This window comes from Mytilus edulis, chromosome 14 (genome assembly GCF_963676685.1).
Source record: "Mytilus edulis chromosome 14, xbMytEdul2.2, whole genome shotgun sequence".
Lineage (NCBI taxonomy): Eukaryota > Metazoa > Mollusca > Bivalvia > Mytilida > Mytilidae > Mytilus > Mytilus edulis.
The window spans coordinates 33,385,758-33,529,936 of record NC_092357.1 but is presented as its reverse complement, the minus strand read 5'-3'; the positions used below and the strand labels follow the sequence as shown (position 1 = coordinate 33,529,936).

The window sequence follows — 144,179 nt, the reverse complement described above, 5'->3', positions numbered from 1 at the left end:
TGTCTGGATATATCTTTAGTAAATCACATGTCTCTTTCGTTGTAGTTTCTTGTGAACAAATGTTAGTATTGCATCATGTGTTTGAGTTTTTTTTCTGTTTTGTTGTCTTCTACAAAATTAGACAACGTTACACTATTCACAAAATGTAATGTAGATGCAAACAAAAATGCAATTGAGTTATATTTAACCATTGAGATGTATCCCGGTTCATCCTACTATATACGGGTGTGCTTTATTTGTAGATAAACCGTTCATAACTATACCGGTTAAATCAAACAAATCTTACATAGAAGGAACCCATGGCATAATTTGTTGTAATGTGGAAAGTAATCCTCCTGTTTTCCTAACTACATGGTTGAAGAATAATGGAAAATTTCAAGTAATGAACGGTAAAAACAACTGTTTGGAGTTTACCGCATTCCAACGAAGTCATGCCGGACATTATACATGTTTAGCCGAAAACACACTTGGAAAATCAAACTCGTCATACGAATTGAATATATTATGTAAGTATGTTAATGAGTAAGTCCTCGATATAAATATGATAAAGTTTAAGGGTAATTCCAAATAGAAAAAAAAAGATACCATAAACAATATCGACCTTTCTTTACGAATATTGAGACATATATCTTAATAGTATAACAGGAGGCTTCAGGTATAATGTAATAATAGGAATAATATATATTATAGACTTTTTCTTATTAACATACTAGAAAAAAAAACTTGAACGAAATCTTTAAACAATAATAAATAACCAGTACTAGACAATCACTCAAAAAGATTGATTTAGATTTATGTGTATTGCAATTTCAACGATGTCTGATAGTAATTCTTTCCAATCAAAAAGCTTATCTTATTCAGTAAACAATAAGGTGAATTATTTCTTTACAACTCAGCTCGATTCGAGTTAATAAAGAAACTTGCTTAAAATCCTCAATCAATTCAGTGTGGATTTATTTATAGAACGTTTGCTTCTTTTGTAATGTTGTTTGATCAAGAATAATAAATAACATTTGTTTAAAAGTGTTTATTGGTGAGTGGCCAATATCAAAATAGTTAATAAAAATACAACAATTATAAGAAAAACGATAAACGAGAATTCCCTTTTTACGGCAAATGCAAAAGTTCAAACACATCCAACAAACGTAAAATAACTGTCATAGGTCTGACTAGGACAAGAATTTTCTTGTGTAGAATTTGTAGAGTATTCATAAATAAGAAAAGGTTGTATTAATGTCAATGCGACAATTTTCGGACTAAAACTTCAGTTGTGTTCAGATAATATAACTGCAGCCAATATAGTACCATATTTTTTATTTATTTATTTAATTAAGTGTGATATGGTTGTGCATATGAAATTTCAGATTAACGTATTAGACAAAACGATTTCAATTCTATAAAAAATGAATTTAATTTTTGGCCAAAAAACAACTAATTGATTGTTCACATTTTTGTTAGATCCGCCAAAAGTAATTGTGAAATATACAATTGAACATGACTATATAAAGTTTGAGTGCAATGCATATGGAGAACCGAAAAACTACACATTCCTACCCTGGGAACATCAGTCAAAATATCATGAACATATACGATACCTCAATGGAAACAGAAGTGGGACACTTTGTGTTCAGAGAACAAAGAATCTAAATCAGAATCAGTTCGAAGATAACGGGTATTATATTTGCCGAGTATATAACGGTTTTCCTGTTGCGGGAAGAAACAAAACACAAGAAGGGAAAGTATATATTATTCTTAAAGGTATGTTATTAATTATGGCAATGCTAACAGCCTAATAGTATATGTTTTCTTGTGATGCGAATACAGTTTTCACTAATTTTATATTGTTTTTAAGTTTCCTCATATCTGATAATTACTTTGAATAAAACTGTACCTACATCAGATTAGTAAAAATGTGACACATCGGTATTCTTTTTCGATAAAAAAATGTTTGACAGTTTTGTTACATAGATATAAGCCTTAACACCAAGGAGATGTTATATGATTACTGATTAGTAAATAATAACCAGAGACCACATGACTTAATTATATTAAGTGAACGTATAGTTTTCAACCATGAGCCAACTCCATTGATATAGGAATCTATAAAAGGTCCTAATATGACCAAAAGTTAAACAGTATAAACAGGACCAATATAAGGGTGCTTATAGTTACTAAATGCTTATTAAAAAAACAATAATTATCACTAATAATATAGACAGATCCAGTTTTCCTCAATTAAATTTAGTAAGAGCTTAATTTTTTGATTTAGTAAAAAAAGTAATAAACAGTCGGGGAAAAGGCATGACCGTGAGCAATTCCGATATATATAACATGTATAAATATCGATCTTTTTTAAGATCCGAAACCTGGCCAATCTTTCATTTATCATAATTAATTTTTGAGAATTTTTTATGTTTAGATTTATAGAACATGTAGAATACTCATAGATAAGCTAACAAGAACACTGTTCTTGAATAACAGTTTCACAGATGATATCGGATATGTTCCTTACATTGTATGTCGTACATACAATCCAATCCTTTTTCCACGAACGTGACCTACCGAATAACATTTTTTACCTGGTTTGTAGTAACATAAGCAAACTGACGGGTGCTTGATCTGCTTACCCTTCTGAAACAACTGTTATCGCCCCAGGTTGTTAGTTGGGTTGGTGTTACTTGTTCCATGGTTTTTTTATGTTGTGTCTTGTTAAACATTATTTGGTCATACTTTTGTTATAATTAACAAAGTGTCGCCATGTCACTGTATTAAAAGCAGGATCTGCTTACCCTTTAAGAGCACATGAGATCGCCTCTAGTTTTTGGTGAGGTTCGTGTTACTTTAACTAAATCAAATTAAAACTCTTATTAATGTTGCTTATAACTGTCTTTGTACTCTTATATTTCAATTTGCTAATATGTTTTGTCTACGTGCCTCTTTGTGTTTATTGTTACATATGGCGTGACTCTGTACTTAAACATCCCGTAACAGTGCTATTGTGCCATGATTAATGTTTGTTTATATGTTTGTTAGTTGTCTTGGGATTTGTATCCATCAAATGATTTATGCCCTTTTCAACTAATTTTAATAGTTTATTCTTATATTGTATTGTAACACCATTGTCTTAGATGAGGGAGAAGGCGCCCACTCATATGTCTCACTCTGCGACATTTTGGATGTGCCTGTTGCAAGTCAGAAATCTGTAATACGTGGGGTTTTTTTTGTTTTTTTTTTAATATTTTGTTATATTATACATGATATTTAATTATTCTTTTATGGTTTTGTACAGCTTTTTCGTATGTGGGGCTGTTGCATCACCGTCCCATGTGAATGCACAGCAGCAAAAGAATAACTAGAATAAATCAATAAAAACCACTCCCTCATTGCAAACAAAAATAAATTCAGTCTATATTTGAAGGACAAGCATTTTATTTTATATTTATTTTTTCTAACAGTGCCACCAGTATTCTTGTTAGAAAACAGGTATATACAATATGGTGCATATGGAAGTGAAGTAAAACTATGGGTAGAAATCTACAGCGATACGAAGGTTCTTTCAAAACACATTAGAAGATATGAGACAAATCAAAATATTGAAGCACATGCACAAGAGAAAATTGTGACAGGTCATGTACTGTCCCATCGGGTGAGAGTTACAGTCCTTGGAACAAGGCTAACTTTCAAAGTATACATGGAGAGGAAAGATGATTTTAACAATTATACTATCATTGTTTGTAACACAGAAGGATGTACCAGCATAACAATAGAAGTACGATCATCTAGTAAGTAATGTCAATAATAACTACTAGTTTATTTAATGAAATAAAAAGATATAAAAAAGACTGTTCTATGCATAACCGTTTTAAATGTAACGCAAATTATATAGGTATAACGTAATACTAGGGAATAATATACTATGATAGATTATTTCTTTATAACAAACCAGAAAAAAGACTTGAACGAAACTCACACAAAACGATTGATTTAGAGTTATGTGTATGACAATTTCAACTTTGTCTGATAGTAATACTTTCCAATCAAAAAGCCTATCTTATTCAGTATACAATAAGGTGATTTATTTCTTTTCAATTAAGCTGAATTCGGATTAATTAAGAAACACGCCTAAAATCCTTAATCAATTCAGTGATAATTTATGTTTAGAACGTTTGCTACTTTTGTAACGTTGTTTGATCAAGAATAATAAATAAAATTTGTGTAAACATGTTTATTGGTGAGTGGCCAATAACAAAAAGGTAATAAAAATTCAAAAATGCCGAATTTTAAGGATAACGAAAAACGGGAATTCCCTTATATTATAATAAGATTATAATGATATTGAACATTGGATTATAGATACATCTGCATTTGTTAAAAATTGTCTCATTGCCACTGATATCACATATCCTTATTTCATAATATAACAAAAATGCATACATGAATAAAAAAAAAGATCTACAAATTACTGACATGCAGAATACAATGGAACATATCTAAATGTTTTTATTTTATTAATAAATGAGCCTTGTTGCATACGGTTAAATAAGTTGAAAAACTGTGTGAATGATCGACCTAAGTCCATTTTCAGTGACAAATAGGCTGTGAAATGTCTATCATCTCTTCAAGATAAGTATGTTGTTGTTCCTGCGGACAAAGCTTCAAATAATATTGTCTTTGTATGTAAATCGTATTACTACGAGTGTCTTATAAAAGAAGTAGGAATAAATGAACACTCAGGTAATCCCACATACAAAAACATATCATTTGACAAGGATGAGATTTTGGCGAATCATAAGTCCTTCATGGCTTCTATGAACATTGCATTGAACAACAAATCGGAGGACTTACCTTGTTTGTATTGGATACCTAAACTTCACAAAATTCCGTACAAACAACGGTACATTGCCGGCTCATCTGCTTGTTCTACTAAAGAATTGTCCATTAGATTGACTAAAATTCTGTCCGCAGTTAAAGAGGGTCTTCAGATATACTGTGAAACTGTTTACTCACGTAGTGGTATTAACCATATGTGGATTCTGAAAAACTCTAAAGAACTTCTGGATAATTTTAAATCTCGGTCTTTTTTCTGAAATAAGTTCTATTAAAACTTTAGATTTTTCAACCTTGTATACAACCATTCCCCATGTGAAATTGAAAACCCGTCTAAAAGAAATAATTCACAATGCTTTTCATAATAAAAATGGTAGCATACGCTATAAATTTATCACTTTGGGATACCATAAGGCATATTTTGTTAATAAGGAACAAAAGGGTAAAACATACTACACAGAGGAACAAGTGATCAGTATGCTGGAGTTTCTTATTGACAACATATTTGTTGAATTTGGAGGTAGACTTTTTCAACAAATTGTCGGCATTCCTATGGGAACGAACTGTGCGCCTCTCCTTGCCGACCTCTTCCTATTTTCATATGAATCGGAGTTCCTTCAGACACTTGTCAAAAACAAGAAGATCAAAGAAGCCAGGTTATTTAATTTCACTTTCAGATATATTGATGATGTTCTTTCCATTAACAATCCGAACTTTTCTGATTGGATTCCATTAATATACCCACCAGAACTAGAAATTAAAGAGACCACAGACACGGCTTCCTCTGCCTCATTTTTAGACTTATACCTCGAATTTGACATACACAGTCATCTCAGTACCAGAATCTATGACAAACGAGACTAATTTAATTTTGAAATTATCAATTTCCCCCACCTTAGTAGTAATATACCAACTTCACCTGCATATGGAATATACATTTCCCAACTTATTAGGTATTCAAGAGCTTGCAGCTCCTATTCAGACTTTGTAAAACGTCACCAGTGTCTGAGCAGAAAATTGATGAACCAGGGGTATGTCAAAGAACGTCTCGTCCTTTTTCTTAAAAAGTTCATCGGAAGATACCCAGAACTTGTTGATAAATATTCCGTATCAACTTCACAAATAATACAAAATGGTCTTGAAGTATAGATTTTGCGTACTGACGTTTGTTAGCATCTTAATTACGTATAATTATAGTATTCTTTTATATGTCTTTTTTTAGATATTCATTTGAAGTGACTCTGTGGTTACGTAAAACCACATACTTTGAACGGCAAAATTATTTCATTTATTGGTATTACTTTTACTTAAGGATCTTGACATACTATGAATGACTAAACTATTTTATTCAATAAGACTACTTTTTCTGTTTAGTCTGTTGTTTATGATATACATTTGACGTGACACTGTACTTATGTATCCCGTCATACTTTGAACCACACCATTATTTTATTTATTATTATTACTTTTACTGTTAAATCTGGTTTTTGTTATATCTACTTTACGTGAGTCTGCATTTATGTATGCCGTCATACGACAAAAATATTTTTATGTCTACCTGTGCGAATTTCAAACGCGCAATTTTACACCAGTAATGAAAACCTTCTATCATTTATGGGTAGACTTTACATAGATAAATTCAGCCGTATTTGACGTGAAACTGTACTTATGTGTCCCGTCATACTTTGAACCACACCATTATTTTATTTATTATTTTAACTGTAAGTCTGTTGTTTGTTATATCTACTTTACGTGTGTCTGCATTTATGTATGCCGTCATACGACAAAATTATTTTTATGTCTACCTGTGCGAATTTCAAACGCGCAATTTTACACCAGTAATGAAAACCTTCTTTCATTTATGGGTAGACTTTACATAGATAAATTCAGCCGTATAAAAAAAGCAAAATGAGACTGTTAAATTTGGTGTATACCTTTTTGTGCTACTTTGTTACATTTGTTGTTTATGTAGTGATATTAAGATGATAACACAATATTGACTGTTGTACCCCTATTTTTGACATTTTTACTCTTTGAGTATGTTTGTTTTGTTCATGCATCGTTGACAATGTAAAGGAATTTGATGAGACTGTCATACAAGTGAGAGGTTTAGCTAGCTATAAAACCAGGTTCAATCCACCATTTTCTACATTAGAAAATGCCTGTACCAAGTCAGGAATATGACAGTTGTTATCCATTCGTTTGATGTGTTTGGACTTTTGATTTTCCTTTTTGAATTTTCCTCGGAGTTCAGTATTTTTGTGTTTTTACTTTTTATAGTATTGCTAATTCTTATACTTGTATACTAATGTCAATTAAATTTGATTTTTAAAGATAATAACACCGACTCAATGATCGGTAATAATTCTTCCTGGCAGATTTTGGGAAGTGTGTTCGGAGGAAGTCTTTTCATCAGTCTATGTTGGAATATTTATTGTTTTTTCAAACGTAAGAAAAAATCAGGAATACATACAATTGTTCCACTTGAAGTTCAATACGATGAAATAGGAGACATTAGTTTCACAAGTGGACATATTCAAGGGCTACAGAACAATGCACAAGAGTCAATATCAAGCGTGAACTTGCCAAGCTTAGAAGGAACCCGCAATATCATTTCGTCATCGGAAAAGTCGAGCTCTGAACACAGTCAATCAATTTCTTTGCTGAATGAAGACGGTTATGAACATCCGTATCAAACCATTGATCTTGGAAGTATTGAAATACATCCTTATAGTGCAATTTGGTCGAATTTATATCAAAATACAACAGTTTTTCCAAACCGGATAACGACTAATTATGAACAAAAACATAACCCATGGCTTATAATTTACAATAAATCGATAACATTGGATTTCCAAGATCCCAGCACTCATCACGAAAAATGATTATTTGCTTAGAAATATTCTAGTGGGAATATGTAAATAATATAGATCACTCAAAGAAAAATGTCAATCGACAAAGCTCATTCGACTTGTTCAAAGAGAGAGACGGAGAGAGCAATCAGGATGGGGGAAATGGACTAGTTTAACTCTTTTTTCAATATAAATCGGGCATAACGATACACCTGTTAGATCTCCCAGTAGTTTGATTTGCCTCACTTGTGTTTAGGGTACAAGATTATAATTAGTATGTGTTTGATTGGTCTGTATTCAAATAACTGAAATAACATATGTAAAAATTAAAGTCCATCATGTTATACCTTTTACAAATTAAAGATAAATCTTCAAAAGTATTGTTTGTTTAAATACATATCTGACAGTCAGATTAAAGTCAATTTCTTAGCTATCTCAGTAAATATAATGCAATCATTATTTTTGTAGTTCTTCAGTGTGTTCTCATTTGTTTTTAACTAAAATATGTCTAAGGTTTCAAATCTCAGTATCCGCTGTTTTTTTTTTCATAATCTCAGAAACATGTAGGTCTTCATTTTAAGAGCCAATCCGCCAGAAAACCATGCAATAATCAGAAAATAGTCCAAATCGACAATCACAACTTGACAAATTTTTATACATCATCTTAATCCTTGACATAAAATAAAAGAATTTGGCCACTTAATTTCCCCCAGAATTGTATCTATTTTTAGTAACAGCCTCATTTGCATAATTCTGTAAATTCATAATAAAACCAAGGAAAAATACTACTTTTTATGCCTTTTAAGAATTACCCAGAAGTATTTTAAATGGGGCAGTTGAGCTTTTAGAATAATGTCAGCTGGAACCCATCCATTTTGCTATGTTATGGTCAATACAAATGAAAATTTAAAAAATTTGGCACATTGCCAGGAGCACGGACACAAAGGCTGGATTTTTCATACATGAATTTACATGATTTTTACTTGCTTCTAACTTGCAAGACCCATTCCGGATATGTTTGAAACTTATATTGGTTTTAATTATAGTGTTTTTTTTTATATTAAAACAAAATGTTAAGCTTGGCAAATGACTATTACATGTTAATTTATGCCTTGGAAGAATGGTGATTTTAGTCCCGAATTGACACATTTTGATTTTGATTTTAATTAAATTCTAAATACAATTGTAATTAAATGGCTCATAGAATCATTTAAGGTAGCACAATACAAAGAATTTTTTACTTCCAATCACTAACCTTTGAAATGCCGTAACTTTCTTATGAATGCATAGACAATAATAAAAGAGGTATACATAGATAGATAAAAGATTAACCTTTAAAATGAATGCAATATTTTTATTATGCAATCATTATGTAATCAATTATTATGTTATTAGTGGCAAAATCTGGGTAAGTTCATTTGAATGAATTTAGCTCTATCATCTCTTTAACTATACAGAAAATTTTAACGAAATCTTAATCAACATATCATGGGCTTCAAAAGAGTGTCTCAGATTGTCTCTATGGTATTCCATTCTCTCATAAATCTCTAATTAGTGTAAACATCCTAACCACATAAAAGAAGATAATGTTTAATTAGGTGTACAATTTGTTCTATACATTCTATCTGAAATCTGAGACACCCTTTTGTAGATAATGGCCATAGGAACAACATATAATAAAATCAACCCTCTAGGGATACCTATGCAGAAGCTAATTTCATTTGAAAGTGGAAAGTTGGTGAAAAATATTATACCTCAATTGACGTTTAATCCACCAATTGACATATAATGGTATAGACCAATTGGTGTATAATTTTTTGTTTTTCAAATGAAGAATTGTTTTTTTAAAACCATATTATGATATGAAAACTTGTCAAACATTGCTAGTTTAGTATAGTGACCTAACATATTGCATTTAATCAATAATTGTATTTGAAGTTTCTTCTATTGTTATCTTGTCAATTCGTGATTGGCAAATTTACCTGTAATCACCTGTCAATGGACATCATTACTGTCTGCAGTCATGTGATCATGAGTACAACTCCACAGGTGAATGGAGCTCTTTGTTAATACTTGACTTTCATTATCAAAAGTCAATCATGGTCAATAGTTCAAATGTTTCAACAAAAGAATTGTTGTACACATGCATTCTCAAGAGATGCAGCAGGCTTTGACAAAACTGAAACTTTCGGAGGACTCAATAAGTGTCATGAAATAGGTTGCAAGTTACAAAATCATGCTCCTATCTCACACTAGCATTTAATTACAAAAAACTTTCATTATACATCAATTGGTCTATACCAATATACCTCAATTTGTGGATTATACGTCAATTGAGGTATAATCCACCAATTGGTGGTTATTCCTGACCTGTTGAAGACATTGCATCTGCTTGCACCAAAATTGAGATTTAGAGTGTTAAAACTGTCTGGCGCATTATAAATAAATAAGACACTCTCTCTACCGTTGTATTGAAACCAGCATTGGTAACCAAACATATTCGTACAGATACAGACTACCATTCATCTCAGAAGTCTGAAAAATACTGAAAACTATGGTGTAGAATTTCCAACAGGACTCCTTATTTTATATAAGACAAGGAGTGGTTTATTTTGCTATGGTTGTTATATCATCTCGTCTTAGACATGTTAAAATATGCTTGAAGTACAGGGACTTTTATGGAATTCATTGACATTATAGTCAAGCAAGATGTCAACATCCCGTCCAACCGTCTTTTAGCAAAGCCAAAGCTGACAAAGGATCTTCACCAATTCGTGACAGGCTGTATACAGGACGAAATATTCCACTAGGAACAGGTACAACTCTAACAATCAATTTTCATTAGTTCCCTATATAGTCAATCTGAAATTAGGGGACCAACATTTGATACATTAGCCAGATTAAAAAAGGGGGAGGGGTTGAAAGAGCATGTGAATATTCTTTTACACCTGACCTGTTTCTAGGACATCTTATTTATTTCCTATAGCCAAGTGCAAACAAATAATATATTGTAAATTCATAAATTATTGCAATGTTTGTATTATTGCGTAAAATGCAAAAGGGTTATACATGTTGTTATAATTGCAATAATTCAAACTCACATTTTGAGATTTTTTTATATGTCAGAATCAAACAGGATATTTCTGAATATCGCAAAAGTTAAAATCACATTTCAGTCTTAAATTATAAAATCGCAATAATAAATCCACGCAACATTTTTTTGAATTTACAGTATATCCCTGATATATAAATGTACATGGCATGAGTCTTGGGACCATTTGATTATAAATAAGAAAGGGGGAGGGTTAGAATGGCCAAAATATTTATGTCCTTGTCAGCTAAGGACAGAATTTAAATTGTTAAGCTATTAACCAGGGTACAATATACATGTTTATTAATGTTTTGCTTAAAAAATACAATTTATAGACCATAAGCAGAATAATATGTTTTTATTCCCTTACCCTAAGTTATATTTTAAGTTTTTAATGGAAGTTGTACACGTTCAGCTCTTTGTTTACTTAAAAAGCCTTTATCTCGTGGTAAAGCCTCATTTCATTGATGTACATGTATGTAATGTATGTAGATTATTTATAGAGCCCTTTTAAAAAAAATAAAAAATACATACACAGTGATGCTACACTACTCTACATTTCCTGTGATAGAAATTTGAAGAATTATTTTATAGTTTAACACTTTTCATTTGTAATGCTATATATAATAGATGAAAGCAATGCTGATGATTTTTTGTGAAAGTGACAATAGCCAGGTCATGTATAGAACAAGATACTGGTAAGATATTATTAACTTATATATTAATTTAACTGTTTGTAAAATATGGTAATCATAAAAAGTATACATGGTATATGTAATCACCTTTATAATAATTACACATGTTATACATCAGTTTTATTGAACATGTCTTTGTTAACTTGGTTTTTCCATTGAAAAATCACTTTACTAATTTAATTTGTATTACTTATAGTACTATGTAGGGCGACTCCTATATTTTCCATTCAATAACTGACAACAAGTTGCTTTAAAAAAGAAAAAGACAATACGTGAACCTTTTTTTTCTTATTTCAACTGAATTGTAAATTATATCTCAGTGTTTTTATTATCATGTGTGTGGAGGATACTATTTTCTTTTCAATTTAAATCAGGACAATTTGGGTATGTTGATGGGTGTTAAATATAAAGTGAGGAGATAAATATAGATTCCACAACTGCAACAAGTGTATTACGATATTTCTCCACTCGATATTAATTTTTACCAACGTGAATGGTCAAACTTTGTCCTTTACTATGATAACTGGTGTTATCTTTTTAAATGAAACTTTAATGAAAAGATTGGCACAATATGTGGATGATTATCCGATGTCAAACATTTTCAAGATGGCCACCAAGGATGGCAAAAAAAAGAGTTGTCATCTTTATTTCCTGTCAGTGGTATACATGTAAATGAACATTAGAAATATGAAAAAAATGTGGTATGATTGCCAATGAGAACAAATGACATACAGACAAAGCTATAGGTCTTCATATGCCATATGGCCTTCAACAATGCACAAGACCAATACTGCATATCTATTCAGCCATAAAAGGCCAAAAATTAGAAAATGAAAAAATATGAAAGCTAACAGCCTGATCTATATGTATGTTTTGTGGTTTTCAGATCTAGACTCACAGCTAACTGAACTTTTACAGCAGTCAACATCAGATTGGTAAACTGATAATGCTTCTGACAGAAACAATTTCAACCAATCAAACAAGCAACAGAAACTTTGCATCTTTAAAAAAAACACTTAAATCTTCCATGGGATGATGTCTCAAAAAATAATAGTTCATCATTTATGAATATTTTAATGTTATGGATTTTCTTTTACAAGAATGTACACTTGTTTTTATAGTAAAACCTTGCTGTTCAAGTATAAAAAACACATTTAACTTTATTGAAATTTGAAGATTCATATGATTTATTTTGATTTTTGTTCTTTCTCAGGATGTGATGTAGAGCCTCATAGGTACAGTCATGACAGCTATCTTAACAGCTATCCAATTTCATTCAAAATTCTTTATAAATTGTGCACTAGTATATATAGACTTAGTAATTTGTTTCTCGTCTAGTTATGGGATTTTTATGGCCCCTCATCAAAGTTGTCGGTGCCATACAGTTTTACCCTTGTCCGAAATTCCGAAATTCCGTAATTCCGTAATTCCATCATTCCGTCATTCGGAAACAAACCTTTATACGGAGTTTTTTTCTAAACGCCTTAAGATATTGGCCTGATTTTTGGTATGTAAGTTGACCATGATGATTTACAGATCAAGTTTAAGTTGTGTTCCGCTCCGCCAATTTTTGTTGAAATTACGGGCTATGGACTTTGATAAATTGTTAAAAATCACAGTTAGACACACTTTTTTTCTAAACACTTTCAGATTTGGGCTGATTTTTGGTATGTGAGTTACTCATGATGAGTTACAGATCAAGTTTAAGTTTCGTCCTGCTACGCTAATATTTGCTGTAATTTCGGGCTATGGCCTTTGATAAATTTTTGAAAATCACAGTTATATGGATCTTTTTTCTAAATGCTTTCAGATATTGGGCCGATTTTTGGTATGTGAGCTAACCATGATGAGTTACAGATCAAATTTAAGTTTCTTTCGGCTGTGTTATTTTTGCAAGAATTAAGGGTTTACAATTTTGAAAACTGTTGAAAGTCACAGTTATATGGACATTTTTCTATATGCCTCCAGATTTAGAGCTGATTTTTTATATGTGAGACAACCATCATGTTTGTGTCCACATGTGTTATTGAAATTGCAGATTTTCAAATTTTTGAGACGGGGCCATTCGTGTCGCTTTGACACATATAGTTTTAGATGCATTTATGATTTTCATGTTTGTATTGACCACATTGCAGCAACATAGATATATAAGTACCTGGCAAATATTACCTTTTCAGCATACTAGGCACAAAGGGCCATAAAAAGTCCATCTCTTAGTGTCTCTTAAAATCATCTCTATATTGCAACTGTTTACAGTTTTCTCTTTTAAACCATTTATTTGATAACTTTAGAAGAAGTATCATACATATATTTCTATACATTGTAAAAATTATCAAAATGACAAGATCTAACTACCCAAAAAATTTCTGAAAAATGGGGACGAAACATCTAAGAGCTATTATCCCTGAAGTGTGTAAATTTACAAACTTTCATAGTTTTCTGCTAATATCCAAAGGCGGATTTAGGCGGGGGGGGGGGGGGCCCTTTTTGGGAAAAAATTGGTTGCTTATATAGGGAATAATTGAAGTGTGACTGGAGCGGGCCCCCTCTTAGGTCAGTCAGTGGGCCCCCACTTACGAACATTTCCTGATCCGCCACTAATATCTGACAGCTATATCAATATAATATAAGAATAAATTGCAAAAGTGGTCAGAAAAACTTATGTTTACAGTCTGAACTTATTCTGAATTGTTTAACCTCTTATTTTGAAATATGTGTTTTTTATCGTTTTGAGGTGCACAATTTGTCAATTCAAGCTATTTCGGCTCCTGGAGCCTCTAGATTTGTAATGAATAATTTGTATTTATGTATGATTATTTTCTTAATGCATTAAATAAAACATTACTTATTCTTTTCCATATGTTGTTAAACTTATCTATAAGTCCAGATCCTATCATATGTCAGATGTTAAAAATTGGACGGCAAACTTGAGAAAATTTGAATATGCAGGCTACCCCATTTTGTTGTGGCATATACTAGACACCACATTATTTGCCGAGCTTAATATTTTTTTTAATTGGGTATATATAGTTATACTTTGCAAGTAGATATGTTGTTTTACAATAATAAACGGGTCTTGGAGTATTTTGGCTCTGAAAGATGACCTAAATCAGCCATTTTAGACGAGAGGTTAAATGAGACATATTGAAACAGTTAGATTTTACATACACTTCTTTATAGACAGCATTGTTATTTCTATGCATTCTTACACAGTGATGTATTACTAGGAACAACTTTAAAAAATATTATAAAAGTTGCCATGTTTTTTTATTTAAACCAGCGAAATATGCCAAAAAGTCTTATTTTTGCTGTTTTCGAGCAATTTCAGCTGTTAAAAAATGGCGCCCCAAAAAAATCAAGATCGGTTCAAAATTCCCCCAAAAAAATTGTGTGGTTAATTACATTACTAAGGTGCACCAATGTGCTAAATATGAACTCATTTGGTAAAAGTTGCATTTGGACGGTTTTGCATGGTTTTCTGGCAGATTAACTCTTAAGTAAATTTGCTGTACTTATGGTGCCAGTTTAATTTCCGAAAAATATAGCTCAATACATGTTGTTTTACGTACTCGGTATTTATTGGTCCAGGGTTTTACATATACCTGCTATACTGAGAATATTTTGTATGACAAACAACTCAGATAAGAAAGTTTGTTTAATTTTCAATTGAAATACTTGTAATAAATACTCCAAAGATATAGGTCGGCATATTGTGCTTTTCCGAAAAATACGTGTTACTTATGTATGTATCAAAAAACTATGCAGATGAAAACACAGGTTTGTTTTAATATTTAACAACACAGTAAGATATACTAAAAAAAGCAATTATTTGGCATAACTCAATCAAAATACATGTTAACAAAAAAACGTGAACATACATTGAATGCATATGTTTGATCTATGATCATGATGATACATCGTTAATACAGCAGCAAGAAAAATTGTAACAAAACATCATATTTGTAACGATACATCATACCCACTGTAATGACCCAACCATTAAGTATAAACGACGATTGGGCTAAAGCAGAACAGACTATCAGGTGCTGATACTTTAATGATGACCCAATCTGACATATGGTAAAAAGGTGAAATGCAATTTTACAATGTGTTGAATTATCGTCATGATAACGAAATGTCATATATAACTGATAGCACAGTCCATTGAGGCGAGAACATATTGTACTATCAAGAACGGTTAAATTTCCAGTATTTCACGTAAAAATAAAGTTTGAATATGTGAAGATCGATTTGAAGGCTTCAAATACAATGTTGTAAAATAAATTCACTCTATGGTTAGCTACAAATTGTGTCCAAGATGACATTTGTCCTGTGATGACCTTCCAATGTTCAATTCAAAATACGTGTAAGAAAGTTAAAGGTTGCGATGATACTATGTTGTAAGATACATTTGTAAAAGATTTATAATCCTCCTTAACTGGAGCACATAGATAGATTAAAAATATAACCAAACGAACTATATAAATTGTGGAACGGCGTTACAGAATACCCACCTATTGTGTTTCAGTCAATTGTGTATGTCCTTGTTAGGGCCTCAAGTTTATCAAAACCTATCAACTAGAATTATTCATTTTTTGGCTCTGAGTATTATTTAATATATATTACCAGTGACCATATACAATATGTTGTCAACATTCTTCTCAATTTGTAGTTCGATAAATCGTGAACATTTATTTACTGAAAGTGTATCGATGTAATACATGAATTGCACACAAAGCCGCATTAAACAACTGAAGGCTATTGACTTACAAAAAATGAAAATGTATAAATTCGCGACAGCAACTCTGCCTCATCATTTCTAGTAAATTCCCCTATATATCAATATATCGTCAAAATGAATTGAAGTTTATTTGGGTAAAAGCTGAATTGATTTCTCAATGGAATTTTATGACAATTGTCTATTTAGATGGTTTTAGATTTAGTTTGAGAGATTCAGACATGATATGTATGAAAAAGAAGATGTGGTATGATTGCCAATGAGAAAACCGTCCACAAGAGACCAAAATGAAATTGACTACATTAGGTCACCGTACGGCCTTTAACAATAAGCAAAGCCCATACCTCAAAGTCAGCTTTAAAAGGCCCCGAAATGTGTTTATATTTTCAACCATTTTTGTAACATTTTTATTCATCTCGTACGTACCATTTGTCATAAAGTATTAGAAAAAGAATATTTGGCAGGTGTATGAAAAACATGTTACACATAATCCAAACAGGACTATACTGGTAGAACATGAAAGCTGCGTTCCCGAAGAAAATAATTGTCAATAAAGTGTTTTCTTACTGCTGTTACATGGATCTTGTAAGTTTGTACAGCTATATAGAAAAAAATGTTTCCGATGATTTTTGTTTGAAGTCGTTTAACTGTTTCTATAAAATCATGTATATCAAGACACATATGACAATATGAAGAATACTTTGTAGGTTTTGTATATACGTAGTATCGTAAATGTCAAGTCCACTTGGATCCTACATCTCGCTGAACATGCGTTTTAACATGACACGATTGTCAGCAGCATGTTTGTGTATTAAATGAAAAAACTATCAAAGTTGCTTTTTCGTTTTGTTTTGATGAACGATTTGATAATGTTGTTGTTTTTCTGCTTCTACGGAATCCAGGGAACTCACCAACTATATAAAAATATCGGTCTTATGGTTTTGGACAAACCACTCATCAATGACGCTCCAATCACAAATGTTAAAATACCAAGAAAAGATACTTTCTATATTTCAATTAAACATGGGAAATAATAGCGTATAGCGTAGAAAAAAATCTATATTTTGAAATCACTGCAAGACTCTAGCCATATTATGTACCAATTGTGGTATCTGTCATTTTAATCGTGGTTTATTTAAATTCAGTTATAAATCTCTTTTGGTGAAGTCGCAATCTAAAACATTTTTATGGGATATAAAATTTGAGTATATATTACAAAACACTATAGCAATTAAAAGGCTAAGCATGACTATACAAATATCAAACACTTTCAAAAAAATTATTATATGAACTTTATACTTTTTGATTTTCGGAAATTTGTATTTTCAATGTTCAATATATTTTTTGTGATGCGATCTTCCGGAAATATGTCCTAAATTAATTGATAGATAACTTCCGCCTATATCATGTTTATTATTATACTAAAATTGTCTTTACCATGACAACAACTGAGAACTTCATAAAATATTTGACCTATTTCGAGTATGTGTCATCCTTTTATTTCGTGACTATGCATTCATTTTGAAAAGGGTAAGAACGGGTTTTTTATGTTTGTTTTGTGTCAAACAGTTGAATACAAAGTGGACTTTTTTCAGATTTTACAGTAAAACACAAAATGCTGAACTCTGAAGTAAGACTATGCATACCATTACCGAATGCGTACGCAATTCCTACTGATCAGCCACACCCGTAGCCAGGAAGGGCAGGGGTTCGATGAGTTCGTACAAATCCCCATTCCCTTGAAAACTGATAATCACTGTTAAATTCAACGTTCTTTTTGAATTCTAACTGTTAAAGCTGAGTTTGCGAGTAACTGTAACCCCCATTGGAAATTTCCTGCTACGGGGCCGTTAGGTTATCTTTCAAATTGCAATTGTCAAGGAAATCCTGCATTAAAAGACGGATTATGATAAAGGACAACACCAAAGCAAAATGACAATGAAAATTTAATGTTTAATGCGTAGTTGTACTATGCACTATACAAACGCATACATATCGTCTATAGTGTAGACATATCAAAAGTCAGCATCGTCTTGTTTAGTAAATATTAAATTCAATATGAAAACGGTAATAAATTATTATTTTTAATTTCTTTTTGTATAAAACAATTGAATTCATTACATTCGCCATAACAATCTACTGCGTACTATGGTGTTTTTTTACAAATTAAATTTGGAAACCAAATTGTTTCATTGGGTTGAAATGGGAATGATTTACATACGGGATTATAAAAACTATAGTAAACATATTTACAAGAAATTAAACGAACATGTTATGTCTTCATTATAAGTAAATGTCACTGTTTTAAGATTTAAAAAAGGGTGACAACTACTTAGTTTTATATTGAAATGATTTGAAAAAAGCTGCTAGTCCGTATATTCACTTTTGACGAAAACTTCTTTTTTAGATATGAAGAATTTTGTAGGAAGTCACTTTTTATTGGCAGTGTTGTTATATGGTAATATAGTAATTTGTAGTAGTGTTTTTTTTTCTTTTTCTTTATATATATAAAAGATTTCAGTACTATTTCAACACCGTAAAATTCTGACAGATACACTATACATGTAAAAATAAATGCTAATAGCTGTACTGCTTACATTGTTTTTTAAATTTTTTCACATCAACATTTATGGATTAATAGAAATTTCATACATACCTAAGATAAAAACCCGTCGCTTATTTGGATAAGATATACCTACCCAATGATCCATAGTAAATCAAAGTTAATGGCATATTCTTTTATATATGATTTTAAGTATGTGGAATTATATAATTATATAAATAATTCATTAAAAACATAACATATGTGTCTGTCTCAACTGATTACGTTATAGGTATTACCATTTTGTTCGAAATAATTTTCACATTCGTACTAAACAGACATAAATGACAATGTTTTAACGTCTTATAAATGCTAGCTAATTCATTTTGTCACTTTGATAATAATTTCGACAACTAGAAACGTTTAGAAAGTATAGTATTGTATCCATGATTGAAAACATGAACATTTCAAAAGAATAATAATGTCTTCCCGACAAATGCTAAAAAACATATGTAATGAGACGCTCGACGTGAATATATAGTAACGTCTTCATACCATCTTTTGATTTTTCAGAATCTTTAGTTTTTATACTTGCATACAGAGCATACAGCTTGATCTATAAACATTTCTTCTTACACATGTAATGCAATTTTAATACTGATATCTATGATGAGTTTATAAGATGGTGACAATATACGCTTATAATTATATATTAAAGGTTTTTCGTCGAACTAAACACAGACACCGATTAGTTTGTAATGTCTTATTGATATTTATAAATATGAAACACGCGTTTTCAATATCAAAATATTCTTAAAAGAAAAGAAAAACACTGCATTTCTAATTTCAGTATCCAACATGTCCAAAGGCAATTCACAGTTGGATGAAACTTGTCCTAAATCTGGTAAATATATATATACAAATCATCTGATAAAGTTACCACACACAAGCTGTTATCATCATATTATTATATCTTTTGTGCAAGCATTTGAAATTGTTTGCTACGTTCCAATTACATTTTTTTCACCGTTTGTGATTGGCTAAAGGAAATATAAATATTGCACAATAAGGTATTTAATAAAATCCAAACTTCGCAACACAAAGCTCACCAGTATCTAGTTTAACCCATGTGCTCCTTATAGGCAAGAAGTTGCTTTACTTCAAATGACACACATACAGATACAAACAAATTTCTGTACAAGTCAATATGATTTCATAATCAAAATGAGACCAGAAATGGTTCTTACATAGAACGTTTTGGTCATTTGTTACTCAGATGTCCAATAAGGGTTAACTTAATCATAACATCGTTCGTTAAACCTGTAATAAGATGATATAATATTCAATATAAGGTTCATTTTTGGCAAACAAACCAAAACATAATTTTGGCATCACCGATAAGGCACTAATATACAGCTGTAATATTCGGGTCTAATGCAACATTATGTTTTCGTGAATTAAGAATTATTTTCAGGTGTTCATTTTTTATTATCAGAAATTGAGGCCATAGATTAGAATAGTTCCTTTGTTCAATTTTTATAAATGTCTACACATCAAATTATTTTCAAGGTGTCAACCGTGGTAACGATTTTAAGGTGATATTAATCCTGTTAGTCTTTGTTCAATCTGCCCTTTTCAAAATATTGCGCAGAATTTGTTTTGAAATGAAAAAAATATATATATTTGGCATGAGTAAATGTTTATCCTGTCCAGTACTATAGACAAAATTTCACATTAATTAACATTGCATATAAGAAAATACTATTACTGGAAGTTGAGGGAATATATTTTGAGATCTTTTTTCGTATGCCACTGGATGTGATGTACTACGATTTAGTGGTAATACACCTAAAGAAGACTATTTCTTGTTGAATAAACTGAATGTTTTTTTTTTCTTTAGTAATACTTGCTATTTCAAGCATTACTGTCAAGTTTTGTATATATTGAATAACCAATTCAAGAATTAAAGAAAAGTCTGGTAGTATGTATGAAGACTACAGCGAGCAAAATTTCTTCGAAAAATCCAGATCAAGCCACAATTTTATGATAGAATATAGTTTGACCAATACATTATCAAAATTTTTATATCAAATATTTATCTCATCTGCCTACTAGCAGACACATAAGATACAACAGATGATTTAGGATGATAAACTAATGGGCCTCATTGTCTTTATTATATTTTTTTCTTTTGGTCCATTTATAGATATCATTTTCTTCAAATTGCAATTTTTCATGCCATTAAATATAAAAATTGGGATACATTTGTAACTGTCAATCATTTATGATGGAAATGTTATCATCAATGAATTATTGAAGTGTTCAAGCTGAATGAACTATCCATAAACAGTTTACTGACTCCAAGAATGTTTCAATAAGTCCAGACGTAAAACTTAGATTATTGCAACGTTCCAGAGAGGGACATAAAAAGCTTCCCTTTTGGTAAATAATTTATTGTTACTGCTTCAAATTTATTTCATTACTTATAATTATATATATTAATTAAAACATTAGTGAGTAAAAGTGTTATATAATAGCAGAATATAAGAAAGAAAGAAAAGTCAGAAAAACTCCCCAAAACACTGAGTATAGCTTTCTCTGTTCTCCTAATATGCATAGCAGAGTCCTATTTCAAGGCAATTTTCTCATTAAATGTGTTTTTGAATATTTCATTTTTGTGATATTTCACTTCAACAACATAACATTTTAGAAAACGAGAGTACTAAAAAGGTCAAAGTTGCACGTGCAGCTTCCAATATGAGTCTTTGTTAAATTTGCACTTTAAAAAAAACTTGTGCAGAATTTTATCTTTGTTTCAAATAAAAAATAATACGTGGCATGAATAAAGTTTTATCCTGTCCAGCGGATAAGTCCAATAGTCCAATAATTTGGCACAATTGATCACTTTATAGTAAAAGCATGAAACTTTGCAGATTGTGAGTAATGATGATGATCAACATTTTTGGATATGGAGCCATTTAAAAAAAAATCTAAAATGGCCGCCATGTTTCAAGAGGTTAAGTCCTATATGTTGGTTTTAGTGATTCCTTTATAGTAAAAGCCTAAAACTTTGCACAGTAATAGTTACGATTAAAAAAACATTTTGGTTATGAAGCAAACTAAAAAAAATGCAAAATGGCCGACAAAAACAAAATGGTGGCCAATATTTAAGAGTCGTATTCAATACATTGGTATAATTTATCACTCGATAGTAAAAGCATGAAACTTTGAAAAGTGACAGTTAAAATGCATATAAACATATTCGAATATAAACCCATCCTTGAAGAATCTAAAATGGCTGCCCATTTTAAAATTTTAAAATTGCCACCGATAGTTCCACAGAATCATTCTGACGAAAGAAATCATTTACTGGGGTACAGAAATTTCTTACTGAGTTTCATAAATGGCCGCATTTACAAAATGTTCATTATGTCTATTAATAATATATATGTATACACTGTAGAAATTTTATGCTTTTATTTCAAAGAGGTCAATTAAAACAATATATTAGAATTAGACTCTTGACTTATATGCAGCCATTCAAAATTGCTGGCCATAAAGGATTAAAATAGCTTGAGATTCAAAGGTGTTTATTAGCATCATTACTTACACTGTGCAAAGTTGCATGCTTTACACCTAAGTGGTTGATATATTGGATTTATAGCGTCTTATTTACAATGGTGCAGCTTTTGATTATTTCACATTTTATTAATAGAAAATAAACAAAATGGCTGCAATAAGCATGTTGTTTAACGCCAAACTCGCCAATTATTTGGACAGTGGTGTAAAACATTGTCTCATCAGGCCAAAACAAGCAATCTAAAAAGTACTTAAGGCCCAACGTACTGATCTGAGAATGCATCCAGTACTATTTAGTTGTAGTACGTTTAACATTTGTCATGTGTAATTTTATGGTAACGAATTGAGGGGTGGGGGTGGTAACAAATGAAGCAGTCTGAAATAAGATAACTGGATTCATACATTGAATTTTGACAGAAACGCAAAAAATATTCAATCTCATTATCTGTTTATATTTTAATAATTAGTCATATTTCTGCCATGCAGCATCAAATGTGTAACCTTGGTAAAAATTTAACGCGGACTATGCTTATTTAATCAAACTTGAAAAATATGACATTGGGTATTCTTAAAAAATAAAGAAACATTATAATATTAATGTTGAAGCTATATAGTTTTAAACTGTTGGGAAATTTTGTAATAATGAAATTGTTTCAACTGAAGATCAAAATGTATGATCAATTCTTCAAGCAATTTTACTTCTTTGCAAACGCAGTTGTTTAATTGATGACAACATGTTTTATAGAGCGGCATCCCTTGATCAATATGAACCTAATGGTCGCGTCTTGGGCTTACTTCTTGGGAGTCCAAAGTTGACCAAAATTGATGCTACTTGTTAATGATAATCTCAGAAACAACGTATGACTTATTTATAAGTGTTCAACTCAATGCATATATATGTATCTTTCCATTTTTAATAGGCGAATCGTGCATCAAGAACGAGACAATAATGTTTGTAGACCCTGGATCTGATGTGATAATAAGATGTATATGTTCAACTGAAACTAAAGGTGGAGTGACAGGTCCTGTTATGTCATCCTCAATTAATATGGGAAATTCTGATCACTTTCCATACACAGATGGGTCTGTTTTGAACTTAAAGTTAGACACGGCAAAATACATGGTTGTTGGTAATTCCAACAAAAATGAATGTAATTTAAAAATAGTGAAATTTTCGAGAGAAGAGGACGGCATTTACAAATGTCAGTATCAGATTATGGACAAGATTGCAATACATGTATACACCATTGCTATAAAAAGTAATTATATTTTAAGCTAAACTATTCATATACTATTGATTTGTGCTAATATGTATTGACAACGAATATATTCTATTGAAAGTCACTGTATTAAAGTCTTGTTGCTATGAATAAGTATTACTTGTAATACAGTTTAACCATGTTAACGGGAAACGTCAACCAATATGATAGTTGCATCATTTGTTAACAATATTAATTCAGCACATTTGACCCCTTTCAAACTTTACTCTCTGTTCAATTTATGTTTGGAATCCACTGTTACCAACCCTCATTCAAACCAATACAAAACTATAATTTCGGATATTGCAAGTCATAGACTTTTCAAGCCAGTCCGCATTGGAAACGATGAAAAAGAGAAAAGATCTGTCCTTAATCTTTCCTTTGCCAAAGGTATCGATGGAGTCAACTTAGTCAATATCCTTCATCATAAATTAGTTCAATCGAAAATACCCCTTATTTCAAAGACCAGTCTGTACCAATCATTTCTCATACCTATACCAAACCTATTGCAACTAAAATTTTCAATTACAAACACGTTTTGCAGGATTTCGATATTGACGACTTCAAGTCTAAACCTCCTGATTGCACTAGTGCTAGTTCCCAATTCACATATAATCCGGCTGGCCATGTGTTTAAAACTCATTACATTAACTGCTTGATAAACGAATAAAGTATTTACAATTCACTTGGAAACTCAAAATATACCCTCACGACACTAACCAAAGAGGAAATCCTGGATAATCATAGGTCTGTTCTATGTTCCTTTGGAATTTCAATCAAAGATGAAGAACTGGATCTTCCATCCCTGTATTGGATACCTAAACTACATAAGTGTCCTTACAAACAACGGTATATTGCTGGGTCTTCCAAGTGCTCCACGATACATCTTTCTAAATTATTAACATCTATTTTATCAGCCATCAAAGACGTGCTTCAAAGTTATTGTGAAACTGACTATTCTAGAGGTGGCGTGAATCAGATGTGGATACGTAAAAATTCCAAAGATCTTTTAGAAAACATACAATCTTTCATCTTGTAATGGTATAAAAACCTTTGACGTTTCTACTCTTTACACAAGTATACAAAAGTCCAAACTAAAAGACAAATTGAAAGAGTTGGTATCGATTTGCTACATAAAAAGAATGGCCAACGTAGAAACAAGTATCTTGTCTTAGGGATGGATACATCCTACTTTGTAAAGGATCACTCTGATTCAAACAAAAAATTCTCTGAAACGGATATTATGAAGATGCTTGTTGTCTTGATTTACAACATATTTGTTACGTTCGGAGGACGTGTTTTTCAACAGACTGTCGGCATTCCAATGGGAACAAATTGTGCCCCTCTATTTGCCGACTTGTTTCTTTATTATTATGAGGCTGACTTTATGCAGGAACTTCGTAGGAAGAAAGATAAGAGGTTCGCTTTATCCTTTAACTTGACTTTCCGCTATATAGATGATGTTCTTTCACTAAATAATTCAAAATTTGTGACTATGTGGAACGCATCTATCCACTCGAAGTAGAGATAAAGGAGACTACAGATACAGTTAAGTCGGTCTCATATCTTGACTTACATCTAGAAATTGACAATGAGGGTCGGTTGAAAACAAAACTGAACGACAAAAGAGATGATTTCGGCTTTCAATTGTGAACTTTTCATTTCTTAGTAGCAACATTCCAGCAGTACCTGCATACGGAGTATATATGTGTCAATTGATACGATATTCCCGTGTTTGCATTTCATATTCATATATTCATATATTTCAAATATGGTGAAGTTGAAATCATCCCTTCGTAAATTTTTCCGGACGCCATCACGAGTTGGTTGACAGTTATGGAATAACCGTTTCACAAATGATATCGGATATGTTACTTACGTCGTAACTACAATCCCCTTCCCTTTCATGAATGTGACCTACCGAATTAGAGTATTTACCGGATTTGTTATCACATAAGCAACACGACGGGTGCCACATGTGGATCATGATCTGCTTATCCTTCCGAAGCACCTAATATCACCCCTAGTTTTTGGTGGGGTTCGTGTTGTTTATTCTTTAATTTTTTTATGTTGTGTCATGTATACTATTGCTTGTCTGTTTGTCTTTTTCATTTTTAGCCATGGTGTTGTCAGTTTATTTTCGATTTATGAGTTTATGTAGAACACTATGATTGCGTCAGAGTAAAGTGTGGATACTTGTGTTTAGAAAATTGTTCAAGGGGTACCTGAATTATTGTGCCAAAAAAACCCAATAAAACAATGGAATGCCTATGAATTACAGTAACGTAGCTTAACGATAACCATTCAATTAATTGTTTCTGTAATGGGAAACGGACACTAATGTATGGCTGGAATAAGCATGCTGTTTGGCTCCCAACCTGCCAATTATCTGGACAGTGGTGCAAAACATTGACTCAGCAGGCTAATACAAACCAACAAAAAAAGCCTTAAGGCGCGACGTTCTGATCTGATAATACATCCAGCAACTGGAAGCTAGTTAAAAGCCAAATACAATTGAGAATGAATCATGTATCATAGTCTTAAACATTTTTCACCAAAACTTAAAATTCTGTACTATCAGAAAAAACTTTCAAAAATATTTTACAAACATAAGTTGTATTTTCTTTTTTGAAGAACCTCCATCTAATCTGAGAATAGTGAATCTAACTAATATTACTATTTTGAATTGGAGAGCTGGGGAGTCATTAACACTAGTGTGTCAAGTTCAAACTGGAAGCCCTCCGGAACAACTGCAGTGGAGTCATAATGGAATTATATTGGAAAGTGGAGGACCGGGTCGTCTGAATTATTCCTTCATACCCAGCAAAAAGAACAATGAGCAGTTACTAGCCTGTTTAGCAATCCATCCTTTACTTTTGCCATCACTTAAGAAGGAAGTGATCTTAAATATAACATGTGAGCAATACATGCATGCTTAAGAAAGTTATATTACCGAATTGAACTGAAATATGTTATGCATACAATGTATTTCTATCTTACAAACTAACGAGTATTGATCGTGATGCATTAAAAAAACAAATTAGATGTATTCAAGAAAAACACTAATCAGAAATGGAAAAAAAATGAGTAAAATAGTTTAAATATAGATATGCTAAAAACTACAAATTACAAGATCAAAAGTTCCTGTATGGGGATATCGATCCAAATAGGTTACAGATAGATACTTATCGGATTATGTTTGATCAAGATAACGCAAAAGTAAAGTCCAGCACACAAGGACATCCCTCGAATCAGTAAACCTGACATAGATGACCAATTGACTTCATTTGCACAAACATAATGCTTTAGCTTGCAATTTTGTGTTTTATTTACTGTTGTCTGGATAGATCTTTAGTAAATCACACGTCTCTTTCATTGTAGTTTCTTGTGAACCTATGTTAGCTTTGCGCTTTGTTTTTGAGTTGGTTTTGTTTTTGTTTTTCTGTTTTGTTGTCTTCTGCAAAATAACACAACATTAAACTTTTTACAAAATTTAATGTAGATGCAAACGAAATGCGATCGTGTTATATTTAACCATTGAGATATGTCATGTTTCATCTTACTATATCATGTATATACAGGTGTGCTTTATTTGTAGATAAACCGTTCATAACTATACCGGTTAAATCAAACAAATCTTACATAGAAGGAACCCATGGAATAATTTGCTGTAATGTGGAAAGTAATCCTCCTGTTTTCCTAACTACATGGTTGAATAATAATAGAAAAATTCAAGAAATGAAAAGCAACAACAACTGTTTGAGGTTTACCGCATTCCAACGAAACCATGCCGGAAATTATACATGTTTAGCCGAAAACACACTTGGAAAATCAAACTCGTCATACGAATTGAATATATTATGTAAGTATGTTAATGCGTACGTCCTCGGTATAGATATGATAAAGCTTAAGGGTAATTCCAAATAGAAAAAAATGAACAATATTGACCTGGCTTTACGACTATTTTGACATATACCTTAATAGTATAACAGGAGGCTTCAGGTATAATGTTATAATAAGGAATAATATATTATATGATAGTGTTTTTTTTAATAACATACCAGAAAAAAACCTGAAAGAAATATTTAAACAATAATATATAACCCGTACTAGAAAATCCCACAAAAAGATTGATTAAGAATTATGTGTATGGCAATTCCAACTGTGTCTGATAGTAATACTTTCCAATCAAAAAGCTTATCTTATTCAGTAAACAAAATGGTGAATTATTTCTTTTTAATTCAGCTCGATTCGAGTTAATTAAGAAACATGCTTAAAATCCTCAATCAATTCAGTGTAGATTTATGTATAGAACGTTTGCTTCTTTTGTAATGTTGTTTGATCAAGAATAATAAATAAAATTTGTTTAAAAGTGTTTATTGGTGAGTGGCCAAGATAAAAAAGTTAATAAAAATGCCAAATAATATGGAAAACGAAAAACGGGAATTCCCTTTTTATGGCAAATGCAAAAGGTCAAACACATCAAACACACGTAAAATAACTGTCATAGGTCTGACTAGGACAAGCATTTCCTTGTGTATAATTTGTATTTATTCATAAATAAGAAAATGTTATATTAATGCCAATGAGACAATTTTCAGACTAAAACTTCAGTTGTGTTCGAATAATATAACTGCTGCCAATATAGAACCATAATTTTAATTTATTTATTTAATCAAGTGTAATATGGTTGTGCATAGGAAAATACCGACTACGGAACAATTTGAACACTGTATGAACATATTTTAGTTATTTGCAAGCGAACTGTTTAAATAGTTCTGAATACACCGTTGTTTTTAAGTATGAGAATTAACAAAAAGGCTTCGAATGACTTCATTATGTATTCTCCTGACTTTTATGATCTTTTCAGATAAAAACGACTGTTTCAGATTGAGGATAAGACAAAACGATTTCAATTCTATAAAAGATGTATTTCATTTTTTGCCAAAAGACCAACTAATTGATGGTTCACATTTTTTTTAGATCCGCCAAAAGTAATTGTGAAATATACACTTGAACATGACTATATAAAGTTTGAGTGCAATGCATATGGAGAACCGAAAAACTACACATTCCTACCCTGGGAACATCAGTCAAAATATCATGAACATATACGATACCTCTATGGAAACAGAAGTGGGACACTTTGTGTTCAGAGAACAAGGAATCTACCTCAGAATCAGATTGAAGATAACGGGTATTATATTTGCCGAGTATCAAACGGTATTCCTGTTGCGGGAAGAAACAAAACACAAGAAGGGAAAGTAGATATTATTCTTAAAGGTATGTCATTAATTATGACAATGCTAATAGCCTAATAGTATATGTTTTCTTGTGATGCGAATAAAATTTTCCCTAATTTTATGTTGTTTTTAAGTTTCTGTTAATTACTCTGAATATAACTGTACCTACATCAGATCAATAAAAATATGACACATCAGTATTCTTTTTCGATAAAAAATGTTTGACAGATTTGTTACATAGATATAAGCCTTAAAAAGTAACACCAAGGAGATGTGATATGATTACTGATTAGTAAATAATAACTAGAGACCACATGACTTAACAACATCAAGTTTTCAACGATGAACCAACTCATTTGATATAGGAATCTATAAAAGGTCCTAATATGACCAAAATTTAAACAGTATAAACAGTACCAGTATAAGGGTGCTTATAGTTACTAAATGCTTATTAAAAAAACAATAATTATCACTAATAATATAGACAAATCCAGTTTTCCTCAATTAAATTTTAGTAAGAGCTTAATATTTTGATTTAGTAAAAAAAAGTAATAAACAGTCGGGGAAAAGGTATCACATTGAGCAATTCCGATATAAATAACATGTATGAATATCGATCTTTTTTAAGACCCGAAACCTGGCCAATCTTTCAGTCATCTTAATTATTTTTAGAAATATAATGTTTAGATTTATAGAACATGTAGAATACTCATAGATAAGCTAACAAGAACACTGTTCTTGAATAACAGTTTCACAGATGATATCGGATATGTTCCTTACATTGTATGTCGTACATACAATCCAATCCTTTTTCCACGAACGTGACCTACCGAATAACATTTTTTACCTGGTTTGTAGTAACATAAGCAAACTGACGGGTGCTTGATCTGCTTACCCTTCTGAAACAACTGTTATCGCCCCAGGTTGTTAGTTGGGTTGGTGTTACTTGTTCCATGGTTTTCTATGTTTCTATGCTAACCCTTTAAGAGCACATGGGATCGCCTCTAGTTTTTGGTGGGGTTCGTGTTACTTTAACTAAATGAAATTAAAACTCGTATTACTGTTGCTTATAACTGTCTTTGTATTCTTATATTTCAATTTGCTAATATGTTTTGTCTACGTGCCTTTTTGTGTTTATTGTTACATATGACGTGACTCTTTACCTAAACATCCCGTAACAGTGCTATTGTACCATGATTAATGTTTGTTTATATGTTTGTTAGTTGTCTTGGGATTTGTATCCATCAAATGATTTATGCGCTTTTCAACTAATTTTAATAGTTTATTCTTATATTGTATTGTAACAGCATTGTCTTAGATGAGGGAGAAGGCGCCGCCTCATATGTCTCACCCTGCGACATTTTGGATGTGCCTGTTGCAAGGCAGAAATCTGTAATACGTGGGTGATTTTTTTTTTGGTTACTTTTTGTTATATTATACATGATATTTAATTACTCCTTTATGGTTTTGTACATCATTTTTCTTGTGTGGGACTGTTGCACCACCGTCGCATGTGAACACACAGCAGCAAAAGAATAATTAGAATAGATAAATTAAACCACTCCCTTCTCGCAAAAAAATTAAATTCAGTCTATATTGGTAGGACAAGCAGTTTTAATTTATATTTATTTTTTCTAACAGTGCCACCAGTATTCTTGTTAGAAAACAGGTATATACAATATGGTGCATATGGAAGTGAAGTAAAACTATGGGTAGAAATCTACAGCGATACTAAGGTTCTTTCAAAACACATTAGAAGATATGAGACAAATCAAAATATTGAAGCACATGCACAAGAGAAAAATGTGACAGGTCATGTACTGTCCCATCGGGTGAGAGTTACAGTCCTTGGAATAAGGCTAACTTTCAAAGTATATATGGAGAGGAAAGAGGATTTTAACAACTATACAATCATTGTTTGTAACATAGGAGGATGTACCAACATGACAATAGAAGTACGATCATTTAGTAAGTTATGTCAATATTAACAACTTGTTTATTTCATGAAATCAAAAGATTTAAAAAAAAAAATGTTATATACATAACCGTATAAAATGTAACGCAAATTATACGATAAATCACATGATATAGTTAAAACTTGTATTTTAAAAGCGTGTTTGTGTGTCATCCCGACTCCTCCGCAAGCGGGTATTTTATTTGAAATTCTAAGATTACAACATTTCACTTAAAATTCGTACTTGAATGAGGATCAAAGAACAGTCTTCTAACTTTTAGTATTATAAAAAAAAATACTTGAAATATTCAGTGGCAAAACAATACAACAGTGAAAATAGACATGAACATAATGAAATGGAACGAACATAAAACATAAGTTTTTGCATGACACTAAGGATCCATTACAGACATGTAACATACAAATAGCTCCAGTAAATAATAAGGATAGCCTGAATGTTAAGAGATTTACATGACGTTAGAGTCGCCTCAATTATCTTTCAAACAAAGCAATATGAACACATCGCATCTATCTTAAGACATTTACACTAGTGAGACATAACTCAATGATGCAGTGGTCACAGTACTGAAAGCGACAACATGAACTGATTTTTTTTTTTATCGTAGGTTTAATGTAATGCATTCTTATATCAGATCAGGACGCACTCCGCAACTTAACTAGATTTCATAGACGTAATTAGCTTAAGTTACAAATCAAAAAGTTTTACATATCACAAATTTTACAAATCAAAAATTGAATAGTTCCTCAATATTCCTCACGAAGTCACTATTGATCCATGTCAACGCGTACCTTTTCTTACTCGCACTATACCAGCTAAAATCTCAAAAATACAATAAAGTACAATTTTATTGATTGATGATCTGATGCAATTTGTTTTCAAATCAGAAATATTTAAAGTGTTAATCGTAACTTATAGAACATCAGATGTGAATTTGTGGCACATTAAACATCTGTTTAATAAGAAGATCTGCTAGTTAGTTTATGTATGACGGTTTTTCTTATCTTTTTGAAGCGATAAAGCCAGCACAGGTAAGGGGTTATGCCTAGATTTGCATTCGATATATATATATATATAAAACACAAATGGTTTATTTCTCTTTGACATTACCACTTTAACATGTCCAATGCAATATACATGTATACAATAGTTTGCTTAAATGACATAAAACAGTACATACAAATATGGTTGAATGATATGTTTTATACATTCGTTTAGCGGTAAAGACGTCTCCAGGGAGCTATTATGTGTTCAACCCGATTATTCCTATTATTGCTGTGACTTTTCTAAGTTTCATTGCAGTTAGCTTTGCTTTGAAAATATATTTTCGTAAGTATTTTTATTCGTCGATACAACTGATAAGTTTAATACAGTAACATCAATAAGTAGTTACATGTACTAGTTTGAATAAATTCCTCGCATTTTGTTATATTGTAACCATACGGTTAAGACGGAGAAACCCGTGTAATACTATGTGTATTCCCAATTCATCAGTATAAGTAAACGATGAATAAACAATTGTTGCTCATATGTTCCTTCCATATTGTATAATTGTTGGCAATTAATAAATTAAAGTTTGTTACCATTTTACTAGTTATCACCTGCTGTTTGTGGATAATATCCGACTTTATCTGCTACGTATAAAATTCAACGTAAGAATCACAAATGACAACACATTAAGCTTAAACACACATGTCACAAATTTTCAGGAGCAAGTTCCAATATTTCAGTAGAGTAGAGAGTTTTAAAATACCGAAGCATTAGTGGAAGCTTCTTGTATGTTTCTCTTGGAATAAATTTTTCAATATCAAAAATGACAAATCGTAAAATATTTAAAGTTGTGCTGTAATACTAAGTCAAGTTATCTGTTACATATTTAATTTCTTCTTTATATTTAGTCGAAAGTTATATGTTTTTCCTTTGTATTTCAGGTAAGTGGAAAACGAGTCGTAATTTAAGGTAAGATATGACAATCAAAAATATATTGACTAAGAAGGCAATGAACGAGAATAATAATTACCAGTCCTTGCAAATGTGCATTGAAAAGTTTGAACATATCTCAATCAATGAAGTTACTTCCTTCAATTTCCATCTTAACGGTGCATTTTGTTTACATTGTTTATATTATGTAAATCAAGACAATTTGTTTTCCATACTACAAAATTGTATTTGTATATATGTTCAGATCATTGAATGGCAATATGTACAATATCAATATACAACAATACGCTTCTTCGTTTTATCATGGTTTGAACTTATTTCCCTCATGACATGTGTTATATGTCATTCTCTAATGAACAAAGTATCATTAACAAAATAATACGTTTGAGTAAACTTTTGACAAGAAACATTTTCATCTTACAAATAAGAAAATTAGTTCACAAGTATCAATTTCAAAATTGTGCAGACATGTGGCTATTTTTTGGTTCCAATTCAATCCCATTTCATTCCGCAACATTTGGTATAATCCGCCAACAATGAATACGAATGAAAGAAATTGAATAAAACTGTGAATATCACATGAGTTTATACAACAAGTTCTGCAACATTGAGAACATAATAGAAATGCAAGAATAAATCATTACAAAATATAGAAGATTTTCTTTCTCAATCAAGGTTATGGCTTTTAACAATTAAAATTAACTGTTTACTATTCATTGTATTCTGAAACTAAAAACATTTAGATATACATAATGTATCTTCAATTTTAGCGATGGTTCAGTTGAAGATATCAACGGTAATATTTAATGCTACCTATTTGATACGTCCGAGCTAAGCTATAATCATTAAGTAGTATGATAAGTGTTGCTACTTTGACGTCGAATTAGGATTTTGAACTTTCCTGTGGAATCGTCTGCCTCCTTTTCAATTATGGCATACCCCATATGTATATATTGCATCTGTATTGTAACGTTATAAGCATTGAGATTGTTATGCTACACTAGATATGGTACAATTTGAATTATGTTCTTCGACACATAAAACTAAAAAATCCATAGACAAATACTAACGTTGAGTATGCATTTGGTCACACATTAAAAAAACTTCTCTTTATGCGCATTTATAAAGTTAAACAAAATTGAGGTGTCCCCTACAGCATAAGGATATGTAAATGAAGAAGTGTCTCCACATTTCTAGGATTAATTGATGATGTGGAACTTGGTTCTATTATCAAATGTATTGCACTATTTTGGTATTTTTTTTTACACATTTGGATCAATTCAATAAACATGTTAGGGATATAACATATAATGTACATGACTTTGTATGCTGTACATGTGTTATGTGTGTGTGTATATATGAGAGCCCAGGTGGTCGTGTGGTCTAGCGGGACGGCTGCAGTGCAGGCGATTTGGTGTCACGATATCACAGTAGCATGGGTTCGAATCCCGGCGAGGGAAGAACCAAAAATTTGCGAAAGCAAATTTACAGATCTAACATTGTTGGGTTGATGTTTAGACGAGTTGTATATATATATATATATATATATATATATATATATAAGAGGATGTGGTATGAATGCTAATGAGACAACTCTACATCAAAATCACAGATTATAAAGTAAACCATTATATATCAATGCATAGCCTTCATCGCGGAATTTTGGCATACACCGAACACCACGGTATAAAGGGCTGTACATATGACTAGTGTAAAACCATTGAAATAGGAAATCAATAGTCTAATCTTTATTTTTTTTTAAACACAAAACATATCAGCAAACGACAACCATTGAACAGCAGGATCCTGACAGGTGCAAACAAATGAAGCGGGTTTTAACGTTTTAGCAGGCACCAAATTCATCATAACCTGAAACATCACAACATAGAACATGTAGAAAGACATAATTCAAAATATATAATTATGCTTTTGTTTTAAGTTACACAAAATGTAATGTTCTTCATAAAAAAAAATTACCATGATAGCTATATATTCATTTTTTAATGCTATAATTTGATATCATATCTTATATCAATTTAATAGGAATGCAATGCAACATATGCCGTCATATTGTAATGTGTAGGCTATTTTGACAAACAGTAAGGTGTTCTTGTCTTAAATAACTGCAACTGAAAACTCTTAGACTAATTTCAAGGTTGAGCATTGAAGTATATAATGTTTTTTTACCGCCAATTGTTTATTCAGGGTAATTATACTAATCCATTCATAACAAATGATTTTTTTGATTGATAAATAGGCCCTGCTATAGAGAATCACTTGTACCAATCAGTTGAACATGTGGCATTGGTAAATTTACGCAGACCTAGCCAAGCTGAATTTTCCCCAATGGAAGGTATACCAGATTTTCAGATTTCGAACGATGATAGGAATTTAGGTATCACAAAAGTAAATTATAGGATAATAATTCCTCTAAAAAAATAAAAGAGTAAAATGGATCGAACCAGGAATAAAAATAAACTCCATACATTGTGTATACTAACGTTAATTTACTGATCTTTAAAACAAGAATAGAAAATTCAAGTCAACAATCATACACTTAGCATGCTTAGAGAACTACAAAGAGAGAGATTAGGTGTGAAGGCGGCGTAATCAAACAATGTAATTAAATGCCAACGTGTTATTATCCAAAGGAACACAAATGCGTTGTACAGAAGTCCTAGCTGAAGCTCACAGCTTGATCTGCTAGCAACAAATATATATCTAAGAGTTCATTTCAATTTATTAATGCTGTAAGATTAGAGTATGGTTGCTTCTTATTTCAGTTAACAATATCATAATTTGTTAACGATAAGTCTAATAATGTAATAAAATTAAACAAATAAATGCATGTATATATGACATATATCAATTTTTGCCATACAATTGCAATTAGTATTACAAAAGAGTCCAGTTTGTATCAAATATTTGCAAATCAGTTACATTTCTGTGACAAAAACATGCATTTTAAGACAAATGAATCAGTGAATTGTTACTCCTTATGCAAGCATACTATATCATGTATACTTAAACATGTTAAACAAAACAGCAAAGAACACATATATGATAATGTTATAATACAGAGTTTGCATACTTAGTTCATATCAATGTATATTTGAATACACCAAATTGTTAATTGAATTAATTTTAATACCATATAAAGATCCTCCAGCAAATGATGCCAATACTGCAGAAAACAGAAGAGTTGTATTAGAAGGAGCTCATGCGCTGGTAAGAAGAAAGTGTTTTTATTTCTATATACAAATATGTAGGGCAAGACTTTACATTTATATTTTCAAACACAATTCCTGCGAGTCACTATCATATAAATTCATATTACTTCAAACACTTGCATTAAGTTGCTTCATAATAAGTACAATACATTTTATATGTACACATATGGTGTATTATTCAAGTCAGCATTCAATGGTATTCAGTAGGGTGATGATACAAATACAAGAAACAACTATTCGTATATCATTTTCCGTATAACTGAACTAGTTCTAAAAGCAGTTAAAAAAACAATTTGTCGTTTCACATGTTTCAATAGACTAATTACTAAACTTTGATACACATTTAATTTCGTTATATTTTTAAATCTGTGCCTTAATTCTTGAAAAAATATATAAAAATAACCGTTCATCTTGTTCGCCTGTACCGGGTTAGGCAACCTGGACTATGAATTGTTCGCTGTAGTTTGCCTTCGTTTATGTAAATGTGTAAAATACATTGTGTGTTGGTGATTAACATTGTAAGTTGTACTTCACGATATATAAGTCGATTCATGTTCATGCCTATTATGGGAAATTCTTGAACAAAGATTTCTGGAATTAATGTATCTATTGAACCTGTATATAGATCATAACAACTCTTAAATATACCTTGACACATATCATTCTCTACGGGTTTTTCGCAAGCCTTAAACTGTTAAAAAATGCGGCCTCTAGTAACAAAAGCATTATGAGAGGGTTGACATAGCAATATAATATTCACTACCGGCGCAAGTCGTTCTCAATCTATAAGATTTGCAATCAATATTCAAATGTCTTAAATTAATGAACACCATTGAAATATATGAAACTCTTTTCCGATAATTAACAACAAGTTAAAACATGTAAAACTATTTGAAAAATAAACGCCACTCTTCTATCTAAAGTGAATATGAAGCACATTACCAACAACAAAGTCTATAAAGGATATACGGACCTCGACAGTCGACGGCAAAGTGTCTTGAAGACTTTTTTTGTTATTTTATGTGTTTAAGGGCAACTTAACCCTTCAATTGAAAATGTGACCTCTATTACAAACTGTTTGAGCATTTTGCCATTTGATTAGAGACTTTCCGTATTGAATATTCTCGGAGTTCAGCATTTAGTGATTTTTCTTTTTTAGATACATGTGTATAAATGCGTTCGTTTTTTGTTTGTGTTTTGAATAAATACACTGTATTTTATTTCGTCCGTTGTAAACATCGTTAACATTCATCATAAGAGGTCAAACAACGAACAAGAACATTTGTTTAAACCCGTTAAAACTTATTCAAATTTGTGTATGCATTTGAAAGTCAGAGATAGGTAAGTGAGGAGCAATGTGGCCAAAAAATACTAATTTCTTAATCAAATTAAATTATATCTATATAAAGATGTACATTTATATACTCAATGTATTTAATAGTCATAGCTTTAATCACAAAAAGTTTTTAAAAAAAACTGTATCACTTTTCACTAGAAAAATGTGAAAACTGGAGTAAAATCAACCTGGTAAAAAACATATCATGTCAAGCCTTTTTCCATTTGACACAGCTTTTTAAGATTGAACAAAGATGTTAATCAAAGTGTTGGGGATTTAGTGCATACACACAGGTTTGACATAACCATAATCTATATGTGTCTGTCTGAAGTTATTACTACTTTAATTCAGTAGTTAGATGTATCGATTGTGCTAATGCGGCTTAAAGCAACCAACAATCAATCAATCAGTAGTTATCGATCGTAACCGTGTTTTTAAGTTGTGGTATGTTTTCTGATAAAGCATACATCAAACGGACGTAGGTGTTTTCTTCATTTTAATTGTTTCACATAATGCCGGGTTCTTAACAACATTAAATATTATACGATTTTTGTTCATTATTGAAGCTATACGTTGACTACATAAACGTCCTTCATTCCCTGATGGTGAGTTGTATTATTGTCAATCCTATATGTCTCATCACAGGAATAGCCTCGCTGTTCTCGTGGTTGTGTGGTCGAAGGAAGATTGGCGTCAGTTCTATATTCAGTTTGTTCCAATGCTAATATTTGTAAAGTAAAAATGAATCCTTAGTTAAATATACAGCAGTAATCTGCTGAAAAATGACCAGCGAAAAACAATCACACAGGAAAACCAATGGTCCAAATAATGTAAAACACGAAGAACGAGAAACCACATATCTTATTTAAAGTTGATTGATTGTTATATGAACAGTTAATATGCAGAATGATACAAGCATATTTTCCACTTGATTACCGAAAACTATTACTACAAACAAAGTTTTCACATAGTCAAATTTATAATGTCAATTTGCTCACTGCTTTATACTAAAATGCTATCAGTTTTCGGAAAATTGTGTTTGTGTATTAAGTGTATAAATAAAAGCAAAGTATGTAAATGTAAACGCATAAGCATCTTACTGTGTTCTCTCTATCTAATTTAACCTTTTATTAAACATGCATGTCATCATAATTTAGTATCTTATTTTAGGATATCGTACTGCATGTGTTTATCCTTGGCTATTGTCTATGTATTCATATTGTATGTTTCTCTTTAATGTTTTTTTTTTTTTTTTTTATAAAATAAATCTTTTATTTCACATTTCTCTGCTGTTTATAACTTACTCGACTCACAGCATTCAGTCGGGTGTTCCTGTAAATTAGTTACGGTTTAACCAGGGAGATTATACAGTATAATTGTATCTATTAAATATGATTAGTTATACAGTATTAATATATAAATACATTGATTTTGACAATGTGTTTTTTTACAGTTTCGTCACATTACGTAATTATTATATATCTTGTAAAACAAAATGCACTACTCTATTAAGTATGAAGCCAGAACACTAACACGGTGTATTACAATATTAAAACCCCATTACCATGCAATTATTTACTATATAATATAGGTTCCCATTATTGTAAAAGGTCAACAGTGATCTATTGGTCTACGACATTTTGTAATCTTGTAGAGAGTTTTATCATTGACAATCATTCCACATTTTAGTGGGATTAGCCAAAACAAAAACAAAATTGTCATGTATACAATCAAAAACCATCCGTTTAATCGTTACAATTATCATATTGTGTATTTCAGTCCAATGAATCAAACCTTCATTATGTTGAGGTAGTGTTCGAAACAAAGCACAATACAGAAGAAACCGTTATACATGGATTGGAAGAGAGATCAATTTATTCGGATATAGATCATTTAGCGAAGGCAGTAGCTTTACCCTCCAGCAGTGAAAGTGAAAGTGAAGATGATTTTGTCTATGTTGAGGGCATTCAAAACTTTTCGAGGAAGACGAACGTTAAACAATGAAAAGAAATTAAACTAGATAATATATTTGATAATTTCAATGATTTTTTTTTCAGCATTTTAGTGTCTCTTTATAGTTATATTCTATCTACTTGATACTTTAAAGTGAACAAGAGTATACATTTAATTAAAGCAAAATCAGCATTCATTTGTGATAGTTGTGATAGAAATAAAGAGGTGAAACAAACGTTTCGTTAAAAATTTTTATATGTCATGTTTAAGCGCATGCAGTCATTGTTGTTCCGTTAAAAAAATCACTTTAAAATACTAGGAGGTGCGTTTGACTCCGATCCTAATTGACTAAGACTGCCTGTTATCCTGACAAATGTTGGCCGTCATCTACGGGCACTCTGGTTATCTCCAGCAACCAAATCGTGGAAACCCTGAAATAACAGGACACGCACAAAGTGACGTCAGACACAATTAATCAAAGTGACCGAGTCATTGTCAAAAATTGATATGCAATGTAAATATACATGTTCGAAGGTATGCCCTTCCATTAACTGAAATGTTATTTAAAAAAAGTGAGGATAAAACGTATGTACGAGAGAACATTTGGAAATTCTATAAGAGAAACCACAAAATATGCATGATGAGGTATATTTACATTACAAATATGAAGTAGGATACAACTCACACGGAAGGGGATGAACAAAATGATGAACGTTATAAATTTTCTAACCGATATCGATCCGATAATGCAGTCGTAAATAAGACTTGCTTTGCGTATATTTCGTTTTTCGAATAATTGCACATGCAGATTTTTTGTGTCTTTCTTAAAACATGCTAAATGAACGGAGTGTGATATGAAAACAGATGATAAAAATATACATTTAATTGATAGACATATACCCTCCAGTTGCCATTCATGTATAATGATAAATTTTAAACTTTAAGGTATCATTGTTCAAATAAAATTGAGAATGAAAATGGGGAATGTGCCAAAGAGACAACAACCCGACCGTAGAGCAGACAACAGCAGAAGGTCAACAACAGGTCTTCAATGCAACGAGAAATCCCCGCACCCGGAGGCGTCCTTCAACTGTCCCCTTAACAAAAATATACTAGTTCAGTGATAATGAACGCCATACTAAACTCCAAATTGTACACAAGAAACTAAAAGTTATAATAATACAAGACTTACAAAGGCCAGAGGCTCCTGACGTGGGACAGGCGCAAAAATGCGGCGGGGTTTAACATGTTTGTGAGATCTCAACCCTCCCCCTATACCTCTAGAAAAGTAAACGCATAACAATACGCACATTAAATTTCAATTCAAGAGAAGCCTGGATTTTTAGTATTCGTACTGTCATCTGATAAAATGTGAAAAGTCTGTCTGTTTGAACCTGATTTTCTAACTACAGCCAGAAAATAGATTGAATTTAGTAGTATTAATCCCTGAATAATGACGAGGTTCATGACCTCGTTATTCGTATTAAAGATTTCGTGCAGAACACGTCGACGGAGAATGCGCAAAACTGTATATAAGTCAAGTATGAATAACGGTCTCAGAGTTTGAATATTTTGTCAAAAACTGGCGTTATCTTTGAAAATATTGTTTAAAAAAGATAATAATGAATTACAAAACAATACATTTATACATCATATCACAAATATTTCCGACTTTGTACATGTTGTATGGTTTCAGAGGAGGTGCGGCTCAATAAAATCGGTCTCTTCTTTTGGTATTATAGATGTAAGTATGTGAAATCAAACTATGTTTCCTAAACTTTTTTAATAAAGCCTTGACATTTATATTTACCACATTTCTTCTTAGGAAACATAGAACGCAAAATTCGACAAAACAAACAAACTAAATGTCAAACGTTCCTTTTTGGGGGCATACTCACTTTGTCTGACCGGCCATAAAAACAGATTGGAATTAACCTGTTTTCATAGAACATCGTCAACTAAAGATACGATCGCTTTATATCAACTTTCGTATTAATGTCAATGATAAGAGTTCACAATAGCTCGTTTGCTTTTATATATCATATATAGAGAGATAAACTACTCTTGAGTTAATATCAAGCATTATCGTCCATCCCTACGCCTGTATTACTCTGCTCAGTCGTTCCGTTATTCTCGTACAACGGCTTTGAGACGTGATCAGGTAATATTTGCGACGTCACAATGTCTGATGAGAAGTGAACTTCGACCTCACAACGTGTGACGAGACGTTATCGAGCTTATTTTTATGAAGCGTAACACTGTCTGAAAAGAGAAGTAAAAGACCAGTAACAAAACGATAAACAGTTAATCGCCAAAAAGGGGCTCAAAGTTTGGCTTGCGACTGATATTTTACGATAGCAATGTGTTGTAAAACTTAATAATCTATAAAGCACATCAATGCATCACGTACAACATCTCCTTATTTTCACAGTACTCGACGTTAAGTTTGATCATGGGCTTCGTTTTACGATGAAAGGCCAACTGTTTCAATATACCCTTATCTAACAACAGAAATATAGAATCTGCCACTGGTTCATTGGACTTTAAGTGTGATACGATACGGTACGATTTGTTTCTACTTGAAACAGTTATATTTAAAAGATTTAACGTGAGGCTTGCCGAGTCGAGAAACTTCTCATTGTGTTGGAATTGGTGGTGATTCTTTTAAGACGATATGAATACTATATTTCTCATGATTTGCAACAAAAAATGTGGTTGCTATATGTGACGTCCCTAGACATTAGACATGATCGCCTTTTCATGTCGTCACAATAAGATTTTCAGAAAACAGCGGTTACATTTAATGTCAAAATTAAATAAAGAATTAGGTGTATACGAACCATGCGTTTATTTAATTAAAATAAGCAACCGGTGGAGAACAAAATATGAATAAGGTTGGAATAGAGAGACTGTTTTATACTCGTGTGTGAACGGTGCACACCATGAACATAATCTTGCAAAGCTTTTTAAATGGAGAATGTATATTTTAAAACCTTAAGGAAAAAACGTTATACATCATAAAATTAGTAGATGACCAATGGTGATTGAATAAATATGACGAAAGAATAGCAACAATCTTTAAACCATTATTGTGTACATAAAGTTATACCTAAAACAAGAATCTTACCCACAACTCCCACAACTATCTAGTTTATATCGAATAGGAAAAACAACTATCCACTCTTTATATAAAAAACAATGAAACACCTATGAACCAAATCAATAAACTACAATCATTGAACAACTGGTTCATGACTTTATACAGGAGCAAACCAATGAAGTGTCTCGGGAATGTCTCGCTACATTGAAGACCTGTTAGTGACCTTCTGCTGTTGTTTTTTCTATGGTCGGGTTGTTGTCTCTTTGACACATTCCCCATTTCCATTCTCAATTTTATTAAACGTTTCAATATACAAAATTCGAAAAAGTTACACATACAATGACAAGACAAATGAAAGAACGTGTTGGAGCATTCTCACGTACCCTATGCTCCAATATTGTCCCTGGGAGAGAAAATTAAATATCTCACCAGATTCTTAAGTTGAAAGACTCATTACTCCTACAAAAGTTAATAGACTGATAGGACTTTGTTGTAAATATGCATATGTGTGGCGAAGTCAATAAAGTTAACTATACTTGTCAATTAGTATTTATTGCTTAATTTACTAGTATTCAAAGAGCGATTAAAAGTTCAAATAAATGTTTTTCACTGAGACACTGGCCGAGATGTGACGAATTCTGGTTGATCGAATTGTGTCCTTGAAGTCCATTGAGGGATCTTATATAGTCCAGTGGTCCATACAAATGTCCATAGCTGTGGGCCGGTTACGTAGTAGTCTGGTTGTTGAGTAATACTAGTCTGTGGTTAATTGTCAAACTATGCAATTAACCCCTGACGGATACATGTTATTTCACAAAATACATGGTCATTTATTGGCTGTAGGATATATGTCTATAATATTCGTATACATTATTATTAAGTGTTTAGAGGTTACATATAATTGTTTCGGATTTGCTGTATTTAATAACTTCCTGATGATTAACGGATGGAACACAATTGTGTTACATAATGCCTTCCATCCAAAACAGAACGAAAAGTCAATGAAATACGGTATTTTTCTTCCTGTAGGTTATTTTAATAGTTTATTGTAAGGTTTCCGGTAACCATCACCACATATCTAAAGTTTATAAGGTTCTATAAGTCCAATATCATGATATAATAAGTTCATCACATTCATCTAGTCCAATATTTGGATATATTTACACATAGTTCATTCGAATCATAAGTTCAATATTTCGGTATGCATAGTTCATGTTTTATTTCTATCACCATCATAGTAAGTTGTTCCTAAATACTGGTTAGGAACGCAAATGTTTATACAATTCTATTTACACAGTTCATAGGGTCATTTTGAAATTATGTACAAGGTTCGTCTTCTGCTAGTTGATTCGGTCGTCTACGTTGTATGGTTTACAATCCAGTCCTTTTACGAAGTAGTCGACGTATCTAGCTCTGGGTATATCTTTTCCAAGAGACTGGTCGCATCGGTCTTTGGTCTTGCATCGTCTTTGAGTAATGGTGCAGAGGGAATCTTCTCTCTGGAATCAGGTACTTCTGTCCCAAACATTTGCGTTGTCACCATTTGGTACCCATCGTTAGTGGCATTAGAACCCGAACTCACACCTTTCTTTTTGGCTAACCAAGATTTGTTTCTACAAAACTTACAGTACAAAAATATAGCTATTCCAATGAATATCGCACCCAAACCCATGGATAGACCTACTCCCCAATTTGGAAATTCAACATCATTTTCAATTTCCCTTAAATTTCTAAGTTTTTTAATCAAAGCGTTCATAGGAATTTGTTTAATCGCCTTTAGTTCTCTTGGTAGTTCAAGCTTTGTAAAATTTGGTAAAGCAGCATGAAAGGGTTCCCATAAACTTGTATTCAGTACTTGAAAGGTATTTAAGAATCTATCGAACGTTTTTTCTGTTAAAAATGTACTTTCCATTTGATAAGTAGGTAATAAGGTCAAATGATCACTAAATTAATTGTTATTTTTGTGGTAGGGTAGGACATATAGCACGAGATTGTCGTTCTAGGGAAACCTATAGACAAGTAAATGCAGTTGAAACGCAACAATATCAAGGGAATTCGGGAGAAATAATAAGATAGTTTGTTATCAGTGTAATCAACGGGGACATATTAGGCCAAATTGCCCAAATAGGAAACCTAGGACTGTTAACATGGTAGAAAACTGGGGTGTATATCCGGAAAACTAAAGCGCTCTTGTCACGTTGAACATGTTGAAGCCAGTGATAAGAGTAAAATTGAAAATGAATTACCTCCTTATTCGATAAATGTTGCAGGAGCTCCAAATACAACTTTAATTAAAATTCAAAATCAAAGATATAGAGCTCTCGTAGATTCAGGCGCTAGTGTTTCTTTGATACACAAAAGAATTTTTAAAACTTTGAGGGATAAACCAAAATTACTAAAGAAAACGGCTAATTTACAGTCCGTAAATGGGGGGTCTTTACATGTATAAGGTTGTGCAAACCTTACTTTTAAAATAGGTAGTACAAAAGTTACTTAATTATTTTATGTTGTTAGAGACATGAACAGAAATGTTATTTTTGGAAAAGATTGGTTAGTACAAAATGGAGTTAGGTTATATTCTGATTAAGGATGTTTCAGAATTCAAAAAAATTATGTTCCATTAGTAGAAGATATTATTGACTTATGTGGCGAAGTCAATAAAGTTAACTATACTTATCAATTAGTATTTATTGCTTAATTTACAAGTATTCAAAGAACGATTAAAAGTTCAAATAAATGTTTTTCACTGAGACACTGGCCGAGATGTGACGAATTCTGGTGTGATCGAATTGTGTCCTTGAAGTCCATTGAGGGATCTTATATAGTCCAGTGGTCCATACAAATGTCCATAGCTGTAGGCCGGTTACGTAGTAGTCTGGTTGTAGAGTAATACTAGCCTGTGGTTAATTGTCAAACTATGCAATTAACCCCTGACGGATACATGTTATTTCACAGTATACATGGTCATTTATTGGCTGTAGGATATATGTCTATAATATTCGTATACATTATTATTAAGTGTCTAGAGGTTACATATAATTGTTTCGGATTTGCTGTATTTAATAACTTCCTGATGATTAACGTATGGAACACAATTGTGTTACATATGTAGATATCGTGTACTCATTAACTACAAAGTAGAATTATAACGCGTGGTGTCAGAGGTTTATTCAAATAAATTCAAATTATAAGTTTAAAGAGGCATTCTAACAAATTAGGCTACTAATTTCCTCTTTTTAATTGTTTTTAATTTGTAATTTTCAGGACTTTTATAGCTGACTAAGCGATTTGGTTTTTGTTCATTGTTGAAGGCTATCGACTATCGTTTACTCATTAACTATAAATTTTAATGGCGTTTTACTGTGTGATGTCAGAGTAGTTGCGATGACAAACCGTTGCAATTGTATATTCAGACAAAAAAAAAGATCGACTCCAAAACTCTTTTAGCGAGAAAAAAAAACAACGAATCATTATACTTTCCATTCGATATGCACATCTACATATAATGTCCTTATTATTTACACATTTTCATGAACTAATGTTCTGTGGTTTCAAAGAAGTTGCGATTACAAACTTTGACAGAAGTATATTTAGGTCAAAATTATTAGTTCAAAGAGGCATAACTCCTATAGAAAACCAATTACCAATCCCTGTCTACATGTATTTGTACATAAGATCTACAAAGCATCCAGAAATTATATTGGGTGGTTTCAAAGGAGCTGCGAAGACGATAACAAATCGGAAAAACGGCTGGCCTTATGAACAGAGGGGCGGATGAGTCAAAACATTATACTTTTACAATAAACAACCTTGTTGATTGATATATAGTTAAGCAGATAAGGAGCACTTAAATATTTCAAATACACATCACATTACATTGTAGTATAAAGGTCAAACAATATTATCCCGACTACTTGCTTGAAAGTTAACTGATTAATGTATTCAGTGCATAAGAGAAAGCGGGAAAGTTTTTAACACCCAAATCATTGGGAATTTCCTTACAGAGCTTCCATGGATGTCCGGTCTAGTTTTTTTGTACATGTTGAGCAGTGGTAATAACATTTTACTATATTTTAACGTATTTGTTTTCTGTATTAAAAGTCAATATTGTATTTGGCCTGTTGCACAAGAACTTGTGTACATGTTTTATGCACTGTTTATAAAGACCCTCCATGAAATGCAGTTGTAGTTCAGTGACCAATATTGCAAACTAAGAAGGGAATTTTTTCTCTGCAAACGTTCCTTTTTTTCTTACGATGGCCATTCTATATTAAGAAAGAGGTATGATACAAACCATTGTCCTCCCCTAATTAAATAAAAAGAAAAATATATCATCAAAATATTATGTTCTTTCCTTCAAAATGAAATTGATATATAGATATAAATCAATAATAGGACTGGTATTCATTATAGAAACTATGTAGCGTAACGACAAGGTTGAAATTGGGGTACAGACTATCTATGGTATTGTATATACTTGTCTTTTACACATATGTAGTGGTTAAAAAATAATGAACCGATGTTTTTCCAATAAAAGATATTTGAACTTTGTCAAATACTTAGTGTAAAAATAAAAAAATGAAGAACGCATTGGCTCATATTTAAATATTGATTATTTTACTATTGATGTTATTAGTTATGTGTTTTGTTTGATGTTTATTTTTCCCTTAACTCTTGATTGTAGTACACTATATGTAATAACCTCTTTTATCTATGGCTATTCTATTTGACGTGTAGAAAACAAAAATGTAGTTAGTAAGATTTCCAAACAAACTTGCGTATTACATTCTAAAATCATACACACAAACAATTTAACTTCAAATTCAGATACTAAATGGGTTCGTAGATCACTTGAGCTTAAAATAAAATTAAATACACGTGTCACATGTTTGTCATTGATGTAAAGGCAAATACTTCACAATCCTTTGAATATTTACAATAAGTGTGTTTTTTGTTACACAGATATCAAATGTAAAATTGGTTCATACCGTTTTTGGAAAATCATTCAATTGTTTAAATTTAGCCTTTAAACTTTTAAATAGGAACAAATGTGTTTAACCAAAAACTATTTTTAACTCAAAATCATTTCAATATTTACCTGAAGGTAACATGTGGGTTATGTTCAACTACCAAAACTTCTATCTCTATGAAAAAAGTGGTTATGGATCCCTAAATACTTAAAACAGTTCAAATTTTAAAAAGGTTTCTAAATTCAAGTTTTTGGTCAAAGTTTCAAAATATCAACTTTCTTCTTTTTTAAATTGTTTTTAATACTAGTAATTGAATTTCATCAAATAATTAAATTTTGAAAATTCTAAAATTCGTTATAAAATTAAGAATCGTGCAGTTTTGATCATTATGATTTTTTAATATATTTTGAAGTATGATTATGCTCTGCACTAAATAACAATCATAATCAAGGAAACAAATCAGTTTTTTATTCGGTAAATGCAACAAACGTATTCGATAGTGTAATATGTATACCTGTTTTCATTTGAATGTCATTTTGATTGATGAACATAACCCTATATTCTGGAGTGTCGACTTGATATTGTCAGAATTTATTAAAAGTGCATTACGACACATACATGTATCCTTATATTCCTCATTCCATCGAAAGAATTTGGATGCTTCAGCATCCACAAAATTGGACTATACACCATTACATTTAATAGAAAAATTAGTCTTCAATTGAAAATCACGAAGCTTTGGCTCCAGGGGCGAATCCAGCAATTGATATTATACAGTGTTTTTTTATGTTGTAATGTTACACTATTGTCCCAGGTTATAGGGGGGAAAGTTGACGCTGCATTTTTATGGAAACGTTCCTGTCCGAAGTCAGAAGCATGATGTTCATTGGTTGTCGTTTATTTGTGTGTTTGATATGCGTTTTTCTCTTCCAGTTTTTTTGTATACATTTGACCCTTGGTTTTCATGTTTGAATTGTTTTACACTAATGTTTTGGAACCCGTTTAGCTTGCTGTTCGGTGTGAGTCCAGTAGTGGTTCCCTGGTGAGGGGAACTTTCCAGGAGATAGAACCCTCTTTTTTGCAATCAATGTTTATTAATTAGGACGTATTTGAAAATTGATGGATGCTGTGTTTTGTTAATATTCTGTCATACTAAATTCTTTTTGTAAAGATAATAGATTATATCGTTGCTTTGTTGACTTTTTAAAAGCGTTTAATACAGTTGATCGTCTATATTTGTGGTACAAGATTTCTAAATCAATGTATAACAATGTAAGATCTTGTATTAGATTTGATGGGTTTAAATCAAAATACTTTTCTAATAATCTTGGCTTAATGCAAGGGGAAGTTCTTTCCCCTATTTTATTTTCATTTTATGTCAATGACTTTGAGAATGAATTTATTAATAATGGTAACTGTGGACTTGAATTTCAGGACATAACACTTTTTTTATTAATGTATGCTGATGATATGATTTTGATGCCAGAATCAATCCAAGGCTTACAAAATATGTTAAATACTTTATCTGGTTATACTGAGAAATGGGGTCTTTCAGTTAACACCAAAAAAACAAAGATAGTAGTTTTTCGTAAAGATGGGAAAATTAGTCTTACTGAGTCATGGATATATAATGGTAAACCATTATATATTGTAGATCACTTTAAAAATTTGTTATCTGGGTGTGTTATTTCATTATAATTGTAAATTTTATATGACTCAAACCCACTGTGCTGAACAAGGCAGGAAAGCTATGTTTAGTATGAGGAAAAAGGCATTATCCTTATACCTGAACACTGTTACTTCTATAAGTTTAGTTGACACTTATGTATGTAGTATTTTAATGTATAGTTGTGATGTTTGGGGTGTTCATAGAGCACCAAATGTAGAAAAAGTTCATTTAGACTATTGTAAAACATTACTAGGTGTCAAGAGGTCCACTTCTAATGTAATGGTATATTATGAATTAGGAGGATTTCCATTGTTATATGAGCGAAATTTTAGGATGCTCAAATTATGGACTAAAATTCACGGTAGTGAAAATTGTATTATAAAGTCTTGTTACAAAGAACTAGTAGCAAATAGCAATAAATGTAAAACTGGTCAACTTGTATTAAAACAATTTTATATGATCTCGGTACGAATTATAATTATTGGGACAACCAATGGGTACTTTGTTTGGATAGTTCATTATTACAATTAACCAAACAACGAATATATGATCAAGCTAAACAAGAGTTGCATTTCACGCTTGAAACATCACCGAAGTGTAGATTATATAAGTATATTGTATCAAATGTAGAATTACAATTTTATTTACAAAAATGTATTCCTTTAATTAATATAGCTCGTAAATGGATAACGAGAATTTGCCTGTCCTCACATAATCTATGCATTGAAACTGGTCGTTTTTATGGGAAAAATAGAAATAGTAAAATGTGTATTATGTGTGATAAAAATGTAGTAGAGGATGAATTTCATTTTATTTTACAATGTACAAATTATAATGATATACGTAAAAAGTTTATCAAGAAGTATTATTGGACTAGACCGTCAACTTATTTATTAGTACAACTGCTTTCTGTTGAAAACACTAAGGAACTCTGTAATTTAGGAAAGTACTTACTCTATGCATTTAAGTGCAGGAATAATATTTAAGACCTATGTTTAGTATATGTAGTCTGAAACTCAGAAACTGTATAATATATAACTGATATTTCTGACGTTTGTAATTTATGTGTATGTTAACGCTATACAACTTGTAAACTGTATATTTATGCATATTATACTAATAAACTGTATTGTTTAAAGTAAAATAAAGAATAGTATAATGTGTTGAAGGCCACGCCGCCAAATGTTGACCTATAAATGTGAACCTTTTATATATTGAGACTTGAATGATCATTTCGTTTTAGATGCATGATATTTGAATTAGTTTGTTACTGGCTTTGAACTAATCAGATATGTACTGGGTGTTCTTTTTTTGTTTGTTTGGGTGTATAAGTACCAGTCTATGTCTACTTTGTGTTTTGTTTGATGTATTTCTATTTGTATCCATCTGATGAGTGAAGTCTTATTCAACTGACTTTTATTGTTTGTTTTTTGTTGTTCTGTTACACCAATATTCAGGTCGGGAAAGGGTTGACGACATCAAACAAACGAGTTTATTATAATAACCCCGCCACAATCTGTATATAAACTCACCATAGACCATGTAGACACCAGGATTTAATTTTGTATACACGCCAGACGCGCGTTTCATCTACAAAAGACTCAGCAGTGACGCTTTATTCCAAATAGATAAAAATGCCAGATAAAGTACGTAGTTGAAAAGCATTGATGACCAAAATTCCTAAAAGTTTTACCAAATACAGCCACGGTATTCTATTCCTAGAGGTAATCCATATGTGCATGTCCGAAGTCAGGAGCCTGTAATTCAGTGGTTGTCTTTTGTTGCTGTGGAACATATTTGTTTTTTTGTTTATCGTTTTTGTACATAAATTTGGCAGCTAGATTTCTCGTTCGAATTGTTTAATATTTATCATGTGTACATGTGATAATTCATAGCTGACCATGCGAAGTTGACTTTTCTAATTGTGTAAGGCCGTACAATGACTTATATTTTTAATTTCTTCGTAATTTCGTATCTTGTGGAGAAACGTCTATTTGACAATCATACCACGTCTTCTTGTTTTCAAATAGAATTTTTTTACATGTCTAATCTAACTACATTATCTTGGTTTGCGCTTCTTAAGGGAGTAACGTTGAGAAAAAGCTAAAAAAAACCAACATAAATGTTAAATGGGAGTAAACTACCAACGTAGACGTACTTTTGCCATGGATGTGAAATTAGTAGCCGGTATCATCGTTATTCGTTATTCGATACTCAATATCCAACCAGCTGCTAGCAGTCGGTTGGATATTCAAATTTATTTGAAAATCATAAAAAAATATAATATTTGATAACATTAAAAGCATGATTTTTATAGTTGAAAGGAGCGAAAAGAAACATAGGAAATCGTCTTATGACCCCATCAAGTTGTCCTAAACTCTCGTTGTCCTCGAATATAAACCCTTATCAATGCTTAAGTAAGTTGCATAATTAGTTGTCTTTATTTTATATAAGGTTTTATCAATATTCAAAATTTATAGTGAAAATCTACCTGAGACCGCTTAAATGAGGGTATGACCCCCCTGGTCCTTTAATGTACTTAATCATAGACTCTGTATATACAAGGTTGTATCAGAAGGATTTCCCAGAATAATGTAATCTTTGATATCAACGGAGGGCTTAGATTGTCACTTTTAACCGAACAATTGTCAAAATTTTAGGACAAAGGGCACAGGGCATTGGCGAGAGCCCCCTGATCTCTCAATCTTTCTAATATTATGCAGACATTTAGTTCATAGGTAGATACAAACGTGACTTAAAGTAATTTATGTAGACATCCTGTCTTCCATGTTTACGGAGCGCCCAAAATGCCAGTTGGATATTCAAATTATATAGTGGAAACCTACCTGAGACCGCTAAAATGAGTGTGAGACCCCCCTGGTCCCTCAAAGTCCATACAATTCAAGTAAATCATAAACTCTGTATATATAAAGGTTGTATCAAAAAGATTTCCCAGAATAATGTCAACTTCGATATCTACGGAGGACTTAGATTGTCACTTTTCAGCTACAAAAACTGTCAAAACTTTAGGACAAAGGGCACAGGGCAATGGTGAAAGCCCCCTGATGTCTCAATCTTTTAGTACGCAAACATTTAGATAATAGCTAGATACAAATGTGACCAAAAGGAATCTGAGTAGACTTCCTGTCTTCCATGTTAACGGAGAGCACAAAGTGCCAGTTGGACATTCAAATTATATAGTGAAAACCTACCTTAGACTGATTAAATGAGGGTGAGACCCCTCTGGTCCTTCAAAATCCATACAATTTATGTTAATCATAGACTCTGTATATATAAAGGTTGTATCAAAAGGACTTCCCCGAATAATGTCATCTTCGATAGTTTTTTTTTGCATGTACACGGACCGTTATGTTTTGTTACTGATGTTACTCATAAATGAACAAAACCCGTTGATGAACCCCAAGTACAAATGTCATCTAAGTACATAATTTAATTATCTCTTTTCTTCAAACTATTCACTTCTTATTGATAGCATTTAAAGCGTGATCTTAGTTGTTTATCAGGTACACAATGACAACGTTTTATTGCATTTTAAACTCGACAAGCACAGACAGGTAATACACACGTTTAGACTTGTTTTTATCGGCCTAATTGAACGGAATTGAATTCATTTAGCGATGAAAGTTTGCACTTATATATATTTGTACATATATATATATACATAATTAATACAGAGATCGGTTATGTGTGGTCAAAGAGATGTAACAATTCTTTAATTCCTAATATCTATAAGCACGGAAACAAAAACAATTTCGACAAACAGAAAATAATTCCGCCAAGCAAGATCTCCGGAATGGGATTTGAAAAATGTGGTATATGCATAGGTTTTACAAAAAACTGGTCGGTATTATACATGTTATATTTGTAATTGTGTTGACAATTAAGTATTCAAACAAATATCACAAAAATTATGAAATTATTTATGTGTTAGTTAGGAAAATGGAATGTGTAGGTTTGTATAGGACGTACATGTAAGTAAGTAAGTAAGTAAGTAATGACTTTATTTACAGAGGGTGACTCAATTAGCTTTCGCTAATCTACCTTGAGGCCCTCATAAAGAACAAACAGTACAAATATTACAAAGCTTACAGTTTCTAACATATTATGTAAATGCACTATTCATACTAACTATAAACTGTCTGTAGAACAAGAGAAAAATAAATTCATTGATATATATATATACATAACATTCAAATCATTAGAATATTTGAGTAAGTTGTTATAAATCATTTATAGACAAGAAATCAACACATTTTTGTTTAAAAGTGTCCAGGTTTTCACAGCATTTTATTTCATTTGGTAGTTTATTCCAAAGTATAGATGAGGTATATGCAAAAGATTTCTTCATTGAATTTGTGTTCGGTCGTACAACAGCTAAATTATTATTTGCAGATGACCTTAAATTTCTACTATGTAGGTTAACAATTGGACAACAGAGTTCCTTTAAGTAATCAGGTGCTTTATCGTTTAGAATTTTATGAACAAGAATAAGTTTATGATATGAAATTCGAGATTTGAAATTCAACCACTTTAGCTCTTTAAATAAATTTATACTAGGTGTTAGTATTGGTGCATCAAGTATAATCCTTGCAGCTCTTTTCTGCATTTTAAGAATTTTTTTATATCCATCCTCATAGCAATTTCCCCATATTGAGCAACAAAAATCAAATATGGGCAGAATATAAGCATTATAAAACAGCTTTCTACTACTTATATCCAAAAATTTCTTAATTCTAGATAGCAGTGCGATACGAGAACTTACGTTTTTACATACATAGTCAATTTGAAATTTCCAGTCCAAATTTTTGTCAATATATACACCCAAAAGTTTCTATATTTCAACGGGTGTGATTGGGCTATCTTGTATACATATATTCATATCATTTCCTAGCAAAGTCCGTTTCTTATTTGTTCCAATCAACATAGAAGTAGTTTTTAAGGGATTTATAACCATCCTATTGTTCAGACACCAATTATTTATGATGTTGGCATCGTAATTTAGTTTCCTTTCTATCTCTTCCTTATTTGTTCCATATGTATGAAGTGTTGTATCATCAGCATACATATCAATGGCTGTATGAGTGGTTTCTAAAGTCATGTCATTTATGAATAAGACAAACAAAAGGGGACCTAAAATGGATCATTGGGGAACCCCACATTTGATACATTTAGATACTGAGGCTGTATTACCAGAGCACACTTTTTGTTTTCTATTAGACAGGTACGACTCGAACCATTTTATTGAATGATAAGATACTTTGTATAAATGTAATTTATGGCAGAGAATGGTGTGATTAACGAGATCAAATGCCTTTTTTAAATCTAGAAAGACTGTTCCTACAACATTACCATTATCAATACATTTGAGCCATGTGTCAATTAATTTGGTAAGGGCTGTCTGACATGAGTGGTTAGATCGAAATCCAGATTGTGCCTCATGTAATACTTTATATTTTGACAGATATAGATAAAAATGTTTTGCGACATGTTTTTCAAATATTTTTGATAATGTAGGAAGTATTGATATAGGTCTGTAGTTTTCTGGCATATGTTTATCACCATTTTTAAATATTGGAGTTACTTTAGCTAATTTAAGATTTTCTGGGAAAACACCCTCTAGTATACTTAAGTTTATTAAATACGTTATACTTGGGGCTAAAGCTTTCGATGACAGTTTAATAAAAAACGGACCAACTTCATCAAGTCCAGTTGCTTTTGATGTTTTTAGTTTAGAAAGTAATTTCGTTGTTTCGTCTAGTTTAATAAACGGTATCGTAAATGTAACGCCAGCGGGTATTTTATCTTGAACATAATCATTTAATTTATTTGTTTGATATTGCGTGCTATTTGTAACATATTTATCACCTATTGTTGTAAAGTGAATGTTGAAATGATTTACTATATCTTGCACATTATCATACTCTGTATTGTCAAAATTCATGGTAGATGGAATTTCATTTTGGGTTTTGGGTTTTAAATCTTTGAGTAAAGCCCAAATTTCTTTAGGTTTTTTGTTATTTTCTATTGCTTGCTTGAAAAAGGACTGTTTAGAGTTTTCTATTAATTTAGTACATTTGTTGCGCCAATAGCGGAATTTTTCCCAATCCCTCTTGCTTTGATAATAGTTTCTTTTCTTTTGAGCGTCTTTTATCTCATCTGTAAGCCAATCTGGTTGGCGTATATGTTTAATTCTTTTTACTTTGACAGGAGCGTGCCTGTTAATAACTGACAGAAATAGTTTATACCACATGTCAGTGGCAGATTGAGTATCACTTATTTGTTCAATTTGAGCAAAATTTGTCTTATTTAAATCCTCCAAAAACTTGTTTTCATTAAAGTTTTTGAAACATCGATACCTAATTTGTTTATGCTGTAAGCTTGGAACATCTTTTTGGTTTATTTTTCTCGTAATACATACTGGTTAGTGATCACTAAGGGCTATTTTTGGGACATTTGTTTCAACTATATTTTCAGGGTGGTTAGTATAAACATGATCAATGATAGTACTTGATGTTGATGTGATACGGGTAGGAGTATCGATTAATTGTACAATAGATTGTGTTAGTAAAAGATTTTCCCATTTATTGTTCAAGCACCCCCCTGTAAAATCGATATTGATATCGCCCATTATTATCATTTCTAGTTCTAATTCATTTGCCTTCTCGATTTCCTTTTCAAATTCATCAATCCACGATTGTGGCATATCAGGAGGTCTGTAGATAAAACATATTAATAGGGATTTGGAGTTTTTGAAATGGATCTGAAGCCAGATACTTTCCAGTGAACTTATTTCTAAATCAGTTCTTCTTTTGTATTTTAAAGAGCTAGAAACGTAAGCAACTACACCCCCTCCCTTTTTCTCACTTGTTTCACATCGATCTTTGCGTTCAAGTTCAAATCCTTTAATACTAATAAAACTGTCTTCCGTGTTACTTGTGAGAAATGTTTCACATATTCCCATAATATGTGTGTTATTTTTTTGATTTATAAATAATTTCATCTCATCAAATTTAGATAGGACCCCTAATGTATATCTTGTATTCAAAATATTTAAACTCTGTGAAATATAATTCTTGGTTTGAGTCACGGATTTAGAAAGGTGGCAATGTACAAAATGTAATTACTAACGATGGGAAGTTTTGTTTCTCAAAAACAAATAAAAGTTAGTTACAAATCATAAAGTTACATTTCATCAATCAAAAGATGTAGAAATTCATGTGGCAGATGGAAGAAGCACATGCTACAAATTAAGAAATGTATATTGGTGCTGATCATTCTCTGTCAAATCTCTTTTGCTACTTTACTGTAACACTCACCAAGTGTAAGGATAGTATTTTTGGAACAGTCACCTTTGAAATTTGTTGATAACTTTTCCAAAAGTAACGTTTTAAGAAAATCCAGTTTGATTTGGAAAAGTTGAAAAAACAATAAAAAGTGATCTGAATTTAGTCGGAAGCAAAATATCTAGATTTGTTTTACCTATTATCTAAATCTTATCAATTTGAGAGTAATAAACCAAATTATCAAATAACAAGTAATTTTATAAGATCAAAATATATATTCGAGTTAGTTGGGCTGATTTCGTCCCAACTAGAAAAACAGTAAAGGTCAACACTGAGTCGAGACAGGTAGCAAATGGTCAAGACTGAGTCAAGACTGGGAGAAACTAGTCGAGTATTTGTCGAGACCACATTTAGACTATACAAAGATTATTTTGATAATTTTAAAAGAACACATTCAGTCTTATTACGTAAAGTCGAGTACAGCAACGTGTCGAGTCTTGGCAAGTAAAATATGTGCTCCATTTTACTGGTGGAACACCAAATATGGGCTTTCCAAACTCAGCAGTTTGTAGTAGGGATAAATGTCAATTCAGGCAACTATCAAATGACAAAAATATGAATGTCAACGTACGTCATTTATCAATACTGGTATGCATACAATGTGTTTAACTCTAAAATATTTCCAAATTGAATTTACATACATTGTGAAAGATCTGCAACGTCCGACTGAGAGCATAAGGTTGATTAAAAAAAACAAAAACACACCGGCAATTGCGACACATATTTTTTCTAATGATACCCTCCCCCTTTCGCAGAAAACAGTAAAAAAGACGTCTAACATCAAACATGTAGATCACAAGGAACGAGGTTGACACCGTTTTTTTACCAACCCGACCTTTTATTTTTATTACATATGGTGAAATAACAATATTGGTATATAAACATGTTCTATGAAAAAGATCAGGAAAAAATTGAGCAACTCCATAAAATCAAAGCAAACAAAGGTGTGGCCTCGATTAATTCTTTTACTTCCTATGAAAAAATCACAATTAAAACTGTAATTAAATAATGGTTTTAATCATAATTTTCTGTTTACAGAAATGCACTTCAAAGCACCAGTTTGTTTGAATATCTTGTACCTTCTAGTAATTCTGCTCTGTAGAATTGTTACGGCAAACTTGATCACAGGTATATGTACGAATTATATATTAGTACTTTAAAGCTGGACATTATTGTTTTAAATATTTGAACCATGATAATCATAGCATTTTGAAATAAATGAAAAATAATTATCTTTGGTAATTTGACAATTGACAAGAAACGAATCAGTAGACACAGTTAGTCCTACACTACAGTACCAGTTCCTATTGAAAGTATAATATAAGGGAAAACATAAATTTTTGCTTTAATACAGTACATTTTTCTATTTTGACAACATATATCATGATTTAGCTCACTTAACATGTTTGTCTTGGCTAGAGATTGGGATCTTAACATTTTTTGATAAACTCGTATTTTAATAAATTGAAGGATAGAAGGGGTAAATATGACATCAGAGTAAAGGACTTTTCATTACGATACGTAACTTTGAATAAGGATAAATGTATGATGTAGGGAATTGGTATAGAAATAGTTTTTAAAATATTGAACAATTAATTATTTATAGAGGCTGTTTATGTTCCCCATTTGAATACAATAAATAGTTAATCAAGACAATACAGACTATATTGGTTCGGGTTTGAGCTTGGATATATTTTTGAACAGTATATTTTATGATTGGGCGGTGCACCATCAAAATAGTCAAACTCATAGTTGTATTGAAATGACTTACAGGACATGCAAATATATTATATAGTTTGAGGGTAAATTTCATGGTCATAAATCATCTTCTAAGGTACGCAGAACATCATTTTGTGGTACTTAACTTCCCTCAATATCAGAACTCAACAGACACGAAAATATAAATAAAACCAAGCAATTGTCTGCTTGATGTCAACATCAAGGGTCACAGGAATGCTATGACGTCATGTTATACATCAACATAGAGTAACGTGTTATATATATTCTAAGAACAAACATTTCTTAGAATTGGTCAAAATTGCGAAAAAAAAGTTCACTCTAGAGCGTTTAACAATGATCATTGATTATGATCTGTCTTGAATCATATATCGATTACAAATAATGAGAAAATGTTTTTTTTACAGTAACGTGGAAAGTCGAAAATAAAGTCATACACATTGGTGACACGATTAATCTAACATGCACAGTCCATGGAGTAATATCTATTAACCAGGGAGTGACAAGGCAATGGTCAAAAGGATCAAATCTTGTTTGTCACAATGGAAAGTCAACGAATCCGGTTAAATATAGAGAATACATCAATAAAAAACATTTTAAATTGGAAATTAGAAATATCACAGAATCGGACCTGAATTGTAAATACCAGTGTCGGTACAATTTCAACACATATACAAAGACTTTAGATATTCATACTGATAATTTTGAATGTAAGTTAAATCTTTTATCAGTATATGTCTCTGTATTATCATTGTTTGAATTAAAAAATGTTTTAGACAAAACTATATTTATATTACAAAAAACAATTACAACTTGGATGATAAACAAACACACAACGAACATACTTAAAATAGGCAGTTCCATAACAAGAAATGAAAAAAGATGTTTGAATCAATATCTATAAGTCCATAATGCATGTAAATCACAAAAACTCATCGGTTATTTTGTTAAACTCTTAGAGATAAGTATTTGGTAAACTTATTTTTTAAAATGAACATATTACACTTAACATTTTATTTAATGAGCGTCCGTCGAATAAAAATAAACCTATATTAATCGATTAAAAATATATATAATTTTTTTTAAGATTCTGCGTCCCTTTATATCCCTGGTCTTAGTTTAAATATATTTATTTATAGTGGATTGGGAAACAAGTTTTGCAATTTATATTAATCCCTTTCCACTTTGCGGGTCTTAATAAAAAAAAATACCAGTCTTATAATTATGTTACTCTGACTTAAGTTTCATATACAGAACACTATTTACACGCTTCAGTGGCGCTTGTACAAAACAAAAGTTAGAACAACAAATGAAGTACGAACTTCAATGTTTAGATGGGAGAGTTCCCGGTGAAGGATAAGTGTATCGAACCGATGGCATTTATAGATTGATATTTTTATTAGCATGCACATGCTTATATGGTTTGGTGATATTTGTTATTATCACATATTTTGTACTGATATGTACGTTTTTGCATGGCCAATAATAGCCGGAAATCAAGGTTGGTTATCAGCCCTCGGGGCCGATATCGATATCAGCCCTCGAAATCCATATCAAGCCCCCGAGTTTAACTTCCGGTAACCTGTCAATCAAAGACTATTTGTAAACAAGTTGAACACAATGAAAAGAAATTGAGAATGTTACGAATCTGCTATAGAAGAAAAAAGTAGAAATCAACAGTGAAAATCACAAAAGTGTTCGTAAAATTTTGACTTCATAAAGAATTTAAAAATATATGAAGCCACACTGGAATGAGTAGCGATATAGGATTCTTCTTAACTTCGGCATTTTTTAACATTTGTAATGTAACACTTTAAAGTTGTTTAATATTTGCAATTCTTAGAATTAATATATTTATTGTTAATTATATCTGAAACTTTTCACAAAACGTTGTTTACCTACTGTGATTCGAACTTTTTTTTTAACTCACAGTGATACATTTTTTATTTTTTTTCGTGAAATATCTTTTTGATTTTTGAAGAAATATCAAACATAATTTGGTGTAAGCTATTTGTTTTCTCTTGCATAAAAATATGTGATAAATAGATTATTACATGTCATTTTCCATATGGTCCATGGTATCAGCCCACGACCCATATCAAGCCCTCGGGCTAAAGCCCTCTGGCTTGATATGGGAGTCTAGGGCTGATACCAGGGCCATATGGAAAATGCCATGTAATAATCTATAATTGAAACCGATACATCTTGTACGGATTTATGCAAATGTCTTGAACAACAGACAGATTATCTATGGTACAATGAACACTGACCAATATTGTGTTTCAATAAGACTATGAAAAGACGCACGTTAAATACATAATTTTTAAAACCATTATTAATTGGGTCTATAGCTGGCATGCCAGTAACTGCTATACAAGTCCTTTTTAAATTTATGTGTTCATTGACATTTTGCTTAGTTTCTTCTGTTACCTATTCTAACATCGGGCTCTGACTTCTGTAAAACTGATTTTAACGGTGCTTATTGCTGTTTGTTTTTTTATTCCTCATTGGCTACAGATTTGAGGGGAGGGTTCAGATCTCACAAACAATTTTTTTGCGTTTGTCTTAGGTCAGGAAAAGAGGGACGAAAGATACCAAAGGGACAGTCAAACTCATACCTTTGTCTGTCTTGTATGTTTTGTTCATTTCTGTTCATTTATATGTTTCGGAATTAGGTGTGACATTTTTTTTATGAACACAAAAACTATATTTTTATTTAGAGGCAAGCTAAAGCCAGCCTCCCGGTTCTGTGTCGAAGACCAATTGGTTTCATTGGGATGTTTTCTGCTCTATTATCGGATTTTTGTCTCATTTACTTATTCACCATTTTTACTCCTAATAGTGCAACAAAATTACATTTTTTGTTGCTAATTTCCGACAAAAATTTCCACTTTGACTCCATTGTACAATTATCACTCAATGTCTCTATCGATATATATATACTAAAATATTCACACTGTATGTTAAAACCAATTCATTTCATTATAAGTAAGATTGTATCATTTTATATATTTTCTATAATGTATTCACTTATCGAATATTAATGTACAAATGTCATCATTGATCGGTGAATCTATATGAATCTATGATAATCATCATTGTTAATAACCTATGTCATACTTAAAAAAATATTAAATGTCTAATTGTCTGTTTTCCAGATCCACCGACCCCTAATACAACCGAGTTTTTAGGAATGTACACACACGATTGTTTGAAAGTAGAATTGCGTTTGAAAAAGATTTTCCCTGTTCCTAACTGTACAGTTCTAATAAAGGTAATGTGTTGTTAAGTAATAATCCGCAATTATACAATGTTAGTCTCGCCTCGACGATAAAAAAGCAAAACCAACAACCAAAGTATTAGTCTGTGAATAAGTTACTAAATAGTCATAGAGAAACCATTAAGTAAACATAAGTAAACAGGTATAACATTCATTTCATACCTTTAAAACTACGCACATGCTCACAGAGAAGAAATATACGTCATGATAATATGCCAGCCTGAATAACCTATGCATCGAAAAATGTTGCAAAACTGGCCTTAATCTGTCAGTCTTGGTTTCTATTGCATTGGTTCATATTCTACCTTTTATCATTCTAATATACAAACATTGACCATGAATACCATTAACCGTGCATCACTCTTCATGTGCCTGTCCTAAGTTAGGAACCTGTATTTTCGTGATTGTTGTGCAAATTGTCATTTATAGGTACCCGGTCACGTTCATTCTGTGCATTTATTAGATGTATTTATGTCCGTGTCCATCTGATGAGTTAAGCCTTTATCAACTTAGTCAGAGAAGCTGCTTTATGCTAGCACCCTAGATTTGTGTTCTTCCAAACGAATACTGAAAAGTACCATTAGCAGGCTTATATGTTATTCATAACTTATTGAATACTTCTAATTCTTGAATACAAAGAAAAAATACAAGAATAGATTGTGATTATTTAATTGATTTCAATGAAATGTTAGCACATATACATACCTTTCTTTCAATATATTAATCCGTTTAACACTGGCCTTGTCATACAAAGTTGTTTTTATTTTATGAATGAAAAAGAACCGGTAATCGACATTGATTTTAAGAAATGCGGAACAACTCGTACTAGACAGAAGTTGGACCGAGTGCAATTACGAGAGCATTGATTATGATACTTCGAAAAAGGATCATGATACAAATATTTCTTGTTTTTTTTAAATTTAATTCATTTAAAATAAGGCCAGATTCACACCAAACGCCATGTACAGTAAACAAGTTTATAATTAGTTTAATGTAATGTACACAGGTTTCACATTAAATCTGTTCACATCTATACACCTTGTTTAATTAGCTGTACATAACATTTTATGTCATTTAAATGTTCATTACATAGAACCGAAAGAACATTTTTCTAGACAACTTTCTAGCAGTTAGGGAACAACCATTTGACTTGAAAAAATGGCGGTGTAATGGGTTTTTCCTTGAAAAATATTTTGATCCCCCATTTGATGAAAAATATAATGGTCAAACAGATGATAAAAAAAATATTCTGAAGCCAGATTTTCTCCAAATATTATAGTGTTAAATATTGGAAGAAAAAACTGACTCAGAAAAAAAAACCATAACACCCCCCTTGAAGTTAAGTGGTTGCCCCTTTATGAAAGACATTTGGATGATTTGTAGTAGTTTAAAGATACAAAAGATGTCTCGATCACGCATTAAAAACAGTAGGCTGCAGCAGTGTGGTTACAGACGAAGGGAATGAGATGTTGAGGATCATTTCATGTCTACCTTTACTGTTTGTTTCAAATGGCGTTTCTTCTCCAAGGAGTATTTGGCAAAAGGGGATGGGGTAATGTTATTTTTCTTCTTCATTTCTTAGTGTATTTTAACTGATCTGAGATACTAGTTAAACAGTATACAATTTACCGCACACTTTTATTTTATAGTAATGCATTTATGGGGGAATCGTTGTTTGGGTAAAAACCAGTGGCATATATTTTTGAGTACGTCCATTCGATTCGGGAAGACCTTTTAAAATGAATAATGATTTCAGCAATGATAATGTTTTAATTCTTGATAAGGGGTTATTAAAGCTTCTTAATCATGTTAATGTTTTTTTTATAACAAATAAATATATTAAGTTTAGACAAATATTTCTGTAAAGAACTTTTAATGCCCCACCTACGATAGTAGAGGGGTATTATGTTTTCTGGTCTGTGCCTCCGTTCGTCCGTCCTTTCGTTTGTCCGTTCGTTCGTCTGTCCGTCCGTTCGTCCGTTCGTCCGTTCGTCCGTTCGTCCGTTCGTCCTGCTTCGGTTTAAAGTTTTTGGTCAAGGTAGTTTTTGATGAAGCTGAAGTCCAATCAACTTGAAACTAAGTAGACTTCTTGCTTATTATATAATTTTTCTAATTTTTAAAGCCAAATTAGACTTTTGACCCTAATTTCACGGTCCAATGAACATTAAAAATAAAAATGGGAGTTTCAGGTTTAAGTTTATGATCAAGGTAGTTTTTGATGATGTTAAAGTCCAAACAACTTGAAACTTACTACAAATGTTCCCTATGGTATGATCTCTCTAATTTTAATGCCAAATTATATTTTTGACCCAATTTCACGGTCAATTGAACATAGAAAATCATAGTGCGATCAGGGCATCCGTGGACTTGGGACACATTATTGTTTAATAATTATTGTGGTTTTTCATTAGGTCGTCTCATCTTTTTATTACCTAACGTGACTTATTCCCGATTGTGACTGTTTTGCTGAGTGTGATTTCGCATTGCTATTAGACCTGACATGGTACTTTTCCATCCCAAATTCATTTATTTTGTTTTAATGTTATATTTGTTATTGTCATCGGATTTTGTCGAATGTCTTAACGTTTGTAGTTATACATCTTATCATTTTTTTCTGTTGTATTCGTGTGTTATGGTAAAGATAATTGATCATCCAATTTATTTGATAGATTTTAGTCTGGATTAACGAAATTTACACTATATACATTACTTGGTTTACAGTTTGATATAGAGAAACACTGACATAGCTAGATAATACAATTGGTTGTCTGATTACTACTACAATTAAATAGTAATTAGGCCACACCAATTTGATCCCTTGTTCGACGGACCCGCCCGCACCTATTTTTTTCAAAACAGAATTTTTTTATTTTTTTTTATATTCCCGCTTCCCGCATCCGGAATTGTAATCATGTCCATTTCCCGCACCGTTTTTTTTTTTTTGTAAAAATTATAAAAAGATATCAACATTTGTTAAATCACAGTCTAACCTGTATATAACGATTTTAAACATGAAAGCACCCCACCACACTGTGTAAATATCTGTAAGAATATTTGTTTCAGCATGAAACCTGGAGTGCTCCGATAAAAATTTATAACAACGGGCATTTCCGTGAAGAACAAAAAATTGGTTTCTTTCCCCCTTACTTATATACCCTATCCAAAACTGTTCGTTGTTAGAATAAAGTACAAAGAATTTCTGAAGGATTTGCCTTCAACTGCAATTATATTGCATGCTGGCGAAACAAAACTATCCATAGCCGCTGCATGTTTATGCACCTGTCCTGATTGATTCTGGAGCATGTCGTTCAGCCGTTATCGTTTGTTGATGTTGTTCATTGGTATTTTCCCGTTTGGATATAAATTAGATCGTTGGTTTTCCTGTTCGAATTGTGTACGCTGATAATTTTGGGGTCCTTTATAGCTTGCTATTTGGTCTGTATCAAAGCCCTGTGTAAAAGGCCGTACTTTGACCTGTATTAGTTATTATCAGGTTGAGAACAACCCTCCCTCAGACAAGGGGTCATTTTACTGATGTAGAAAAGAAAATAGAAATACCAAGGATTTGTATAGTTCTTCTATACAAAACCTTTGAATACTTAGAATTTTGTACTCAAAAAGAAGAGAGTTACATCATATTTTAAACACATTTTTCTAAAAGAGGGGTCCACTTATTTTGAATAATATTAAACTAAAGTAAAAGTGTTAACATGCAAAAGTCCAGGAATATTACTTAATTCTTGGACATGCTTTGACCATTTAATACCAGATAGATATATAGTTCTATGAGAAAATATGAGCCCTTTTGTACAAACAAATATATTATAACTTATATTGATCCCTCATAAAACATGTAAAAGGGATATTTATAACATTAAGGGGTTGCCCCCAAACTGATTATGATTTGGATGGAGAATTGTCTCATTGTCAGTCACACATACATAGACCAGATTTAATTATTTCTTGGTGAATAGGGAAAAAATGCTTCAGAAATTAAAGAAATGTCAAAGTACAAGTGATAAATCAAGTTTTAATATCGGCAAAACCTATTATTTTATGTTTACAAAAAAAAATTATAATCGCTCGCTTTTACTTTTCAAGCTTCGCCTCAAAAATTTGCAAATTAAATATTTTTTTATTAAAATTTTCAAATCGCTCGCTCGCCCCAAATTTTGGAGTCCAAAAATCCGTAGAACAAGAAATTAAATTGGTGTGGCCTTAGTATAATAATAAGCGTTAGATAAGTCATACAAATCTTCTTTTGAAAGTCATCTAAATTCTTTCTAAATTTTTGGGAACTCGTTTTTTAATTCAAATGTGACGTCACTTTGAGTGTAACACTGGCTATGGCTAACAAGACAGTGAATTTGTGTATTTTATCCGTTTTTGTTCTATAGAAAAGTCGACCTACCCTGTGATTATTTTGGATATTTTGAACCAGAAAGGCTCAACAGGAAGTGCCAGAATACTTTTTTCCGTCTCAACCATTTGGTTGAGATTAGATCGTTTACCAGGCCTGTATATGGTAAAAATCGTGTTTCAAATGCCTAGTTATGTGTACACTTAAACCACACAAGTCCTACCTTGACTATCGACTGCATGTTGACAAAACATGATTTAAAAGAGGGACGAAAGATACCAGAGGGACAGTCAAACTCATAAATCGAAAATAAATTCTCAACGCCATGGCTAAAAATTAAAAAGACAAACAGACAAAGAATAGTACACATGACATAACATAGAAAACTAAAGAATAAGCAACACTAAACTCACCAAAAACTCGGGATGATATCAGGTGCTTCGGAAGGGGCTACATGTACACTACTTGTAAACATTGAGTTTTATCAATGGGAACGTAATTATGTTTAGTTTACGTGTGAATTACATTAACACAACACCGAGTTTAGGTCAATGTGAACACGACCTTAGTCAAGTTTAATTGAATTTACTTAATTTGTTGTTTTTTTAATTATTACTATACATGGACCTATATTTTTTTATGGCTCATTATTAAGAAAAAATAATCAATGTACAACCGAATAATGTTTTAACTGTTTTATAATCACCAGTCATTTTATTTCAAGCTTTGTCATGTTTGTATTAAGTGAAATCATGGACTTGGGGTGAAGGTGTGAGTCAATTATATTTACTATGAGCAGGTTAATCAGACCTCAACTTTCATCCCTATAGTAGTAAACATTTGTCTGATTTGTGTCTCATAACTTTCGTTCTGTAGAGCCAAAACTCAGTGTTCATACCAGGGAAGCAAGTTCCTTCATATTATTACAAATTCGTACTACAATGTACATCACTTGTCAACTGGAACCAACGGTAACTACCAACTAGAACAACTGCAATCATTGGAAACTATTACCACTCACCATTGAATATTTATCAAAGCTACCAGGCTTATAATCGAGTACGATAGACGCACGTTTCGTCGACATAAGACTCACCAGTGGCGCTCAAATTGAAATAGTTCGAAAGCCAAACAAGTACAAATTTAAAGAGCATTGATGACTGAAAATTCAAACAAGTTGTGCCAAATACGGATAAGGTTAGCTATGCCTGGGATAAGAAAATCCTTAAGATTTAGAATATTTCATACTATTACCTAAAAATATACATTGATATTTACATTGCTTTAGAGAACCATGATAAAATATAACTAATTTGCCTTAATACCAAATTAATTAAATAAACATAGATGTACAATAAATGAATGAACTAGATGTGTCAAAGCGACACGAATGGCCCCGTCTTAAAAAATTGAAAAATCTGCAATTTCAATAACACATGAGGACACAAACATGATGGTGGTCTCACATGTCAAAAAATCAGCTCAAAATCTGGAGACGTATAGAAAAAAAGTCCTTATAACCATGATAACTGTGATTTTCAAAAAGCCCATACTTTTTTGCTTACCAAAAATCAGCCCAATATTTGAAAGCGTTTAGAAAAAAAAAGTCCGTACAACTGTGATTTTCAACAATTTAACAAAGTCAATAGCCTGAAATTTCAGCAAAAATTAGCCGAGCGTAACTAAACTTAAACTTGATCTGTAACTCATCTTGGTTAACCCACATGTCAAAAAATCATTCCAATATCTGAAAGCGTTTAGAAAAAAACTCTGTATAATGGTTTGCTGCGGAATGACAGAATTAAAGAATTACAGAATTAAGGTATTACGGAATTACGGAATAACGGTATTACAGAATTACGGAATTACGGAATTTCGGACAAGGATAAAACTATATGGCACGGACAACTTCGTTGCGGGGCCATAAAAAAGGAATCGAAGCAACACTGCTATAGTTTTCATAATACATTTGTGTTTGTTTTTGGTAAACTGGCTATCAAGATTACAGTGTTTTTATAGGGGTAGGATCCCGCTAACATGTGAAACCCGCAACATTATGAATACATGTGCCTGTGCCAAGTCATGAGCTTATATTTCAGTGATTGTCGGTTGTTGATGTAGTTCAGTTTTTAAAGGTTATTTGGCCGTTAGTTTTTCTTGTTTGAATTGTTTTACATTTGTGAATTAAGGGCCTTTTACAGCTGACAATTGTAAAAACTTGTCCCATTAGCAATTATACCACGCCTTCTTCTTTTTACTTTATAAACAAGGCCGTTAGTTTTCTAAATTTAAATTTTTCCTATTTTTATGTCGGGGCCTTTTTTTAGCTGACTTTTCGTTTACTTGATGGTTTTTTTTCTAATTCCGTATGGTTGCCTATAATTGCTTACATCCAATTTAATTTTCCTTTGGTGAATAATTGTTTATTTAATGTTATATAGCCATGAACAATTTTCCAAGTACCGTGTTTTGATTGTGTCTCTGCGGATAAAAATGCTAAAATATCATTATTGTAAGACGCAAATTTTACACTGAGTATCTACAAATGCAACCAATAGAAATCACGAATTCACCAACATTCTAACAGACTCCTTTTTTGGAAAATGACATCTGAAACAAACATAGACTTTTAGCTACAAACAGAACCAACTACACTGAAAGTTTGTACTGGCTGCCGAAGCTGCACATAATTCCTTACACATATAGATTTATTTTGACTTCAAGCTTTTGTTCAATAACTACGTTATTCAAATTCTAGTTCACTTGGTACAATCAAATATCTGCAGAGATACCTAACGTATGTTCAAAGAATTATTTATTTTGTATGAACAGATGAACGTACTATGCATGAAAAAACAAATTAAAAGAAATATTTAAGATGCATTGAAAATTTATTTGCTTTTAACATGTTTAATTACTAGCTAATTACTTACAATTACTTGAAATTACCAGCAATTAGCAGTTACTTCATTTATGACAAATATTTTTTTTTTACTTGATTTAATAAAATCTAGTTAAATTTTGTTTTAAGTGTAATAATAAATCGCTCAAAAAAGGCAATTACAAATAGTTGCATTAATCATTTGAAGTGTCAACATTCGTTGAAAGTTCTCCATAAATTGCATGCTAATATTGATGAATATGTTCTGTTGATTTTCTACCCTATATACAAATTTTCCTCATAATATTATGAAGAAAAAGTCGGAATGCGAATATATATGTTCAGACTCTTTTGGGTCATTATTAAGTAACACCTATTCGAACATCGGACTCGGACTTCTTTTAAACTGCGTTTTACTATGTTTATTGCTTTAAATTTCTTTATTCTACATTTGGCTAAATGTATACGAGGAGGGTTGAGACCTCACTAGACATGTTTAAACCTTACCGCTTCTGTGTGCCTGTCCCAAGTCAGAAGCCACTGGCCTTTTATTAAGGCACCAATGCAACTGAGGACTACATTTGTACCTCCGGTTATGGGATCTCACTGATTTGAAGACCCATTGGCGTCCTTTGGTTGTTATCTGCCCATTTTCGGGTTGTTGTCTTTTTGATATATTCCCAATTTCCATTCTCAATTTTTATTTCATTTTTTTTTTAAATGATCCAGCTATTTTAAATTGTTCAGGGCTGTATTTTCCTTCAGAAATTCACCGCGTATGAAAGGTAAAATAAGCCCGTTTATGAAACATAGCTACTTTATGAGAATTGATTGTAAACAAATATAGTATTGGTGTTTTATTATTGTATAAAAAAAGGATGAGTTATACAATTGAAATTAAGAGAAAAAAAAATATGCTGTCGTTTTTTTAGATTAGAAAATGTGTTTTTTCCTCAATATACAGATGATTGTCGTCCTTGACTACGACCTTTTAAAACCCCGCTTTAATAAAAGTGACGATATACTATACTGTTTTACCTCTCTATCTTTCCATCCGTCCATCCGTCAGCCTGTCCGTACAGCCGTCCCGTGATAATTATTCGTCGCATCTTTCACAGGAACTACATAACAAATATTTTTGAAATTTGGTTTAAGGGTTTAATTGAGTCAGCTATAATGTGTCATGCGTTTTCAGATTCATCACTAAACAACTTCTAGTATACTTTATAATTTTGCGGGGTGGGAGTATAGTAAGTGAGCAGTTACTAACAAATTCACTTTTTTTTTATTTTCTTCATATTTTTTACTATGTTCACAATGTACTACATGTAACTCTTTTCTATTTTCTTTGTCATTTTTGTTTTTAGAATTCAGTTTTGTACTTGGAAAACGGTACCAATCACAGAAACGGAATATATTTCAACATTTCTTACATAAACCAATTTTACATTGCACGCACTTACAGTGCAGAAGTCTATGCGGTGTGTCACCTAATTAAAACGTATAATGTTGCAAATGTGACAATTGGAATAACGAGAGGTAGGTTTTGTATACTAACATTTTTTAAATCTACTTTCGCATGTATACGTGTCGCAAATGTTTGACTTCATTCATTTCTCCAATATACATGTATGTCAAATAAAGTGTTGAATTTTAATTTCGACTCTTACTTAAACATTTTTAAACAGTGAAGTTTACAGCCCATCACACACGTTTTATGTTGTATTTATGTATATGTATATACAAGAATATGTAGTATGATTGCCAATAAAACAACTCTTTACAAGAGACCAACTGACACAGATATTACAAAAAACTACAGGTCATCAATCGGCCTTCAACATTGAGCAACACAAATACTGCATAGTCCGCTATAAAATGCCCTGTAATGAAAAATGTAAGACAATTCAAACAAGAGAGTTAAAAGCCCAATTAATGAAAAAAGATGAAATACAAACAAATATGTAACACAGCAATAAACGACAACCACTGGTTAACAGGATCCTGACTTTAAACAGGCACATGCATACTAAATGTTGCGGGGTTAAAGTTGTTATCGGGATCCCAATCTCCCCCTAACCTGGGACAGTGGTTTAAAAATATAGCAGGACACATGACTACAAACCCATCAAAAGAACAGCAACACATTGGTAAGATGTGTAGCAAGATTTCAACGTATACAAATACAACATGTTGAAGACGTTAAGTCAAATGCCTTAGAAGATATAGATGACGCTAACACAAACCCCTTGAAGTTTACTGAATATATCACATAATACTGGTTGAAGGGTAGCTGCCATCTCTAGAACTATAACGAAACAGTAGGTACATGAACAAACAAATGCCTAGACGGATAACATCATAAACGTAAAAACCACTTAGAAAACCAACAACCGAACCAATTAAACTACTGAAGAAACCAATGAGATAAAAACTATCATGTATTCAGTAAGTGCTAATTTTTCTCATAGCAAAGGAATTAATATTGAAAAAATTCGTTCATTAATTACAAAATTGGTGGTAGTTAAGCTGTTTAGAGAACACCTTTGAAAATGCAAAATTTTCATATGGCAGCATGTTATCATACAGTTTTACGTCTTAACTTTAAGATGATGGCATGAGGAATGAAGTTTATTTAGTATTGTAAAGGAGAAAAGCGATGATTTATACATTTGTATGCGTCCGATGCGTTTTTTTTTTTTTGTTTACCTTCATTAGCATCGCTTAACGTTTAATATCTAATTGATTTTTTAATTGTTGGTCGAATATTTGAAATTACTGAATAATTAATTGTATCAGATTCGAAATATTTAAGGAGCTATATTTTCAGAAAGGACCTCAAAATAATAGAAAAAATTAATAGAGGTCAATTTTGCTTACAGTAATGTGACTTTAGTTCCTCATTTCACAAATGTAAAATCTTAGTAAGTTTCTTTTAACCCGACTTAGAGTTTATTGAGCTGATGATACACTCGACGAGTGATTAGCCAGCAGCAGCACTAAGATTTAGTCCTGTTAAATGACAACAGCACTTTAAAACATGCATCCGATGTCTGTCTGGATTAACCATCATCAGACACTCTAGCTTATATATATTTGAAAGCTAGAATGAATAAAACTCGAGCAAAAAATGAGTTTTCGATTCAATTAAATACATTTTTGTAAAAGCAGGTGACAAATATTTTTTTTAACAAGGCATCTACAATGTATGCACAATATGAAGGTCACTGGGCAACATTTTACCATGGATTATAATTTTTAAAAAAGTAGAGTTTTGAAATAAAAAATTTGGTGACATACTTAACATGTTTTAAGATAAAAGATATAGGAAGATGTGTTATGAGTGCTAATGAGACAAATAACAATTTACAAAAGTAAACCATTATAGGTCAATGTACGGCCTTCAACACGGAGCCTTGGCTCACACCGCACAAAAAGTTATAAAGGGCCCTAAAATTCCTAGACGTGTAAAACCCTTTAAAACGGGAAAACCAATGGTCTAATCTATAAAAAAAACGGGAAACGAGAAACACGTATAAATTACATAAACAAACTACTGTACATCAGATTCCTGACTTGGACAGGTGCAAACATTTGCAGCGGGATTAAACGTTTTAATGTTACCAAACTGAATCAATAGTATAACATCACAACATATAAACACATTTAAAGTTAGTGGTGCTTAACAACATGACCAAGTTCCCTGATTGCTAGGGTAATTTACGGCCAGGACATTTAAATGAATAATATAATACATATTCTGCATATGAATGATATTAATGTTAATCATTTGAAGCTAACAGATTGCTTAACACTCTCATTCTTTTTGTAGATACCAGTCAGGAACATGAATCGTTCATAGGATTTGTTGCTGTTATACCTGCAGTTGTCATGATATTAATAGTATGTGTTGTGAGGCGTTATTTAAAGGGTAAATAATAATAAAGAGCACGATATTATATGTATCCATAATCAAGCGTTTACATGATATGATGTTGCATTGAGTTGTTTATAACTTTGTATTGTGTTTTCTGCATAGCCTTAAAATATGGAAAGTAAAAACTATAAGTTTCGAAAACGTGAGAATTAAAATGTCTTATAATGAAAAGAGGTATTTCAAATGTCAGTATTTGAATTATTTCCGACCTTTTACTGATTAATTCAAAAGCTTTTTAACTTCAGATTTCCCTTAGTAACAATTAAGTTAAGGAAAATCCGCCCCTTTTATCTAAGTGGTATGCATAAAAAATTTTAAACTAAGTACATCCTTAGTAAAACCTTGGTTGTTTTAGTCACTTCCTCAAAGACACGTCTAAGATTTCACTTAAGTCTGAGGTACCTTACATTTCCAAAAATTGTTAAAAATCTGTCGAAAGTATGCGTTTTATGCAGAGAATTAAAACAAATAAGCTACAAGGTAACTGATTAATAATTATATCAGACATAAGATACTTATAATTCGTTTGTTTATTGCTAAATATTAACGTTCATCGTAATTTTCTTCAAATCACGTATAATCAACAAATCAAGAGACAACAGAGTGCACTTATATATATACTTCATTCTACCCTTATCTCCCAATCTCGTTGTTGTGTATACCGAAAACTACACACGTGGAATTCGTGCAATTATTTTCTTTTGTTTATATATATATACAGTGATATATTGCTGTTAACGAAAATATTGATAAGTACGCAAAGATAATGATAATACTTTACCGTAAACATATGAATCTAATAATGTTTTTATTAAAGATTGTTTGACTTTTAAAAAATGCCCAAGTTTAAGATTTCATATGGATTTGTGAAATTGATCCTAGTTTGTGTTGTATAAGTGAAGTGATAAAAATGTTGTTTCAAATCTCAAAGATGTTTAAAACACCATTAAAACTTTTTTTTGTCATATAAGAGTTTGACATTTATTAAAGATTAAGAAGAGAAAGCTTTGGATTACAAATTAATATGTCCTTTTCATCAAAACGGCAAACTTTCTCTTATGCGCCAATTGTACTTAATCATTTGTTTAATGTAGGTACTATTGAGTTGCTTAACATACCAATATCAATTAAACCCAAGCTCTTTGAAATAAAAAAATGTATTCATCTAGCAATGTAAATAATCAGAACAAACTTTTACACGGATGTGTACATGTGATGAGCTAATATATGACATACAGTAATTAGAGAAGGTTCCGATTCAAGTATTCCTTAGTTAAGTGAAGACTTAAGTAAGTTTATGCATACGACTTATGCATTTTACTTAACTAAGGGAATTCCTAGTGGAATCTAAGTTGAAGGAATAATTAAGTTTAATTGTTTTATGCATACGGGCATAATGTTATGCCGCTGTTCAACAGTCATAAATCGAATAAGCGAAAGCAAATCCGGTTCACAAACAAAAACCGAGGGAAACAAATTCATATGGACATAAAAAACGATTGTAATAATTTTACTTATACAATTCATACAATTTTAAAATGTGTATATAACAACACGAAATAGTCACAAAATGTATTAATCATTGGTATAGCTCGACCTCAAATGGATTTTCAATAATAAGTAAGCTAAGGTCGTGTTCACATTGACCTAAACTCGGTGTTGTGTTAGTGTAACTCACACATAAACTAAACATAATTACGTTCCCATTGATAAAACTCAATGCTTACATGTATTTTAAATCATGTTTGTCTACATGCAGTCGATAGTCGATGTAGGCCTTGTGTAGGTTAAGTGTACACAAAATTAGGCATTCAGAACTGTAAGTTCCCCTTGTATATGTAAACGATTTTTATATAAAATTGATACTGATAACACTTATCAATAATAAAGCTCTTTACAGAAATATTTGTCTAAACTTGACATATTTATTCGTTGTAAAAACACTTTACGTGGCCCTATTAACCCCTTATCAAGACTCATATCCATCATCATTGCCGCACACATAATTCATTTGAAAAGGTCTTCCCGAATCGACTGGACGTACACACTGACAGAAATATTTGCCACTGGTATTTATTCAAACAACGATTCACTCATAAATGCATCACTAAAAAAGGGTGAGGATAATTGTTTGTTTGTGTAGTATCTCAGATCCGTTAAATACAATAAGAAATAAAAAAAAAAACATTACCACCTCCCGTGCCAACAACTCCTTGTAGAAAAAATACCATTTGAAACAAACAGAAAAGAGTAGAAATGTAGTGATCCTTAACATCGCAATTCTCTTTCTTTGTCTGTAAGCACACTGATGCAGCCTACGTTTTTAATGCGTAATCGAGACATCTTTAAACTACTGCAAATCATCCAAAATGACTTTCGTGAAGGAGCAACCACTTTACTTCAAAAAAGGGGGTGTGTCTGAGTCAGAATTTTTTCTCGCGCGAAAGTTTATATATTCGATGGTACCAATTCAATATTTAACACTATAATGTATGGGGAAACATTGGATTCAGAATATTTGTGCATTCTATTCATCTGTACGACCCTATTTATTTTAATCAAATTGTGGAAAAATCCATCCAATTTTGTTTTAAAAGTCAAATGGTCGTTCCCTAACCATGCTACATTTGTAACTGATTGAAAGTTGTTCAAAAATTTGGATTCGGTTCTACGTAATTAACATTTAAATGACATATAGTTTACAAGTGTGAACAAATCTTATGTACAGGTAACTAAACAAGGTGTATAGATGTGAACAAATTTAGTGTGAAACTAGTGTACATTACATTAAACCAAATGTAAACATGTTTACTGTACACGCCGTTTGGTGTGAACACGGCCTAAGATCGGTTATTGATGTAAGTACTCAAATATGTTAAAGTACATGTGTAAAGCAAAATTATATCCGGGTGAAATTTGATCCGGTCGAAAAATGTTACAGTAGTTGATGTTATTTTTTTATCCGGAGGAAAATATTTCCCTGGGATATTTTTTCCTTTACCGTGAAATTCTATCTTGGTAGTTAACTTATTGCATATTATTTAAAAAAACATTATCTTTTTAAATGCTATGAAATAATAATAGTGTATTTGGATTAAAGCTAAATTGTAAAAAAAAATGTATTATAATGGGAAATACTTTCACAAATTATCATTGAAAATAATAATAATATCCTAAAATATTCAAGTAAATATCATTCTTTTGAAAACGAAAATTATCATGAAACACAAGAAGGAAAACCAGAAGTAATTTCAAAGATCATAAATGTGAAATAATATCATGATTAAATAAGGTTAGTCAAAAACAGATAAAAGTGAGTTGTTTTCAGATCTAAGTACAAATATAAATTAATAAGTAAAGGAAGCATGTCTACTGTTAACAGTAATGGAAGCATTTTAGTATGATGATATTTCTTAACTATATAAATAGTTTTGTCTGGGGACAAAGAAGAAGTTGTTGATTATATAGAAATCAGATAAATCATAGCATAAAAATATATCAAAACAAAAGCAAAAATATATCAGAACAAAAGCAATTTCAATAGCTGGATAGTAGTTATCTGTGAAATATTATCTGTCTTATTAAATAATTTTTTAAGTCATCTTTTTATATAAATGAATATTTAACAAATAAGATTCAAGGAAAAATTTCACTATGAAATAGATTGAGGAATATATTATATCACTATTTTTAAAAATATAAATTGGTCAAAGTTACCTCCCTTTGGTTGATAAATTATGCAAATTTGTTGTACCTTTGTGAAACAGTTTAAAATTATGGTCAGGTATATATTGATTGCGAGTATCTTATATATAAGTTAATGGGACTATATTTCACAAGGATCTGTGAATTATGGCACGGCAAATATTTACCAGTACATACTATCCGCATAACACAGATATATTTTCACTCCTCTGGAAACAATCTACCTGTGAAATACCATGCCTGGAAACGAAATTCTGGGACAATTTATCCCCAGGATAGAATATCACAGAGGAAGAAACAAATCGTTACACATGTACTGTGCTTGGTTGAAAATCTGTTGAGTTTAGGTAATGCTTGATAATTTTTTTATAATTATGTAAAACCCGAGGCGAAGCTTAGTTTCAGCTACGATTATGAGATTTTATCATGAGATTTGTGTTTGATGATTAAAGGGACAAATATTAAACATCTATCAAAATATGGTCGTCGGCATTATTTTGTATGACATTATTACTGTTCAAGTATATATTACAAATCCGCTTCAAAGTCAAGGTTTCGTGACTTTTCATTAGTTTCCTTTAATAAAAAGTAACATGATAATAATGTGTGACAACTTTAATAGGTGTGCACTGTCTGTTCAATGAAAATTAATTCAAATGGCAAAACAAAATTCACAGTGAACGCTAATTCCATGAGTTAATTTGGAAGACCAACATTTATACAAAACTAACCAGTATTACTTTTTGTTCTTATTATCTGAAATAACAATACCACGCAATCAACACTTTCGGTCATTCATGCATATGGTTTTTTTTTAAACTCTGAAGGTAAATCCAAGCAACTATATTTGACTTAGAATAGTACATATAGACCAGTTGATGTTGATACAGAAATTTGAAATTAGTATTCATCATGTTCATTGTGCCACTATTTTTGGCAACTATGGTGTATAGCAACGTCAGTGATATTCGACTTGATATACTATAAAATGTGGGTTTTAAACTATTAGAACTATGAGTTTTTTTCACATTTTGAGATTTTTGTATATGGTCCAGTTTTTAATTCGTGTGTCTTATCTTAGGTGCCTTCTGTGCGTTTTAATAGTTTATTGATTGAGGTAATATAGAGTTACATTATAGACTCTGTATCATAATGTTGATGTCCTGTCCAGAGTCAATGCGGATCACATTGTCTGTAGTTATTGCATCTCATTTCTTGAATTTCTTTTTCTTATTTGTTTTGCGTTTCCTTTTCTTGGATACCGAGTTACAAACTTAGAGGACAATGCATGTGTTGAAGAATATAGTTGCCCTCTTCATGTGGTTTGTTTTATATGTAGTGTTGCTTTTCGTCGAAGTTTATCCCAAATCTCCTTTATTTGTTCTTTTCTTGTTTATTTTTTTATTTTATGAAAGTAATGGCTTAGTGGGAGATAAACTTAACAATTGAAATTTAGTATCGAATTATAAAGATTTGGATTACATAAATGTGTTTTATGCAGTTGAATTCATAGTCAGTATTGTCGTTAGAAACATAACATTATTGGATCAGATAAAAAAAAACTTCTTACCCAAACATTTGCCTGTTTATTGTTACTCTAAAATAATTATTTCAATGAAGTGGCAATTACTAACTTGCGATTGATATACAAATAAAATTGAGCTTACTGTTTTTAACATATAAGATTAACTATATAGTGTGTGTATCTCTTATATGTTACTTTTCATCTGAAAATCAATAAATGAAGAAAATAGTAAATTGATAAAAAAAAAAATAATGTAATTTGAACGCGTCTCGCCATCTGGAAAATATACGGTTGTACACATTAACCTGCTGCTAAAGTTGTGTTTTTGTTTAATGGCTTAAATTTTAATTGTTTTTAATTTGTTTTTAGAATAAATTTGTCGTATGTAATGATGTTAGGAACTACGGTTAACAAAAGTTTTGCAAAGGATTTTCAATCAGAGTTATATAAATTTAGTTGTTCCTTATTGATGACTATTTTGCTATAATCACACGTTACAATATAACAGCTACGTTATTCGCATAATATGTTAGTAATGAATTGCGTTACCACACGTCCCCTCGTGCATTAGGGTTGTAAAAACAAAATAACACAACAAAATTATGTCAGAATGTATTTAATGCACAAAATATGTAGTATACATATTCATACTTATAAGGTTGTGATATGATAATGGAGAATTATAATGCAGCGATTCTGCATAATCCCATGCCATGATCGGTAACATAGCTTATTTACTAGTTTAAAATTAGTATAGCATCATGCAATAATTTACCTTCTTCGTCATGTAAAAATAAATTGTATGTGTATATTTACGATTAAACGATTCGATTAATTAAAAAAAAATTGAACTTGTTGTCCATTTATGATCTGTATGTCTTATTGATTGTTGCAGCTTCAAGATCTGTAGTTTTATCCAATATTGATCCAACTACCCAGTTTTCAAGTGACAAGATACCAAATGTTGATGGTAGTATTGAAATGGACTCATTTCTCACACATTCAACAAAAGTAAGAAATATATCAATTTTTAATTCACAAAATAAACAATCGAATCAGTAGTAAGTTTAATTAATACAAGGTATATGTTTAAAATGTGTACATTTGGAATTGTTAACAACACATGTGTAATAATTTCTTTGACTGTTTCTTTAGATTGAAATATATATATAGATTATAACATGGCATTTTTCATATCAAACACCTTATTAGACCTAGGTCATGACTTAATCCCGAGAGCCGGGTGATAAGGGGTCTGATATAAAAAAATAAAATGCTAGGTTCTTTTTATCATATACTCCAGCAGAAGACATACAGACAACAACTATTTTTAAAACTTTGAAAAACTGCATTTGTTGTTATATTTGTTGTGCATTTAATATAAATATATTTTCCTGAATCCCAATTTTTCTATACAATTTTGTCAGATTTTACACAAAATAAACGTACCATTGAGGAGTATTTCCCAAAATTTGTCGAATAACGGCGAAATGTCATGCAATTATGTTACAGAAAAGCATGCGATTATAACTGAAAGCATTTGATATAAAACGGAAGCAGTTGATAAGGTCATATCACACGGCTGAAGCAATTCTTGAAATTAAATGAATAAATAAATGTACAAATTATCATGGGGTACAATTATACCTTTATTTTCTATAAGTATATGATCATTCTTTATATAATACGTAAACAATTATAGTTAACCCGTTTAACATGATAACAATTAGTTCTAAATCGTCAATGATAGATTCTAATAAAATCAGTTAAATTAAATATTTTATGGATTTTATATTTTTGAATTAAAGATTTGACAAAAAGAATAGAAGCAAAAAATGATAGTATAATCTTATTGAATATCACATTTAAATATACATCTTTATGTTACAACCATCTGTACCACTGCATTATATATTTTTCGTTACAAGCAATTAATGACAAAAGAATTTTCTTTTGTATCATAAATGTATGAGTGTGCTTGTATTAGTGTGATACATACATGTACGTTATTCCTCTTTCTACTTTTAGAATAAAAAACAAGAATGACAGAGAATCTGTAGAATTGCAACAGATATAAGAGGCACATAAAAGTCAAATGACGGAATGGAAAAGAGGATATTCATTTATACGTATAAATAATTACACGTTTTAACAATACTTTGTTTTAACATGGTGGATAAAAGTTTTGTGTACAATTAAACAAAAACAAGATCTACAGTGACTATCGACTGCTTGTAGACAAAACATGATTTAAACTACATGTAAACATTGAGGTTAACTAATGGGAACGTAATTGTGTTAAATTCACGTGTGAATTACACTAACATAACTCCGAGTTTAGGTCAATGTGAACACGGCCTAATACTACTGCAGCAAGAAACCGACTTCTCTTAAAATTGAGCTGAGTACCATATAAAGTGAGCTCAAAGATTCAACTGAGATAACATAGCATATACAAAAACAAGGAAATTTAAGATAAATTGACAATACAATATGCAACGTTGTGACTATGTAAAAATCCGGTGTGTCTAAATATAATTTATATAGCTATATTATAAGTTAATTTAAATACAAAACTGTACATTTTTCGAAATATAAGGGAAAGTCTTCCACAACGGAATAGATAGATTTAACCTTCCAACATGTTTGGTTCTCAATTCTATTGAACTTTATAATATCTTCGCACTTTTATTTATCGAGTGTGTCACTCGTGAGTCTTTTGTATTCGAAATCCTTTATCTAGCGTACACAATTTTAATCCTTGTCTCAATGATAAATTTATATACACAAAGAAGATAGCATTTGTAATAACAATTAAAAATCTCAATAATAAAATCACTACATGTGTATACTATATCATGCCCATAAATCATACGATATATCTTAAAATATTATATAACTTTGTCTTTAATGAAATTTAAAATAGAGGTAAACATATAAATAAATAATTGCAATTGCATAATGAATAATTAAAATAAAAACAATTAATGCATTAATCATCATCAACCAGCAATGATAATGTGTGCAACCAGGTGGTTATAAAACAAGCAAGTATAATACACCTTTCTTAACAACGTTTGATCGAATGATTGATTGGTGAACAAAGCCATGTCAACACTATTGTGGCATTTCTTTACTATCAATTTGCATTGGTGGAGGAAGCCGGGGTACCGGTTAGAACCACCGACCTACGGTAGAAAAACCTTGCATTCCCTGTCAATCAACATTAGAGTCGTGTGCAACTTTCCATTGCGTGATTCGAACTGACAACCGCAGTGTTTACAGGCTATTTGGTATAGTAGTTCGACAAATTAGACCACTCGGCCACAAAATCTCCCTCTCAAAAATGAAAAGATGTATAGCATGTAAAATAATAACAGAACTAAATTTGATAAATGATTTACAATGAGCATGCTCTTTTGAATAGGTATTTTGGGCATGGTACATCTGGAGTACGCAATTTTAATCCTGGTATCAAAGATAAGTTTATATACAAAGAATATTGCGTTTGTAATGACCAAAAATAACAATAATAAAAGCACAAAAAGTACATAATTAATCATGCACATATAACATACGATGTATCTTAACTTATAACATTACTTCGTATTTTATAAAATTTCAAACAGAGGTAGATGTATAAATAAATCTAAATGTAATTACAACATGAATAATTAAAATAAAAACAATAAATGCGTTAATCATCATCAACCAGCAATGATAATGTGTGCAAACAGATGGTTACAAAAAAAGCAAGTATGAGACACGTTTCTTCACAACGTTTAATCAATCGATTGATTGGTGAACAAAGTCATGTCAACACTATTGTGGTATTTCTTTTCTATCAATTTGTATTGGTGGAGGAAGCCGGGGTACCGGTTAGAACCACCGACCAACGGTAGAAAAAAAACTTGCAGTCCCTGTAAATAAACATTAGAGTCTTATGCAACTTTCCCTTGCGGGATTCGAACTGACAACCGCAGTGTTTACGGGTTATCGGTATAGTAGTTCGATAAATTTGACAACTCGGCCACAAAAGCCCCCTCCCAAAAATGTAAAGACGTATAGAATGTGAAATAATAACAGATCTGAAGATGAAAAATGATTTACAATGAACATGCTGTTTTGTTGAAGGAAGCCGTGTCCGACGAGAACCACCGACCTACGGTAGAAAAAAAAACAGTCAAAAAAGTTGGAGTAGAGTGTACCTTTCCCTTGCGGGATTTGCACTCACAACCAGGCTATCTATTCAGTGGTTCGATTACTCTGATCACTCGGTTACTAAAGCACCCCCTCAAAAATGAAGATATGTATAGCATTTAAACTAATAACATAATTTAAGATGATAAACGGTTAACAATGGAAATGCTCTTTTGAACGAACAGTTGATCATGATGCATTATCTTTTATATCTTTTTTATAAATCAGAATCAAAGACCGAATAAAAAAGGCACAAACAGATATATTACACACTATACGTGAATGAAAAAGCAGACAAAACTCCTGATTTTTTTTTTAACTTTTCATACTAGTATTATATATCATGTATATTGAAGATGAAAAAGGATGACATAGACACGTTTAAAACATCACTATTATAGAATAATCTACCTTTCTTTAAAAATCAAGTATACATGATTAAGCAAAATATGATGTTTTGTAGTTGTGTATTTGACATATTACCACTTTACATGTAAATCAAAAGTTTACCAAAAACCAAGACGGTGAATTATCCAAATATATAAAGGAAATTTGTATATATGATGGCTTTTTCATTTAATATTATCATTGTACATGTAAGACTTGTAGTGCATTTCCATTTTTTTAAAACTTCAATTGATTCCGTATGCACATGTTTATTGATATTGATGTCAAGAATGAAACTTGGTGTACATAATTCCAAAAAGTATCTCTGCTAAATTTAGTGTATTTCACAACGTACTGAATTGTATTGAAAAGTTTAAAGATGGTCAAATCAAACTCATAGACTAAATACAACAATATATAACAATGTTTCTTCCTACATGCTATACCGCAGATTCGACATCACTATTCGATCGGTTTAGCAGAGAACCCTTTGCTGTATCTACAAAGTAGTAACGAAAAATAAAACTAGAGAAAGAAAGAGAGAGACAGTTAGGAATATAGGTTAAAAAAAGGAGTATAAAGCTGTGATATCAATACTCGAAAAAGGATTGATGACAGATAAAATTTTTATATTTGATTTGTTGCATGTACATGTACATATTGATCAGGCCATCGAACGTAATTTGTTACGTTCCATGGAATCCTTTTCTTTTTGTCTGTCTGATATTTAAAACAACAACTTCATGAACAAGTGTCATACGATTTGATATAAAGATAGACTGTGTTAAAACGATCATGTAATGTTGATTTCAAAATTATATGAATATTCAATATTGTTGGAGATTAAGTATGACAACATTTTCGAATAGTTTTGTTGTGTATTGATACATCTTCTGTAATTAGTAGATAATGATGGGTCCAATCGCATTTCATATTATACATACTTGAATGTCCATCTCGATTTAAGCGTAATCAGTCCAGATCGGGTTAGATACCACATTTTATCATTTGAACAGGTATATAATGACACAGAAAATTGCTTTTCTAGAGAAAGTTCATACTCCTAGAATATCTTTTCAGGATTCATTCTTTCGAAAATATGCCTTCTTAAAATGTAATATCTGTCTCATTACAAGTAATAAAACGACAAATAGTCAAGCGTCACCGTTAAGGATAAAACGGGCATAATCATCTTTCCATTTGCCACGAAGGAGAACAAAAAAGGTAATTGATCATTATATATATATATATTTACTTTGTGGAAATATTTATAAGCGATACTCATTTGTGTTGAAATAAGATTAAAAGATAATTAATAATTACTCGAAATGACAAAGCTTGAAACATTTGTAATATATATATATCTAAAAACTTTTCTGTGAATACCTGATTGAAAACCTGATTGGGTCCGTTCAGACGTATCCGGTTCATTTCGTGTGTCAATCTGGCATTTACATCTAGACCAAAATGTGTACAAATCTGAAAAGCGAATACATTACAAGCATGGCATACGCTATTATATAAAAGCTATGTAAAAATTATATGAAAAAACGATCTCATCAGTATTTTTACATTTGATTTTGCTGCATAATTGGCGTAAAACTCTCTATGCTAAGGGTTATCATCACCTTTTTAAGTCATAGCATCGGTACTGACAGAAACCTTAATAATAAAAAAATATTAACAACAAAAACGAAATCCAATGTATGTTCAAAAAGTCCTTAAAATGGACAAAAATCAATGTTAGCCTTTTTTAAACCATCGAAATGAAATTTAAAACAACTGGTATATTCCTCCTTTGGCAGAGACTATAACAAACATACTGAAATTCAGTGATCAATTAAGAAATTGATTAAAATAACGGAGGTTCCGATACCCTCTAGCAAAGCTGTTAATGATATATACTTTAAGACCCATAAACATGATATAAATAAAGTATCTAACTTTTCGGAATGCTTCATTGTACGAACTATATGAATTGTGTTTTTATTTAATTAGCCCCCCCCCCCCCCCCAGTGTTTCAACAACTCAGAGGTCAGTGCTTCGGTTTGGACATGAATTATTATATACTGCGGATGAATAAGGAAATGACCTAATGTTCTTTATGGCTCTATCTTTCATTCCCTTTCTATTTGTACATAGCAGTACTTATAATGTAATATATTCATTCATCTGCAGGTATGAAACTTTGAGCCTTTATGTAGTAGATAACTCAAGGAAAGCGCCTCGAGTGTATGATATTTATAAAATACACTTGATCGTCACCTCAAATAGTCCATTCAAACTAAGTTAAAACCTTAAACTAATTGCAACAGAAAATGTTTTAGTTTTAATCTAAAGCATTTGGCCCCAAATATACACAGAAAAAAGTCCCATAAAACTAACTTGAGGAAAATTCAAATTTTGCGTTTTTAATTTCTTATGGAAATTAACATTGGAAAGGGAGATAACTCAGCAAAAATGAGTCTTTTTTTCTGAAACTTTGGTTGATTATCTTAGAATTCAGGTAAAAATGATACTTTGATGGGGTAATAAGTTCGTATTTGACTATATTATATAAGCTTCTGCTCATGAAACATACAAAACTGAAGTGCTATGGGTATTTTTACTATTTTGGCACATTTTTCGTTATAAAAAATTGCAAATTTATGGCTATGTGACCATTTTGGAAAAAAACAATGTGAATATTTGGTATTGTTTATTTCTGTAAATTATATTTGTTCAGCATCTACCTTGTTAAGAGAAACTTTAAAGCACAAAAACTAAGGATAATTGCTTAATTAATTTTACTCAATTTTAGATTCTTTACCTTGACATGCTGAAAATCTAATAAATGGTCAACTAATGAAATCTAGGTAGTAGCTTTATAACAGATATAAAAACCTTTGTTATACTCAAAAGACGGCTAAAATATCAAGAATCAATACATGCTGTTGACTAGAAGCGGTAAAGTTATAATTTTGTATAATTTCTTTTTAATATTTCTGCCTTTTTTTACAGAGTTATCTCCCATATCAATGCAGATCTCCATAGGAATTTTAAATCATGATTTGTTGGTTTTCCTCAAGTTAGATTCTATGGGACTTTTTCTGTGTATATTTGGGATAAAATCAGATAATGATAAAGATTAAAACTAAAAAATAACATACGTTAATAAATATCCCCGGAGCAAATTAAATTAACAGAAAACATATGGAAACCTTATCCCTAAAACCTTTCATGCAAAGATGACCCTGGCATCGACGTCAAAATATGTTCCGTATGTTTACGTCCCTTGCAATCGAATGCTTGGATTTCATTTTTCCTTGATGAATGTAAATCAGCAATAAGCTTCAGATACACACAATGTCTCAACACTGATTTATATCAATTGCCAACATCATGTCGATAGCACATGGGTTATACAGGTTTTTTTTAATCTACTGATAATTGATTAAAAAGTTAATAAGAACGAATGTTTCAACTCCATCAGGCAAAGTTCTCCCTTGAAGATTTTGACTTTTCTTTGAAGTTCATGTACCATCTGGCTCATAACCTTTAAAATATTCCTAAAGTCATTGTTATCAGATAAAAAGTATTGAAGAAACAAACTTAGAAAAGTGCTTAACGTGATGAACAGTTAATAACATTAACGGTACCAATTTTTCTGCACCAGATGCGCATTCAGATAGCACATGGGTTAAGATATGCATATGCATGTAATACTTATTTTCAATATCTGGTTATAATACGACTTATATACGATATTTGTAAATCATGATGTGTTATTGTTGCAAGTACAACAAGTGGATGTAAGCAACTGTAGGCATCCGGCGTGTTCCCTTGGAATTTCAACCAAAGATGAAGAACTGGATCTTACATTTCTGTATTGGATATCTTAACTACATATTAAGTGTCCTTACAAACGACGGTATATTACTAGGTCTTCCAAGTGCTCCACACAATTTCTTCAAACATCTATTGCATCAGCAAACAAAGACGGACTTCACAGTCAGTGTGAAACTGCCTATTCAAGAGGATGGGTTAATCAGATGTGGATACAAAAAATATTCAAATATATTTTAGAATAAATGCAATCTAAGAATCTTTCATCTTACAATAGTATGAAAACATTTGACTTTTCTACACTTTATATATCTATCCCCATTCCAAAGTAAAAGACAAATTGAAAGAGTTGATATTGCTTTGTTCCATAAAAAGAACGGCCAACGTAGATACAAGTATCTTGTCTTAGGGAGGGATACATACTATTTCGAAAAGGATCACTCTGATTCAAACAAAAAATCTTTTAAACTGAAATTGACTATGTGGTAAGGGCTTTGCTCATTGTTGTAGGCCGAACGGTGACATATAGTTGTTAATTTCTGTGATTGTTGGGCTCTTGTGGAGAGTTGTCTGATTGGCAATGATTACACATCTTCTTTTTTATATTATCAAGATGTTTGATTTCTTGATTGACAACATATTTGTTACGTTATGAGGACAGACTGTCGGCATTCCAATGGGAACCAATTGTCGCCCTCTTATTGCTGACTTGTTCCTTTATTGTAATTAGGCTGGCTTATATAGAAACTTCTTAAGCAGAAAGATAAGAAATTAGCAATATCCTTTATACTTTCAGCTATATATATAGACCATGTAGATGATGTTTTCTCATTAAATGATTTAAAATTGGGTGACTATGGTGAACGCATCTATCCTATCGAACTAGAGATAAAGGATACAACAGTAAAAAGTAAAGTCCGTCTGATATCTTGACTTACATCTAGCCGTTGACAATGAGGGTCGGTTGAAAATAAAACTTTACGACAAAAGAGATGATTTCAGATTCCAAATGAGAACTTGTCATATTTACATAAGGAAATGCATGTACCATGCCAGGAATATGATAGTTGTTGTCCATTCGTTTGATGTGTTTTGTCATTTGATTTTGACATTTACTTAGGGACTTTCTGATTTGAATTTTTCTTTGAAGTTCACTATTTTTGTAATTTTACTGTTTTCTATGTAGCAGCATTGCAGCAGGCCTGCATACGGAGTATATATTTCCGAATTAAAACGATATTCCTTGGTTTGTATCTCCTATCATGATTTCCTTGATAAACCTATTAAACCAAGAGTTCCATATGTTAAAGTTAAATTCTTCGCTTTGTAAATTTTACGGTTCTCGTTTTGTATCGAATACATAGGAACACAATCAAAGGTATAATAAACCAATTAAAGCATAAGTTTGCCTCTTTTTGTATTACAAATATAAGGATAAATACAGATTTAAGTTCCACAAATGCAAAACTACACAAGTTAAACACAACAGATGATTGCAAGCTGATAATCAGTTGCATTTTCTTCAGCATTAACGTCCAATGATTATTTCCCTTTCTTCTCGAGATTTTTTTAACATTTAAATATTCGCACTATTCGAACTGTTTTGTAATGTGACAAAGGGGAGGCGGTTTGTTAGATTACTGCAAATATATTAAGGCTGATCTCAATCTTGTGAATCAGTCCTCAATTGTATCCACTGTTTTGCGGTTCTTCAATATGGTTTGCTTCCGTTGAAATATTCGGCTTGATGATGGTATTTCCAAACAATTGCTTCGACCGAATATACATTACAAGTTTATAACAATGATTTCAATCAATCCGAAGATGGATAATTTCAATTTATACTGTTAACAATGACAACATATACTTACAGTTCCGACATTTCAGTAAAAGGATAATCAAAATGAGAGAAACGGTTACAGTTCCACCAATAATCACGTCTATAATGATTCGATAGTGTTGATAGTAGTTTGTAGCTTAAAGAGAAAGTAAAATAAAAGAAATGAAAATAAACTTTACGTTTACCCATACATTCTAAGCGACATTAATGTAAAAAAGGTCCAACAGGGCACAACTAGATACGGCCATAGAGGTATATCCCTGAAAATTCCGGGTATAATGTACACGACAATCATGCTTGAATAAGCTATGATTTGGAATTTTATTAAATTTATAAAACGGAATATGTCTGTGACATCGAATAAATGAGGTCTTTGAACTTTAAAACATTGACACTGGACATTTGCCAGTAACGGTACAATATGCAAACCTAAATGCATGGTTTAACTCAATGTGGACAATTTGATAAAGAGGCTCAACATCCATAAATATAAAAATAAAAAGTTAAATTCATCAAATACAAAAAAACATTCAATTCTTGTTGAAATCAAAGAACGTATAATTTTGATCCTCAGTGCTGCACAATTTTGTACTTTTTTTTTACTTTCGAACTTTTATATCTTGGCGTCACTGGTAAGTCTTGTATGGACGAGGCGCGTTTTTGGCGTATTGAATTTTAATCCCGATGCCTTTTGTTATCTATTATTCATGTGTTTCTTTGCCTAATACGTTCTCCTTTGTATTTGTATTGTAGTCCTGTAATATTATGTTGTCATTTTAATGTTATGTTTAACCTTGCCATTAAAGTGCGAGGTTTGGCATGCCACAAAACCAGGTTTAACCCACCATTTTTTTCTTTAAAAATGTCCTGTACCAAGTAAGGAAAATGGCCATTGTTATATCATAGTTCGTTTCTGTGTGTGTAACATTTTTACGTTGTATTTCCGTTTTTTTGTTTGTTTCTCTTATATTTTAGTGTGAATTCACATTACTATAAGACGTGTCATGGTACTTTTCTATCCCAAATTCATGTTTTGGGTTTTGATGTTATATTTGTTATTTTCATCGGATTTTGTCTAATGCTTAGTCCGTTTCTGTGTGTGTTACATTTTAATGTTGTGTCGTTGTTCTCCTCTTATATTTAATGCATTTCCCTCAGTTTTGGTTTGTTACCCCGATTTTGTTTTTTTTGTCCATAGATTTACGAGTTTTGAACATACTACTGTTGCCTTTATTTGGATCATGTTGCCCTTTAATGTGGACCAATTAGAAAACTGAACCAAACACGGTTACATTCAGAAAATGAAAGACCTTAATAGAAAGGCGTGGGATGAAACCAAGCAATGTATGATTATGGATTCCTCGCATCTCAAACTGGACCGATTTGAAAACAGGGCCTGATATACAACAATTTAGTACTCAACATATCAAACAACTCCAACAATGAAACTCCATGGAAACTGATCATGAAATAACGCTTCAAAATATCACACACAGTCATTCTAACCTTATCAAATTTTTAAGTACAATTTCATTCAGATGATTTCACTTGAACACTTATAATTGTTCTGAAAAATTGCCAACAAATGGAAGTTTGTAACGACCTTGACCGGCTATACAGCCCTTGCATGTCGGTAAAAAAAAAGATTGTCACCTTTTGTCCTCTACCTTTCAAACAGTTTGGACAATATCCCCCAAAATCATTTTAATACAAAAAAAACTCCTGTTGTGGTAAATAACCTTGTGGTACAATATTATAGATTCCAAAATAAACTATCAAAAATACCAAACTCAAGGAGAACAAATATACCAACTTGGAACAGGTACCAAATGAACGGTTAAACTTGGTTGTATACATGTAGCTAGCTAAACCTCTCACTTATGACAGAAGCATACATTGTGATTTTATTGACAACGATGTGTGAATAAAACAAACAGACATAATAGATCAGTATTCCCAAAAAAATAGTAATTGTTTGCACGCCTGAGGTCTGTGGACGCTGACAACAATGTCATACCATTATTCGACACCACAAGTTGGGTATTTTGCGATGTTAAGCAAATTCTTAGCACTCACCTTGTTTTAATGCTAGAAATTTACAAATGCATCAAACAAAGGTCTTTAAATACAATGAATATATGTTTTATATTAACCTGCCACTACTTACAAACAAACGTTATGGTCGTAAATGCTCACAGTATGCAGACTTCGTTAACAAGGGCGTACTACTTCAAAACACACTGATTATACTTAGTAATGAGAATATCAAAAACAAAACGATTGAATACTAGAATACCTAAAGTTTCTTACAAAAAACTTTTCACGAATTGGTTGATTGATGTATTGCTGTTTCAGCTACATCATATACATAGCAACCTGTTATTGAGGTTGTAGATCTTTATATACTACTATTGTCTTTTAAACTGTACTTTTGCCGATAGCGAATTTTTTACTTAGGGAAGGTTTGCATAAAGGGGGTTGTATACATAGTGGGAAACGCACACAATTTTGATCTTTTGAAATTAATGCAATAGTCTTTGTTTGCTACTTTGCCTTGTCTTTTTTATTGATGTTAGAGATTTTAACATTTGTAACCTTCTGTGTCCATATCTAAAATGATTGTATTACGTCAAAGAATATAGATAATATTATACTGCATGTATGTGATGGAACATTTTGATATAATTTTCTTGCCACGGCGTTTTAGTTTATTGTGAGTTAAAATATCCAGTTGTTATATTTCACCAGTCCTATACTGCATCTCAAAATGGGTTCGGAGGAATTTCTAAGTTATTGCTCAAATATTTGCAATATTATGTTATACCAAAGTTATGGGATTCTGTATAGTTATTAATCACTCTTTATCTCTTACCTTTCAAACATGGTCGGGAACCATTTACAATAACAAAATTTGATCCACCAAGTCTGCACAGAATAACAATGGTACTATGGCAGACATAATCAATAGTGTAGTTGAACAGTATGTTTGATTGAAAAAATATGCCATCCACAACGGTCGCAACAGCTAAATATTGTGTGACGTCTTTTTCCTGCAATGTTGGAATTCGGAAAAAAAATCAAATCAATTGCTTTAAAAAAATAATTGTAAATAATCATACTCCTTTGAAATATTATTAATTATTTTTTATCTATCTATCTGTCTTTATTTATTATTATACTGTTTAAGAATATCTTAATATTTAATATCAACTTGTTCTTATAACAAGAAGGAAGGTAAATACAAGTACAAGACAGAAACAGGTTACTCCCCCCCTATAAAAGGAGGGATAGGACAAAAGTTTATAGTTTCATACAAGGATCAATATTTCTTGACGTTGTTAAGTTTATCTTGAATAGTTTTCTTTTTATTAAAGTTCCTGTTCACGTCTTTTGCGCTAGATTTTGACATCACGAGGCTCGTTTATATTTGCGAAAACTTAGCATATTTATTTCTTTTTATACGGATATGTCGACGGAATTACACGTAACGTTTGGTTGTTTTTACTGTAGGTAATTGTTGTTTTGAATAAAGTTCACGAGCACTTCGTCATTTTGATTTAATAGACCCTGTGTACTTTTAGAACATTTATTGATTATTTTCATTCAATTTTCATTTCATTCTGACACAAAATATAATTATCATAGTAATTAGACACATCTTTATCACAAGCACTACGTATACTTATCGAGGTCTAATAATTATAAGAAAAGAAATTCCTTTTATCATATGTACATTGTATCTTTCCTCGGTTTCTTGATTCATTTTAAAACAATTTCAGATGTTAAATTAGCCTTTTTTTAAATACGTACACCATCTGTAGCGTTACATACTGGAGCAGGATACACTTTCATCAGAGAAACATTAAGTAGTACTTGTTGTCCGTCAGATGTTAAGTTAATTGGAAGAATTTCTTCAGGGTGATCTCAAAGATAAAACAGACAAAAGTTTAAACCTCAGGTAGAAAGTGCTTGATAGTATTCATTGTTTTATTTATACATAATTCTGGTTCGAGAACACGAATACATAAAAAAAAAAGCAATTCACGCTCTTAAAAACAAGAAGATTTATTCTTAGCTGCAATAAGTTCTGATTCTAGATAAGTTGCCTCTAAAATCATTACAGAAACAAGATACGATCGTCCATTTTTCAAATGATGTAAAAGGGAATGTGTTCATGCAACTCTGACAAACATTACTAAAATCAAAGAATAAATGTTCGTCTAGACTTAATCTTATTGACATCTTACTTTGAACAATGTCGAAAGATAGTTATAAACCTATTCCTTGTTTGTAAAATGAAGTATTTGTTCCGCAGACGAATCGCAAACAACATAAAAAACGACTACAATCAAATGAAATGGAAAATGGAAATTGGCAATGTGTCAAAGAGACAAAAACCAGACCAAAGCAGAAAACTACCAAAGGCGACTATTGTGTCCACCCCCCAAAAAACAATCAAAATAATAATGGCAAAATCAAACATGTGTAACATACAATGTGCGTAACACTAATCATTTTTGCAATGTGCATACTTACATATATTTATCAGATGGTAGTCCATTTGGGTTCATTATGTGGAGTAGTTTTAAATGCTGATTCACTTATTTTACGAATCATTTTGTTTGTTTATATGCACTCTGTTGATACTTGACGTATTCCTCCTCCTTTGGGAACCGGTAATCTATTTGTCTTGGTTATCATGTTATATACTCTTGTCAGGTTAATATTTGTAATTAATTTGAATGTTTGTCGTATTATCTACTTAATGGAGAATAAAAGATGGTTACATATTTACATGTATCGACGTTTTAGTTATCTTGATAAAGAACAAACAAAATATCAAAGATAACTCGAAAAATTAAAGAGAGTTGTTTCACTATATTGTAAAAAAAAATCTAAAAGTAATACAGTAGCGTACCATATACACACTGATATATAATACGAGAAATATACACTTTTAACTAAAAATTATTAATGAAACATTACATTTATTAATTGAAATAAAATGATACATGTATATACCTCAAGAACATACAATTTGGTAGATAAAGATTTGCAGTATACACTAAGGTAAAATAAAGTTATTTAACAAGATATTTACACATTGATACATTGTTTTCCTATACGAGACAAATGGACACATAGGTATGTGTACACTCCTTGAAATAAAGGCAACAATAGTATACCGCTGTTCGAAATTCATAAATCGATTGAGAAAAACAAATCCGGGTTACAAACTTAAACTGAAGGAAACACATCAAACATAAGAGGAGAACTACGACACAACAAAAACACAACATTAATATGTAACACTAAAATATGACATGGTCATTTTCCTGACTTGGTACAGGACATTTTAAGAAAAAAATGGTTGGTTGAACCTGGTTTTATGGCTAGCCAAACCTCCAGCTTTTATGGCAGAGTTAAATATAACATTAAAATTACAACATAACATGACAGGACTACAAAACAAATAAATGGGAGAACATATAGGACAGAGAAAAATACGAATAATAGGTAACAAAAGGTACCAGTTTTAAAATTTAAAACGCTTTAAAAGTTGCAGAGATATCAATATAATGTCATTGGCATCGGAGTATGACGTTTCATAATTTTGAATATATAAAAAACAAAAAATAATATAAGAAACTTTCTATACATGTATGTCCATACACAACAGCATAATAATTTTAAAATATTAGAAATGTAGAAAAATTCCAAGGAGGAGTGAAAATTAAAAACAAAACTTAATCAAAGAAACAAAAAGGAAACACAAACAATATAGTCATACAAGAGAATACGATAAAGAGAAAAACCAAGGGAAAATTGATCTTATTTAACATAAAAAAAAGGATTTCCAGCAGTAAAATAAACCACTTTCAGTGAATCAGAAGAAATATTTTTAAAATTTACCAAATTATACATACGTTCAAAGTTTTCTTCATTTAATTCCAAAATTTGGCTCGAAGAATCAAAGCCGTATGAGCACTCGTAAGGAATATTGACATCGTATTCACTGAACTTGTATATCGTAAGAGTAGACGAATTTGCTGAAATATTTAAGTCTTCCTTGTATTTTGCAGTATTCAAGGATACGCCGTTCATAACAATTAGGTCATATCTTTTGCCTCTTGACCACTTCCGAGTAAACTCGTCGCAACATCGAAATTGAGTTGAAATTTTACACTCAAGCTGTACATCGTTAGTGAATACAGCAGGTTTGGTGTGAAGATTCCATGAAATATAATCTACAAAATATAAAATAATTGTATGTGTGATTCGGCTTTTCTGTACCATCAATAGTTAATTACCGCTATTTGTAAGAACCAGGCAGATCTCAAAAAAGTGATTCTTCCAATATAACAATTCTCTGTTTATTTTGTATAAAAATCTTCACTATAGTATTAAAGATATTTATTGTATACTTAGTAGTAAATACAGATAAATTTTATGTGTAATACAAGCGTGCTTTATCAGCCACCCGTGATGATATCGATATCAGCACGGTTGCAAAAGCTTTATCACACCTTTAATCTGTATGACGTCACGTCATCGATTGCAGTCACTGTTGCAAAGGCTTTATGAAATCCCTTATCTGTATAACGTCATGTCAAACCTATATTCTGTATGACGTCATTTCAAACCTCCTTATCTGTATGACGTCATATCACATAAAAAACATCTACTTGAGGTATATGTATATAATAAAGTGTATATAATATGGCTTTTTCAATATCACACACCGTATCAACCCTCAACCAATATAATCCCTCGAGCAGAGCTCTTCGGATTATATTGGTGTCTCGGGTTGATACGGATGCGATATTGAAAAAGCCATATGATATTCTCTATGAATATACAAAAAAATGTCACCTTCAAATAGTGATAAAAAAAATAAAAATGATATTAAATCACTATTTGCTCCTTTTATTCCTTTGTACATGGCACACTATTCAAAGATGCGTAGTTGGTTGAACAACTAAGAACCATGTATAGCTATGCACTAAATTGAATATAACTCCTATATGTTTATCGTGTAAAAATAAGTTGGGTTTTTATACTAAAAGTATAGAAAACTAAATTCAAAAATCTATTAGATTGCCTGAAATGATCACCCTTTTACCGTATAAATATAGAGCTCTCTATCTTGAAAACCATAAAAGGTGTATTGTTTATATTCTATATCAACAACTATGGCAGCAGACGTTGAGATGAAATGTAGTTTTTCATGCTTAATTAATGTTAAATGTGCCATTTCTAACTTCTATCCCTCTGAAACTGCTGTGATTTTGATCAAGGAATATACAAAGGACATACGAAATCATTTGATTTCCTAAAACTTGATAAAAAATTTACATGCTTAGATGAGGGACATTTGTCATGATTTGATTTGTTGTCAGGCAGGTATATTTTCTATCATGGGAGAATATTCTGTGTGTCCTAATCACAAGTATTCTCTTGGTATCCAGTGGAGGAGGAGTATCATTTTATGTGGACAGTCTGATCACCTGGAAAATCAAAACCAAAATCCGACCGGGCAGTAACACCTCAAATTAGACACCACCTTTTCGGGACCAGAGAAGTTGTGCTACCAATAGCAAAATGACGATGACCGGACAACAAAGTTCTTGGGACTCACAGTGTGGCCCACAGAATTTTCGTCTATATTACCAACGGCAGCAGGAATATAAGGCTAACTATCTCGTTGTCTCGTTGAGTCCTTGACAAGCTGCAGAATATCTAGCATATATTCAAGTGTTTAGTCGGCTACAGAGTAAACATACAATGTCTATGTTTGTCACATATGTTTTGCTACCGTAATTATATCAAAAACGTAATATATACGATCTATGATATACAGATTTAGATTGAAGAATGTTTTTTATATCAAAAATAAAACAAAACATAAATGTCCGGCTTAACAACGCATTTGAACCTATTTGCTATATAAAAGTACTACTAAAATGGTCCACTACAACAAAACAACTTTGAAAATGACAAACGAATGTTTTGATTGGCCGACTTCTTGACAAAAACAACTTATTTTAGGCTTGAAATTTGATGACAGAAATGATTTTCTGATTATCCTGCAACTGTTCTAAATATCCGGACAATCTTTATATTTTGCCATCATTGCCTGTGATTGCTTGACTGATTTGTTCGAACCAAATATAATATAATAATAAAGTCATCATAGATACCAGGATTGACATTTTGTATTTGCGCCACACGCGTGTTTCGTCTACCTAAAGACTCATCAGTGACGCTCTTTTAACAAAAGTTGCAATATCAAATAAAGTACGCAGTTGAAGAGCATTGAGGGCAACAAATGCCTAATAGGTATGCCAAATACAGCTCAGATTATCTATTCCTCAGGTAGAAAAGCGTTAGTATTACAAAAATTCAAAGTTTGTAAACAGTTGATGTATAATTATGACCATATCAATGATAATTCATGTCAACACAGAAGCGCTTACCACTGGGCTGGTAATACCCTCTTAAGACCCTTTGGACCACATGTGAATCGATTTGATAAAGGAGCCCACAATCCAAGTCCTCTCAATACATTGTTACCTAGATGTGGTATTAACCAACTCATTATGAAAATAAAAAACAGAATTTAATTCAGCATTTAAAGAAACAACATCAATTCATTTTTGTGAATCAAACAAAGTTTAATTTTGGACCCTGTTTTGGACCAATTTGAATGGCATATATCTCGAAAACAAGCACACGGACCTATTTTTTTTTCGCCCTTTTGATTCCCTTATTGATCCCTTATCAATATATACAATTGTTATGAAAAACTTGTTATTATGAACATGAGTACAAACTTCCTTAAACTCTTTTTTTGTACTTGCTGAAAATAGTCGCTCTAAATCTCAAGTGGTATTACTATACTGCAATGTACCATATCATCGAATAAATACATGTTTTCAATATTTCATCTTACATTTCCTTTCCAAATTTAGTGAAGTAATTAATTACATTGGCCAAGTAATTGGAAACTAATTATTTATATTAGTAAAAGGTCAAATGTGATGTGTAATTTAATTGAAGATTTTGTAATTATTTTGAAAATTAATTGACCCCATGTGATAAATACGAAACTTCATAGTCAAAGTGGCACAATATAAGCCGCAAAGGGAGTTCCTTTATGAAATTGTATTGTCTATATTTACAGAAATGCAACTTTTTATTAATTTATTTTTTTGGTTTGCATTTTCAGGCTCTTACAGAAATGTCAAATTACTTTATAGCACATATGTATGCAAGATCAGTTATTGTCAATGCCAAGAGTATCAGGATGTATTCTGGGTGTGACAGATACCAAGTATTTGTCATCTTAAAACCCAATCCCCAATCATGTATATCAAATAACTACATATTACAATACATGCAATAAAATAATATGCCCACATTCTGGCATTGACCTGAAAAATGCAATTCATTAGTATGGTTTTTTTTTTGTGTGGTTTAACGCAAATAATTGTAAGAAAATTTAAGGTCCTTCGTCACATCAAACAAGACCAGGGATGTGAACACTTGTCATGATGAAATTGTTGTAAAAACAGGTTTGTTTCAGGTCTAAAATGTAACATGTATAAATGTGTAATAGAGAGAATAATTAATTTAGAAAAAGTAAATGCTTTAACCTGAAACCAATACTTCTAATTAAAATGATGTGCATACACAAATAATTTCAACATATATTGACAAAACGTGGCAGTCGGATGTGAGCAATAGCATTTCCGAAGGCTGAAGATTAAAGATAAGAATTTCTTTGACTTTTCAGATTTTATTTTATCTTTAAACTTATGATATTTTTATCTGTGATGACTTTATATTTCTATTATGACACGTTTTGTTTCTTACTCTTCTGCGGAGCGATATCGGTTGACTGTTTTCCGGATATTATTTATGCTTGAATATGAAAAAAACAAGTTCCAGGATTTAAAAGACAAACAAGGCATGTACTGTCTGGCTGACATCTGGTCATTCAATATTATTCATGGACATATGAAAGTGTTAAAACATAGTAAACTAACCATTCTAAATGTCATCAGTTAGTAAGCAAAGTGAAATCTAGTATGAAAAATGATTAATAGATAAAAAAAAATATGTTTTGATAACAGAGAAATGAGAATCAATAACAGTTAAAGTTTTCGTTGACTGAATTTTAAATATTGATTGTATTAAAGTTTATTTGTACTTACCTTGATATGATCACTTTGACAGTTTATATGTGTTCCTCTGTAAAAAGAGCTCCTGACATTTTTGATTGTGTTCACATTGTCAGTATTTATCAGTGAAAGAGCTGTTTGTGTTGTTTAAATGTGTATGTCAGTTCGTCCGACTTTCGTCAATTTTTAGCCATGACTTAGTCAGTTTAGATATATTTCAAAATATCTAATAATGAACAGTATGTTCAAAACTTTATTTTATTACAAAATGTCGTCACTAAAAATAGAATTTGCAGCTACATCTTTTTGTAAATATAAATGTACTTACAATTCAGATAGTTGTCGACAAAGCTCTGAATTCTGATTGTTATAACATTTTTGACATAGCATAAGTTTCTGACGCAGAGTGAATGTGGTCTAAGAACTTTAATGTTTGATATGAGATATTTATCTTTCATGGTTCAATATCCAAACTATAAATATATGGTAAAATTTAGCACAAAATAAAACAAAATCATTATTTTTCTGATGAAATCAAACAAAGTTTAATGTTGGACCCTCTAAGTCTCAATGTGGACCAATTTAGTAAAGGGAGCTAACATGAAAAATATAAATACACGGTAAGATTCAGCATATCATAGAACACCAAAAGTTCAAGAATTTGAAATAAACCCTATTTATCTTGCCAAAGAAACTAGCAATGTATATAAAATATTAAAAAAATAATATTTTGGGCCTCTTTTTCCTAAACTGTTAGGAATTTAACTCCAAAAAATCAAAATAATCCTTCCTATTTTGGTATGTATCTTCTAAATACAATTGCATTGATATCAATAGACAATGTGTTGCCTAAGGACACGAAAAACGGATATTTTAGCCCCTATAACTACTTCCTAAAAAGTTTGTGCAATAATCCCAAGCTTTCCGTTTGATGTATGGAACCTTGTGTTTCAATTCATAGAGACCCATAATCTTATACACAGGTTATTGTCCAAAAACAGACTAATTGTATTATAACTAAAAAAAAAAGGATCAAATCCTTCTTTTTTGTAATGTACCTGGTGGGAGAATTTCATTGAAATCAATAGATGTGACTTAATGTGTGATACCACCAAATAATAGTACCTCACAAAAACAAATATTCATTTGAATTTGACAGTTTGAGATAATTAATCCAACATATCCTTGCAGTGAAAAGTGTCAGGGTCATAAACATTCATCTTGGGTATTTCAAAGCACCATTTTTTTGTTGGTGTTTCTATAGAATATTGAAGTCACATGGTTATATAAAAACCAACTTGAAATTGAAACCGACTTGATACATTACCTAGTAGATACTAGGTTTTGGTTGCTTTTGATGACACAACCTTACATAACTACCGAGTAGCTGACTAACTATTATGCTAATTTTATACTTAATTTTATTTTCAATTAAAACATTGTAGTAACGTCATGCTATTGTTGAACCCGTTCCTTAATTCGGTGATTGGACTATCATTTACCTGTTAGAAACCATTATGTTAACTTTAACTGTCCAATATTTTAAGGAATCACCCTCCTCTTTCTTAAAAACATTGGACAGCTGAAGGTAGCATAATGGTTTCCTACAGACCGTCCAATCACTGAAGAAAAACCTGTCAATTCCACCAATTGTTTTCTTCATGTGAGAAAAAAGTGCACCCAAAGAACAATTGACAATTACAAAAAAAAACATTTTATTAAAGTCACCTTCCAAAACAATAAGTTTGTTAACCATTAAAACTATTTCTTGAGAAAAAAATCACTTTCACATTTATTTTAACACTCCCAATACTTATATCACAGCCATTTATCTCATGTTTTCGGTTGTCTCTTTTACCACTAATTCAATTGGTTGAAAATGCTCGTTGTAAGTCTTGTTTTTGTTGCTTTTATGTATTTCTTTTTTCTAAAGATTTATCCTCTTTCGTCTTTGTTTATCAAAATTGACCTCTGGTTTTGCTCTCATTCTTCCTCAACATCATTTTCAGCTACAATTGAAATGAAAACAAAAATAAAGTAATGTTTTTAACGAATGATAGATCATGCATCAATACTAAGTCCCACAAACAACCTAAACCCACCCTCTGTACAAAATGCAAATCTAGAACTTGCTTCATAAACTGGGGGATTACAATAGTTTTTATAAATTTAGGTTTTTTGTCCTGAACATATCTGTTAACCAAATCAATCGTTTTTTTCCGATTCGCACATTGTTCGTAGTGATCGATTTATGTTTCAAAAGAATATAAGAAAGGTTTTTTTGCAAAAGGAAGTCGAGAGACAAAATTATGTTTCGGCAAAATTAAAAGAAAAACACAATGGACACGAAAACACAAATAAAAAGTGTGTGTGGAAAGGGGGGTATTCAGGTGCTTCCGTTTAGGAAAACAAGAGTCTCTTGAAAATTTCGATGAACAAAAGAGTTAAAATTATTGCACGTTATCTCTTTATTTGTTTATATTAATTAAAATTGAGAATGGAAATGGGGAATATGCCAAAGAGACAACAACCCGACCATAGAAAAAAACAACAGCAGAAGGTCACCAACAAATTATATATTTGAAATAAAATCGACTGCGTTGTTTTTACATGATTTTCTTTTTTTTTCATTTATCTAGTAAGAAATAAAACCCCAGAAGAAACAAGAATCTAAAAGAAGATGGCTACATTTTTAAATATACTATATATAAACTTGCCATTATTATAATTAGCTGTTATTACTATATCCTCTTTGTAATCCACACTAAAGTCGAATATATTGAATACACATTTGATTTTAATCCAAAGTTTAAAACAACACTATCACTATTAACATGATTAACGATATCACTTTCTTCGTTTTTTTGCGTATTAATATTTTGAACTTGTTGCCTTTTGTTGGCTGTTGTTCGTGTGATTCTTTGTCAATTGTGTTCTCCAATTTATTTATATTGTAGTCCTGTGTTGTCATTTTGATGTTATATTTCACATGGCCATAAAAGTGCGAGGTTTGGCATGCCACAAAACCAGGTTCAACCCACCATTTTTTCCTTTAAAAATGCCCTGTACCAAGTCAGGAATATGGTCATTGTTATATTATAGTTCGTTTCTGTGTGTATTACATTATAACGTTGTGTCGTTTGTTTTCTCTTATTTTTGAGTGTAAATTCACATTGCGATAAGACGTGTCACGGTACTTGTCTATCCCAAATTCATGTATTTGGTTTTGATGTTATATATATATGTTATATTTGTTATTCTCGTGGGATTTTGTCTATGTGTGTTACATTTTAGTGTTATGTCGTTGTTCTCCTCTTATATTTAATGCGTTTCCCTCGGTTTTAGTTTGTTATCCCGATTTTGTTTTTTGTCCATGGATTTATGAGTTTTGAACAGCGGTATACTACTGTTGCCTTTATTTTGCATTAAGAATATACTTTAATCGTCTTTATCCGTTTTGAAATACAAAACACATGTAAAAGTTTTCACAGGAAAAATCATGATACGCATACGCTGTGTCTAATTTTCATGTAGCAATTCATGTTGTTTTCCTTTAGCTGTACTTTTTTTTTTTTGGTTATTATTTATGTTGAGCTACTGTTACAACGGTCCATTATGTAGGATACATTTTAATGTTAAGAAAGTTTATTTACAAAACAATTTTCACACTTGATGAAAATAAATCATAAAGTTTGTATTTGCTTACATTTTGTTTACCCTTTTTGACGTGTTAAACAATGTTTTAAGAAAGATATAAGCCTCTAACAGTCCATTCTGTAAATAGTGAACAGGTCTTCGGCATACGACCTCCTACCTGTCCACTGTTTTACAGAATGGACTGTTATCGACTTATATCCTTTACTTAGTAACATTTCAAGTGTTCCTATGTTTAGTTGATAAGCAGTTCAGTAAGATTAAGATTTTTCCAATGTCTCTTGTAAGGAAATCGTCATTTACCATTTCCATATTGAATAATATGCCTTGGATTGTCATTGAACGAATATATGTACAACAGAAGACACTTGATATACTTTGAAAGTAGACCTGACATGGTTCGTTACAATACGTTCACCTTTTGATTGTAGGTGTTGATGTTGCTTAATTTCCAACTCTAGCGATGTGTTAAATTGGAAGTGTTTTTTCTTATGGTTTCGTTATATTTTTCATTAGTCATGGCTTTCATGATTATTTTTTTTTAATTTTTTTTTTAGTTGGTTTAAGAAATGATTATGCACTAAAAACAAATATAGATATTAACGACACACAATTTCGCTCCATTCAACGATTGGGAAATATGATAATTATTGTGTTGTATCATGATTTTGGCCATTTGTTATTTATTTAAGAAATGATTCATTTGGGCTGGAATATATAGTGATTTTACCACGGGTTGGCCCTTTATGCCAAATAGTTTACCCTGAGCGATAGCGAGGGGTAAAATATTGGCATAAAGGGATAACCCTTGGTAAAATCACGATATATTCAAGCCCCCATGAATTATTTCGATTCTAATAGGAGTCTGACAATTACGGTATAAATTTTGATTTGAAGCGGTCTAGGTCAAGGCAAATTCTGGCTGTTCCCGTTATTGAGCACACTACGAGTGTTGACGTTAAAGATGTGAAAACTAAATAAGTGTATATTTTAAAATGATTTTTCAATTACAGTCGTTTTCGGATGCAATTTAAATGTCATGTTTTTTAAATTATGTGAGTTTAACTGTAAGAAAAGATTGAAGTGGTCATTTACTTTGATTTACAGGCTAATCACATTAGAAAATGGCGCCGTCATTGAGGTTATCTGAGTGTGTATCGCCGATGTGTAAACAGTGGTTTCCAGTTACATGAGGAAAATAATGCAACTTTTCCTCTCTTTTTTAACAAAAGTAAAGTGAAGTCGATACTGTTTTTAATTTGAGTGAAATTACATGGTGAGACCAAATCGATCTATGTCGCATTGTTTACAGGTTACTTTGCGTTGTTCACCGGACACAATTACGAACGATTTTTGAACTGTGATAAATATTTTTTATGTAGACTACTTTTCTTGAATTGTTTATACCATAGAATTTAAGATGTATGAAGGCTTTCCATTTTGCATCATATCCCACATAAATTTTTATTCACGTTAGGATACCTTAGTAAGATTTGCGTGACCTCGTTTTACAGGTCAAGAGAGCCATGCACATATGGACGCAATTCCGAACAACACTATATTGATATATCTTGAAGAAGAAATCAATGACAACATTCTAGATTGGTAAAGCATACAATCATCTTGATATCAAACACATTTTCATAGGAAAATAAGATGCACAAGTTTGTTTTTAGTTCAATTACTTCAGCAGTGGTTGCAGACGAAATGTCGGTCATGTGTAAAGGAAAGATTTCTGATTTTTTTTAATTTTGTGTAAGTTCCTCCTTTAAAGGAGCACTGAACTCAAGTTTATCCATTTTGGTGGGGTACATATCATTCATGTATGATTTTTTTTTATATAGGTCAATATTTCTTTCGGAGTTCTGTGGAATTTTCAATAAAATTAACATATCTCTTTTGACCATAAATAGGGTCACAAGAGTCTAAAAAACGTCAATTGTGGGGTTATTTGGGCAAGATAAAAGGCATTACGCATATGAACAGAATCAGGAGATATTTTTCTTTCTATATATTAACAAAAAAAGGCAATATGCACTTACCTTTTTTTTTTACATAACTTGCAGGCCAGATTGCCGTTCTAATAATATTTTCAGAATTATTTTGTCATCGTCATCAACATTCACCAAGTGAACATCAATTGTATTATCACGAAAACAAGGGAATTTTAATAGGGTTTTTATTTATAAAAACATTTATTGATTAATATAAATAAATATAATCTCAGCGTGCAAACATCGGAAATCGTTCGTAATTGTGTCCAGTTGTAACTGCTGCCTGTGGGGCTACAGTTTACTTTGATGTGTACACATGTAAATTATGGAAAAGAAACGAAATTAACAGATTAACACAAGTGTGGATAAAATTTTATAATATTTTCCCAACGTTATTACAGCATGGGAGTTACGACAGACTAAAGAGATATTACAGAACTAAAGATAGCTCATGAGTAACTGATGATCATTATACATACATGTATTAACCATGTTAACAGTCAATTGTTTTCTTCTTTCTGTACAATGTTAAATGTGAAAGTGCCGCCAGTTATTGAGGCATTGTTCATAATATTGAGTGCGGAATTAGTCATCTGCTCCTTGGACATTCTGACCTCAATATCCCGACCTGTGTCTGAAGAGGAACATACATAATTTGAGGAGTGTTGTAACATTTGAAGCTGAAGGGATAGTTCCTGCTTGTAAAGCTGAAGATGGTGTTCTTCTTTCATTATCTGTTGGCTCATTTATTTAGCTCTCAAGACTCTTTACATTTCAATGACCAGTAACTGACATAATTGTCAGTAGATCTACCTCTTTTCTACTTTTAAGCCTTAATGCAATGGTTTGTGTAGATTTTTGACAGATCTGCACTTTTTGATATTCTAAACATCCATGATGCCAGCTTATTTTTTCATATAGGCTGGGCTGCATACCAGCAATCTGGTCTGGGGTTTACCAGTGTCTGTTGAAAAAAGCAGAGCAGTTTGGGCTAAGCTTACTAAGGTACAGATCTAAGCTATTTACCGGGCAGTTAAGATCATTTGGACGTTCATACATACGCGTGTCTTTTATGTTTTCCTTTCCATCAATCCCATGGTGGGTTTCATCACATTCATTGTATGCCATGGTATAATATTTCATTCCTTTATCATCGGTGAGCTTATGATAAGAGCTTGACTTCAGTTCTGGAAAACCCTCTTGACCGTGTCGTCCAAAGTTAAGAATAACATCCCAGAACACTTTGTTTTGCAATGTGTCTGGTGAATCAACATTGAACACGCCACAAGAATATAGCTTTTCTATATCCCACTGTGATATTGCCTTTTTATGAACTGTGGTATCTTTACCATCACGTTTAAGGAGTTTTATCAAACCTAACAACACATGGTTAGATGTCATGAACGCACGCTCTGTCATGATCTTAGATTCTCTATTGTGCGGTGAACTATTTAAATGCCTTGAAATTGCAGGCCGGACTCCTACGAGTGCAGACTTTGAATATTCTCGTCCTTGTTTTGTTCTGAGGCTTCCATAAAAAAAACATGAAGGCGTTCATTCAGTGTTGACTCTTCTAGATTTTCAAATTGTAAGTTGTGGTCATTTTCCTGTAACCAACCTGAAATTACAATTGCCCTATGAATATTTTGTTTTTTAACAGAAAATATCAGAATAATTTATAAATGGTTAACCTGTGTTAAAATTAATATAAACTCATGTCTATTAAAAGCCGTGGTAAAATTCATATAATTCATGCCTCTATGGATGTTTTATTTTACATGTTTCAACTTCATTGTATATATATACATGTACTTGTAATTATATACGTATAGTGTCTTGAAATATGAAATTTACTTGTATGAGGCTTAGAAACGGGGAAAATGCGAGGTTGTACCGAGCATTTTCCCGTTTCGTGCCGAATACAAATAAATTTCATATTTCAAGACACTATACGTATATTTTGTTTATACTGAAATCGATAAAAATACAAAAAAAAATTTAAAAAATGTAACAAATTGTTGTTAAAAAAAAGTGTTTGGAATTTCCCTCATGGGGTACCATTTTGGGGTATTTTCCTATGAGCGTAGTCCCGGCGGTAAGACATTGACATTTTAAAGAATTAGAAAGGGAAAATGAACTTAATTAATAACATTTAATAAACATGGTATATAAAGTACCAATTTGAAGACATAACAAGTTTAAATTCATAAAAGTTTGACCATTGTTACTACACGTTGTCATGGTTGTGACGTGACGTTGTTGATGAAATACAGTAGTTCTGGTAAGTAGGCGGGGCTTATAGGTTAGTTGAGGTCATTGACGTATAAAGCTAACGTTTATACGTATAGCTTTATCTGTATAGTAAAAAAGCTGATTGCAGTATAAATTGTAATGCACAACCCGTTTAATACAGTTGTTTAATTCATGCCCCATTGAATGTTATTTTTTGCATGATTCAACTGTATTGTATACATTTATAAATATATATACAATGCACGTTACCTGTTTAATGCCGTGGTAAAATTTATATATTTCATGCCCCTGTGAATGGTATTTTTTGCATGATTCAACTATTGTATACATTTATAAATATATATAAAATGCACGTTACCCGTTTAATACCGTGGTAGAATTCATATAATTCATGCACCTGTGAATGGTATTGTTTTGCATGATTCAACTGTGAATGGTATTTTTTGCCTGATTTAACTGTATTGTATACATTTATAAATACATGTAAATATACAATGCACGTTACCCGTTTAATGCCGTGGTAGAATTCATATAATTCATGCCCCTGTGAATGGTATTTTTTGCATGATTCAACTGTGAATGGTATTTTTTGCATGATTCAACTGTGAATGGTATTTTTTGTATGATTCAACTGTATTATATACTTATATAAATACATGTATATATACAATATGCACGTTACCCGTTTAAAGCCGTGGTAAATTCATATAATTCATGCCCCTGTTAATGGTATTTGTTGCATGATTCAACTGTGAATGGTATTTTTTGTATGTTTCAACTGTATTGTATACATTTATAAATAAATGTATATGTACAATGCACGTTACCCGTGTAAAGCCGTGGTAGAATTCATATAATTCATGCCCCTGTTAATGGTATTTGTTGCATGATTCAACTGTGAATGGTATTTTTTGCATGATTCAACTGTGAATGGTATTTTTTGCATGATTCAACTGTGAATGGTATTTTTTGTATGATTCAAATGTATTATATACATATATAAATACATGTATATATACAATATGCACGTTACCCGTTTAAAGCCGTGGTAAATTCATATAATTCATGCCCCTGTTAATGGTATTTTTTGCATGATTCAACTGTGAATGGTAGTTTTTGCATGATTCAACTGTGAATGGTATTTTTTGCATGATTCAACTGTGAATGGTATTTTTTGCATGATTCAACTGTGAATGGTATTTTTTGCATGATTCAACTGTGAATGGTATTTTTTGCATGATTCAACTGTATTGTATAAATTTATAAATACATGTATATGTACAATGCACGTTTCCCGTGTAATGTCGTGGTAAAATTCATCTAATTCATGCCCCTGTGAATGATATTTTTTGCATGATTCAACTATTGTATACATTTATAAATATATATATACAGTGCACGTTACCCATTTAATGCCGTGGTAAAATTCATGTAATTCATGCCCTGTGAATGGTATTGTTTTGCATGTTTCAACTGTAATGTATACATTTATAAATATATTAACAATGCATGTAACCCATTTAATGCCGTGGTAGAATTCATATAATTCTTACCCCTGTTAATGGTATTTTCGCATGATTCAACTGTGAATGGTATTTTTGCATGATTCGGCTGTATTGTATACATTTATAAATACATGTATATATACAATGCACGTTAACCGTTTAATGCCGTTGTTAAATTCTTATAATGCATGCCCCTGTTAATGGTATTTTTTGCATGATTCAACTGTTAATGATATTTGTTGCATGATTCAACTGTATTGTATACATTTATAAATACATGTATATGTACAATGCACGTTACCCGTTTAATGCCGTGGTAAAATTCATATAATTCATGCCCCTGTTAATAGTATTTTTTGCATGATTCAACTTTTGTATACATTTATAAATATATATACAATGCACGTTACCCGTTTAATGCCGTGGTAAAATTCATATAATTCATGCCCTGTGAATGGTATTTTTTGCATGTTTCAACTGTAATGTATACCATGGTATACATTTAAAAATATATATACAATGCAAGTTACCCGTTTAATGCCAAGATAAATTTAATATAATGCATGCCCTGTGAATGGTATGTTTTGCATGTTTCAACTGTAATGTATACCATGGTATACATTTATAAATATATATACAATGCACGTTACCCGTTTAATGCCGTGGTAAAATTCATATAATTCATGCCCCTGTGAATGGTATTTTTTGCATGATTCAACTGTGATGTATACATTTATAAATATATATACAATGCACGTTACCCGCTTAATGCCGTGGTAAAATTCATATAATGCATGCCCCTGTTAATGGTATTTTTGCATGATTCAACTGTGAATGGTATGTTTTGCATGATTCAACTGTGAATGGTATTTTTTGCATGATTCAACTTTTGTATACATTTATAAATATATATACAATGCACGTTACCCGTTTAATGCCGTGGTAAAATTCATATAATTCATGCCCTGTGAATGGTATTTTTTGCATGTTTCAACTGTAATGTATACCATGGTATACATTTATAAATATATATACAATGCACGTTACCCGTTTAATGCCAAGGTAAATTTAATATAATGCATGCCCTGTGAATGGTATGTTTTGCATGTTTCAACTGTAATGTATACCATGGTATACATTTATAAATATATATACAATGCACGTTACCCGTTTAATGCCGTGGTAAAATTCATATAATTCATGCCCCTGTGAATGGTATTTTTTGCATGATTCAACTGTGATGTATACATTTATAAATATATATACAATGCACGTTACCCGCTTAATGCCGTGGTAAAATTCATATAATGCATGCCCCTGTTAATGGTATTTTTGCATGATTCAACTGTGAATGGTATGTTTTGCATGATTCAACTGTGAATGGTATTTTTTGCATGATTCAACTTTTGTATACATTTATAAATATATATACAATGCACGTTACCCGTTTAATGCCGTGGTAAAATTCATATAATTCATGCCCTGTGAATGGTATTTTTTGCATGTTTCAACTGTAATGTATACCATGGTATACATTTATAAATATATATACAATGCACGTTACCCGTTTAATGCCAAGGTAAATTTAATATAATGCATGCCCTGTGAATGGTATGTTTTGCATGTTTCAACTGTAATGTATACCATGGTATACATTTATAAATATATATATACAATGCACGTTACCCGTTTAATGCCGTGGTAAAATTCATATAATTCATGCCCCTGTGAATGGTATTTTTTGCATGATTCAACTGTGATGTATACATTTATAAATATATATACAATGCACGTTACCCGTTTAATGCCGTGGTGAAATTCATATAATTCATGCCCCTGTTAATGGTATTTTTTGCATGATTCAACTATTGTATACATTTATAAATATATATATACAATGCACGTTACCCGTTTAATGCCGTGGTAAAATTCATATAATTCATGCCCTGTGAATGGTATTTTTTGCATGGTTCAACTGTAATGTATACCATGGTATACATTTATATATATATATACAATGCACGTTACCCGTTTAATGCCGTGGTAAAATTCATATAATGCATGCCCCTGTGAATGGTATTTTTTGCATGATTCAACTGTACTGTATACATTTATAAATACATGTATATGTACAATGCACGTTACCCGTTTAATGCCGTGGTAAAATTCATATAATACATGCCCCTGTGAATGGTATTTTTTGCATGATTCAACTATTGTTTACATCTATAAATATATATACAATGCACGTTACCCGTTTAATACAGTGGTAAAATTCTTATAATCCATTCCCCTGTGAATGATATTTTTTGCAAGATTGAACTATGTATACATTTATAAATATATACACAATGCATGTTACCCGTTTAATGCCGTGGCAAAATTCATATAAGTCATGCCCTAAGAACATGGTGAATGGTATTTTTCGCATGTTTCAACTGTATTGTATACATTTATAAATATATATACAATGCATGTTACCCGTTTAATGCCGTGGCAAAATTTATATAATTCATGCCCCTGTGAATGATATTTTTTGCAAGATTGAACTATGTATACATTTATAAATATATATACAATGCATGTTACCCGTTTAATGCCGTGGCAAAATTCATATAAGTCATGCCCTAAGAACATGGTGAATGGTATTTTTTGCATGTTTCAACTGTATTGTATACATTTATAAATATATTTACAATGCATGTTGCCCGTTTATGCCGTGGTAAAATTCATATAATTCATGCCCCTGTGAATGGTATTTTTTGCATGATTCAACTGTATTGTATACATTTCTAAACATGTAGTAAATCATTTGTAAATTGTAATGGACAACCGTTTAATATCTTGTACAAATGAATGCCTATAAAGTTCTGGTAGTATAGTCATGGCAAATACACCTATTAACAATGGGAGACTGAGGTTTGACTCCTCACTAGGACAAACTTTGTGCATTTCATTTGTGCATTAAGAATCGGGTAACTTTGTAAAAATACAAACTGTATTATAAAAATGGTAAAACCAAAATCACTATAAATTTGTATTTAACCATAATTAGGATCAAATAAATGACCTTAAAGTTTTTTATAATTCAAAATTCAACCCAATATAATTTCTTTAAAAGTGATGAATACCTCTAAATAATTGTACACCCCATTGTGTCTGTTTGTATGTGTTTTTCTCATTTCTTGCTTGGGAAATCTTGTCAAGTTCAATCTCGAAACACGATTTGAATCTCTTCTGTGCAGGGACAGTCACAATATTTTCTTCATCTTGTTCATCATCAGCATTTTGTGGTGGATCAGTACTCTCTATATTCAAGTCATCATCATCTAAATTAAAAAGTTCCTCATCTGATTGGGATTCTTCCTGGAACTGCTGTACATTTACAGGCTCAGACTGACATAACTGATGCTGCCAAACAAATTGTTAACAAAACCCCTTCAGTGCCAATGCTTTTTTTGATTGTCTTAACAAGACCGCAAAAACGTCGACGTCATAGTAAAGGTATAATAGCGCCAAAAGATGTTAACTGCAAGTGGCGGGAAAATTAAACTTTTTTTACTAATAGTACATTTTCTTACATATAATACCGATTTTTGACTCAGAAGTTATAATATTTAGACAAGTTACGTGTAATAAGATATTCTGGTCCCGGTTCTAGTAAAAGCAACAAGATAAGGTAAAAAAAAAAAAATTTTGAGGGAGGGGTCACTATTTTATGTTTTCCATGAAACATGACAAATAATTGCACCGATTTTAAGTTTGACTTTACTTCTTTTAGTTGCCCTCACTTAAACTAATACCAGAAAATCCCTACTATAGAGACGGTAACCTGTCTAAAAATCATATACTCCCGAGTCAAAGTTCGGTAATACGAAAAGAGATAATGCAAATTAATTTGTCACTACTTATAAATTAAAGAAAGTTTGTGATTATTTTGTGTGAACAACTTCATTATATGAGCTTGATACAAAATTCAAGATTCATATTAACATTTCTCAAGAAAGATATTTTATTCGTGGGTGTTACATCGTCTGTCGTGTTCCTTATATTTACTACATGGTTTATGAACAATTTTACGACAGAGAGCACACATGCATATACATGTTTCGGCCCTTTCCTGCAACCAGGGACATTTCGTACAGAACATACAGAACACTCTCTTCTTTTCGACCCGGCAATTTTCTCAAATGTCGTTTTGTTCTTATTATATGATCTTCGGAAATGTCATCAAACAATTAATTGTATGAAATAAAGACCTGATCGAACATTGTCAGAGTTCTTTTAATAGGAATTTTCTATCGTATCTTAATATTAAAAATAATGTGTTCATTAATTCTTGACAACCGTACAATAATAATTTACTGTGATTGTAATTTTGAATGTATAATTGTTCACAAAGTTTTCATGTTGTTTGCGGTTTAGCTATCTTTTATTTTGGAAGACAAATGGAAGAAGGGATAAATAATAAATGAGTACAGACATGCACCGATCAAAGAACATGTGGTTTACTAGGAAACATGTTACATGTATCAATTAAAAGTGTCATGTTGACCTTGAATATTAATTTGGCCGGCACAATCCGGCAATACTCTTTTTTACGATGCTATACAGGACATTGCATTTTCACACGATAAATACAATATTAAATATTTTCCTTGTATCTCTTGTATTATTCATGTTTAACTGTTTTGCCTTTGAAATTTATATAAAAGTATGCCGTATAAAGCCTAGAAAAATTAAACGCAGCAAAACAAAAAGAAATTAACGAAATTTATTCCTTGCATTAAAATTCTCTGGTGGCGTTTTAATAGAACATGGGCATAAACGTATATTATCAAGACAAACTTGTGAAAATCAGCACGATATAGGCAATGGTTTTGAAATTTCCCTGCAGTATTCTTTTATATGGCCTACATTCTGGTTAAATAATGTGTGATCCCTCACTCAGGAGGATAACCACTGATAAGGATTAGCAATAATCCGATGGATGCGTTATAAACGAATCACGTCATTAGATTAATTACATCATTAACATGTAGTGCACTTTTTGCGTACTTTTTCATCTTTTTAAGTTTTTGATTTTTTTGCGCTTTTTCTAATCCGTTCTTTGTAAAGGTATTTGAATAACTTCTATCTTCTATATTTTATGTATGTAAAATTTTATTTTTATTATATTCTTACAATTTTGGAAAGTAAATGCTTAAAAACTTTAGGCAGTTTAGGAAAGTAAGCCTAGAATATATAAATATACTAAATGGCCTACTGCAATAGCGTCGGGAAAAAAAGTGGATTTGAAACTCTATAGTTCTAAATATTATATAATTTTAAATATATTTATAAACGCATCCTTACATAATTTTATTTTCATAAATTTCATAAAAAAGCTCCCCTTTCATATCTTTTAATATTGGTAAAAAAACGCGCGAATGTTTCAAGACGGAGGAATTAAATTTATCACAAAAACGGCGACGTCATAGTACATTACGTAGTTCATAACATCATTTCAATCGGCCGATGAATCGGCCCTTTGGCACTGAAAGGAGTATGACTTTGGGCCGATCATCGGCCCTATGGCACAGAACTCGTTAATCAAATCCACAGTTGACCAGGCGTAACTAAAGAGGGACAACCATTTTGAAATGATTGAATCTGCAAATGTTCGATTACTACTGCATAATCGAAAAAAAAAAACACCTACCTCGAATTCGCTGTTTTAATGTAAATTTATCCGATTTTGAAGCGTACAGGTAACGTAATAACCTCCAGTTTGTAAGTTTTCATCTGTATGACGTCACGTTTACCTATGACATCTTTGCGCCAAAATCGTTCATGAAGTTTCGCGGATTTTTTTTTATTTGTCAAATTTAGACATTTTTCCAAGTTTTATCGTATTATTTCATTTTGTAATGCATTAGAATCGCAATAACAGTACTGTAGTTGAAGAGTTGCCGTTACGCGTCGCCAGTAAAACTGCATTAGCGACCGTCAATTGTCAACTCTTCAACTATAGTACTGTTATTCCTTAAGTATAGTGTCCAGCTAAATGTTTGTAAGGTTTTTCATAATTGATAATCTTGTAACTCTCTCCTTCTAGGTCTACTATTGTTCCAATTAGGAATTGAGCTTGTACTGCCGTTATTTTCCAACCAACGAGTGTTTGTTTACATGCAGACGACAAATTAATTATTTAGATCTTTATCTTTCTTATCTGTTTAAATACTTAATTTTACTGAATAGATTTTTTTTTATTTTATTCTTATTTATTAAATCGTGCTTTCAACAAATTCGTTTCATCGTTTGTTTATGTTTCCGTGTGGTTTTTTTTTAACTACATACGACATGGAGAGTAAATTAGAATAGCGTAAACAAACCGTGTGACGTTGCCGATCAGGTGACACAATATATTCGCATTTTACCACACGGGTGTGTTCTCAAAGCGTTTGAAGGAAGTCATGTTAGAATTATACTTAATGTATCCCATTTCTCAATTTAAAGTTTTAGATTTGCATTATGATTTTGTAGAAGATTCGTTTTTATAAGATTACAATTACATCATGCACATGCTTATATCTTACCAATTCTACATACTATTGTCGCAGTTTTTCTTACCTTTAATTGGTGTTTCTATTTCACATGATAAGAACAAAACTACAGACAGAATTGTATATATGATCATTTACTCTGCAGTTAACCAAAACCATAAACCATACCTGAAAATGTCCAAGGGTTCAGTAAGATAAAGAACAACTGTGTCTTGCATCATCGTAGAATTCCGATTGATGGCAATAGCTAGACAATTATGTTTAAAACTCATAAAATGTTTCACGCATCGTAGTTTACCAAGTTTAAATTTTTGGTTTAACCCAGCCGATGTTCAAACTCACGACCTATCGCAATAGAGACTACGCACTACCCCATGACCACCGCGGCGGCATGAAATTTATATGATGGACTTACTGGGGGTGATCTCGGGTGTCTACACTAAAATATTTACGAAATGCTGATACATATAATCGATTACATGCCTGGTAAATTGTTAATTTTAGATTTTTTTAAATTTGGATATACGTTTGAATATCTTATAAATCAAATAATAAATTTGAGTCATATCGGAAAAAATAGTTCGACTGCTGCATGTATAGTCCAGCAGATAGGTGAATAATTGTCACTTTGTGTTTAAAGCATGAGAATTTGTGCACAGCTAATTGAACCATTCTGAACAAAATAAGATATGGAGGCAAGCTAAATTTTATCAACTTCCTGTTTTATCATCAAAATTGCAGACATACATTTGATACCTGAATATAGTTATTTATTTCTCATGCACTGTTGTCAATATAATAGAATTTGATGCGACTGTCATACAAGTGAGAGGTTTAGCTAACTACAAAAACAGGTTCAATCCACCAGACTCCGGGTTTCAACGTATAAACAAGAAAATGCCTGTACCAAGTCAGGAATAAGACCATTCGTTTGATGTGTTTGAGCTTTTGATTTTGCCATTTGATTAGGGACTTTCCGTTTTGAATTTTCCACGGAGTTCAGTAATTTTGGGATTTTCCTTTTTAGTAGCTTGATGTACCTATATATTATTTTATATAGTTACATGGTTTAACATAAAGCATAATTTTCTTGGGATATTTTATTCGAAATTTTGTCATTTCCGGTTAAATAAACATAACTCAGGGACAATATACTACTTTTGAGTACAAACGTTATTTGTTTAAAATAAACAATGTATGTCCCATCAGACAGAATTTTTAAAAGAACTCATGTAACAATGGTTATAGTGTCAATTAAACAAATTGGAAGACATGCAATTCAGAATGATAAACACGAACCCTACAAATAACTAGAACTGTCCTCGTGTGCTCCGGATGGTTAAGCAGATTCTGCTAGGCAATTGTGCTTTCAAGTTGAGAAATCTACCAGCCGGCTGCCACTTTGATAAAAAGAACGTTTGATGGGTTGAAAAAGGGCTGATTTTGTTGGAGGAATACCTTCACTGAACCTGCTTTTTTTAAATATAAAAAGATGTTTCGTGCCTCATTTATATTCCCAGATATATTTGATCGATCATACAACATAATAACAAATCCTTCGATTAATGGCATACTATGAAAATAAGGAGATATGGAATCATTGACAATGCGACAACCATCCATCAAAATTCAAAAATTATTATTAGACAACTTTCTCAAGCCAAAAAACATTAACTGTAAAATGTAATGGCATACAATACAAGCACAGTGACAAATTCTTCAGCATCCAAACAGCACAAAAAACAAACCCTGTAATCAAAATTACAAAAAGGAGATGTTGTTTGAAATCTATCCACAAAAGTATAAAATACTCTCTCGCAAACTTGTCTGGTCTCTCATAATGGTGAATTCTCTGGTGACATCAATAAATTCCATACATGCATCCCATGCTGTTTTCTTCCTATACCACGACGACACAGTATTGCATCCGGTGAATGCATTGAAGACAGCAATGCATAGGATTTTTCAAGCCCTAAAGTGTTCGCAAGTTCATGAATGGAAACGTATTTAAAAAAACAATCCCAAGGCATATTGTAGTTGTATTTGTCGAATGCGAGACGCAACATTTACAGCCGTATCAACAGTCCGAATCATCACTGTAGTATTTATGTTAAACCATCTGCATTGTGCACCATAATTTTTGTGTCAGCTACTTCTTGACTGAAAGGTGGAAAGCATGACGTCATCATTTTTACACACAACATGTTGTTCATCTATAGCAATATCTCTTTCCCACAATGTCCTCATCCATTACTTGTTTCTGTTTCTTGCTTGATTCTCGTAGCTAGCAATCTTTAAACTGTATATCACATAACATTAATTCTCTGTTCTCATTCAAGCTGTTCCCTAATTTATGGACAAAATACTGTTCTCGAGTATTCATCAAATGCTCGACCGACTCCGGGGTTCAACGTATTAACAACAGCTGCACCGCCAACCAATGCTGGTAAATTGATGTGAGTTACCTCCTCTTGTTTGACAAGATATACTAGTATGAGTCTCAAAAACAATGAAACATAATTTTTTCCATGAAGTGAATCTTTTGTTGTAATATGGCAGATACTGAGAACGATCCTTCTAACGATACTGACAATATATACTAGAACAAAAATATCTGACGTTTACGACATAATAACGAATCCTTCAAGTAATGGCATACTATGAAAAATAAGAGATATGAAGATATGGAAGCAATTTTTTGGAATTTTTGGTCCTCAATGCTCTTCAACTTTGAACTTTTTGGCTTTATAACTGATTTGATCTGAGCGTCACTGATGAGTCTTATGTAGACGAAACGCGCGTCTGGAGTATTAAATTAAAATCCTGGTACCTTTGATAACTATCTACACCACTGGGTCGATGGCTCTGCTGGTGGACGTTTAAAATTTGTCCCCGATGGTATCACTAGACCAGTAATCAGCACTTCGTTGTTGACATGAATATCAATTGTATGGTCATTTATATACATTTCCTGTTACAAAACTTTGATTTTTTCAAAAAAACTAAGTATTTTCTTATCCCAAAAATAAATTATCTTAGCCGTATTTGGCACAACTTTTTGGAATTTGTGGTCCTAAATGCTCTTCAACTTTGAACTTGTTTGGTATTATAACTATACGCGTCTGGCGTATTAAATTATAATCCTGGTACCTTTGTAACTATTAACTTGTCTGAAAGTTTACCGTTATCCCTCACGAATTAATGTGTAGCTGTTGAATATGTACATTTGAGCAATTGTTAGCTGCGAATACGAGCCTGTTGTTATATCTAACAATATACTAACTAACTGGTGGGTTTAAACGACCATGACTAGATGGTGAGCACTCATACAGTCGGATCGGTACCCGCAGGAGTTTGGCGAGCATTGAATATTTTGTTGTTATCGTAACATTGGAAACAAATGCCGCCATTTTGGTTTTGGGTATGATGTTTCGATATGTTGACTATGTTGACAGTTGCTGTCAGTGCCATGTTGATCAACTGTGCACCCTGCTAACCACGATCCAGGAATACTGATCGATGAGTCTTGGACGTACTATTATTAACGATGACAAGACGATTATAAGAACCAAAGTCGTTAGACAGTGAAATGTCGGTCCATATATTATTTAACACCACGAATACAGACGCTCATACTACGTCAGTCAACATAACATACCTCCCCCATTCATAATTGGTTTTGGAGTGTATGCTGACGCGTGTATTTACACCAAGCAAAATGTAGATTGTACAGCCGTGGAATGATTCTTATCATCGAAAGTAGTATGTCGTTGGGCCATCTATTAGTAAACCAACATCGTAGATAGTGGTTAAAGAGAGGCTGGCCAAGCATGTCCGTACAGCTATATTCACTGCGACGTGACTGTAATTGATTCGCGCTGTAACAACATACAGGGTTCAGAGAAATCTAGGAAACGAATTCTCATAACAGTATGTCTGGAAAACTGCAGTCTAATCCCTTCGTACCACTTAGCATGTCGCTGCGAATGACTTTTTAAGCTTTATAAATCTGCATGTACAATGTACATGGAGTCAAAGTCATCATCATATGTTCTCTGTGGGTACTAAATTATCTGTGGAAGCAATTAACCTCTCTCTCCATTGTCTGTATTCGTAAATAACAGGAAAATAAATAGACAGTATGTTCTTTAATATTGTACTGTGAACTGTACCTTCGATGTCAACATTTATATTCTTTATTCGCTCTGGGCGCCTGTCTGTATAAATTAGAACGACTTTGAACATGGTATTTGGCTCCTTGTGAAACAAAGTCACCAGCTTTAAGTTTCGCTTATTAAGCTGTGTCCTGAAGCTTGAGCTTGTGGGTGGGTGAATTACATTCTTCGATTGGCTGTTATTTCTAAAACAAATCGTACGTATCCTCGTGACGTCTGTTTTATACTTTTCTTGGTTATGTAGAATTAATCTTTGAACATGTTGAAATGCAGTTCTTATGTCATTTAACCTTGTTTTGCTACTTTAAATATCATTTTCATCATATAACATGTGTAATGCGTTTAGATTTATGTAATCAATAAACACTGCAGGTCTTTTGAATTTTATGAGTTTTTTTCAATAAAGTCAAATAATTTGCACCAATATCGATACGCCCTGCATGGCATTGCAGCAATTCGTCTTTCATATTCTTAAAATTCTACATGAAGTCCTGTTACCTTCTTCATCATTTAAGAAAAAAATGTCCTGGTCTTTGATCATCAGGTCGGAGGAAATAACACTACAAAATATCCTAAATATAGAGTAGTCAGACGAAAACAATGCCCCTAAATACTAAAAACCGGTCCCTCCCCAACTCTTCAATATTACAATGTTGCACTGTTTAACTTAAGAAAATGTCAAAGCAAATACATTGTCTTTTTCCCTTACAGAAAAATAAGAAAAATCAAAACACAAATACTTCCTTGATTGAAAATTTGCAACGCTCAACATAATAAAATGAAAATGAAGAAAAAAGATGATCTTCATACTATGCCATATGCTGGTGCTCGTTTATTAACTTTTGAATCATCGCATCTCCTCTGGTAATACTAATTGCCCCCCTTCCCCCCTCCATAATGTGTATATATGATACACAGGAGCAATGAAACGGTTATTTTAGCGTATAATTACGTTTTGCCTATAGTCCTGAACATTCATGAAATTTTTAGCCACTGGACCATAAGTGACAACTTCGGGTCTATCTTCCAAACATGTGTACTGTTAAATCGTCATTATAAAATCCACAATATATATGGTGCAAATTTGTTTATTTATTTTCTTGATATACAAAACCACCATTACGTTTTAAAAACATTTTAGCATCGTTTTTTTTTAGAAAATCTCGGTATTCCACTTTGGCAATTTGCTTAAAGTGTACTATAAAAATAAAAATAAATAAATTTGGTGTATTTACTGTCTTCTGATTGGTTAAAAGTATTAGTTTTATTTTCAATATTGTATATTTTTATGGCGACACGCCCACTCTGACGTTGTGTATTCATACGCCAACATGTGTGTAATTGTTTTTGTTTATATAAATAATATAAAAAGTTCTTTGAGCCTTATTTCTGAAATTTATCTATAATGAATGGCAATAATTTATTTTGAATTTATTGACCCATTAAATTAGATTTTGACTCTTCACATTTTACATAATCCGCTTCATAAAATAAATGTGAATTTTGTCGTTAAATTTTGACTAACGTACTTCAACCATGCCATTGAGATGTTAATTGTGAAACTCGTGCTTAAAAAATTCCCGCGGAAATGTGTGTTCTCGTGGTTTATGTAAGTAACGTATCGGACGTAAGTGTATTTGACACTATTTTTCTCTGTTTGGTTATATTAAAATCGTGTATTATTTGCGATATTAATATTTTTGAAAAATAAAATTGATTTAGAAAAGAATGCTGTTTTACTGGATAAAACAAAGACTCTTTAACTGTTATTGTGGAATTTGAAATACGTGCTCCCTTTACGTTCGTTCGTACCTTTCGTCAATTTGTAAGAAAGCTCTAATAAGTTGATGTGTGTCTTTGTGTGTATACCGGTACTATGGCGCTATGTACATATAAATTAGGTCGAAAATGTTGTTATAAACAAAATAAAATATTTGCCACAGTTCAATTACAATTTAAAATAACATTAGTTCTAGCTTAAGGGCATACGATACAGGTACAGGGGAGGTACATGTAATGACGTTGCTAACGTAAACTGTTATTTTCGCGACGTCAAACTGTGACATATCGGGAAAAGATGCATTTTCGACTGATTTTTATCATTCAAACTGATTTAATTTGAAAACGAGTGCATGGACCCCTTTTTTTTAACGACATATTGTTTCATTTTCCAGGGAGATTATATGGACCAATTTTCATAAAACTGTTAATAGTGCATTTTTTTAAATCTTGATAAATTTACAGCAAAAAATAACGGTTTTTTTCTCAATTCATGACCATTTGATAAATATGAGTCATTCTGAATAAAAAATGCTTAAATTTTTAAGACACTTATAAAATACAGAAATTAAAATTATTTAACAAAAACAATTTAAGTAGCACATGGAGGTATATTTTTTATTATATTTGATTTTATCAGGCAAAAAATAGCGTATATGGAAATTTTCATCAAACTGTAAATACAGGATCAGAACTGTATCGTATGCCCTTAATGTTAAACATATTCACATTATGTACAGCGGCTTAAATACAATAATTAATTAGCCAGACATGATCCTCCAAATGTTAAGGTTGAGATAACACTTTTGAAGGATTCTAGTGAGGGTGACTTTCAAATTGCCTCTCGGAAATCGTTCCGGACAGCAATAGTGCTTGGGAAAAAAAGATAACTTAAAAAAGTCTGTATTTGTATACATATGACGATATTTATGTTGTCCTCTAGTACTGGTGAGGAGTACTCGACGGTCGGACGCACAAGTGATGTGTACGTAAGGTTTTTAAACTTAAGTATACAATTGTTCATGTTTCTACGTAAAAAGCCTAGTGTTTTATTTGCCTTTGAAGTTATATTTTTAAAATTGGACCCCCTGTCACGATCATTGCTTATTGTAGCTCCTAGATACTTGCTGTCTTTGGCAGATTCAAGTACATGATTGTGTAATTTATATTGAAGTAAGTTAGGTTTTAACTTTTTAGAAATATTCATGACATGGCGTTTTTCAGGATTAAATTTGATTTGCCATTCAGATTCCAAATTTACAAGGTTTGATAGATCTTTTTGGAGTGCATGGATTTATATTATTTGATGTTTTATAAAGTAAACAGATGTCAGCAAAAAGACGAACCTTACAGGAGATATGCTCAGGTAGGTAGTTTATGAATAACAAACATAAAGTTGGGCCTAATGCTTAGGTCACACATTCAAGGATCATCTTGACGGATCCTCTACGGATAAAATCGCACGGATGATCCCGGAAATCCAGTTTCAGTAGTCATATACGTATCAGATACGGATTCACAACGGTATGACTACGGGTTTTGACGTTACTAACACGGTTTATTTTGGCGACATGTGTGGTACGGATTCTTACGATAAGACACGGTTTAATACGGAAATGACACGGTTTAGTACGCAACGACAGGTGTCGTGACGTATGTTCTGCGGATAAATAACGGTTTGTATAAGTAAGGGTTAGTACGAATGAGAACGGTCTGAAACGGAATAGTACGAACCGTCAGATTTCTATAATTTACTTGTTATTCATCATTTCTATATGGTAGGTAATTGTAGATAATTTTTCGTTCTTGTTTAATATTTTTTTTAATCTGCCTGTCTGTACTATGTGGTGTTATTCGTAAACATCGGACCAACGGCATGTTGCAGTTCTTGAATCATATTTAGGACTGTTCCAACAAATTAAGATACATTTATCAACCAAGCTCCAGATTCTTCATATCGTTTTTGTTATACTGTAACGCAAATAAACAGTGAAGGAACTAAAATAATTATTTAGTTATTGTTCAATGTACACACCAATAAAAATGAATGTATTGATCACAAACAAATAAACAAACACGCATTTATCATTTGTCAATAACATAACGTTAGTAAAGTTTAACTTTTTTAAAAGATAAGCTTGTTTACTGAAAAAGTCGCGACGTCGTGTTACACTTGTATGTACGAACATCGCGCGTAACGTCTCAAAGTTCTTAAATGTAGCTGCATTTTCCGCACACAATTCAGTCATGAGGGGCTCAAACTGGCCATGGATAGGGAAGTCATTCCCTAGTCCACCATCTACTCTGCATCCTGTCTCTACAGCAGCAGTTGTTGACTATTCATGGTGGGTACTAGAAATAATTATGTAAATCTCAACGGTCAGACACAGAATAAGTAGTGCCCTATAAGTATGACGCATTTATACAGAAGCCTTATGTCAGTTTGTCGTCGTAACAAACGTAATACTGTGGGTTCATTATTATTCGTTGGATACCAATATACGTGGATTTCGTGGGTACAGGTGAACCACGAATTTAAATGTTCAAGAAAACACAAATTTCTATAAAGTTGTATCCAGACGTTGGTAGAACCACGAAATCAAATATCTACGAAAATGCAAGGTTTCTGCAATTCACGAAAATTGGTACCAACGAAAATGAAAGAATCCGTATGCCGTATTGTGTCGTGTTGAACGTTGTAAACCGCAATAGACTTTCAGAACCCTGGCTGATACCTAGCTATCCGTGTTGCAAAGTAATGAAATCGTGTTGTTCCGTAACACATTCGTACTAAACCGTATTGTATCCTTACCAATACGTGGTGTAACCGTACTAGTACGTAGTTCTCCGAAACTAGCCGTAGAAATCATTCTGGTCTACGAATAAGAACGGATTAATACGGTTTTGGTAGGGACTTTAACGGAACAGTACGGTTAATTAAGGAGTTAATACGGTCGTTTGATCCGTGGTCAAATTTTGCGCATGTTCTAAAATTGTCATGGATATATATGCAAGTACTACCACGTATGACTACGGCAACAATACGGATATCTACGGAGTAATACAGAATGCCACAAATGATTAATCTTTCATAGGGGATCTTATCAAAAGCTTTAGAAAACTCTAAAAGAATTGCATCAACTTGATTACCTTCTGTCGAATATTTGACTATGTCCTTTATGCTGATAACAAGTTGTGCTTCACAGGAACATTTACTCCAAAAGCCATGTTGGCAATCATTTAAAATATTATTTAAATCTAAATGTTTTCTAATATTACTTGTTAAAACATGTTCTAAAACCTTACAACAAATAGCCGTTAACAATGGTTAAAGAAACCGGTCAATAGTTAAGTGCATTATGCTTATCTCCCTTTTTAAGAATTGGCACAACATTTGCCTGTTTCCACTCTTCTGGAATTTTCCCATCATTTAGGTGTTTTTTTTTTAAAGAATTCAAGGAAGGGGGATATCTCTTCCGATAGTTTATTAAGGGATATTATCAGGCCAACTAGCTTTATGTTTTGTTTTATTTCTAAGGAATTTAGTTATGCCATTGCTACATGTATTAATAACTATATCTGGCATGGTGGGTTACGGGCTTTTTGGCTTATGTGGCATTGAAGATGTATCTTCTTTAGTAAATGCACTTTTAAATTGTTCATTTACGATATTTGATTGTGTTTGTGGGTCACAATATAGTTATCCATCTTTACCTCTAGTTTTGTCCGACACTTTTGCTTTTTGTCCGTTGCTTTTGGTCAGTTTTGCTTTTTGTCCGCTGATTTTGCTTTATAGATATAGGAAGCTATAAAGGGCCCCCAAAATTAATAGTGTAAAACCATTCAAACGGGAAAACCAACGGTCTAATCTATATAAAAACGAGAAACGAGAAACATGTGTGAACTACATTAACAGACGATAACTACTGTACATCAGATTCCTGACTTAGGACAGGTGCAAACATTTGCAGCGAGATTAAACGTTTTAATGGTAACATCACAACATAGAAAAACACACTATAAAATATCAATTGGAAGGCTTAGGGATGACATCTAAAGTTCAATGTAGGATAAAAAAAAAAACTTAACTCACATAGTTTTTTAACTGACCTCCACCCCCCACCCCCCCCCCCCCCTTCCTAAACTTAATTTGGGAAAAATTGATTTACCTATATGGATATATGTAAAATCGATTTTGGATTACCAAAACTTGCAGCAATGTTGACCCCCCCCCCCCCCCAACCCCAAACTATTTGATTTATGTTGTTTATCCTACATCGATCTTTTGATGTCGTCCCTTAAACTCAATCAGAAAACGATATGTTCGATATAAAAATATGTATATCTTTTGCATGTTTCATTTTGAACTTCGAAACACTATGCCCTTTTTGAAGCTAAATACAGACTAAACTCACTTTATCAATGGTTTATACATGAAATATTCGTGTCTTTCATTAGATACAAGAAGATGTAGTATGAGTGCCAATGAAACAACTCTCCATCTAGTATGATCAATATGTTCTGAATTTATTGTTCACTTACGTTTAAAATGCTTCATTGGAAAAGATTTCGAATTTTAAGATCGTTTTAATAAGCGTTTATAATTTTGACATACATTTAGTTTCGCCTGCGAAGAGCTTACATGATGCAAACTACATGTATAGGTATGAAAGTTCGGCATCATTATCTTTTGTTATATATTTCTTTTACATTAGATGTGGAGAAGTTCCTAATGTTTCACATTTTGTATACTAAAGCTTTATGTTTCAATGACATGATTTTCAATTGTTCTTGATTTAATTTTCGTTGTTTCGTTTGTGTATAGGCTGATTGTAGACGTCATTGTAGTGTGCAAATGTCCGATCGGTAGGTTTCAACTAACCTTTTGTCAATGTTGTATTTTTATGGTTCGTTTTTTTTTTTTTCTAGTGCTTTTTAAGCAATGGGCCAATAACAATTAGCGCGTACAGGGCTTGTTATTTGTTATACTAGAATATTGAACGGGGTTCATCTAACAGTGACCTTATATATTTCCATGTGCTATTGATCGATGCTTATTTTTCATGAGATTTTTGTGGGTTTTTTTTTATAATCTCATAGTAGACCAAGTATATTTTTCTGAGATGATTGTAATGTGAACATACTATGCGCAAATAGTGTGTCTGACATTTAATACAATAGGTGGACTGTATTGGGTGTTTGCAATATATAGATGTCTAATGCATGTAAACTGACACTGAACTTACTTTCGTCATTCATCGCTCAATCATGAGTTCTCGAGATTTATTTTAGATCGATGTGTGATTTACATATCCGAAAAAAAAAATGGCAACCTGACATTGACCTCAGTTTCATAGTTCATTGACAATTTAAGGTATTGGTGGTCTGTATCTCGTATAATAGTTAAACATTAATGAAGGATACCATGCAGATGTATAACTATATTCTCCAAACTCTCGTTACCTTACAAAGGATTCATCAGTGACGGTCGAAAATAATATATGAAGTAAATCTGGTTGAAGATGAACAATATTTTATAACTAGTTGTCAAGCATACAAAAATGATAGGGAGATATTTTTCAAGGAGATAAACTGTATTTGTCCTAATTTTATACATCTTTCAAATGAGACAAAATTTGTTTGGTTATTTACTAATGAAAATTTGTCTGTACTCAAATATTTAGGGAGCTATATTATTACATGTCTAGATGTTAGACGAAATGTTAATTAATGTAAAAAAAAACTATGTAATAACAATAATAATTGTAATGATTTTATGGTTCTGATCCTGCCTGGAATTAAATGTATATGATTTTTATAGAATGAAGATAATAACATCTGTCTGAACTTTTTTTAATGTTTCATTTTATTATATAACCAGATGCTCCGCAGGGTGCAGCTTTATACGACCGCAGAGGTTGAACCCTGAACGGTTGGGGCAAGTATGGACACAACATCCAAGCTGGATTCAGATCTAAATTTGGATTGTGATTAAATATAGTTGACACGGCATAGGTTTCTGACACAAAATGAATGTGGTCTAATGAACTTGAAATATTTTTTTTGCCTTTGAGCAATTCACTATGCTGTTGAAAAAATGTTTGAACAAATTTTCTTTTTATTTATGAAATCTGAAATAAGAAAAATTGTATATTGTATAAAACAATGATTTAAGTTGATTCAACTACTATTCTGGACAAAGAAAAATAACTCCCATTCTTGCTATTGCACAATATTGTGCAATTAGATATTTCATGCTATTGCGCAATAGTGGCAATTGAAAATTTCTTGCTATTGCACAATAATTTATATGATAATTTTGGATCCTGATTTGAACCAAATTGAAACTGGGCCCATAATCAAAAATCTAAGTACATGTTTAGATTTAGCATATCAAAAAAACCCAAGAATTCAATTTTTGTTAAAATCAAACTTAGTTTAATATTGGACCCTTTGGACTTTAATGTAGACCAATTTGAAAACGGGACCAAAAATTAAGAATCTACATACACAGTTAGATTTGGCATATCAAAGAACCCCAATTATTCAATTTTTGATGAAATCAAACAAAGTTTAATTTTGAACCCCGATTTGGACCAACTTGAAAACTGGGCCAATAATCAAACATCTAAGTACATTTTTAGATTCAGCATATCAAAGAACCCCAAGGATTCAATTTTTGTTAAAATCAAACTAAGTTTAATTTTGGACCCTTTGGATCTTAATGTAGACCAATTTGAAAACGGGACCAAAAATTAAGAATCTACATACACAGTTAGATTTGGCATATCAAAGAACCCCAATTATTCAATTTTTGATGAAATCAAACAAAGTTTAATTTTGAACCCCGATTTGGACCAACTTGAAAACTGGGCCAATAATCAAAAATCTAAGTACATTTTTAGATTCAGCATATCAAAGAACCCCAAGGATTCAATTTTTGTTAAAATCAAACTAAGTTTAATTTTGGACCCTTTGGATCTTAATGTAGACCAATTTGAAAACGGGACCAAAAATTAAGAATCTACATACACAGTTAGATTCGGCATATCAAAGAACCCAAATTATTCAATTTTTGATGAAATCAAACAAAGTTCAATTTTGGACCCTTTGGACCCCTTATTCCTAAACTGTTGGGACCAAAACTCCCAAAATCAAAACCAACCTTCTTTTTATGGTAATAAACCTTGTGTTTAAATTTCATAGATTTCTATTTACTTATACTAAAGTTATGGTGCGAAAACCAAGAATAATGCTTATGTGGGCCCCTTTTTGGCCCCTAATTCCTAAACTGTTGGGACCTCAACTCCCAAAATCAATCTCAACCTTCCTTTTGTGGTCATAAACCTTGTGTTCAAATTTCATTGATTTTCTTCACTTATACTAAAGTTATAGTGCGAAAACCAAGAAAATGCTTATTTGGGCCCTTTTTGGCCCCCAATTCCTAAAATGTTGGGACGAAAACTCCCAAAATCAATCCCAACCTTCCTTTTATGGTAATAAACCTTGTGTTAAAATTTCATAGATTTCTATTCACTGTTACTAAAGTTAGAGTGCGAAAACTAAAAGTATTCGGACGACGACGCCAACATCATACCAATATACGACCAAAAAATTTTCAATTTTTGCAGTCGTATAAAAATGTTTTTTCTGTTACAAATCATGATGTATTGTTTTATGTGTACATGTTATGCTGCCCATCAAGGGCCTTTGATTGGAATAATAAATATTCTTATTCTTATTTTTATATTGATAAATAATATCCTTTGTTATGCAAACATGCGTATCACGACACAAGCAAAGACCCATAGACCCTGTGTAGCATATGTATATTTACGATGGGGTTGCTCCGAATGAAGGGGTACAATGTATAGATCCAAAAAAAATAAAGAAAAAAAATATAAAATAAGAATAGAGTATAACGGGCAAAATAAAGAATAGACTCTGAGAAAAAATAAATTTAAGGTTGAAATAGTCTAGGTTTGTTGTTGTTAGAAAATACAAAAAAAAAAATATTGATTGCTTGATTGATTGTTGGTTGCTTAACGTCCAGTTGCAAATATTTCATGCATGTTAAGGACGATAACAAGCTAACAATAAATACAATAGGTAGGTCTTGTAAAAGAGGCCATCTGGGATGAAGGTCGGGGAAATTTGGACTGCCATTCAAAAATGAAGGTACATGTATATTGGATAGGGACAGAAATTTTGCCTTGCAACAGGCCACCTACGGATCCCTCAAAGTGTCGTTGCTAGGGTTCTTAACGTGTAAGAGCGTGTCACTCTCTTTACACGAGGCATCAGATTTAATGTCCCCATTCTGACTGGAAGTGGCTGCAAACTTTTACTTCCCGAAAAACCAAACTGATGCCCCACTTTGGCAAGCGTTTTACTGTCGATCGGAAGAAGACCAAGCGACCATATTATAATTTCACTTCAGAACTCGAAATTTTTCATTCGCTCTTTTTTGATGATTGTTTAAAATCAAGTGCATTTGTAGAAAATATAATACACTATCGTTCGTACATTGGAAATGATTTATGATCTGGGTTGATGAGGCACATAAAGGGTAATTGTTTCTATTTGATTTTTTTCGAATGTTTGATTTTGGTTCGACTGATATGATAGATGAATAAAAATATAAATATAATCGAAAAAGAAATATGGTTTAATTACGATATATAATACATAAAACTGTTATTCAGTCGATGTGAAAATACATGCGATAAAAGAGAATACATGATAAAAATTAATACGCTAAACGAAACTAGTAAGCCAAGACAACGATGTAAGCTAAACTATAGGATATACGCTAAACGAAACGAAGTACGCAAAACCATAAGTTGCATTCTAAAAGAGCGCGTATGCTATCGTTCATGGTATGGTTTATGGTACATGGTTTCGTTCTTTCATCATTAGTTCAGCGTCGTACAACGTTGAACTTCCGTCAGCGTTTTGTTTGCATTCGTACACCGTTCGGGAAGAGTACGTACATCGTTCAGGCATCGTCCGTACATGATTCGGGTATCGTTCGTATTGTAAGCTTAGTCGTTATAACGACTTATAAATTACACTTAAATAAAATAACACAAAAAACTACAAAGTTCCTTAAAATTACCCATTCAGGAGCAGCAACCAAAAAAACGCGTTGTCGGATGTGTCTGAAAAAATTCCGGGCAGATAGATCTTGACCTGATGAACATTTTAGCCCATGTCAGATTGGCTCTTAATGCTTTAGTTTCAGATATATATATATTAATCCTAAATCTTCATTTTACCCCAATGTTCTATTTTTAGACATAGGGTCATCCCTGATTATTGGGCGGGGCCATCGGATACTTTTTAGAAACTAAATACCCTAAGGATGAGTTTGGCCATATTTGCTTTAAATTTGCCAGTAGTTTCAGAGGAGAAGATTTTTGTAAAAGTTAACAAAGACGACAGATGCCAAGTGATTAGAAAAGCATCATCAATATTATACAAGATGAAAATGTTCATTAGGCATCATAACTCCGCTTGTTAACCTATACTGCTAAAGAAAAAGACCGATTTAATTGAGCCGCAGCTCCTCTGAAACAATTATAGAAAGTAGAAAATATTTGTGATATGACATATAAATGTATTATTTTGTGCTTTCTCAATTTGTATTTTGAAACAATCTTTTTCTTCCACAGAAAACGCCAATTTTTGAGAAAATATCCAAATACTGAGACCGTTCCGTCATCGAACCATGTCTTATGCGCTTTAGCTCATGGCCAGCCGACGCGCTGCCCACGAAATCCAATAAGAAGCGAGGGAAGGATAGAAAATAGGACAGTTTAGCTTTTATGGGTCCTGTATTTTATTGTAGGTGCATCATTTTGCTAAATTTAACGACATCCACCCTTGTTATACGCACGTCAAAATTTTTACGGGACGTATTATGGTATACAAATGTCCGGTGTTCGTCCGTCCGTCTGTCCATCTGTCTGTCCGTCCGTCCGTCTGTCTGTCCGTCGTAAACATGTCGCACCGTAACTTGAGAACGACTTTACACACTTCTTTGTTATATTAATCTTAAGATCTGTATACTTTTTGGTGAAGACTCAAAATATTATTTTTGAGTTAATGACTCAAAATTTTATTTTTGAGTTATTGAGTATTTTGTGAAAAAGGGGAGGGTTTTTTTTTAAAGGTCGCGCCGCATCTCAAAAACAATTTATGATTTTTGCTTAAAACTTACACTATTTTTTTATATTAATCTAAAGATCTGTATACTTTTATGATTATTGCATAAAACTTCCACACAAGACGTCCAGCGTATCATGCGCTCATGGCGCAGCTGTTTATTACTCCAGTGCAGAACTGTCAGAAATTTAAATAGGCGTTGAAAGTGTCGAAGTGATCCTTTCCCTTTTTTCTGAAACACAGGTACTCGAAGACCGCACCCCTCCCCCTTTATTGGTTTAACACAGACACTTTTATCACAATTTCACGGGCATCTTCTAGAAAACAGTAAATTAATATAATAGTATTTTTTCAATATTCAAATAGTCAAAACTCGTTGAATATGAAACCATTCAAATTCGGATTTGATCTGTGTTTGGTGATAACAAGCATTGTGAAAAAGTGTTTAAATACTTAATTGGGATACACTGAACTTGAAGAAAACGGAAACTAAATTTGGGACGTACAGGCGTACGTACGGACGATGGTGTTACTTAATGTCCCTTCCGCTGCCACAGAGGCATAATTAGAAGATTGAAAGATCATTCTTAACAGAACATGAACATTTATTACAGAGGCGGATTAAGGGGGAGGCCGGACTCCCCCTTTTAAGGAAAAAAATGGGTAATTATATAGGGAATTACTGAAGCATGTGGCGCTCTCTTATGAAAATATCGGGATCCGCTGTATGATCTATTTACATATATGTTTACACATTGTTATACATAATAGTACCTCCGTGAAATTGCACCGCATAATTGACCATACGTACACTGCTCTTCAATTTGTACCATATTAGAAACTAAACACTTTGCAATGACTGCATGTGGCTTTTGCAATTTATTTGTACTTATTTCATTTATTCAGATTTCAAATAAATGTATTTATCTTACATCTATCAACAATTAATAGTTACTTTAACTTACCCAATTTTTATAATCCTAGACATCATGTTTCTTAAAACGTACAATGTACAAAAAATGTAGCTGCATAAATCACGTGATATAAAATATTACAAAGATTTATATATATTGTTATATATATAGAATTTGGAATATACCTCATTCTATTAATATAAGTCTTTTATCTTCGATCATAAAAAAAATCCGCTTAGTTTAACAAACCTATTCATATATCTCATGTCAAAAAAGGTCAATAACTGTACATATTTTACCTGTAGAAATAGTGATTTAAAGTTACATTTATTTTTAAAACAGAAGCTGGTTCATGTATAAATTTCAAATAGTATTAATGTATGTCATGGCTTCTTATGGCCTGTGTTGTATTGACAGAGCGGTGAAACACTTTCAGAGTGTTTTGGACTGGTTTTGGAAGTGCGGGGAGGGGGTCAGAATTTAATTATACGGCACCGTCGTGTCACTGCACTAATTTACTAACCTAATTTATAAAATATTATATGTTATTCAGGTCTCAGACAGGGTATATACTGTGACATTCCCGGCTTAGAGTTTATATCCCCTGAGCCGAAGGCGAAGGGGATATAAGCTCTAAGCCGGGAATGTCACAGTATATACCCTTTCTGAGACCTGAATTACACATATATTACGGATTACCCCTGACTTAATGTTATTTTCCAGTGCAGGTATTTGTTGACAACACATATATATTGAAAAACCCAACCTGATATGTTCGGCATACGTGAAGGATTTTCTAATTTGCTGTGAACATAATTTTATCGTGTATGTAATAATTTATAATAACACTTTTAACATCAAATTAAAGTATTAAAAGTGTTAATTGCGTAATTTGGTATCAACAATGTATTATTGACTGAAGCACGTCATTATTTTCCCTCTGTGAACCTCTGACAGTCGGATAGCTTATGACTACGTCACATAGTAACCGGTGTTATGATGACGTTTTTGAGGTTCCAATTGGGGATAAAAACGTCGTATATACCCTGGCAGTTTCCTGAATATATACTGACATCTCCGTGTTGTTATCCAATCAGAAACCTCGACACATTTGTAATCCTTAATATATATATATATATATATAAGTTTTTTGTAAACGCTTGAAATCTTTATCTGATGGATGGATTGACGGATGGAATGATCGATGGCTGTTTAACATTAACCCTCTTGCTGCCGAGTTTTTTTCTTGCTTTGTCGCGCCAAAAGCATCTTGACGTTTCTTATCTGTGACGTTGCAAAACTTGTGCCTATCTGTAGAACTGCGCTTTCCCGCCGTCCATAATTTTTCCCGCGTCAATGTAGCCGTAATTATGTAACGATGTAGAAGTAATTTTACGGAAGTTAAATATGCTCTAAGATTGTCATAAACGATGTTTTTAATACAAGATTATTTACAAATACAACTTTTAACCTTGGAATATATTTTTTTTAATCTTTCTTGTCTTAAAATAAAGTGAAAATAATATACCAATTGCTATACTAGCTTTAAGGGTGACTTTGTTTTATCTTTGTCAAGTGAAATGAATAAATGATTCTTAACCACCTATAAAATAGTAAAATATTTATTCTCGGTTTTTTTTTAATTTATTTAGGTAATTGGTATAAATACTGTAAAAAATCTCTCAAATCATTAAATAAACGGCAAAACAACGGCACTCAATGAAAATGAAAATAAAAACAAAGCGTGTACAAATTCATAAAAATAAATAAAATCTCCGTGCAGCTGTTCTATGATTCTATGAACTACTTCTTGATGTAAAGTATCAAACGTGTCAGATTAAAATTATCATGATTTCAATCTTTGTTTCGGTAGGCGAGGAAATATTTTTTATATAAAAATTATTATCCATATTCATTTTGCTTATTTTTTAATCATGTTTATTATAATTTTGTTGACCACTTGTTGCTCAAAATTTTAGAGAAAATGAATTAAAAAAAAAACATAGTTAAAACGAGGAAAGAAATTCTCTAAAATGAATTTCTATTGTCTACAAGTGAACCTGAATCAATAATAAATCATTTTCATTTACTATGATAAAGTACACACTGTAATTGACATACACGAAATATCTTTAAATCTGATATTGATAAATTATTCTCTTCCCAACGTTCAGTGGCAAATATTTCATGCAATATTAAGGACGTCTGAAATTCAATATACAATAAATCTATTGCTCAATGAGTCCTACAAAGTAAAAGATCTGTCATGAATGCCAGAAAAAAAGAGGTTGCCACTGGGAAAGGATATCTATGATATATATGATAGGAATAGAAATCATTGTGTCTACTACTAATTAAACATCCCCATTTCGAATGAAAATAAACATTTTTAAGGCAGTGCTTCCATGATGAAACAGGTTTAAAATGTATTGAAATATCGAATGGCAATACAAGTACATCGGTTAACATGTGTGTACTTTTACAAAAAAAATCCTAGCTGAGATTTCAATCGTGGTATTTTAGCCCTAAATAAATTATCCAGTTCTTTTAAATAAAGCGTATAACAGTTACCTTTTTTATGATTATTTATCAGGGATAAGATTTTTGATTTATATGAGATATTCTGATTGATAGATGTACGAAAAAAAAACGTAAAACAAATTTCTCGAAAGAATGTAACATTTTACATGAAAATGACGAACTAGATAATTAGTAAACACGTTAAATAAGTTTGTATTATAGTACTAACAGGCTTATGATCCTGTATCATTTCTTGACATCCGTTTAAAGTATACTTTTAAAGCATTTTATTCAGTTTGCTTCATTCCCGCCAAAATCGCCCCTTTGACGCCGTATTTTGACGTTGTCAGTGCCCCTGAGTATTGTGACGTTACAATGGACCTTTGACGTTCTACACAATCAACAAGATTTGTGTGTAGAAGCCATAAATGTCCCTTTGGCAGCAAGAGGGTTAAGGGTAAAATAAAATGCAAATCCAGGACAACAACAGGTTAGTGCGGTAATAAAGTGGTAGTTTGCAAAGTAATGAATAGTCCACCACTCCGGAAGTTAATTATGTCATCCTTCCCGGACACGTACATATAACCCTGATTTCGAATCAATCAGTATTTCAGGCTTGATTCGATCTCCGTAATGCAATAAATTCAGTAAAATAAACTTCAGTGCAAACCTATTCTTGAATTAAACGTAAACCTGCTTTCCTTTTAGAAACCCCAAGCTTTCATATATCATTTATCAAAGTACATGTACCAGTGGTGGATGAATGACCCCCGGGGGGGGGGGGGGGGGTCCGAAGGATTGAAACCACCTCTTTTTTGGAGAGTCAATGCATTTGGATTGCAATATATGGTTAGATATCCTCCCCCATTTATCCTTATCCAAATGTAGATATATAGCCCAATATTTTGCAACTATAAAAAAAATAGTGTCATACTGCATGTTTTGGTCATTTGCATAACTCTGTTTTCAAACTCTGAAGATTCGTACTTCATTCCAACATTGACCCGATTATGTTTCAACCCTTTAATTAAAAAGTGCATTCAACATTATTTTTTTTTAACCCTAAATTTGATAAATCTGTTAAAGTTTATTCATTATAAACAATTCCCACCGATCAGTTCAGCACAGGATCTAAGCTTTATATAGAAAGCTCTCCCCAAAATAGGGGGTCCTTAATGATCATGACGTACAAAATGTATATGTATTTACTAAATTTATCTGAAATGCTGCTTCCTTTGTACAGAAGCAGCAAATACGAATTTTAAAGTAGTTTGTTCAAACCGGACGAGGATCGAACTTGCAACCTATTGTTTCTCGAAACCAGTTATTAACTTAAACGTATGACTTACATGTATTTCAGAAGCAGAAATAGTTCAAAATATATTATCAAGCTGATAGAAAATGTGTCAGATAATTAGTGTGATAAGTGTCAAGCCTTGTTGAAGGTTACATCAGCAACACGTGTCATACGCACAGAAGTCATCATTAATGTTACTATCACTAAAACAATACCAATGCACATAGACTATCAATTTAAAGGAACTATTTGTCTGAATTGGTATGAGTGTCAAGCTTTTACTGTTGTGACGTGTTAGTGCGAGACGAATTTCAAAATATTTATTCAGCAAAGGAGAACATGCACTGACGTCTTGCTAAACAAATTGTTTGGTGTATCAATGCGACCAGCTTGATGTTTAGTTCCTTCAAGTTCGTAACTTTAAGTAAAAATGTATTTGTCGAAATCCGTTCCAATTTTTTTCAGAAATAAGACAAGCAAGCTTTCTTTTACTTCTTTTGTGTGTTTACCAATTTTCATTAAACCAAACGAAAAGGTGCATCAACAGTTCGTTTATATATTTAAATCGAAAAATACACCTAATACTTCAAATACTTCATTCAAATACTTTCTGAGAATATATATACAGTTAATATGCACATTCAACATAATCGAATGTCTAAATTCAGTTGTCATGTTATGTAGGAGTCTTAAGCATTTGGGTCCGTGTATATTTGCGTCCATTCCTTTTTCATTTTGAAATATCAAAAACAAAAAACAAAAAACAGAAGTATTTTCATTTTTCGTTTTTGATTTCTCGAAAACCAAAATGAAAAACAAAAGTGTTTACATTTTTCGTTTTTGATTTCTAGAAAACCAAAATGAAAAATAAAAAGTGTTTTCGTTTTTCGTTTTTGATTTCTCTAAAAAAAAAACGGAAAACGAAAGTGTTTTCATTTTTTGTTTTTGATTTCTCTGAAACCAAAATGAAAATCAAAAGTCTTTCCGTTTTTCGTTTTTGATTTTACCAAATAAGAGTTGTATTTAATTTTAATTATATCTCGATTTGTAATGTAAAATGTTTTCCTTTCTTGTTTCACAGTCATTGTTAGTAAATATGTAACACTCCCAAACGTGTCCTTCCCCCCAAATGTGTCCGATTCTCCCAAACGTGTCTTTTCTCCCTAAACGTGTCCGAAATGTACAATATTTCCCAAACGTGTCCGATTTCATAACCCCCAAACGTGTCCGATAATTGTTATTCGCCCTATCGTGTCCAATATTTAACGCCAAAACGTTACACGTCTTTTAGCGCTTTTACATGTATCTCTTAAATAAAATTAAGAAATAATTCATGGAAGCCATAGATTGTTGGAAATTTACACATGGCCTGGGCCGTGATATTCGAATTTTATCCTGAGCGTTAGCGAGGGATAAAATTAACGAATATCACGGCCCAGGCCATGTGTAAATTTCCAACAATCTATGGCTTCCATGAATTATTTCGATTCTAATAGGACAAATACGGTCATTAAAAAACTGAAGCGAGGGTGGGTATGCTGTGTATGTGGCTGTTCTTTTTTACTCCCTGTTAGATAAAGCTCAAATATCTTTATAAATATGTAACTTGCGTAGATTATTTCGAGAATAACTGCTAGTAAAAAACTTTTTAATTCTTTAAGTTCTCAAACCCAACATTTGTCATTTTTAATTTACATGTTTTTCTCGTAAGCTTCCGTCAAATCAAAAGTTGACATTTTGTAACTAAGGAGCCGCCATGTTGACTTGCTGAAATGGGTAAATATGCGAATAATGCAATAGAATAGAATAGAAAATAAAACAAAACCTACCTGAAAAATTCAGTTTTAATACAATATGATACGAATTCAGATGGTTCACGTAACAGAAAACTTTCATGTTTAGCGGTTTCATTTGTATGACGTCATGTTTTGAAATGATTTAAATGCGCCAAAAAGATTAATAGACTTTCGCTGAATTTAATTTAATTTATATTTTGTTGATTTCTCCGAGCTCTTGTGCATTACTTCTTTGTATTATGCATACGAATAAGAATAAAAGTTATTTTGTCATTTTTAATTGCACTTTTTAAAACATTAAAATCGGCAAAGGATCTGCAAATAGGTTCCAATATATGTAGATTTACGTGGGAAGGATATTGTAACAGCCATTATTATGCATATCTCTGAGTCTGCGCTAAGTATATGTTATCGAGAATTTTATCACAGTGTTGTTTACAAAGCTAAAGAAGCACGTCATATTAGAATCGCTGATAACGTTTACGGCAATTCTATGATGGGAGACACACGTGATGAAGATGTCATTTATCAGATTAAGTTAGGGGGGGCAAGGGGTTTAACTGTTATGCTGTTATGGGGTATTTTAATTCTTTGTTATCTGTTATTCTGAAAATATATTTACTGTTAGCTGTTATTGTCTTATTCTTTGTTAGCTGTTATAGGACTATTATCTATTTTGTTATCTGTTATTGTGAGAATCTATTTGCTGTTAACTGTTATTGAAAATTGGAATGTTAGCATTTTGACAGCCAATCTTCCTTAGAAATTGAAGATAATTGAAAATTGTGATTTAAATGGATAATAGTCTCATTGGCACGCTTACCACATCTTCTTACAATGCATATCTATTGGGGTCTTTCTACTGGTAATATCGGGTGGCCCTGTATTTGCAGAAGAATTTCAGTAACATACACCACATAAACATATTAAATATAATATTGATAGAGGGTTGCTGCTCACAAGGAAGCTATTAAAACCGAGAGTTCCAAATGGTGAAGTTGAAATCATCCCTTCGTAAATTTTACGGACGCCATCACGAGTTGGTTGATCGTTATGGAATAACCGTTTCACAAATGATATCGGATATGTTCCTTACGTCGTAACTACAATCCCCTTCCCTTTCACGAATGTGACCTACCGAATTAGACTATTTACCGGATTTGTAATCACATAAGCAACACGACGGATGCCACATGTGGACTCAGGATCTGCTTACCCTTCCGGAGCACCTGAGATCACCCCTAGTTTTTGGTGGGGTTTGTGTTGTTTATTCTTTATAGTTGTCTATGTTGTGTCATGTGTACTATTGTTTTTCTGTTAGTTTTTCATTTTTAGCCATGGCGTTGTCAGTTTGTTTTAGATTTATGAGTTTGACTGTCCCTTTGGTATCTTTCGTCCCTCTTTTAAAATCAGTTGGACCCAGGACCATTCCAGTATATATTATTATTATCCTTTGTAATAAATTCCATTTTCTGTGAACATGTAGCATTTTGTACAGATTATAATTAACTTATTTCTTGTACAATAACTTATAGTATGGATTTTGTTATAAAAAAAGCATTGGTACACCCTATAGATTTTGTTTATTCAATGACCACATAGTAATCTTTATGCTGTACTATTACACCACTGTCCCTGATTAGGGGAGGATTGGACACCAACTAGCATACTAAAGTTGACGTAGTTACATTCTGTATGTGCCTATTTCCAAGTCAGGAGCCTGGATTCAGTGGTTGTAGTGTGTTACTGTGTTACTAAGTTTCTCGTTCACTATTTTGTGGATAAATTAGGCAGTTAGTTTTCCCCTTTGTTTTACATTACTAAGTGGTATGGGTTTATATTATGTCTTTGGGAATTATACATCTTTTTCTTTTAGCATTTATATTATAAGTGTTACTCCCTCTCTTTTCGATTACATGAAAGAGAACCCTGACCACCATATTTTTAAAAGCTTTTTAATTGCTTCACATGGCTAAAATTGAAGCTCAGAAACCATTGATGCAAATAAAGATGTGTCTTCAGTTTAATTTTTCGACAAATACCCTTTTAAAAATCCTACAGCTTCTCCAATGCTGTACCCAAATTTTCCATATTCTATAATTTCACATAAGATGCATGATTGCATGGTGTTTCACTTGGGGTCATCCAAATTTTCACTAGGTCCAATTTCTATTATACTATCAGAATTGTCACTTGAGTCAATTTCTATTGTCAGAATAACCATAACTGGCATGCGTGTGTCAGTTTCATGTCCTGTCTCTACTGATCTGGGTATTTTTGTATTTTATAAGTAAGTTTTATCATGAGGTCATTAAATACAAAAAATAGATTGTGCATAAATTTTTTTGTTTATTACTTGTAAAGTATATATATTGCTTTTCAGAAATAAAAAAATCTAAAAATCAAATTGATAATAAAGTGCCACTGGCCGCACTTCTTTCAAAAATTAAATAAAAAACCTAAATCATCAAAAAATTGATTCCTCAAATGCCCTAGATTAAAAATATCCGTATATCAAAAACAGAAATTAGTAATTTCGTTCAGAAAAATTCAACATCCATACTATAACTTATTGTACAAGTTACGGAAAAAAATCAACCAAGGCAGAACTGCCTCAACGGCCGAAACGTCTTGTTTACACAAATTACAATTTTCTAGGTCCATACCACAAGTTATATACTAAGATCTACGAGCCATCTACTGGATTGGTCCTGGACTGATTTATTTTCATATTTCATTTACTGTTATCTGTTATTGTCCCTTTTCAGTTCCTTGTTATCTGTTTTTCACCAAATCAATTCACTGTTTTGCTGTTATGGGGACCCCCTTGCCCCCCCTCAGTTAGTTCGATGTAGGTTTTTAATGATTATAATAATTGCAAAATTAATCTGTTATTATTAATTCTAATATGACGTGCTTCTTTAGCTTTAATTGTAAACAACACTGTGATAAAATTCTCGATAACATATACTTAGCGCAGACTCAGAGATATGCATAATAATGGCTGTTACAATATCCTTCCCACGTAAATCTACATATATTGGAACCTATTTGCAGATCCTTTGCCGATTTTAATGTTTTAAAAAGTGCAATTAAAAATGACAAAATAACTTTTATTCTTATTCGTATGCATAATACAAAGAAGTAATGCACAAGAGCTCGGAGAAATCAACAAAATATAAATTAAATTAAATTCAGCGAAAGTCTATTAATCTTTTTGGCGCATTTAAATCATTTCAAAACATGACGTCATACAAATGAAACCGCTAAACATGAAAGTTTTCTGTTACGTGAACCATCTGAATTCGTATCATATTGTATTAAAACTGAATTTTTCAGGTAGGTTTTGTTTTATTTTCTATTCTATTCTATTGCATTATTCGCATATTTACCCATTTCAGCAAGTCAACATGGCGGCTCCTTAGTTACAAAATGTCAACTTTTGATTTGACGGAAGCTTACGAGAAAAACATGTAAATTAAAAATGACAAATGTTGGGTTTGAGAACTTAAAGAATTAAAAAGTTTTTTACTAGCAGTTATTCTCGAAATAATCTACGCAAGTTACATATTTATAAAGATATTTGAGCTTTATCTAACAGGGAGTAAAAAAGAACAGCCACAAACACAGCATACCCACCATCGCTTCAGTTTTTTAATGACCGTATTTGTCCTATTAGAATCGAAATAATTCATGGAAGCCATAGATTGTTGGAAATTTACACATGGCCTGGGCCGTGATATTCGTTAATTTTATCCCTCGCTAACGCTCAGGATAAAATTCGAATATCACGGCCCAGGCCATGTGTAAATTTCCAACAATCTATGGCTTCCATGAATTATTTCTTAAGTAACTTTGACTGCAGTTGTTTATTGTCCAGTTGCAAGTATTTCATATTCGTTTAGAGCGAACATACACATAGTTCTGGAGTTGAATTAATCGTTAACTTTGATAATTATTTTGTACTTATAAACTCCGATGATGCCTTTTATATTTATCCAAATATTGCATGGCGGGGTTTTAACAGTATTTTTTTTTAAACTTTTGTCAATAGTTTGTGTGTATTTCAAAAACCCATCAAATTATAAACTTGTTATCCTGGTTTTTAATAAATTTTAGGTTTCCACCATCACTAAAGACACACGATAAGAAACATAACGTCCAGTGCCAAATATTTCATGCATACGTTTTATAGACTACTGTTATGTGATCAACGCCGGTTTTAAATGCAAATTTATTTTGTAGTGTATAAATAAACTTTAGAATGTTGATTACGTATTGTCCAGTTGCAAGTACTTCATGCATATTTAGAGCGCACAATAATTTTGCAAGTTTTAATGTTTTTACAGTTGTACTGTACACATTAACTTTAAACTAAAACGCAGAGAAAGGGACACTTTGGCCCGTTAACTGTACTGTTTAACTCAACATGTTTGATTACAATTTACAAACGAAATAGCCGAAATGACGCCCCCACTTTAAGCCAGTTTTATTCTTCCGTTTTGAAAAAGTACTAACGTGCCTATGTATATTTTTAATGAAATGGTAAAATTAGTATACGTTAATGAAATAGCAATAACCAAATAACGCTTGATATGGACACGTTTTGGGGATTGGACACGTTTGGGGGTTAGTTGAGAAATGGACACGTTTTGGGCGTTTATACAAATGACACGCTTTGGCGCAGTTTTCAACTAGACATGTTTGGGGGAATCGGACACGTTTGGGGGGAAGGACACGTTTCTGAGTGTTACAAATATATTGCCAATGTAAACACCGCGGTGTTCATTCAACATAATGTAGACAAAATAGACCGCATGACTTCTGAATTGAACTACAGTGATCAAGTAATCAAAGACTTTCAAATTACCTTGTTTATATCTTTGATAAAGAATACATTATTATATTTAAATATTAAACGAATCACAAATTTAAATTGTACAATATAATATTATACAAAGATGGTACAAATAAATAGACTGATGACAAAATCACACTAACAAGGGAGATAACTATAACTATTAAAACTGACAAACAAACTAGCCCGGTTGTTAAAGTATACATGCATAGCGGTTGTCAGATCAATACTACTTTAATCGAAGAAAATGTCGACGAATGCAAAAATCTTTAACAATCTGAACAATAAGGGTGCGTGAACTTTACTTTTAAGTTTAGAAAGGTTGATCTAAAATTATTAGAATTGATGACCAAGGTCCATCTGCCAGTATTTTACGAACAATTTTGCTTGATCAATAGATTAAAAAAACAAATTTTTGCAATTTCACAATTCAAACTGGGATAAGCATTCAATTATTTTGCCATTCGGAGCCTATTCGGTATAAGTTTTGCTTATTTGTGAAGGCTATATGGTGTCTTTAACTAGAGCTAGCGTTGATGGGGGATTATGGAAGTGAGAATAGTGGACAAAAAATATAAATAATGGACCAAGAAATAAATAAAATAGCTAGAATATTGGTGTTATAAAATATAAAGAGAAGAGGGTATTTGGCAAAAAGTATAAAGAATAGAGAAATATGGCCTAAAATATCAAAGAATACAGAAATTAAGAACCCCGAATCAAGACCATCATACTAGTTGCCTTAATGAACGTTAGTTTGTCTCTGGGAGATTTTTATTGGTTATCATACGGTTTCTCTTTATTTCTATGTCTAATAATTAAGATGCGAGCTTTCATTATTTGACAACATATTTAATATTTTAATGTATGCTGATGATGTAGTTCTTTTATCATCATCAGAGCAAGGACTTCAAAATTGTGTTAACAAATTAAATAAATTTACAGTTGATTATGAAATGACAGTTAACACAAAAAAGACCAAGGTTCTTGTATTTAACAAATCAGGAAGACTTAAAAATATTAAAATGTCATTAGGAAACCAGACTTTAGAATGTGTACAGAACTACACATACTTAGGTATACATTTTTCATCATCTGGGAGTTTCCAAATAGCAAAGAAAGAACTTTATAACAAAGGAATGAAAGCATATTTCAAATTAAGGAAGACCTTTTCAGTGGAAAGCCCAAAACCTAGTACTTTATTACACATCTATAACCATACAATCCGACCAATCTTGTTGTATGGATCTGAAATTTTGGGTTATATACCACATAAGAAACAAATACATTTGGATGATAACTTTATATCAAAAGAAACTGATTATCTTGTACTAGAGAAAATTCATACTAAGCTTTGTAAATTTTCACTTGGAGTTAATATAAAAACGTCAAATATGGCATATGCATGTAGAGGAGATTTAGGTTCACTCCCTACACTGTATTATGTAATAATGAATATGGTAAAATATTGGATCCATCTTATGAAAGATATTGAACCTTCAAATATTATTCTAAGGGAAGCCATAAATCTATCTCATTCTATGGACAGGAATCTTGGATAGGAAGCATTAAACACTGATGATATAGTGGTTATTTATTAATAAAAACATTTGAAGTATGCAACATTTGTGTTTATATAAATATTTGAAAACTGGCTGCTACCGACTGAGCCTGGGGCCTGGTTTTCGACAGTATCTTATGACTAAGACATGTCTTATGATGGTCTTAGGACATGTCATAGTCGTAAGATATGTTTTCGAAAGTGTCCTAAGTTACGATTTGTCATAACTTTTGATGTAAACTTAAGACCTCTCGCGACATGACATATGGTGGTCTTATGATTGTCAACTAAAATTTTAATTACTTTTCATGACTTTTTTGGCATAATTTCATATTAATTGTAATAAAAATATTTGTTGTGTTTCTCGGTTAGCTAAATAGTAAAGATTTTGTTACTACGTGAATTAAAATTTGAATCTCCTACGACATACAATTTGGAATTCTTTTCTAACTTATGGTTTTGTACAATAGATATACATATTATTTCGTTCCTTGTATATTTAATAGTACAAATGTACTATATTTACGTATTTGCACGGGCATTTCGTTAAGCGGGTACTCGATGTACCCAATCTAAAAAGTATTCACAGTTAAATAACAATGCATGTATGATGATACACGAAAGCGAAGTTCAAGATTAAACAAATATTACAAACTAAATTTAAACAAATTATGAACTCATATTTCAATTCTTTTTTGTATAAAATTTCAGGTTCATTATAATGGGAATAAAACCTTAAATATTAAGAATAGTAATAACTAATTTGTTCATACTTTTCATTTTCATTCTTATATTTTATACTTTTTAAACATTATTTAAATAATAGAAAATAATGTTCACTTATGACAGTCATAAGAGCATCATAGCTATGACTCTCTTAAGACAGCTTTGATTTACATCCTATGACATATCATATGATAGTCATAAGATGATCATAA

The 144,179-nt window shown here is 31.8% G+C and overlaps 4 protein-coding genes across 9 annotated transcripts in view; 2 read left to right on the top strand and 2 right to left on the bottom strand.

Moving 5' to 3' along the window:
• The window catches only part of LOC139502550 (titin-like), an 18,264-nt gene extending 10,205 nt beyond the window's left edge, over positions 1-8,059 (top strand). Inside the window, exons 6-9 of one of the 2 annotated variants that reach the window (XM_071292046.1) lie at positions 243-506; positions 1,459-1,758; positions 3,456-3,782; positions 7,162-8,059. In XM_071292046.1, the coding sequence (XP_071148147.1) occupies positions 243-506; positions 1,459-1,758; positions 3,456-3,782; positions 7,162-7,712 (1,442 nt within the window). In that variant the 3' untranslated portion in view covers positions 7,713-8,059. The remainder of the gene's footprint in view (positions 1-242; positions 507-1,458; positions 1,759-3,455; positions 3,783-7,161) is intronic. The other variant, XM_071292047.1, reaches the window with a different exon arrangement.
• Positions 8,060-17,582: 9,523 nt separating this feature from the next.
• On the top strand, positions 17,583-39,494 carry LOC139502549 (myelin-associated glycoprotein-like). Of its 4 annotated transcripts, none has more exons than XM_071292044.1 (14): positions 17,583-17,733; positions 18,611-18,661; positions 19,596-19,649; positions 23,245-23,583; positions 26,218-26,499; positions 27,182-27,445; positions 28,567-28,866; positions 30,468-30,794; positions 32,018-32,128; positions 32,731-32,758; positions 33,511-33,536; positions 34,998-35,093; positions 35,901-35,968; positions 39,086-39,494. In XM_071292044.1, exons 2-14 carry the CDS (start codon positions 18,613-18,615, stop codon positions 39,308-39,310), a joined length of 2,169 nt encoding a protein of 722 aa, XP_071148145.1. In that variant the 5' UTR covers positions 17,583-17,733; positions 18,611-18,612; the 3' UTR covers positions 39,311-39,494. The 4 variants fall into 4 exon arrangements, 3 of the variants coding, with proteins under 3 accessions (XP_071148145.1, XP_071148144.1, XP_071148146.1); XM_071292043.1 differs by having other exon boundaries at positions 34,998-35,135; XR_011658880.1 differs by lacking the exon at positions 33,511-33,536.
• Positions 39,495-78,387: 38,893 nt separating this feature from the next.
• On the bottom strand, positions 78,388-131,350 carry LOC139502422 (uncharacterized). Of its 2 annotated transcripts, XM_071291876.1 has the most exons (8): positions 131,261-131,350; positions 114,242-114,342; positions 93,967-94,287; positions 91,850-91,962; positions 90,912-91,089; positions 88,071-88,175; positions 83,761-83,853; positions 78,388-82,873 (listed from the first exon to the last, which is right to left on the bottom strand). In XM_071291876.1, exons 2-8 carry the CDS (start codon positions 114,306-114,308, stop codon positions 82,815-82,817), a joined length of 936 nt encoding a protein of 311 aa, XP_071147977.1. In that variant the 5' UTR covers positions 114,309-114,342; positions 131,261-131,350; the 3' UTR covers positions 78,388-82,814. The 2 variants fall into 2 exon arrangements, with proteins under 2 accessions (XP_071147977.1, XP_071147976.1); XM_071291875.1 differs by lacking the exon at positions 78,388-82,873 and having other exon boundaries at positions 83,627-83,853.
• Positions 104,243-112,695, bottom strand: LOC139503261 (uncharacterized). Its single transcript, XM_071293023.1, has 3 exons — positions 112,657-112,695; positions 110,761-111,040; positions 104,243-105,489 (listed from the first exon to the last, which is right to left on the bottom strand). The coding sequence occupies exons 1-3, from the start codon at positions 112,693-112,695 to the stop codon at positions 105,353-105,355; spliced, it is 456 nt and encodes a 151-aa protein (XP_071149124.1). The 3' UTR covers positions 104,243-105,352.
• Positions 131,351-144,179: the final 12,829 nt, after the last annotated feature.

Bases quoted from the DNA above. Each gene is read 5' to 3' on its own strand.
- LOC139502422 (XM_071291875.1), bottom strand. From the start codon at position 114,308: ATGATCATATATACAATTCTGTCTGTAGTTTTGTTCTTATCATGTGAA. The intron at 91,963-93,966 runs GTATGTATAATT...TTTATCTTTGAG, and splicing joins AAATGAAGAAAACTTTGAAC to ATCACCCTGAAGAAATTCTT. The intron at 91,090-91,849 runs GTACGTATTTAA...CCAACATTGCAG, and splicing joins TATGTAACGCTACAGATGGT to GAAAAAGACGTCACACAATA.
- LOC139502549 (XM_071292043.1), top strand. From the start codon at position 18,613: ATGAAGAATTTTGTAGGAAGTCACTTTTTATTGGCAGTGTTGTTATAT. The intron at 18,662-19,595 runs GTAATATAGTAA...TTCTAATTTCAG, and splicing joins ATTGGCAGTGTTGTTATATG to TATCCAACATGTCCAAAGGC. The intron at 32,759-33,510 runs GTAAGATATGAC...CTTCAATTTTAG, and splicing joins AAAACGAGTCGTAATTTAAG to CGATGGTTCAGTTGAAGATA.
- LOC139503261 (XM_071293023.1), bottom strand. From the start codon at position 112,695: ATGAAAAAGTACGCAAAAAGTGCACTACATGTTAATGAT. The intron at 111,041-112,656 runs GTAATTAATCTA...TTTGTTTGGCAG, and splicing joins GTGCACTACATGTTAATGAT to CATCAGTTATGTCAGTCTGA. The intron at 105,490-110,760 runs GTATTCATCACT...TTGTAATTTCAG, and splicing joins GGGTGTACAATTATTTAGAG to GTTGGTTACAGGAAAATGAC.